Source organism: Diabrotica virgifera, chromosome 8, assembly GCF_917563875.1.
Source record: "Diabrotica virgifera virgifera chromosome 8, PGI_DIABVI_V3a".
NCBI lineage: Eukaryota > Metazoa > Arthropoda > Insecta > Coleoptera > Chrysomelidae > Diabrotica > Diabrotica virgifera.
The window spans coordinates 65,237,854-65,359,749 of NC_065450.1; the positions used below are offsets into that span (position 1 = coordinate 65,237,854).

The 121,896-nt window shown below is 33.0% G+C and overlaps 6 protein-coding genes across 8 annotated transcripts in view; 3 read left to right on the forward strand and 3 right to left on the reverse strand.

The window, feature by feature from the left end:
- LOC114331767 (probable G-protein coupled receptor CG31760) overlaps positions 1–23,549 on the forward strand; it is a 923,592-nt gene extending 900,043 nt beyond the window's left edge. For both annotated transcript variants that reach the window (XM_050659675.1, XM_050659676.1), the window contains one exon: positions 19,891–23,549. In XM_050659675.1, coding sequence (XP_050515632.1) covers positions 19,891–20,082 — 192 coding nt within the window. In that variant the 3' untranslated portion in view covers positions 20,083–23,549. The remainder of the gene's footprint in view (positions 1–19,890) is intronic.
- A 21,138-nt stretch (positions 23,550–44,687) lies between these two features.
- LOC114331765 (ribosome-releasing factor 2, mitochondrial) lies at positions 44,688–47,179 on the reverse strand. Its single transcript, XM_028281403.2, has one exon. It carries the CDS (start codon positions 47,030–47,032, stop codon positions 44,780–44,782), a length of 2,253 nt encoding a protein of 750 aa, XP_028137204.1. The 5' UTR covers positions 47,033–47,179; the 3' UTR covers positions 44,688–44,779.
- A 100-nt stretch (positions 47,180–47,279) lies between these two features.
- LOC114331766 (28S ribosomal protein S33, mitochondrial) lies at positions 47,280–47,889 on the forward strand. The gene has a single exon (XM_028281406.2). It carries the CDS (start codon positions 47,453–47,455, stop codon positions 47,816–47,818), a length of 366 nt encoding a protein of 121 aa, XP_028137207.1. The 5' UTR covers positions 47,280–47,452; the 3' UTR covers positions 47,819–47,889.
- Positions 47,890–53,610: 5,721 nt separating this feature from the next.
- LOC114331764 (protein canopy 4) lies at positions 53,611–82,806 on the reverse strand. Its single transcript, XM_028281402.2, has 3 exons — positions 82,464–82,806; positions 67,772–68,118; positions 53,611–53,924 (listed from the first exon to the last, which is right to left on the reverse strand). Exons 1-3 carry the CDS (start codon positions 82,585–82,587, stop codon positions 53,733–53,735), a joined length of 663 nt encoding a protein of 220 aa, XP_028137203.1. The 5' UTR covers positions 82,588–82,806; the 3' UTR covers positions 53,611–53,732.
- Positions 82,807–83,409: 603 nt separating this feature from the next.
- On the forward strand, positions 83,410–101,133 carry LOC114331763 (nudC domain-containing protein 3). Of its 2 annotated transcripts, none has more exons than XM_028281401.2 (2): positions 83,410–83,618; positions 100,347–101,133. In XM_028281401.2, the coding sequence occupies exons 1-2, from the start codon at positions 83,518–83,520 to the stop codon at positions 101,113–101,115; spliced, it is 870 nt and encodes a 289-aa protein (XP_028137202.1). In that variant the 5' UTR covers positions 83,410–83,517; the 3' UTR covers positions 101,116–101,133. The 2 variants fall into 2 exon arrangements, with proteins under 2 accessions (XP_028137202.1, XP_050515658.1); XM_050659701.1 differs by lacking the exon at positions 83,410–83,618 and adding an exon at positions 83,764–83,837.
- A 4,344-nt stretch (positions 101,134–105,477) lies between these two features.
- Positions 105,478–120,696, reverse strand: LOC114331762 (uncharacterized). Its single transcript, XM_028281400.2, has 4 exons — positions 120,594–120,696; positions 114,889–115,131; positions 107,594–107,911; positions 105,478–105,815 (listed from the first exon to the last, which is right to left on the reverse strand). The coding sequence occupies exons 2-4, from the start codon at positions 114,947–114,949 to the stop codon at positions 105,478–105,480; spliced, it is 717 nt and encodes a 238-aa protein (XP_028137201.2). The 5' UTR covers positions 114,950–115,131; positions 120,594–120,696.
- Between the last annotated feature and the right edge of the window lie 1,200 nt (positions 120,697–121,896).

A 121,896-nucleotide genomic window follows, 5' to 3' on the forward strand; every position in this document is an offset into this window, starting at 1 on the left:
ATACAAACGTGTTAAAAGAAATACATGATAATTTTTTTGATGGTAGTAAAAATAAAAGATAAATTGCATTATCCAATTTATTTTTAAGTAAAATATTTATGTTTGTACTTTTATTAAAAATTGTGTTTTTTATTTATATTGTAATTGATGTTCTTTCGATAGTACTAATTTTGATCATATTGATATCGAGTATCGAGTCGAGTGGAGTATCGCAAACTAAAGTGCATTGTAAATGTAACATTGTAACCTATTGGATTAAAAAAACCAAAAACCTGTTTTTGGAAAAACCGATTTTTTTTTTGGCCGGTTATAACCGTCAGGTTAAAGCGTAAGCAAAAAAACCGGTATATCCGAAAACCGGTGTTTTGTCAAAAACCACCATCCCTAATTTTTATTATTCTCGGCGCATATGCACACCGACAGTATGGTGTTAATCGCTAAATCTTTTAAGTTATGTAGCGCAAATAAGGTGTGCGTGAAAAGAATATATTAGTGTTTTTAGTAAATATCTTTATTATAATTTTTGTGTCTTTGGATTTGTCTTCCTCGGGAGTAAAATAATAAGTATTATTGAAAATGTTTATTCGATTGATCTATTTGGTACGGTGATTGTAATTATGTCCGAGAAATGATCGTACGTAAAGAGAACCGTGGTAGATCATCGGTAGAGCATTCGCGTACAGATCGAGAGGTCCCGCGTTCAAATCCGGACAATTCATATTCTTTTTTTTTAATGTTTGGTATTCTTCTAGTTCTTTCTAAAATTAGTTTAATATTTAAATACAATACAAAAAACTGTTTAAAGTAGATATATTGATTTTGTTGAAATCATATAACAGAAGTATAACTTCTTACGTGCGTACAAAGTACACACATATTCTTTTTTTTTTTAAGATGTTCCTGCCATAACATTGTCACATGTCCAATTTTCAATAAAAATCTCTAATAGTTTTCGATATATTGGAGATAAATGGGTATTCATTTTGTAACTTCAAAGGGCTGAAACTTTTTTATGTGGATATTTGTACTAAAGTAAGTTAGGTTCAATCGAACTATTTTTGGTCCTAGAATATGTGATTTAATTTATTACTTGCATATTTGTAACACTCTGTATAATGTGAGTTAAGTAATGTATTTCCTATTACAAATATTTTTTGTGTCATATATATCAAGGCTACTTTTACCCCGGCAAATTTACTTACAGTCTGGTGGTAAAAATGTGCCTCAAGTTACTCATACCCCATACCAGTGGGGTAAGTGTAACCCATGGACAGCAAACATAAAAAGTAACAATAAAATTGCAAGGTGTGATTGCTTATATGTTTTTGTAGCAGTTAGTTAATATCTCTTCAGTAATCTTGTCAAAAATAAGTCAGAAGAGACATATTTTTTAGTCAATGCACTTCAAACTGAAATTCAAGGTTCCACTTACCCCGTTGTACTTTAAGGGTAAAATAATATTGTGACAACTGATTTGAAAAATTCAAGCATTGTTGCTGTTGTAGGGAGAAAAATGTACTATATAAATAATATACCTACTCTGATAATGGTAAACGAAAGATGTCATAATATAATAACACTTACCAGTTTCACATTAATCAAGATCATATCTGATTTCTAAGAAAAATATCTTTATGCACAAAGTAATAATTTAAAAATTGTGAATTGTTTATATACAGTATATCTAATTGTATATAATTTATTGTCATGGATGGAAAAATCTACATTATGATTATGATTATCTCATTATCTTAAAATTAAAACAAGGCGCGTACTACATTTTCATTTCCGTCTCAGGAGATGCTTGGGGAATTACTTATTTTTGCTCTCAAAGTAATTGCCGTTAGATTGATTCTCATAAATTCTTGTTAAGAGGCTACATCAGCGCGTCATCATTTTTTTTTTCGAAAGTTCTGCAAACTTTCAACAGTGCGGCAACAGTGCGGCAACAGTGCGTCGGCAGTACGACAGTGACAAGGACACTATACTATCAAAAATGAAGGCACAATATTGTGACAATAATTATTATACTCATAGGCGCGCTAAATGTTGCCAAGTCAGTCAAGTTCGATTTCTTGTTATAGATAATCGATTTTTAGTAATTCCAATGTGACACAAAATCTAGGCATGGGATAAAAAAGTTTATTTTAAGAAAGTGTTTTTTTTTTGTTTTTTTTTTTTAATGAGGGTACAGACTCGTTTTTTTAATATATAATTTAATTATAGAGTAATCTCCATATACTAACACATTTCTAAACCGCCATTCTTTACTATATTACGAATATGTGTGCCAAATATTTCGATAAAATATTCCAAATTAAAACTGCAATCTTGGAACGCGTTTTCTGATGTTGGCTCTTAACTGTGCAAACTGGCGTATTTAAAAACGTTTATTTGTCATTAAAAAATAGTTATTAATTATACAGGGTGTCCAGAAACTCTACCGACAAATGAAGACAGGAGATTCCTCAGATCATTTTAAGACAATTTAACCAAATTCACCTAGTCCGAAAATGCTTCCTAAAGCCAAGCGTTCACAGACCCGCATCGTACGCATCGTACGCAACGGATTTTAGTTTGCCTTACAATGATTGCCGATAATGCGATCCGTACGATGCGGATCAATGGACGCGGTTACATAAGTTTCTGTACAAGGCAAACTAAAATCCGTTGCATACGATGCGTTCGATGCCTACGATGCGGGTCTGTGGACGCTTGCCTTAAGGGAGCTAGAGCCCTTTTAAGATGGCGTCTTTTAACTAGGTTTTCTTAAATACCTCCAGAACGCTTCTAGTTAGAAAAACAAAAATTGGTACACTTGGTATCTATTAGAGATAAATCGATTCCATCTATTGTGAATTTCTAGTACCAGTGATAGGCGTTTGTTTTGGGTGGGGCAACGGGTATTTTATCGCATAACTTTTTTGTCTGTAACTTTTGAGCATCTTTGATACCGGATTATTAAATCGGGAGGTATTCTAGAACTAAAAGGTACTCTTGCTTTACGTCGTTAGGGCACACCGTTTTCTAGAAAAATCGATTTGAAAATTTTTCGCTCCCTGAAATTGAAAAAAAATTGAAAAAAATTTTCAAAAAGAACTGTGTATTTTACCAACTTAAAGCAAGAGTAACTTTTAGCACTAGAATACCTCATAATTTAAAATCTAGTGTAAAAAATTCTTAAAAATTAAAGGCAAAAAAGTTATACGATTAAGTAACCGTTGACCTACCCAAAACGGACGCATATGACCGGTAGTAGAAATTCGCAATTAATGAAATAGTCTCTGAAATATAAATACGTACCAGTTTTCGTTTTTCTAAATAGTTTTTTTTTGAAAGTTTTTTTGATATTCAAAAAACGAAAAATTTTCAAATCGATTTATCTAGAAAATGGTGTATGTATCCTGTCGACTTAAAGTAAGAGTACCTTTTAGTACTATAATACCTTACGTTTCAAAAATCCAGGCTCAAAAATGCTTAAAAATTAAAAACAAAAAAGTTATGCGATAATATAACTGTTGCCTGTAATGAATCAGGGGTTAAACTTTCTTAAAATTATCTGAGGAATCTCCTGTCTTCGTTTGTCGGTAGAGTTTCTGGACACCCTGTATAAGGGGCAAAAAAGCAGATGTTAGCGCGATACTTTACAATTACGTCCCAACGCGTAGCTTGTTCTTCTTCTTAACTGGTTTTATAACTCGAAGTGAGTCTTCGCCTCAACCACCTCCATCTTCTACCATCTTGTGCTACCATTTCTCATTGTTGTACCCCAATCCTAGATAAATCGGCTTGTACCGGTAAAAAAAGACTGCATCTAACACTGTATCTTCCTCTGATCTTACCACATGATCTAGCCATCTTATCTGGTTAGCTTTTATATATCTGACGATGTTTTCACCACCCAACAGAATCACCAATTCAGCATTACGGTGCCTTTTCCACTCTCCTGTCAATTCATCTCTTTGAGGGTCAAATATCATTCTGAGAACCTTCCTTTCAAATACCAGTAATACCTTATTTATTTCCCACTGATGTAGAATCCCATTTTCCATTCCTTCGTTATTTTTCCATCAAATAAGCATCCGTTAAATATTTGTTTTAATTTATTCTTGTATTAAGACCGAAGGAGCTTGTGTTAGCGGTTCTGCAGCTATGTCTGTAGGGCCAATTGCTTTAGTATTTTTCATCCTTCTTTCGGACATATTACACGTGAAGAGAGATACAAATTGCTCCAGTTGATTATATAGGGAAATATTCAAGGAAAAAGAAGCATAGAAAGACATATAATATCGTGGATGCGCAACCTGAGAGAATGTACGGATGAACATCAAATGAATTTTCAGAGCAGCCGTCTCTAAATTCCGAATAGCTATGATGTTTGCCGACCTCCGTCTCGCAGATGGCACCTTAAAGAAGAGAAGAAAATTTCAGATGTGTATGCAACTTGTCTGTCTTTTATTTCGTAAGTTGGGGGAGTAGGTATATATAGAAATCTTTTATCTTGTAATAACTTATTTAATAGTAATATTTTATTCACCCTTTCATTTGTATTGGTTCTATTATTACTCTTTCATGGGTATTCTGTTAAAAGTTACTCAACTTTATCCACGCCTCCCTTGCTTTTATACTTCCCATTAAGCTAATTATCTGTATCTTTACATTTTTTGTTAAAATTGTTTTTTCTGCTCTTTATTTCCTTGTTTTTTTTTGTATCATAATTTTGCCTTGTGTAATATCTTCTGCATTCTTAATCTACTTTGGTCAGCCACTTCTGGTAAACTTTCTTCTTTTATTTTATTTGCTTTTCTATCTGTATTGTTCCCCAATAAGTTTTTTGTTTTTTACCTTCCAGTAGCTTCTTCCGCTCTTAGGTATATTTGAGTTTTCATACAATCTTCATTTGTTATTCTACTTAATTTGTTATATTTTTAACGCTAGTCTCGATTCATAAAGAAAATATATCGTCTCGTCGTTTAATTTATCTGTAGGGTATTTTTTTTATTTTATATTTTCACCCTCATTAGATTTTCTTTTTATTAGACTGATATAATATAAAGTACACCACTCCTAGCACATACGTTTTTTAAATGAAGTAAATGTAGACAAAAACAAATATTTATTGTTTCTAATTTTTAATAAACAATGAAGTTTACAGAAAAATATTTACTTTTTACCAGTGCCGTATCCTCCGCCTCCTCCCCAACCAAAACCACCTCCTCCTCCTCCACCACCACCACCACCCCCACCTCCTCCTCCACCTCCGCCAGTGTTATATCCTCCACAGCCGGTTTGGCACGGATTTGATGGAACATGTTGAACTGGTCTTGGTTGAACATAAACTGGACGTGGTTGTGGTTGAACATAAACCGGTTGGCAAACTGAGCAAGCTCCGCTACCTCCTCCTCCGCCCTTTCCAAATTTCTTCTTAAATGTGGGCGAACATAGACTTGTTGATAAAAGACTTAAAAGGCATAGAATGACTGCAATCTAAAACAAAATAAAAATGTTTAGTTGATTTGTTGATTATACTAGACAATTTTAATACACTGTCCAAGAAATTAATACATTAGTTATTATACATAGTCCGTTTTCTTGCTGTTTTTGTCATCTTTATATCAGTCCATTTCTGAGGCTGACTTGCATTTCTGTGAGCCGTGTTGGGATTTTACCCAGGTAGGGGGCTAACCTGGCCTGGGAATCCTCCTATTTTAGCCGGGCTTGGGACCGGCAATGGTACTGTGAGCTACTCAATCCACCCAGCAATACCATAGGCAGAGTTGCAATATTTGTTATCAGACAGATAGCGGGAAAATCCATGGAAATTTAATAAACCTGCATATATTTGTTTCGTGGACAAAATAATAAAAAAACCTTCCAAGGACAGCTGGATTTAAGATGGGTAACACATTATTTAGCGTCATTTGCTGCGCTGACGATGCTGTTCTTATCACCGAGTCTAAAGACAATCTCCAAAGGCTACTGCATTCATTTAATACTAAAGCTAAAGAACTAAATATGCTCATCAACACCGAGAAGACTAAGTGCCTAGTAATTTCCAAAGAAACGATAAGACGCAAATTGGAAATTGACTCCAAAACTGTGCAACAAGTGAATCACTTCAAATAAATTGGTGCGGAATTAGCAAGCTATTAAAATCTCTCAAAAGAGGTCAAAGAACAAACAATGAAAGCAGCCAGAATCTCGGGATGCCTAAAAGAAATCGTATGGAAGAACAAATATCTAAATACAGAAAACAAAGTCAAAATATACTTAAAATAACAATAAGACCTATTATAACATATGCGGCAGAAACAAGACCTGACCCAAATAGGACGTTCATCATAATCGTACATCTCCAAGTGGAGCAAAGGGCACCTTGCGGTGTTTCAAGTAGCATGAGGAATGATGGTGAGGTTGCTAGTCCCACGCATCATCTGTTGAATTCCGTCCAATTTTGTTTACTAGTTTTCTCCATTCTCTTCTGTTTTTGAAGTTATACTTCTTTACCGGCGATAGAGGGTGAATTTTTATATGTTAAAACCTATCAGCCCGGCGCATGCGCATTATAACTTTGTTCTGATTGGATGTTCAAATGACATGTCAAAAATTATCCGATATGGCAGCTGTAGGACAGCTGTGGTTTGGAGGTAAAGGTAAAGGTAAACAAATGTATAATATATTAGTTTTATTGTTGTGAGGACAGAAATAAAAAAGTTTATAATATTGTAGTGACTTTTAAATAGTTTTTAAAAGCAACAGGTACGTAATAATTGTTAATGTATCATGGGTATAAACCTACCTATTTGATCTGCCAAAATACATAGTATGTAATACTTTTATTTATATAATTTGATTACCATCAAAATTTCTATCAATATTCACCTAATATATTGTTTTCTTACTCTATGTTTTGTTGTATTTTTTCAATTCTAAATCATTTCAATTCAAAATTAAAATAATTTGATCAATTTTCAAAATATCAAAATATCACAAGTTTAATCCGTTTAGTTAGTCGATCTTCGTAAATAATGACACAGTGTCTGTGGCTAAGCGTTGAAGGCGAATGAATTCCAATACCAACCGCGCTTGTCAGCGCTGGTTCGAGTCCCAATAGAAACTTTCTTTTTTGTTTTTTTTAATACATTTTATGATTGTAAGTATATTTATTATATAATTGTATTTTCAGAAAATACGTATTTAGTTAAAAAAAATTTCGATAATTAATGTTCAGACATCATTTGTGGCTTGTTTAATGTGTTTGTGTGTGTTTTATTATTTTATTATTTTAATTTTTGGCACTGTTCTAATAAAAATGTTTGAGAAGTAGTAAGTATAAATTAGTTTAATATTTAAACAAAATATAAATAAAAAGTATATTAATTTCGTTTAAATCATATAATAGAAGTATAACTTCTTACGTGCGTACAAAGTACACACACATTCTTTTTTTGTTATCTTTTTGGCATCGTTCCATGTTAAATTATTTTCTTTGAGTTCTTTCTCTATTGTTCTTTTCCACGTATAAGATGATCTACCGTTTCTTCTTTTGCCTTGAGCATTGTAATGTAGAGCTTGTCTAGCAATATTTGTTACTGGTTTTCGTAAGGTGTGTCCTATCCACTTCCATTTCCGTTTTATTATTGTATGTTCCATCCTTTCTTCATTTGCTATTCTCCACAATTCGTCATTAGTAATTTTGTTTGGCCAAAATATTCTCAGTATAATACGTAGGCACCTGTTAATGAAGGATTGTATTTTCTGAAAGAATTGTTTATGGTATTTCCATGTTTCTGCTCCATATAACAGGACAGACTTTACATTAGTTTCAAATAATCGTAGCTTTGTTCTTCTGCTGATGTTTGTCGAGGCCCATATCTTGAGCAAAGATTTGAAAGCGTTTTGTGCGAAGCTTATTCTTTGTGTTATGTCCTTTCTTGTGACTCCTGTTGTGTTTAGCAGACTGCCCAAATAACAGAAATCTTTTACTTCTTCTATTTGTTTCCCTTCTAAACATATATTGTTTCCGTTCGTTTCTACATTTGATAGTATTTTCGTTTTTTTGGGATTTATTTTTAAGCCGGTTGTTTTTGCTATGTTGTTCAATCTGGTAATTTTGTTTTGCATGTGTTGTCTGTTTGATGTTATGAGGCATATGTCGTCAGCGAACTCTAGATCCTCTAGTTTTTTAAATGGTGACCATTGTAACAACGTCGGTGACAAGACACACCCCTGTCTTACTCCTTTTTTGATGCTTATTTGTTTGGATAGTTCCCCTTCATGTTCAACTCTGGCAAGACATTCGTTGTAGAAAAGCCTTATTACTCTTATATATTTGTCTGGTATTCCATAGAGTTTTAATATCCTCCACATCATATTACGCTTTATTAAATCAAACGCTTTTTCGAAGTCTACAAAGTTGATATAAACTTCCTGATTCATTTCCGCTGATTGTTCCAGGATGATTCTTAGGGTATTTATATGGTCAATACAGGAACTGTTCGGTCTGAAACCTATTTGGTTAATTCTTAATTTTTCATTTATGGGATCTTTAATTCTCTCCAATATTATCCTGACCATTATTTTGGTAGCTACAGTGAGAAGAGTGATTGGTCTCCAGTTTTCGCATAGTGTGAGATTTCCTTTCTTTGGTAGCTTTATTATAACTCCTTCACCCCAATCTTTTGGTATCTTTTCCTCGATCCAAATTTTTTTAAATAATAAGTAGTACATATCCACTGAGAAGTTTAAGTGTGATTTTATCAGTTCTGCGGGAATTCCATCAATACCAGCCGCTTTGTCGTTTTTTAAAAGGTTTATAGCATACCTTATTTCGTCCTCCGTAAATTTGTCGTTTCTTATGATTAATATTTCGTTTCTCTCTGTTTCTTCCATCTCTATTTGTGATTCAATTCGTTCTTCATAGAGTTCTGCGAAGAATTGTGTCCATCTTTGGGCAATTTCTTTTTGAGTTATGAGTGTTTCTCCTATTAGTTTCGTTCTTTGCTGACTCTTACCCCCTTTAATTTCTTTTGTTATTGAGTAAAGTGTCCTTGTGTCATGTATTCTCGCTGCTTCCTCTGCTTTTTCTGCCATTTGTTCCATATACAGCCTTTTATCTGTTCTGGCTTGTTTTTTAACTTCTTTATTTTTTTCTCTGTATTTTTCCTTCATTTCTTTTCGTTTTATTGGGTTTGTTGTTCTGATCAATTCGGTTTTAATTGCTCTTCTTTCCTTGATTTTTGTTTTAGTGTCCAGCGTTATCCATGGTTAGTCAGCTTTCCCCTTGTACCCTAATATCTGTTTCCCTGATTCCATGTAGGCGTTTTTATATATTTCCCATTATACTTTCAATGCTAGATTTTCCTACTTGTTCTAAGTTTCCCACATGCCTCTCCAACGTTTCTTGGTATTTGTTTGTTATGCTAGAGTCTCTTAATTTATTTGTATTGAATTTTCTATGTTTTTTGTTTGATTTAGAATTAGGCCTGAGGCTAATTTTTATTTTTGCTCTCACTAACTCGTGGTCTGATGCACAGTCGGCTCCTCTCATTGCTCTCACATCTTGTAAGGAATTTTTCCACTTCTTTTCAATGAGAATGTGGTCAATTTGGTTCTTAAATTTCCCTCCTGGTGACGTCCATGTTGTTTTATGGATATCTTTATGTTGTAATAATGTTCCCCCAATCATCAAATCATTTGTCGAGCAAAGTTCTATTAATCTCGTGCCATTGCCATTCCTTTGTCCCATGCTATGAATCCCCATTATGTATATGTTCCTTTCCATTATTATTAGATCCTACTTTGGCGTTCCAATCCCCCAAAACGATTTTTATATCCCGTTTGTATAAAAAAAATAAATAGGACGTTAAAAATGATAAAAACAGGTGAATTGAGAACACTAAAAAGTATACAAGGCAAAACTCTACGTGACAGAATAATAAGTAAAGATATCAGATAAAACTGTGGAATACAGGACATAGGAAGGTGGGTCAGACAGAGACGAAGATATTGGAACAAACATAAAAAGAGAATGGACGACAGCAGATTCGTTAAAAGCGCAAAACCGAATAACCCAGTAGGTATAAGACCACACGGTAGACCACCAAAACGATGGCGAGAATGTTGGACCTCATCATCCGGGGAAGACTTGATGGTAGAACAGGCAGTAGAAGAAGAAGAAGAATTAAACATACATATAATAGACCAATGAACCTCAAAACTATATGATTTCCAAAAAGGAAGCGAAAGTAGTGATGGTAAAAGCAGAAGCGTATACAAATCTATACGATCAACTAGATATCAGGGAACGAGAAACAAAGATATATAAAATAGCCAAACAGAGAGGAAAGAAAACCAAAAATTTTAATCATATTATATGTGTGATGTGTCCGAGATGAAAATAATAAAATACTAATTCACGAAAAGGATGTCAAAAGGAAGTGGAAAAGTACTTTGACGGTTGATTAAATGAAGAATCTGTCAGAAAACCGTAACAGCAATGGTAACCAAAATAATAAACGAGAAAGTGGTTCAAGCACTTCAAAAAATAAAGAAAGGAAAATCAGCTGGACCAGATGATATTCCTGAGGAAGAGTGGAAAGTGTTAGGAGAGACAGGAACAAGTCGGCTTACAGATTTATTTAATAGAATTATGTAAGATCTACAAATGCCAGATGAATGAAGAATCAGTATATTAGTACCTGTCTACAAAAACAAGGGAAACATACAACAATGCACAAACTACAGGGCTATAAAACTACTTAGCCACACCATGAAAATATGGGAGAGAGTAATTGATAGACGGATACGTGAAGAAACCGAAATATCCGATAATCAATTTGATGCAGGGCAGATCAACCAGATGCAATTTTCATTGTAAGGCAACTGATGGAAAAATACAGGAATAAAGAGACCAACGCTCATATGGTATTCATTGATCTTGAAAAAACATATGATAAAGTGCCTCGAGAGATTCTGCGGTGGGCACTCAATAAGAAACGAGCCCCGGTGAATATATATAAATATTTTGAGAGGTATGTATGAGGAAGCAACAACTAGTGTTAGGACAGGTGTGGGAGAGACTGATACATTTCATGTGAAAGTAGTAGGATTGCACCAAGGCTCAGTGCTTAGTACTTATTATTTATTCTCATTAGTTTTGAATCAGATAACAGCGAAGCAACAAGGTAACATTCTTAGGTGCTTAATATATATGCTGATGATGCAGTGTTAGCGGGAAATAGTGAAAGAAGAAAAACTGGAACAGTGGAGACAAGCTTTCGAGGAAAAAGGTTTAAAAATTAGTAGGACAAAAACAGAGTATTTGGAATGTTCATTTAAAGATGAACATATATTTGGTGGCATATATTAAACTACAGCAGATAAAAGATAGAAACAGCAATATAATAACTGAGGATGAGCCTATCATAGAAAGGTGGGGAGAATATTTCAAGGAACTTTTAAATAATGAAAATACAACAGCAGAGAATCGTACACAGATAGCAGATGAAACACCTGAAAGAGAACAAGAAGACGTTCATGAAACTAAAATAAAGATGGAAGAAGTTGAAGATGCACTAGAAAAACTAAAAGTTGTTAAAGCAGCAGGGATTGACGGAATAGATGCTGAATTATTGAAATATCTTGGACAACAGGGTAAACAAGAATTACATGACCTACTAAATTTAGCGTGGATAAACAAAAGAATCCCAGAGGATTGGAACATTTCTATAATACTACCTATACACAAAAAGGGAGACACTAAAGGGTGCAGTAATTATAGGGGTATATCACTTCTCTGCTCAGCGTTGAAAATCTACGAAATTATTCTAGAAAAGAAACTACGAGAAATAGTTGAGCCTCGACTGGCAGATATACAAAGTGGATTTAGACCATCACACAGCGTACAAGATCATATATTCACACTACCGCAAATTACTGAAAAAACATTGTTAAAAAGCTATATACTGTAACTGGCGTTTTTAGATATGAAAAGGGCGTTTGATATGGTCAATAGAAAAGGAATATGGCAAAGCCTGATAAACAAGGAAATAGATGAAGAACTTGTAAGTGTAATAAAGAATTTGTATGTCAACACAAAAAACCAGGTCAGGACAAGTAACTTAATCTCAGACGAATTTTCGAACAACGACGGGGTTAGACAAGGTGGAGTGCTGTTATTTATTTCTGTTATGGATGAAGTTATTAAAAAGTGTTGGAAAAGAACTAAAAAATGCGCTGTAGGGTATAGAAATTTGCAGCAAATAAAAATTGAAGCCTGTGCATTTGCTAATGACATTGTATTAGTTGCAAGAACTGAAAAAGCTCTCACAGATAACATAAGAATCTGGGCCGAAGAACTAAAAAACTACAACTTAATAATAAATATGGAGAAAACTAAAGTAATGACAATAGCCAACAAAGAAGCAACTGTAAATATTGAAATCGAAGGGCAAAAAATTGAGCAAGTAGACCTCTTTAAATATTTGAGAATAATGTTAAACAACAAAGGTACACAAGAAGATGAAATTGGAAACAGAATAAAATTGGCAACGAGAACTTATCATTCACTGTATAAAAATTTCCTAAACAAAAAAGAAATATAGAGAAAAACCAAAATGACAGTATATAAAACCGTATATATGTCAATTACAATATATGGGGCAGAAAACTGGGTACTCAATGACAGACAAAGAAAAAGATTACAAGCTACAGAAATGAGATACTTAAGAAAAGTGGTGGGAGCAAGAAACGAAGATATAAGACATGAATTACAGGTAAAATCGCTCAACGAAAGAGTTGAAGAAAAGAAGTTAAAATGGGCTGGACACATGATAAGAATGAGTGGCGACAGACAAGTGAAAATGACATGGGAGGCCAAAGCAGTGGGTAAAAGCACGAGGGGCAGACCAAGGAAAAGCTGGAACACTAGTGTAAACGAAATACTTAAGAAAAGAGGAACATCGTGGCAAGAAGCAAAAGTTTTAGCAGCAGATAGGAAGAAGTGGCGTAAATTTGCAGAGAGTATTATATAAAGAAGGAATCCTACCTAATGGTAAAAGAGGCAATCGATTATGTATATATGTATATATTTGGTGGTGGTGATTAACAAGATGGTGAAATAACAGGATCATGATACCATAATATATTACAACCGGTAACAATAGAGTTCTTAATGTATGCGGACGACAGTGGCATACTGAGCATGGTTCCCCAGGTTCCGTAGAACCAGGGCCCGGGCCCCGCAGGGGCCCGTACTAACGCACTTTTTGCTTCTTTTGTTTCTAATTTGATAGCGATATTTTGAACTCCACCAGTACACACTAGGAAATGTAACTGCTTAATAAATTTTAATTTTTGTGTAGTAAGTATGTACTTACTTACCCTAATACTAAAAACGAAGAATACCTATTCATCAAAAAACAAAATTTATTAAGGGACACAGGGATCTGAATAAGTCCGGAATTGGATGAACTAACTAATTCTAAGCAACTTTTTTCTATACTGTTTTTTCTCTAAGTCAATACTTTTCGAGTTATTTGCGAGTGAAAATATTTATTTTTCAACAAAAAAAAACACTTTTCAGGCGGTTTTCTGCAAATAACTCAAAAAGTAAGTATTTTAACAAAAAATATATTATCAGCAATAATATAACTTATAAAAAAGTGAAAAAAATGGTAGTCTGTAGACCCAGTAGAAGCAGAGTCGTAGCTAATGAAAAATGGGTTCTTACAATTCAAATTCCAAATTGAATATTTCAACATCAAAAGTGATTTTAACTCTTTTAAAGTATTTAAAAAAAAAAACCTTTATTATTGTTTTAATATCAAAAGTAAGTTACGACCAAAAGAATGTTGGCCCTTTTTTTGTTGGTAAAAAAATCGTGAAAATCACTTCTTAATAATTAGCATCCGAAATGAAATGAATCATTACCGCTTTACAAAAATTACTTTACTTATATATTGTTAATAAGATCTGTAAGATTCATTGGTTTAAAGTGCTTATTTTTGAAAAGGCTCTAATTAAATAGGCTTAAACGAGCCACCAATCACGAGTATATGCAAATTTTGAACAGCCATATCTTAACCAATTTTTGTCTTCAGGAAAACAAAATTCCAAAATACTCACAATAGCAAAACATATATTGTTTTACTGCTTGAGATTTTTGGTGTCACCAATAACTTAAACGGGACCAACTTTATTTTGAGCGTTTCATACTTAATTTTGAAGCTAGAAACTTTTTAAAAAAGCAAAAATTAAAGCTTTTAAACACTTTTAAAAAGTTATGATGAGTTTTAGCCGAAAAGTGCTTTATTTTTTGGTTATTTCACGTTGAAATATTCGGTTTGAAATTTGACGAAGGACCTACTTTTCATTAGTTACCTACAACTCTGCTCCTACTGAGTCTACAGACTTCGTACACCATTCGTACACCTTCGTACACCATTTTTTTTTTCACTTTTTTATAAGCTATATTTCTACAAGGAATATTTTTTTCGATAAAATACTTACTTTTTGGGTTATTTGAGGAAAAACCGTCTAAAAACGTGTTTTTTTTTGTTGAAAAATGAACATATTCACTCAAAATAACAACTCGAAAAGTATTGACTAGTGAAAAAACTCTATAGAACTAAAGTTGCTTAGAATTGGTCAGTTTACCGAATTCCGGACTTATCTTGAACGTATGTTTTTCTCCTCCGAGGGGGGTGGTAAACTCACCCCCAGGGAAAAGCACACTTCGGCAAAATATCACTTTTTTTCTTTGGCATGTTAGCTATGTGTATGCCAAATTTCATGACAATACAAGCGGTTGTTTAAAATATACAGCAAAACCGTCAGTAAATGGACTATAAATTAGCTTGAGTTTTTATAAAATGATAATAATTAATTTTTATGATATATGTTAATTTACAATGATGATTATGATATATGATGATTTGTATATTTAATGTTTATTAAAAACTCTTTATATACAATTTGTATTTTTATTGGGCGAGGGGGCCCGCGTCCCAACTGGAACCATGGCCCTCTGATCTATCAGTACGCCACTGGCGGACGATATAGTACTAATAGCAGATTCTGAGAATAAAATACAGAAACTAAATATATTACGAGTAGAACTAATAGAAGAACTAAAAATGGAGATCAACCAGGAAAAAGGTAAGATAATGATAATCAGTGGCAAAGAAGATAAGGAAGATAATGAATTAAAAATAAAATGTAAAACGTCAGAACTGGAAATAGTTACCTACAACTTACGAATACATGGTAAGTATAATTACTAACGGCAGAAAAATAGACTAGGAAATAACAAATAGAGCAAAGAAATAAAACAAGTTATACATACTATGAGTTAGCCCCAATATTGGAAAAAAAAATAATTTACACGAGAGACAAGGATAAAACACAATTGTGATACCGACTGTGCCCTAGGCAAGTAAAAACTGGCCAATTCTAGAAAAGCATAAAAGCAGGAGAAATGCAATGGAGATAAAACGCCTAAGAAGGCTAGTTGAAAAGACAAAATGGGATATATGAATCAGCGAGACTATTAGAAGAATGGCCAAACAAGAGCCAATAATGAATAATGTAGAAAAGACACAAATGAACTGATATGGATATTTGATGAGGATGCAGCCCAATAGAATTACAAGAAAAGTCCACGAAGCAAAGAGCACCATAAAAATAAAAAGAGACACACCAAGAAAAAAATTGAGACAGCAAGTAGTAGAGGCAGGAAAAGTTAAGCAAAAATCACTCAAATTAAAAATAATGGCAGGAAGGAGCCAAAAATCAGACACCTGGTAGGTAAAAGGAAGGGGATAAAGAAAGAAAGAAATAAGAAAATATGACTTACCAGCTGAACTTTAGATAAAGCCATTATGTGTCTCAACTGTTATTGTTTCTACCACTAATAAATAATATTCTCAGGGTATAAGTAGTTTTTATATATTTATATCATAACAATTTTCACAGTTTGTCATGGATGAAAAACTCCGATTTAACTTGTGATTGTGATTATACGTAGCCGCAATCAGATAAGTTTGTTTTTCTTTAACAGGAGATACTTAGGGAATTACTCGCATTTTATGAGAAAATTGATTATCTGCATAATTTGTAGGATTTTTACATTTATCATTGACGTCCATATGACTCATAATGTTCTATTTCAATTGTTTCTATAGAAATTAATTATTCCTTACAAAATAATGATAAATTATAAAAACTTAAATGGAAACATTTATACAAAAAAAAATATTTACGTACATTGCACAACAGGTCTTATAGGCCTGTTCTTCTGTTCTTCTGTTTGTCTCTGTTGTTTTAGTTTCCCACACTCTTTTCACTTGCCTATTACTGTCCATTCGTTGTATATGATCGAATCATGCTAATTTTTTCTCCTTTATTTTGTCAAGTTACAGTTTAATTGTAAGTATGTTTCTTATTTCTTCATTTTTGAGTCTGTCCAACCTTCTTGTCTCTATCGTTCTTCTAAGTATTTCACCTCTGATGCTTATATCCTACTCTAGTGTCTTCTGTTTAAGATCCGGTTTCCTGCTCCGTATGTCACCTTCAGCCTATACAGGGTGTCCAGAAACTCTACTGACAAACGAAGACAGGAGATTCCTCAGATAATTTTAAGACAATTTAACCCAATTCACCTAGTCCGAAAATGCTTCTTAAGGGAGCTAAAGCTCTTTGAAGATGGCGTCATGAAATTAGTTTTTCTTAAATACCTCCAAAACGCTTCTATTTAGAAAAACGAAAATTGGTATGCCTATTTACTTTTCAGAGATGAATCGATTGCATCCATTGCAAATTTCTAGTACCGGTCATAGGCGTCCGTTTTGGGTACAGCAACGGGTATTTTATCGCATAACTTTTTGTCCTTAACGTTTATGCATTTTTGACACCGGATTATTAAATTGTGAGGTATTCTAGTGCTAAAAGGTACTCTTGCTTTAAGTCGGTAGGACACACCGTTTTCTAGAAAAATCGATTTAAAAGTTTTTCGTTTTTGGAATTTGAAAAAAAATTGAAAGAACTTTTCAACAAAAAACGAAGTATTTTACCAACATAAAGTAAGAGTAACTTTTAGTACTCAAATACCTCATAATTTAATAATCTAGTGTCAAAAATGCTCGAAATTCAAGACAAAAAGTTATGCTATAAAATAACTGTTGACCTACCCAAAACGGACGCCTATGACCAGTACTAGAAATTCGCAATTAATGAAATCGATTTATCTCTGGAATATAAATAAATGTACCAGTTTTCGTCTTTCTAAACAGATTTTTTTTTGAAATTTTTTTTTAAATTCAGAAAGCGAAAAATTTTTAAATCGATTTTTCTAGAAAACGGTGTGTCCCACCGATTTAAAACAAGAGTACCTTTTAGTACTGTAATACTTCACAATTTAATAATCCAGTGTCAGAAATGCCTAAAAGTTAAAGATAAAAAAGTTATGTGATAAAATAACCGTTGCCCTACCCAAAACGGACGCCTGTGATCGGTACTAGAAATTTGCAATGGATGGATTAGATTTATATTTTGAAGATAAATACGCGTACCAAGTTTTGTTTTTCTGAATAGAAGCGTTCTGGAGGTATTTAAGAAAAACTAATTACAAGACGCCATTTTCAAAGAGCTCTAGCTCCCCTAGGAAGCATTTTCGGACTAAGTGAATTGGGTTAAATTATCTTAAAATTATCTGAAGAATCTCCTGTCTTCGTTTGTCGGTAGAGTTTCTGGACACCCTGTATATTGGTTAATATATTGTCATCTTCGTTTTCCATAAACAATTCGCCTGATGTTGGTTTGTACAACTTTTTGCCAGATGAAGCAAAAAGTCTTCACTTACAATCGTTTAAGCTGAAAATAAAATCACACTTTTTGAAACATTGTTTTCGCAGATACTTTTTCTACTTCGTTTCCTACTTTTTTTGTACTTTCTTTTCTACTTTTTCTACTTCGCAGATACTTTTTCTACTTTTTCTACTTCGCAGATACTTTTTCTACTTTTTCTACTGCATACGCAGAGTACTTAAGTACCGCTTTTATACATATATATGTAATAGTGCTAGTGTGGTCAGGGTTTTTGCCGATTATAATGATATTCTTCTTCTTCTTGTGCTGTCTTCTAACGACGGTTGGCGATCACTTCTTTAAACGCTTCTCTATCTTTTGCAACGTGAAATATATGTTCAACACTGAGGTTAGTCCAATCTCTGATATTCCTCAGCCAAGATTTCTTCTTTCTTCCCAAGCCTTTCTTCCCCTCTACTCTTCCTTGCATGAAGACGTGTAGCAGAGAGTATTTATCGTTACGGAGTATGTGGCCCAAATACGATGTTTTTCTTATTTTCTTATTTTAATTGTGTGTTCATAATCTTTCTGCCATGTCCAATTCGATTTCTTCCAGAAGAAGTGTCCAACTCTTCTTCGTCTGAGACTTTTGCAGTCCAAGGCAGTGGCGGCTGGTCCGAGTCGGCAGGGTCGGCAGTGCCGACCCACACATTTATGGACACATTATAGATTTTTTTAAATATTTAAGTTATCAGAGTTGATGATATTCGTTTCTGTGAAATAAAAAAAATATCTGTGAGATAATACAGACTAAATTTTATTCATTGTTTTTAAAAGAATTCGATCGATACGATAAGGTAAGTGATCACTGTGCGCTGTGCGTAAGAGACTTTTCAAATTAATGATCCTAGCCATGCACCCGATTGCGATTGTGTGAATTCTTATAAGGCCTGCTTCGGCAAGCCGTCCCCAGATTGACCATTTGCTTGTAATAAGAAACTATGGAATATTAGCCGATAGGCAACCAACTATACATTCCCCGTATTTATTTTAATGGCAAGTACGGCAGATAAACAATCTGCCGAGCGGTGATCTGCAAACGGCAACAAGACACGTACCTATTATAGACCAGGGCGCATCTGTAAAAATATTAGTACCTACATTAATTTGGACGTTGAGAGGTGACTCATATTTGTTTGCAGAAAGTGCTTGAAAATAACTCATATAATAATATTTGAGTTATCCTCCCACTCAAAAAGGTCCGGAACATTGTTTAAATAATCAAAATGTCAAAAAATTAAGGAAAAATTCGATTTTTTTCTTCATTTTTTGATTATAACTTAAAAAGTATTCTTTTTCGAGAAAAGTTGCGTAATTAAATTTCCTACAATATAGGATTGTTGCAAGAACTGGAAATAATTGCCTAAAAATCATAAAAAAACAAGTATTCGCATTTTTCGTTTTTCCACCATTTATGGTACACTTAGGACCTTCATAATTTTACTCAGAAAAACTATATCATATAATAAAACAATACTGTGAATTTCATTAAAATCGGTTCAATAGATTTTGCAAAATAAATTTTTATTTTTACTTGTCGACCCTCTCTAGCGGTTTACCCTCCAATATCAGATGTATGTTGTCAACAGGGTTTTTTGAGATCACCATGTATTTGGTTTTATCTATATTCATTGTTAGTCCCATCTTTTTACTTTCTCTGTTAATGATTTCTAGGAGAATTTGTAAATCGTCTATAACCTCTGCCATGATTGCGGTATCGTCTGCAAATTTTATGTTATTAATGATGCTCCCTCCAATCTTTACGCCGTCAGTTCTTTCCCATAGTGCCTCCTGAAATATTAGTTGGAAGTACACATTAAATAATTGTGGCGGCAGCACATATACTTGTCTGACTCCTCTTTGAATTTCCACTTAGTTTGCTTCACTATCTTCCACCCGTACAACCGCTGTTTGATTGTGGTATAGATTTTTGATTAAATTATTATCCTTGGGATCTAGGTATATGTGTTTCCCAGTTTTTAAGTTACTATTAAAGAACAAATTCTCACGTATATTTTGTTTCAGGAGGAAATTCAAAAATTGGCTGCTCAAATCGAATTTATGAAGATCGTTCACATGGAAAGCAATAACCGCCACGTGAAACCAAAAACTGGAGGTTACTTTTCAGCACAAAACATTTCCAACATCGTACACAGTCCTCTTACAAAACAAGGATACACTCTCAGTCAGCCTACGAAGCCTCCCGAAGAGCTGTGACGAAACCTTAAGTCTCCCAGTAACCTTAAGGATCCATCACACAATACATCGGAGACTGCGCACTATCCTAAGGAGCTCTTGGGTCTAATGGGCGGTATCGATTGGTTCAAGATGAGTTTCAAAGCGAAGGGGAAAAGTTTGGAAGAAGGGGAAATTGTCCCTTTGTAACTGTTTATTCAATTTTTAGTAGATTTATAAAACCCAAATTCAGTTAAATCTTATTTTATATGGAATTAAACTACAGTTGATTGAAATAAGAATTACATTTTCCATTTCTTTTGAGGCTTCGAATTCCAAACAGGAAATCTCACTTTACTGTACCCGCCAGAGGCTTGCGTAGCTAATTGTTCTCTGCATTTCATGATCAGGAAGACCATCAGTAAACGTTTGAACAGCCAACTTCTCCATCTTTTCTCTGTCTTCGGGAGTTGTTGGATAAGCATATCATACTAACCTGGCAATATCTAGCTCATATTCTTGAAGAGCTTCATCTTTCTTCTGTCTTTGATTTTTAAACTGCCACTTATAGACATGCTCCAAGTGTTAGTGACCACAAAGCATGTGAGGCCCCTAGAGGTCAAGAGGTCTGAGTAGCAAAATCAACATTTTGAGAAAAGTCAAGTCAAAGTTGGAAGATTATTGTAAGAGGGAAAATTAAAATTGAATCATTTTGACTGAAATAGCAGAAAATATTACAACATTCGGTTATTGTTTTATGTATAAAAAAAATTTATGGTGCGCACATAGATCCCTTTACCTCTCATTAATATTGTAAGAATGAAAATGCTCAATGTGCACAAAAATACATAAGTGGTTTTATTTTTATTTTTGTAAGTTCTTTTTATACAACAGTATTAAAACAGAAAATATTACAATATGTTGGCACTGTAAAACTATTTAATTGCTATTGCTATCATCTGTGTCATAAACGTTGTTACCAAAGTGATTATCATTTTCGTTGCCTACAACAGTACCTGTAGCTAAAGGCTTTCCAGTCTTTGCTTCGTGAGAGGCTTAGGTAAAACTCATGGTATATCGGTGGGACGAATTGCAAGAGTTCCATCAGATCTTCATACTTTTTGTATTTAAGCTTGGACTTTTCAATTACCGGATGAAACATGGGAAACTGATTAGGAATTCTACCTGCTCATTGTTTCTTCATTGGAAATTTTTCGTAAGGCATAATACCTTCAGCTGATGTTGTCTTATAAAACGGAGAGACTGGGTTTTGCCTTTTCATAATCAAACCATTATTTATTAAATATAAAATAATATCCTTGCCAACACTATGGCTATACAATGTCCTCGTGGAAACACACAAAACTGCAGATATTTTAGTTAAACAGTCTGGCTTGCATAATTACAGCACAAGAGGTGCCAATAATATCAAAACAGTCAAATATCGTTTGAGTAAATCACAAAAAAACTCTATTGGCTTTAACATATATAATGTCCTACCTAAGGATTTTAAAAACCTTAAGTCTTCTGGTACATTAATATCACGTTGGTTCTTCTTCTTTTTAAGTTCTATGATTCCAAAATCTTGATCACATTCATTGTAAGAATGTGATCATCATCCTCAGGATTATAATATCTGTCTAATTCGGAATCATGGCCTTCTCCAAATAATGGTCCTTCACTGCTACCACTTAGAAAACTGATATTGTCATCATTTGCATCTTCATAATTCTGCTCATTATCTACTTTCCTCGTAAACAGAATCTATAAAACTAATCATTTTGTAAAAAAATGTACAGTTGTCATGTTTATTATTACTGCTATATTAATTCTTGCATATTAATAAAATACTAACTATATCTAAATAGAACAGTAAGTAGGAATATCTAGTAATTACACCCTACATATTGTAGGCTAGATTGAACGTCTTCCTCACTTTTTTCCATTCAGTAAGAGTTTCAGAAATTGTTTTATTATTGTAACACTCTTATATACTTAATATAATATATACTTTGAAAAACACCAGCAGTAAAATAACTTGCATTATAACCATTTACAAAGAAAATATAATCAAAATCGTTCTTAATAGCACTTATGTAAACTACAACTAAACTGTGATGATTCGTGGTATAGGGATCTAAGTGCCTTTGGACCCCTAGCGTTCCAACTTTAAACTTATCACTACTCAGTGGTTAAGGGGCACCACGCTAGATGGCAGCATCTATCAAAACAATCACTTGGATCTCTTCACCACCAAATAGATTAATATTTTCACAACTCATTCATGCACGCCTAACTCATTTTTTTTTTCAAAAATGTTACTTAGGCCCCTTGTGCTCCAAGGTCCTCATGTTTAGTCTCTTCTTAAACTGTTCGAAATCATCTATCCTCTCTACGGCTATGGTCTGAAGCACATCCAAAGTGTCTCCACGACGACGCTACGTCGAGCTATGCTAGGAGTTTCTCTGAGAAACATACTTTACGAAATGAGGACTTGCGAAGCAGGACGAAGGTGGAAGATGTAATATGAAGAATTGCGCAAATGAAATGGAATTGGGTAGGACACGTGGCACGACAAATCATTGAAAGATGGACGAGAAACATTATACATTGGAGACCACGCAAACACAGTCGTACTAGTATAGAGGAAGACCACAAAAGCGATGGTTAGCCGACATGAAAGCAAAGGTGGAAAGAAACTAACACCAAATAGCACAAAATAGAGAAGAATGGAGAACTCGTGTCCAGGAATGGATGCAGGATACAAACAGGCTGAAGAAGAAGAAACGGATGTTTATACCGATATTTTTTTCTATTTTTTTAATGTTTAGTTAACAAATGTTACGAATTTTTAATGTAATAATTAGTCTTATTGCTATTATCCATGTTTATTGAAAATTTTCTTTTACTAAATGTTCGATGAAATTATAAATCTACTAAAATTGATTCATTATTAACTACCTAAATATTTCTCTAAATATTTTATATCAATCAATAATAGGCCTGGATCCCACGTACCAAAAAAAGTTTATTAATAGCAAGCTGAAAATTTGTTAATGGCTTAACGGTGTCTAGTCGGACAAACTTTGATGTATGGGAACATTGGAACAGGGGAAGTTTTAATTGTGGAACGTGATTTTAATTGTGGAACATGTCATCCTGACAAGTTTATGATTGTGAAAACTAGCAGGTTGTTTTTAAGTTTATTCAATAGCAAACTATATAGTACATGAAAAAATGTTTGTCCGACAAATATGTTGGGCATTTTAATAAGTCCGACACGTAGAACATATCAAATGACAGGAATTTTGCTGGTGGTAAATAGCAGTCTGATTTTGGCATCAGAGTTTAATGAAAGGATAACAAATCAATTGGAAGTTCTGTCTGACAAAATACACACACCGGCAAAGTTAGCCGAACACCTTAAAAATGGGTCATTTTTGATGTCTCGAATTTCCTAAACCTGTTGTCCGATTTGAGTGATTCTTTTAGTATGTTATAGCCTTATTATTTAAGAATATCGGTGTAATAATATTGTTGCTAGATAGGTAAATATCATTTTATACCGGGTGTAACAATCTTACTGAGTTTTTTTCTTAAAGTTCGGAACACCCTGTGGAATATTCTAGCATATATAAAATATTGAAATTAAAACTCAATTATAGCCTTAGGTTTTCTTAATATTTTCTTCTTTGATTCATTTGCTTATGTTGGAAAATAAAAAAGTTATGTGATTTAGCAACTAGCCATGTTTTTCATCAATAAATCCTCATAGTAGAGGAGGAAAGTATGCTTGCAGTTACTCGAGCGTTATGGGGATTAGATTGTGAAGAGTGGGTGCTAAAACCGAAAAAAGTTAAGTTAGGTTTTCCATAAAGTGTGGGAATCTCCAATTTTTAATTTAATTTTTCATTTCTCCCAATTGTTTTTTCCGATTATAGCGCCATCTATCCAAAATTGGAAAAAATGTTGCGAATAAAAGTTGCTTATTTTTACGTCAAGAATACAAATCTGCAATAAAAATTGGAAGCTCCCATTTAAGATTTTAAAGTAACCCCCACTCCACCTCCGTGGGGGTCGTGTTTGATGCCATTCGATAGATTTTTGAAAAATATTGAATACGTGTATTTTGCAGTTTTACGATCTGATGTTCAGTTCGCGAAATATCGCAGGGTTCGTATTTAAAATTTTTAATTTACCCCCCACCCCTCTCCGTGGGCTGTCGTGTTTAGTATTATTCGATAGATTTTTGAAAAATATTGAACACGTGTTTTTTAGTTTTTCGATATGACGTTTATTTCGCGAAATATTACATTTTTTTTCTAAAAATAATTTCGAAAAAAAATCTATCCTCAGAAAAATTCGAAATCGTCAGATTAAGATAAGGTAAGTGAAGTACATGAAAAATAGTGTATACTTAAAAAATCTGAGGATTTGAGCGGGGCCTAAGAAAATAGACGAGTCACAAAGTTTCACAAAAAAGCGAATATTTCGCGAACTGAACGTCAGATCGAAAAACTAAAAAATACGTGTTCAATATTTTTCAAAAGTCTATCGAATGATACCAGAAACGAACACCATGGAAAGAGGACAGGGGTAAATTAAAAATTTTAAATAAACCCTGCGATATTTCGCGAAATGAACATCAGATCGAAAAACTGCAAAATACAAGTATTCAATATTTTTGAAAAATCTATCGAATGGCACCAAACACGAGCCCCCACGGAGGTGGGGTGGGGAATTTAATTTAAAATCTTAAATAGGAGCCCCCAATTTTTATTGCAGATTTGGATTATTTACGTAACAATAAACAACTTTTATTCGACACATTTTTTCGAATTCTGGATAGATACCGCTATAATTGGAAAAATACGATTATTTCAAATGGAAAATTAAATTAAAAAATGAAAAGTCCCCCACTTTATGGAAAACTTAACTTTTTTCTGGTTTTAGAACATACTCTTCACAATCCAATAACTCGCCATAACGCTCGAGAAACTGCAAATTTAGCATATTTTCCTCCCCTACTATGAGGATTTATTGATGAAAAACATGGGTAGTTGTTAATGCACATAACTTTTTTAATATCCCACATAAGTAAATGAATCAAAAAGGAAAATGTTAAGAAAGCCTAAGTATACAATCGAGTTTTAATTTTAATATTTTGCATATGCTAGAATATTCCACAGGGTGTTCCAAACTTTAAGAAAAAAACACAGTATGATTAGTACATCCGGTATAAAATGATATTTACCTGTCTAGCAACAATATTATTACAACGATATTCTTAAATAATAAGGTTATAACATACTAAAATAATCACTCAAATCGGACCACTGGTTTAGGAAATTCGAGATATCAAACATGTCCCATTTTTAAGGTGTTCGGCTAATTTTGCCGGTGTGTACATATACCCCATTCCATAAATATACGACCCTCTTGGATTATTGCGACAACGAATATTTTACTGTGCAAAATATGAAGAACGAAAGTAAATTGCAAATTATTTTGTTGTTTATTGGAGCAATTAATTATTATAGGAAAATACTTTCGTACTTCTTATGTTGCTCACTAAAATATTCGTTATGGCGATAATCCAAAACAGTCGTATATTCGTGGAATACACCATATGACGTTTTCGTAGTCTGACGTTCGAACCCTGTAACCCGTTCCACAATTAAAACTTCCCCTGTTCCAGTGTTCCCTTTCATCAAAGTTTGTCCGGCTAGACACCGTTAAGTTATTAAATTTTCAGCTTGTTTTTAATAAACTTTTTTTTGGTACGCGGGATCCAGGCCTATAACAATATGCAGTTTTCACTGCTCAAACGCATACAGTTAGGATGGACCTTAAATTCCTTTGTGTGTTGTTATTAATTCTTTAATTCATTCGAATTGTTTAACAAACGTTAAATTACTAGCTAAAAACAAAGTTTACAACTTATACCCGAACTTTTGTTGTATTCCATGTGTTTCTATTATAGTAGTACCAGCTATATAAGAGACTCATTAATATTCAGCTCAGCGGGGTGCTATTGTTCGAGGTGTGGAATTACATAAACAAGGGATCATTTCATAAGACAGGGAGGTTCCTTGTTTATGTAATTCCACACCTCCAACTAGAGATTGCAATTGCTGGATCCAGCGCTTTGTTTACATGCTGGATCCAGCAACGCGGATCCGCAAACGTGTCAAATTCGAAATAAGTTACTTAATGTCTTCTTTAGCCTCTTTATTCAAAGCCGTGAGTCGGCAACTTGCCATTCTATCGCGCTGGCAGTAGCTCAGTATGCTGGAAAGTTTCTAGAGCCTAAAAGTCTGCACCGATATAGCGTTGATAGACATTGATTCTGCGATAATATTCTCTGCTGGAGAGTGGCCAATAATCAATGAATTGGTCGCCACTCTTTAACCGATGAAATTGGTTGTAAAAGCTCTTTGCAGAAGAGAGTCCACTTAGATAACGGCCGACACAACAATGAAAATTGTCAAACTAAAGGTTGTAGACAAACTAAATAGCCAGGACTCTAGCCTTGCCGATCCATCGAAAGCATTACACAACAGAATCGCAGAACGGTGCCTCTCTGAAATTACAGGTACGTTAGTTTACTTACAAAATCGAAACAAGTATGACGAAGGACTAAACAATCCTGGTTATTTCAAAATGCCGAAAAAGAATGCAATACGACAAGAGATGAAAAATTTGAGTCATATAAATAAACAAGTGATTGTGGAACCAGTGCAAGAGGACATAATGGAAGAAGATAGGCCAACTAATTCGGAGTCCGTGACTTTTAAGTTGGAACAAGATCTTGAGATTGAATTGAAACGAGAAATAGAAATCTTTTATAATAAAAAAAACTCGTCCTCTAAAAAATGTCAGTTTATGAGACAGAAGGAGTGAAAGGCGATCATTTGTCCATGGTCTATGACTATTTTATGACCTTAAAACCGACCAGCATAGAGGCCGAAAGGGCTTTCTCCGCAACAGGCTATATGTGTGGGGTATTCCCATCTCGGCTCACTATAACCCTTTAGACCTTTATGATACCACAGGTACATTTTAAAAACCCCCAGATCGGCTCGAAGATTAACAGGTAGGTATTAGTACCCCATTAGTAGGTGTAATAATAATTTTATCTTGGAATTATAGATTAGAGAAAATTGTTTATTAACATAGAAAACATCCCATTATTTGCGAATTTAAGAAACAGTTTCTCTTGGTTGGAAATGTTGGCCGTGGAATCGGTTTCGCTACTGATACATAGGATTAAGCTTGGTTAGATGTTTGAGACGTATTGACTGTTTGGGTATCTGCTAGGCCACTGCTCATGTAGTCAAAAGCAATTACGTTTTTATTTTGAAATTATACCTAATTTAGCTTGTATGTATTATGGTAAATATTTAGCTTTTTCTCCATTTTAAAATCAAAATTTATTGCCGATTGTAAGGCAATCTATTACTCCGTTCTTTAACGGTAAAATATTGCAAATCCTCTAAATTTTAAAGAACCGTTTGGATTGACATGAAATTTGGCATACACATAGCTAACAAGTCAAAGAAAAAAAGTGATATTGTGCCGATATGTGCTTATGCCCTGGGGGTGGTTTTCACCCCCTCTTGGGGGTGAAAAAATATTCGTCCAAAGAAAGTCAGGAAATGGATAAACTGGCTAATTTTAAGTAACTTTTGTTCTATAGAGTTTTTTCACTAAGTCAATACTTTTCGAGTTATTTGGCAGTGAATATGTTCATTTTTTCAACAAAATAACCACGCTTTTAGACGGTTTTTCGCAAATAACTCAAATAGTAAGTATTTTGTCGGAAAAATATTCTTAGCAAAAATATAGCCTGTAAAAAATTTTTTCGGGGAAAACTCATTACAACTTATTTAAAGTGTTGAAAAAGCTTCATTTTTGTTTTATAAAAAAAATTCTAGCATCAAAATTATACAAGTTACGCTCAAAATAAAGTTAGTCCCTTTTGGTTTTGGTAAAAAAATCGTGAAAATCACCCCCTAATTAGTATCTTAAATGAACTTAATCGTTATGATTTCACAAATTTCTTAACTCGTGTATATATTGTTTATATTATCAGTAAGTTTTATCAGTTCAAACTCCTTATTATTGAAAGGGCTGTAGTTAAAAGGGGTTGAACGAGTCACTGATCACGAATGTATGCAAATTTAGAAACATCAAATCTCAATCAATTTTTGTCTAACAGAAAAACAAAAAAATACATGATATTCAGAAAAGCAAATCTGACTTTTTTTGTTTTTCGAGATTTTTGGTATCTCTAACAATTTTTAAGTTATTTTGAAAAAAACATATTTTTCAAAATTTAAATTTTTAAAAATTTTATTTTGAAACCAAATTTTTTCATAAATAAGCACTTTAAATCGATGAAACTTACAGATCATATAAACACAACATAAGTAAAATAATTTGTGGAGCGGTAACGATTAATTTCATTTAAGTTGCTAATTAGGGGGTGGTCTTCCCGTTTTTTTTTTTTGCAAAAACAAAAGGGACCAACTTTATTTTGAGCGTAACTTGCTTAAATTTAATGATAGAAACTTTTTGCAAAAATAGAAATACAGCTTTTTTTAAACACTTTAAAAAAGTTATAATGGATTTTTCCCAAAAAGTGCTTAATTTTTTGGATATTTCACGTCGAAATATTCTATTTGAAATTTGGTGAATATAAATCTATTTTTCATTGGCTATAACTCTGGTTCTACGAAATCCAGAGACCTAACACGTACACCATTTTTTTTACTTTTTTATATGCTATATTTTTGCTAAGAACGTTTTTTTCGACAAAATACTTACTTTTTGAGTTATTTGCGAAAAACCGTCTAAAAATGTGGTTATTTTGTTGAAAAATGAACATATTCACTCGCAAATAACTCGAAAAGTATTAACTTGGCGAAAAAGCCCTATAGAACAAAAGTTACTTAAAATTAGTCAGTTTACCCATTTCCGGACTTATTTTGTACATATATTTTTTCACCCACAAGAGGGGGTGAGAGTCACCCCCAGGGCAAAAGCACACATCGACACGATATCACTTTTTTTCTTTGACATGTAAGCTATACGTATGCCAAATTTCATGTCAATCCAAGCGGTTCTTTAAAATTTAGAGCAAAAACCGTGAAAGAATGGACTATATTTAAATATTTCTTCTGTGAAATATTTCGAGCTGGTATATTTTATATCGGGCAGTTTTAATCTTTGCGCCGACTTGGGACATTTTTAAAAGACCTACCTGTTTCTTTTGCCGAGATAGGCACTGCCCATGTAGTAGTTCTGTGCGAAGTAGGTTAGACGATAGATAAAATATGTTTCTTAAGTCTCACTTTTTAATATGTCTCATTTCCAAAAAACTAAATAATTCTTGTTTCTGTTGTTGAGAAATTTGGAATACAGACAAAAAAACATTAAAATCATGTTTTTATTTTGATTCCACATTTTGCTGGATCCGCGCTGGATCCAGCTGGATTTAGGCCAATCTTTCAAAAATCCAGCTGGATTGAAAATGCTGCTGGATTACAATCCCTACATCCAACAATAGCACCCCTTTGAGCTGAATATTAATATCTTAGCTCTCAGATATCTGGTACTATTGTACTCAATGTTTTGTGTATATTTATGTATATAACTGTTTTCGGGTAAAAAGTACTTGTCAATTAATGTTTCTCAATTATCAAAACGATTGGCACAAGGGTACTGACAATTCAATGGGTAAGCCTCATTTGTAAATAAAAGTGAAGATATTATTGTTCGTTAATATTTTAAGAGCTCCTAGTTACCTAGAATGTATAAATAAGGATTTAAAAATGACTTAAACACTGATGATGATCATCGTAAAACAACTTCTTTAAACTAGTCGGAATATACAAGTAAGCCAAGCCTTTTGCCCAGTAAAACACTTTTCATCATCATCATTAGAGTCCGGATTTCTAAGCATAATGCTTATGGTAAATAATACAAGCAGAACGATTTTATTTTTAAATATGAACGAAATATGCAAAAATAAGACATGCCCTTTTTTATGCTTTTTTGCTTTTTTTAAATTATTATCCCTTTTTTGAATTTTTGTGCTTATTTGGTGCTTTTTATAATTGTACTATTATAATTTTTTACATTTGCGAACAGCAGATATTTAATTTTGATCTATGTAGTGCATTTGTGGACTCTGATCTCCCATTAAATAAATTACAAAATGAAAGTTTTAAATCATTTTTGGAAAAGTACCTACTATCGAAGACATAATCTGCCGGATGAAAGTACTCTGCGAAACAATATGTTAATTGCATTTACGATAAAACCAGAAAAAAAGTAAAAATACTAGTGGGAAACAATTACAGCTTGTTTGCTGTGGACGAGACTACGTATATTTGTGGAAGATACGTCGCAACGTCGCTAATTTAATCATAGGCGTACTTCACGAAGAAATCTTGACGAAGGGTTATTTAGTGTGCTCAAAAGAACTAGAAGCAACAAATAACAATACAGTTCCAAAATTCGTAAATGACGCTTTAACAAATTTTTATCTTCCTGAGACTATGCCCACCAACAAAATAGTATTAATACTTTTCGACGCTACACCAGATATGATCAAAACAGCATCAAATCTTAAAGTGTTTTATCCAAATCTAATTCACTGTACGTGTCTAGCACACGGCCTGAATCGCGTTGCTGAGACTATACGCCTGCAATTTCCACTCGTTAATGAGTTGATAAAAAATGGAAAAAAATTCCATTAAAGCTCCTTTAAGGGTGCAACTTTTTGGAGACAGATTCCCTAACACTCAATTACCACCGGAACCAGTGTTAACTCGGTGGGGTAGATGGTTAGATGCAGCTTTATACTACGCCGAATATTTCGAAAATTTTAAAAGCTTCGTATTGGAACTTAAAGAGACTTCTAGCTAATCGATAAAATATTGTCAGGATGTTTTAGGTGAAACAGAATTACAAAACAATCTTGCTTTTATCAAAAGCAAGAAGCAACTTTTGTTCTGTGAGTGAAACAATAAAATATTTGGAGAAACAGCAAATGTCATTGAGTCGATCCAAAAAATATACAGTTTTGAAAACAAGGTGGAAGATATCCCTGGAAAAATTGGTCAGATAGTAGGTACTAACAAAATTCAAAGATGTATGAACAAAAAACGAAGTATTTCAAAAGACAAAGAAAATATTTTCAGTTTTAAATTGAGAACACGTTGAAGATATAAATATGGATCCGGCAGTAGTGGCAAAGTATAAGTATGCACCGATAACCAGTGTGGACCTTGAAAGAAGCTTTTAGATATACAAAAATATTTTGAGTGATAGGTGCCGAAACTTTACGATGAAACATTTAAATGAGTAATTAGTTATTTCATGCTTTAAACAAAAATGATATATTTTCCTTCATCTAAAGCATGTCGATAAAAATTAGGTTAAAGCATTTTTGTTTCAGTTATCTATTTTTTTTTGTTTGTTCTATTTTATTATTAAATTTATAATAGGTCTTTCCTAGTTCTTATATGGATAAGCCTAGAGATAATTATATATATATTTTCTTAAAAAAATGGTTTGTCAAAATTTATATGCTTATTTTCATGCTTTTTTTGTATAATAAAATGTTTTTTTTTTCGTAAAACTGTTATGCTTTTTAAGCGCTTTTTTGCGTTTCTTTCTGCTTTTAAATCCGAACTCTATCATTATCCAGCCTTCTGCATCCAAAGTTGAACATAGGCGCCCCATAATTTCTTCCAGTTCTGTCAGTCTCGGGCTTCCTGCAACCAATTCCCAGCAACCTATTTGATGGCGTCTGTCTATCGTGTAGATGGTCTACTTCTACCTCTTCTGTCTGCTCATGGTCTTCTTCTTCTTCAGTGCCTTATCCGGTCCGGATGTTGGCGATCATCAAGGCTATCATTGTTTTGTTGACTGTTCTGCGAAACAGCTCCGCGGAGGTTATCCCAAACCATTGTCGGAGGATTTTCAACCACGAGATACGACGGCGTCCCGGTCCTCTCCTGCCAAATACTTTGCCCTGCATGACGAGTTGAAGAACTCGATATTTTTCTTCGTTCGGCATCACGTGGCCAAGGTACTCAAGCTTACGTTGTTTTACTAAATTAAGCACTTCTTTTTCTTTTGTCATGCGCTGTAGGACCTCAATGTTGGTGACATGGTCCACATAAGATATTTTTAGTATCCTCCTGTAGATCCACATCTCGAAGGCTTCAATCCGCTTTTCAGTGGCTTGCGTCAGTTTCCAGGCTTCAACTCCATACAGTAGCACCGGAAGAAGGTAGCACCTCACTATCCGCATCTTTGTTCCCAAACTGAGATCACTGCAGCACAGCAAGGATCTCAGCTTGGTAAATGTAGACCGTGCCATTTCAATTCTGGATCTAATCTCTTGAGCGTGGTCCCATTGTGAGTTGAGGGTAGTTCCGAGGTAAGTGAATCTGTCGACTCTCTGGATCTCTTCGCTATCTGCCATTAGTGCCCCGGGATCTAAATTTACACGGCTGACAACCATGAATTTAGTTTTTTTAATATTAAGGTTCAGTCCGTATGTTACGCTCACAGTTCTCACACGGTCTAGTAAGGCCTGTAGATCATTTAGGCTGGTTGCTAGTAATACAGTGTCATCGGCGTAGCGGATATTATTGATGTATTCACCGTTCACTCGGATTCCCATCTCTAGGTTTGTGAGGGCTTCGGTAAAAATTTCCTCAGAGTATATATTGAAAAGAGTCGTCGAGAGCACACAGCCCTGCCTTACTCCTCGCATGATCTTCACTTGGTCGGTCAACTGGTCTTCGACCTTGACTTGAGCACGCTGGTACCAGTATAAATTCATGATGATCCGAATGTCCTTCTCATCTAATCCTACTCTTTGTAGGGCGGTGACCATCTGCTGGTGCTGGCAACGGTCAAATGCCTTGGCGTAGTCAATAAAACAAGCATAGACATCACAACTAACATCGCGGCATCTCTGAAGCAGAACTTCTAAGGTGAAAAGTGCCTCACGTGTACCCATGGAATCACGGAATCCAAATTGCATTTCACCGACATTTTCGTCGCATTTCTTGTAAATTCTGGCATGTATGATTTTAAGAAAAATCTTAAGTGCATGACTCATAAGGCTGATAGTCCGGAAATCTTCGCACGTTTTCGCATATCGTTATTTTGGTATTGTTACAAACGTTGACAATAGCCATTTCTCTGGGATATTACCTGAATCGTATATGGCGTTGAACAGTTCAGTTAACTCCTTCGTGCTTACTTCACTCATCACCTTAATAAGTTCGACGGGTATTTCGTCCGGACCTGTGGCTTTACCATTCTTAGACTGTTTTAAAGCCGCTTTCACCTCGCTTTCTAGTATTGACGGCCCTGTCATGCAATTTATTTCTGGAAGGTTGCCTCGGTAGTCCCAGAAGAGTTCTTCGATGTACATTTTCCATGTCACCAGCTTCTCCTTAACTGTCGTCGCCAGGTTTCCGTCTTTGTTTATGAGGAGGTGTGTGTTTCTCCTCTTGTATTGACCAGTGGCTTCTCGAATCTTTCGGTGAATATTTATATGATCGTGTTTCACTTGGAGCTCCTCGATTAATTTACATTTTTCTTACATCCATGTCTCCTTGGCTCTTCGTACTTCTTTTTTAATTGTTTGGTTGATTTCTTCGTATTTCTTCGCGTCCCTACTTTTCATGAATCTCCTTTGATCCATCATCTGCAAAATGTTATCAGTCATCCATTCTTTATTTTTTACTCTTGTTTTCTTTCCCAGATGTTCTTTTCCCGCATTCAGCACGACGTCTTTGATATAACTCCATTTTTGTTCTACACTCTGTTCTTGTTGTTTAGCGGTTTCTAGTTTTTCTCTCATTACATCTCTTACGTTCTGACGAACTATGGGGTCTTTTAGAGTGTCATAATCCAGGTTCTGTTTAGGTTTACTTTTGATGAGTTTCTTTAGTTTGAGTTCTACCTGGCCCACTAATGGGTTGTGGTCCGATGAGACGTCTGCTCCTGGGTAGGTCTTCACCGAAGTGAAGCTGTTCTTGAACCTTTTGTTAATGAGAATAAAGTCTATCTGGTTTCTGATGATATTGTTGGCTGTATCTGCAGGTGATTTCCATGTGTAAAGTCGTATCGGGGGAAGTCTAAACTACGTGTTAGCAATAGTAAAATCTTCTTCCCGGCAAAATTGGATAAGTCGGTCTCCCCTTTCGTTTTTCTCGCCTAAGTCGTGTTGTCCGACAATGTCTTCTATTCTGTTTTTACCGACTTTGGCATTGAAATCACCCATGATGATGGTAAGCTCGTTCTTCTTGGTATATTTTAGTGCTTTTTGTACAAGTGCGTAGAACTCCTCGATGTCTTCCTCTGGCTTTTCTGATCTTGGAGCGTAAATTTGAATGATGGTATTAACTGGCCTACTTTGCAGCTTCATGAGAATGACTCTGTCAGAGAGAGGTAGCACGCTGATCACAGCCCCAGCAACCTTTTTGCTCAATATTACGCCTACGCCATTCCAGTAATGTGGTTCATCGTTTCCCGCATAATATACTATATGCTCATCTACACAGCACTGTCCCGAGCCTGGCCATCTCATCTCGCTGATTCTCATCACGTCGATATCTAGTCTTTTCATTTCTTGAATGGTGTTGTGTATCTTTCCCCCTTCAAACATACTTCGAACATTCCAAGTACAGATTTTTTGAACGTTCCACGTGCACATTTTTTCTCTATTAGTGTTTAAATATTGGTAAGGATTTCGTGGGTTGACGACCTGGGAAGCCTTACATATTCGTGTTCTTCTTCCCCTGCCGGATCTTGGTATCCGAAGTCCATGATCAGTATCTTCTCCAAATTGGTTTACATTAACCATGATGAATGAACTAGGGATTATTTATGGGGTGGTTTCCCGTTGCCTTCCCCATTGCAGTGTCACAGCCGCTTAACTCATAATGCGAGTGGCGCCTGTGAGTATCTAGAATTAAGCCTACAGGATTTTTTTTACTTTCCCACAGCCTTAATCCAGTAATGACATTACTGCTGCCTAATGTCATATCCTCAGTTGATCCGCGGGTACTTATTTGGCAATGCCTTATTCGTGCCTGTCCTCCATATCTGCAGGAACTTTCCCTATCAGCCATTGGGTCGCGCCGTGTCGAGGTTGAGGACTTCCCCGCCCAGTCTCTCTTACGCAAAGTACTGAAGGGCCCCTACTCAATTCAAAGCCCCTTCTCTACGCAAGTTGAGACCGGTCACGGTCTACACACTGTAATTTTTTGGGTACAACTCCCGTCCTTCATTCTTGCTACATGGCCCGCCCAATTCCGCTTCAGCCATGCTATATAACAGCTGTGAAGCCTATCCTTATAATTTTCTTGTTTCTAACCCTGTCTCTGAGAGTCAGTCCAAGTAGTGACCGTTCCGTTCTTCTTTGGCCACTCTAAGTTTCGTTGCTGTGGCCTGGATTAACGATAATGTTTCGGCGCCGTAAGTCATACATGACTGGAAGCACACATTGGTCGAACATCTTCTTTTTCAGATAATTTGGCATGTTGCTCTTGAAGTTGTCTGATTGAGCTCCATATGCGTCCCATGCTAAAGTGATTCTTCTTTATAGTTCGGCAGTTTGATTGTTCCTGGCAATTTGGATTTCATGCCCTATTGCTAATGCTATTTCGTTCAAGTTGTTTTTTTTTTGGCACAGGCTTTTGCCATTCAGCCAGTCACAACTTTTTAAGTTCTTGCGAAAGCAAAGAAAAGAAAGTAATTATCACAATACCTATTTGATTATCAGTAAGGAATAAACATGGTTACTCGCTTCTCGTCTAGGGACCCATCAAGACATTAAATTAATACACAAACTAGACTGGGTCACGGAAAGAAGGTTTTAAACAGATGGGCTAAAATAAAGGTAATAACTGTGCTTATAAGTTAAGGTTACTTTTTGAAATAAATTGTGTTAAATAGTCATATACGGTTTTATTATTTAATGACAAAAGGTAGCAAATGTTATAGGGAGGAAGGATTTTATGTTTGATTAAATTTTTTATTAAGTCATCAGTTTCTTGTATATATTGTGTACATTCAAAGAAAATATGGTTTAAATCTGCTTCTTTTTGACAATCTTCACATACATTGGAACTTAAAATTCTAAGTTTTGCCAGATGGGCCGGATAACACGCGTGTCCAGATCTCATTCTGATAGTAGATGTAATGTATCTACGTAGGACAGAGTATTTTTTAAACCAAAATTCACTCGGGATTCGTTCAGGTTGACTTTTGGATTTTCGCTTGGTACCAGATTTGTCATGTATTCTGTCTTTTCAAAATTTATGTTTAAACCAACATTCTTACAGGCGGCATCTAACTCAGTAAGCATAGTTCTAATTTCTTTTAAGTCGTCTGTTATAAGAACTATGTCTTCTGCGAATCGTAGGTGGGAGAGCCTTTCGCCTTCGACATTTATTACTTTGGCGACCCATTACAATTATTTGAAAGCTTGTACAAGTACTGCCGTAAAGAGTTTGGGAGCTAAAGTGTCTCCCTGTCTAATTTCTCTTTTGATTTGATCCTCTTGAGAAGTTGCTGTCGTCATCCGCACACGATCTTTCATTACAAAAATCTTATTGTTCTTTTATCAAACTTCTTCTTTTTTTTCCTACGCTTTTCTCTTTTCAGAGGTGGATGTTCCTGACTCTATCTACATAATTACATACTGAGACTCGTAGCCTCATCACACTTCAATCCACTGTGATTACAATCAAGCATCGACACACCGCCCAGCTCCGGGTTGGAGATGGCAGCTACCACTCACTGCGGTTAGAGTTCCAGTTCCAGTTTCTGCCGTTTGAGTTCTTCCCGGTTCAGTACACCGAGAGAAACTGATTTCATGATTCTCCTTTCTCGTCTTAAATACACTCTCGGTAGCCATCACTCCTTGGTTTCACCGGAGAGGTGGTCAGTACTTCGTTACACAGTTGGCAAGTATATTCCGACAAAAATATGGGACAAGTGTAAATAACTATATTTAACCAAAATATAAACAGTTTCAAGTTAACCGATTCTTTACGTATACCTCAATCCAAAATGAAATATTACATACTTTGTAAAGAAAAATATCTGACTGATTTTTATATAGTAAATACTAGACAAATATGTGCTTCAAGGTGTGTGATACAACATAGACATGATGTTAGAAAAATACTTTATTATAAAGCAAGATATTTATATCAATGTTAAGTTACTTCAAGTTTTTGTAAAGGTTTCAAATTTAAAAATTGGTTTTTCTAATAATCAAATTTTTACGCTATGGGCAAAGCAAGAACCTCGCTTTCCTCGATTGGAAAAATTATTTTTATTAGGTTTTTTGTACAGTCGAATTCGTGATAAGCCCCAGAATCACGATCAAGATCCACGACCACACAAAAAAGTGGTAAAAATTTCACAATCCTTGCATTATCATTCCAGATTTTACATGTTATGGGTTTTGATGCCAAAAAGAAGAAGACTTAAGTACTTTTATGGCGCTGTTGTTTGTGCATTTTTGTATATCTTCCTTGTTTTTATAAATAGCTACTAATATCCTGCTTCTTCATCTGTCTGGCATGTGTTTAACTTCTATAATTCTCCTAAATTAGTGTTAGCTAACTTGTTACTGTCTCTCCCAATGCTCTCCACAATTCCCCCCAAATATCATCTGGTCCAACTGCTTTTGCGTTCTTTATTTTTTGAAGTGCTTGAACTACTTCCTTGTTTGTTATTTTGATGTCCATTGCTATTACTCTCTTCTGTATCTGAACTGATTTTCTGTTAAATTCTTCATTTAAATAAACTGTCTAAAGTACTTTTTCCATCTTCTTCTTCTTATTTAGTTTATTGGCCTCCACCTACATGGATATTTGGCCAGCTCATCGTCGAGGAATAACGGAAAAATCGCTTATTCACTCAACAATTTGGAGTTAATACATTATACAATCTACTTCTTCTTCTTCGTCTTCTTCTTCTTTAGTTAACTGGCAATTTTGGTTGGTATCATAGGCGCCCATACCCATGGGCAGGGGGGCCGTAGCCCCCTAGTTTTTCGGTTCTTTAAACTATATTTATATTGTCATCCAAAGTAATGAGTTAATGAGCAACATCTTCACGTCTGGCCCCCTAAAATTTTTTATATGGGCGCCCATGGTTGATATAACAAGGTAAAAACTTTTCACGGTAGGGGCAACTGCCTATCAATATACAATCTTCTTTTTCTTCTTTGGTTTAGTAGAAATTTTGAATTGGCATGTGACAAATACAACAAAGACAAAAACTTTTTCCTCTAAGGGGCAACTGCCGACCATTAAACAATCTTATTCTTCTGCTTATTTTTTAGTTTACTGGCTTTTTGACATCCGTTTCTTGAATAAATATGTTTTTTATTTTCATCTCATTTAAAAAGAATTTGTAGTTGATAAATCTGAAAAAAACTTGAAGTAATAATAATTATTATACCGCTCGATGTCAATGCGTGTTAAATATAAACAATTATATCATAGATTAATGTGTTATTTTGATCTTTTTAAGTTTAAACTTCAAAACAATACGTATTCACTGCAAACTAATGAATGCCTGACTTTACAAAATATTCTTACCTTTTTATACTCCCTTCATAACGATGAGCACATTCATTGATAAGTTTTTTTATAGTTCGCGTAGTTCTTTTGAATCATTTTCTCGTGATCTCCATTAGAATAGTTTCTTAACTCCCACTACAACATTCATTAAATATTCATCGAAATATCGAATTCAACAGAAATAAATGTAGTTTCATTCAAATCCACAGACCGCAATCTCATTATTTCAATACTATTCCATAGTGTTATCTAATTTATACTGGGTAGTGAATCATAAAACGGGCCATAGGAAACTCAATGGAGAATTCTAAACCGTTTAAAGTGAGCTTACATCAATCGTCTGGCTATTTTCTTATGTTCCAGATTTCATTTTATAGTTTGAACATTATTAAATTCCTATGTCTCCCATTTTTTAAGTGCTTCCGCCCGATTACGTCGTTTATTGCGGTATCTGTTTCGGATTTTAAAATACATATGTGGTTCTTTTTCGTCATTCATTTCTCCTAGATTTACGTCTTCATGGTCAGTATGGAACAGCATTTCATATTGACAATATTGTTTCCATGTTGCTGTTATGCCCTCTGGTCTGGATTGGTGATGATATCAAAGTTAAGTCACCTTAAATGGTTCCTTCATATCGATTTGTTAAGTACGAAACTATTCTCAGCTTGCTATGCAGTAAGACCTGTTTCGAAGGAAAACAATTCAGCATCTTCCAAAATAACATATTTCTATTTGTTCGAGTTGCATCTTCGATATGGTCTTTCCCCTATGGTCTACCTTTTTTCAGTTTCTGTTGGATTTTAAGTATTGCTTCAAGTTTTCTCCATTCTTCTCTAGGGTCGGTGTCTCATCAGTCATCCAACGTTTTCCCTTCCTTTCTTGTATTATCACATATCTTAGTGTTACTTTGTATTTTTCAGGCTCATTATACATGAGAAAGAATTATTATTTATTTCCAACTTGCTGAAGCCAGTTATATGAGTATTTATTATAAATAATTTTGAGCTACACTGCTGTGTCAATTAAATTGTATTGCAAGTACACTCACCGGCAAAATTAGCCGCCCACCTTAAAAATGGATCATTTTTGATGTCTCGAATTTCCTAAACCTGTTGTCCGATTTAAGTGATTGTTTTAATATGTTATAGCCTTATTCTTTAACAATATCTCTGTGATAATATTGTTGCTTAACAGGTAAATTTTCATTGTATACCGGGTATACCAATCAAACTGTGTTTTTTTTTCTCAAAGTTCGCATCACCATCGTGGAATAGGTATTCTAGCATTTATAAAATACTGAAAGTAAAACCCAACTATAGCCTCATGGTTTCTCAACATTCTATTTTTTTTATTCATTCGCGTATGGTGGACCATAAAAAAGTTAGGTACTTTAACAACTAGCCATGTTTTTCTTCAACACAGGATGTTTTAAATAAGTATAGCAAACTTTAAGGGGTAATATAATTATTACTGCGAAATTGTTCAAGAATAAGGCTATAACATATTAAAAAAATCACTTAAATCGGACAACAGGTTAAGGAAATTCGAGACATAAAAAATTACCCATTTTTAAGGTGGGCGGTTAATTTTGCCGGTGAGTGTATAACAGAATACAAATATGTTTTGAAGTTTAAAAACAGTTGTGTACCTACCTATCTTGACATGTAGGCAAAAATATTTGTGATAGATTATAATTAGGTACAAAACTAGTCGGTGAATACGACAATACCATTAAATATATCCTTTAAATGTCTATTTATTTTTAAAGTTGATATTTTACTGTTAGACCTGCCGTTGTTATCATTTGAGAGAAAATGCAATATATTGAGAAAGGAAAATATTTAAAAATAAACACATAGATCTACTGAGAATAGATCGTTGTAAGCCAGACTATGATGATTCCTCTCTTCGTGTTCTCAGAGAAGTCACAAATCTCTATTTAGTCTTTTTGAGTTTTGTGAGTTAATTTTCACAATGCAATATAATTTATATTTTTTAAAATTCTAAAATAACACTATAGATTTTGGCGCCCAACGTGGTGCCCTTGTAAAAATTAATTTAGTTACAGTTAAAAATTAAAAAAAAAATACAACGCTAGATTTATTATAAGCAATGGAAAGGAATCTTAAATAATTCCCAGGCAACCAAACGACGTTTTTATAACGTAGATAACACGTCATAAAAATGACCAATTAACGTGTTTCTATGACGTAGTACTGACGTTGATAATCACGTGTATTTGTCTCATCGATTTGACGTCATAATTGTGACGATTTTAAAACGTAATTGTATCTACGTTTTTTCACGTCGGTAAAATCACGTCTTTAATACTTTCAAAAAGTGACCTCTTTCAGATGTTTCAAAATAGTATAAAAAATAGGTACATAACATGAAACCTATAGGCCTACGTCCCATGTGTCGAAGATATAAGTACTACCACTTGTTTAAGATCGCTTGTGCGCTAGGCTAGAAGCATCGTTGATTCTGCATGATTGTACCAGCCCTCACATTTTAGAATTTTCACTAGTTATATATACCTACTTACCGTGTCAAAACTGAAACAACATATATATGAAACTAATAAATAATTTATTAACAAGTTATCCAGCATACTAATATCTTAATTTAACGCTGTCTTAATATCTTCATTTAACGCTTAACTAAAAACAAATAAACATAACCTCAAATAGTTGTCAAGAAGAATTACTGCATTAAACTAACTCACTGAGCAAAAGACATAAAAATCGCTTAATTTACACGTTTCTTCAACTAAATATCTAAATGAAAAGTCTTATTTTATCACACAAGGCACAAACCACGTAAACAATAAATGAGAAATTTATCATGAACATTTAGCGTTATCTATACCTAAACGAAATTGTTTGGAGTCAATACAAACAAGCAAGCTCCTCCCAATTTTGTGACGTCAGACTTAGGCTGTCTGAAATTAAAACGTTTTTTAAACGTAATTTTAACGTCATTAATCTTACGTATTTAAAATTACCTACAAAAGACGTCTATATGACGTAATGTTCAAACACGTGTTATATTCAACCAAAAACTGACGTTTCCTCAACGTTATATGACGTCACTTGGTTGCCTGGGTTGTAGCACTGCTTCTTCCAATTTATTAAACATTTTGTTTAAATTCGGAAACTATTGATATAAAACCTAGATACTTGTTAATATAATATTTTCCTTAACAATCATCCTCAATATATTGCATTAAAATCAAATTTGTGACGATCTCTTCTATATACTTGTGTACTATTGTTGATACCTATAAATGTTTTATATTTGTATTTGTTTCAAATATATATTACATAAATGTACTATTCGGAAAAGATATATATTCATAAAAAATGTTAAATAAATGTATTTACAATAAAGTTCATGTGTTTTTATTTTGTGGAAATTGAAGCGCACTGAGTCAGTATGGTCATATTTGTTCCTAAATGTTGGAAGTTACCACGGGAGCTATACAGGGTGATTGGTAAAGAATGGGCCATAGCTTAACCTTAGATTCCTGAGGTTAAAATAGGTTGATTTAAGCTAACTTACCTTAGTACAAAAGTTGATAATAACCGAAATACAGGGTGTCAAAGTTAAACTTTTATTTTATTTATTCTTGAATATTTCCTGACAGGCATGGCACAACAACACGAAATTTGGTAAGTGGTTCACCCTACTAAATTATGTTAAGCAAACTTTTCTGGCTACTACCAGAGGCGTAAGACGGGGAACGTGAAAGGTTGACCCTTCCCAAATTCTACGCCACTGGCGGAATTGCTATTTTAGTGCAATTTTTTGATTCTACAATACTTTCTATGCAAATAACATACTCTTCATTCGTAACGATAAAGCCATTAGTTTTCGAGTTATTTGAAGCTAAAAACGAAGGAGCATAATACATTAATCAAAATAAGTGTGCCTTTTCATTTTTAACTTCAAATATCTCGAAAACTAATGACTTTATCGTTACGAATGAAGAGTATATTATTTGCATAGAAAGTATTGGAGAATCTAAAAATTATGCTAAAATAGCAGTTTCATCAGTGGCGTAGAATTTGGGAAGGGTCAACCATTCACTTTCCCCTGTCGTACGCCTCTGGTAGTAGCCAGAAACGATTATTTAATATAATTTAATCGGATGTACAGTACCTACACTTTCTGCCAAGTATCATAAGGATATGTCAAATATTTTTATAGTACCGGGCACACATAGTTCTTAGAGTTTTAAATAAAGAATAAATTATTTAAAAAAAAGAATACTTTAAAATAATTTGACATATCCATGCCATACTTGGCAGAAAGTGTAGGCACTGTACACCCTACTAAATTATGTTAAATAATCGTTTTTGGCTACTACCAGAGGCGTACGACAGGGGAAAGTGAATGGTTGACCCTTCCCAAATTCTACGCTACTGATGAAACTGCTATTTTAGCATAATTTTTAGATTCTCCAATACTTTCTATGCAAATAATATACTCTTCATTCGTAACGATAAAGTCATTAGTTTTCGAGATATTTTAAGTTAAAAATGAAAAGGCACACTTATTTTGATTAATGTATTATGCTCCTTCGTTTTTAGCTTCAAATAACTCGAAAACTAATGGCTTTATCGTTACGAATGAAGAGTATGTTATTTACATGTAAAGTATTGGAGAATCAAAAAATTGCACTAAAATAGCAATTATGCCAGTGGGGGAGCGTTTAAGTATTACGTAACGTGGTTTTTGAAGATTTTTGACCCCCCTCCCCCCTACGTAACGCACCTTAATGGGGCGTTCACGTGTTACGTAACGCAATTTTTGAAGATTTTTAACCCCCCCCCCCCCACCTGCGTTACGTAATACTTGAACGACCCCTGGCGTAGAATTCGGGAAGGGTCAACCATTCACGTTCCCCCGTCGTACGCCTCTGGTAGTAGACAGAAACGTTTGTTTAACCTAATTTAGTAGGGTGGACAGTACCAACACCACTTACCAGATTTCGTGTTGTTGTCCCATGCCTGTCAGGAAATATTCAAAAATAAATAAAATATAAGTTTCACTTTGACACCCTGTATTTCGGTTATTATCAACTTTTGTTCTAAGGTAAGTTAAGTTAAATCTACGTATTTTAACCACTAAAAGTGCTAACTGAGCACTTTTCTCATCTTGTTAAAATTCGCTCTAGCCTTTTCTATTCTGATTTTGATTTCCTGGAAGTAATCACCTGTGGAGTTAATCATTGTTCCAAGATAACCATATTGGTCTACTCGTTCGACATTGGTGCCCTTTTATGAAGAGATTCTCAATATTTCTTTGAGTTTTCGATATTCTCATAAATTTTGCCGTCTTGACGCTCATTGATAGACCGTATTCTTGTCCAAACCCCGCTATTCTGGTCACCAGCCTCTGAAGATCATTAATATTTTCGGCTAAGATGACAGTGTCATCCGCATATCTAATGTTGTTAATGGGAACTCCATTTACCTTTATTCCAGCTGTTTCGGGTAGGGTAATGGTTATTTTATCGCATAACTTTTTTATCTTCAACTTTTAAGCGTTTTTTACAATGGATTATTAAATGGTGAGATATTTTAGTACTAAAAGGTACCTACTCTTGTTTAAAGTCGGTAGGGCACACCGTTTTCTAGAAAAATCGATTTAAAAATGTTGTTTCTTAAATTTGAAAAGATTTTTTTTTTAAGTAATGGTGTATTTTACAGACGTAAAGCAAGAGTACTCTTTTATTCGATTTATCTAAGTATGGAAAATAAATAGGCGTACCAGTTTTCGTTTTTCTAAATAGACGCGTTCTGAATTTAAAAAAATTAATTACAAGATGCTATCTTCAGTGAGCTCTAGCTCCCTTAGGAAGCATTTTCCGACTAGGTGAATTAGGATAGAATAGGATATCTTAAAATTATCTGTGGCTTAACTTGATTAAAATGGATAACATGGGCAACAAAGATAGATAGAGGGAAGAGGCTAAACTATTAAAAATAAATAATACTGTTTTTAGTTAAAATACTTTGTATTTTAAGAATATCACAGATAATAATTTGTAGAAATATAAATACAGCACTTTGTACCAGTCTAATTAAATATTAAAATCCTCGAACACTTTGAATAGCTAACATTTCTAACTCTGGAGACATTTTTGAGCAATCCAAAAACTGCATCGTAAAAGTAGCTGTACCAGACGATATTGTCCTTAATATTGTAGAATACCCTAATAGTTCTGATAATGGAGTGTTAGCAAGAACTACTTTGGAGTTACCTCTCATTCCTATGTTGTTAATATTTGTCCTTCTTCTAGACAAATCAGCAACGATTACAGATAGATGTTCCTCTGGGGTTACAACTTCTAAACTCATTACAGGTTCTAAAATATAGGTATTCACTTGTTTTAAAATTTTTTGTATCAACTGGGTCACAGTTGCAGTTATCATTGTATCAGATGTTCCTCGGCCAACTTCTAAATAATGTAATATAACTTGCACATTAATTACAGGACAACTGATTTTAGGACCATGTGACAATCCAACTTCCACACCTTGTCTTACTGCTACCAAATGTTTAGGAAATATACTAGCGATATTACTAGCATACTCAGGACTTTTATCTAGTTTTAGTACTTCGTTTGAATGTGTCAAATCAACAACGGGTTGTAACGTTAATTTAACAGTTATAAATTGTTTGCTAGAACCAATTTTGGTCTCGACAGTTAATGTATCAGTTAGTTTTTCTATAGGTGTTTCTTTGTAAGCTATTTGTAAAGGCCCCAACTCTACTTCTAATTTATATTCTTTCATAATTCTGTCTTTTATTATATCCAAGTGTAATTCCCCCATTCCAGCTAGTATTGTTTGTCCAGTTTCTGAATTGTATGTAACTCTAAGACTAGGATCCTCTCTTTGTAGCTCAGATAACGCTAGGTCTAAATGAGTTTGACTACTAGCACTTGGTGGTTCAATTGATCTGAAAAATACAGGTTCCGGAACTGCAACACCAATGCCAAATATTTTGTTAATATCTTTTTCTTCCATAGTTCTATCTTTGGTTTTTTTAAGAATGCTGTTCTTTGCTTTTTGACTAGCATTATTTGACGTTGTTATTAGGTCACCAGACATTACTTTTTTAACTCCTGTTGCCACAGCTATATTACCATTAGCAATGGAATCAATCTCTTTAAAATCGTCTGCATATGCCACATATAATCTACCTATTTGCTCTGAACAGTCCTGTTTAATATTGTAAATTTTCTGCCCTCTTTTTATTTGCCCGTTGTATATCCTTAAAAACACTAGAGGCCCTTTTTGCTTATTATGGATAACCTTAAATGCTCTTGCACATAAGTTGTCTTCGAATGACAAGAAAAGCATGTTTTTTTCATTTGGTGCAGGTAGATACAAAATAACAGCATCCATTAAATTTTGCACTCCAACATTTTTGTACGAACTTCCTAACAACACAGGCACTGCAGTCTGACTTTTCGTTACTGTCCTCAAAGATTTTACGATATCAGTTGTTGGAATATTATCTAAAGATTCAGAAACCAAGACTTGATCTGCTAAATTATCATCATAATTACATAATTTATCTACTAATTTGGATCTAGCTAATTTGGCTTCTTCGAAGTGTTTTGGAAAGTTTTTTTCGGTTAACTGAACTTTTTCAAGTAACTTAATATCTTCTGTTCCATATGTAATTAACTCCATAGTTAATATATCGATTATACCAGTCAATTTGTTATTTTCAACTACAGGTAACTGTAACAACAAATATGGACTTTGTAGCTTCTTTTCAATAGTTTCACATGAAAGTGATATACTTGCATTACTTCGATCCATCTTATTAACATAAATAATCCTAGGAATCTTATTTTTTTCGGCTTGCCTCCACACTGTTAACGTTTGTGCTTCAACTCCAGCAGTACCATCAAGAACTACAATAGCCCCGTCTAACACATTAAGGGTCTGTTCTACCTCCATCGTGAAATCTATATGACCCGGAGTATCAATTAGATTAAACTGATTCTTTTTCCAGTAGAATGTTACAGCAGCTGAAGTTATAGTAATTCCCCTTTCGCGTTCTTGTTCCATATAATCAGTAACTGTATTTCCTCGATGAACTTCTCCCATATTTTGAATTAGTCCAGATATAAATAACATTCTTTCCGTGGTGGTGGTCTTGCCTGCATCAATATGAGCCAAAATTCCTATATTTCGTATTTTTTCAATGGGCACATTTTGAATTTCTTTGCCAGTATTATACTGGTTTATTTTTGTATATAGTTTATTAAATTTTCGTAAAGTTCTTTTAAAATTCAATCCAAAATTTCTTAAATTTGAATTCATTTTAAATTTGTGCCTAACCTAGAATAGCAATTGTCAATTTCATATTCTTTTAGATTTTAGATGTCAGTGTCAAACTTACAACCACAACCAAGTGGAGGAGAAGCATCTTAATTTTTATATTAAATTATGAAAAGATAGACCACAGAGAAACTTATTGTTTCTTTTAATATCATTATTGTTTTCTACCTTAGGAAATAAAAATAGTCTTATTAAAGTTTTGATGTAGAAAATATTAGTTTAGTTTTTGTTTTCTCGGTTTCGACCTGTCCTTTTTCTAATGTCTTAGTACCACTAGCAAACCAAAATTTTGTAAAATAAGAAGAAATTAACCTAACAAAAATTTTAAAATCTAAAAATTATAAAGATCTAAATATTGGAGGAATAAAGTGTAAATGTCTTGCTAGAGCGATATTCTAAAAGATGAGTAAATATGCAAAATATACAGATTTAATAAAACAAACTACGGAGTATGCTCGACGGATGAACAGGCTAAGTAATAGAATATTTGGAGAAGTTGTTCGCCCCACAAATCCCAAGTCTATGAAAGTCGTTAAGTTATTTGCTGCAGAGCCAGTTCATTTACAAAGAGAAGTATATGCTTACTACCCAAGACATATAGAAACCGGGAAGCTAATGATGAAGTTACGACATTATGGTTTATACAGAGACGAACATGCAGATTTTCAAGATGAAATGGATAGAATGAGGGCTCTAAGAGGTAAACCAAAACACATCAGGAAATCAAAGGCCGAAAGAGAAAAAGAGGCAGCAGACAAGAAAGAATGAAAGCTCTAATTTAGTTGTAAATGTATAGAGTGTAAATATAGTTTTTAATATAGAATAATTTGTTAAATTTACATCCTTCTATGACTTCCTGTCATAGTTTTTATTTACTAAAAATAGATCCCATTCAGTTTGAGATTAACTCTAGGTGTTATGAAATGAACATCAGGGCCTGTTAAGAGTTCGTCAAACGTAGGAACAAGCGCCACAGGTTATATTTCCTGTATGTGTGCTAATGGTGAATATTAAATTCTTAATTGTATGTCAAAAAATGTGCAATAATGCCAATTTGCATATCGACGGCAGAAAAGCAGGAACTTGTAAATGGCAAGATGATGATTTTACAGAAGACCAATAAAACTGAATCATTTTTCATTTTCCCAGCTTTAACCACTGGTTAATAGGTGCCACTACACTTATTCTAAAGCGAAAACCTAAATAACTCATTTTATGCAAATTGGTCAGTTACGAGCTCCTGCCTTTCTATCGTCGATATCTCAACCAGTTTTAAAGTAATAAATAAATCATCAGTTTGTAAGAAAAATTTCAACACCCCCTATCTCGGAAAGAAGCTTTTGCGGACATACTTTTATGAAGCAAATTGTCATTATTTTTTTCATGCAGCATTAACACCCTTTATTGAAAACATGGCTAGTTGTTAAAGTACTTAACTTTTTTATGGTCCAACATAAGCGAATAAATCAAAAACAAAATGTTGAGAAAACATGAGGCTATAGTTGGGTTTTACTTTCAGTATTTTATAAATGACAAAATATTTGAGAAAAAAACATAGTTTGATTGGTAGATGGTATACAATGAAAATTTACCTGTTTAGCAACAATATTATTATAGCAATATTGTTAAAGAATAAAGCTATAACGTATTAAAAAATAAAACAGGTTTAGGAAATTCTTCTTCTTTCTCGAAACTCCTTATCTCTTTTGTAACCGGCTGACACGATCGTGAGCTCATGTTTATGTGGGTATCAATATCAAAATAAACATATTTTTACTAGGAAAGATGAAACCAATATGTTGTGTCTATCGTGTATTATCAGAGTAACTGAAACTATTTAACGAATTCACGCTTAATTTGCAATAGAATACCCTAAAAGGGGGCTGTGTATTTTGACGAAAAAACCGGTAAAAGGTAAGTAAAAGATATTTTGTTTTTTATAAGTGTTTATGTTATTGTAACGGAATTGTGGTATAGATAAAGTTTGAGCTTCAAGATAATAACAAGATTTAAGAAATTATTGGTTTGTTTGTAGAGATCTTGTCCTTTAATATTTGAATATCAGGATAGTGAGTTGCCGTCACACATTCAATTTTCAATAGCAGGAAATTAAAAATACCAAATATTTATTGGTTTGACTTTTTATTAATTTTTCTCTATTTTAATGATAAAAGTATTTTTTCTAATTACAGGTGTGCCTCTCACCCACGATTTGGCTCTAGAGGTGTTAAATGATGGTAACTAGTCAGAAATAGAAGATTAAGATGGCGAAAATGATGTTGCTTTTGACGTTCAAATGCTTAAAAATAACACCGATGACAAGGATATTGAAGAAACTGTATTAGATAAAGAACCTGTTCCTTCAACGAGCTCTTCTTCAGCAAAGAGACAATGGAAAGACATAAAGATTCAAGATTCAAAGATTCAAAAATTTATTGACTACGTTTACAAAAAAAATTTTTGAATTGTAGCAAGTCAATTTGATATATATAAAATACATGAGATAATGTGTACATATATACAATATAACATATAGAAATATAATTACATTCACGCACATTTACAAAATATGACATCGGAAAACATAGTGAGTAATATTCATGTCCATGATACTGCTTTAAAATGATCGAAATATTCACTAACAGAGTAAAAAGCAAATCTCAGTAGATATTTTTTCAGAATGATTTTAAATTTATTGATTGTAAGGTTTTTAAAATCTATAGGTAGGACATTATATATGTTAAAATCAATTGAGTTTTTTTGTGATTTACTCAAACGATATTTGACTGTTCTGATATTATTTGCACCTCTTGTGCTGTAATTATGCAAGTCAGACTGTTTAACTAAAGTATCTGCAGTTTTGTGTGTTTCCACGAGAACATTGTATAGCCATAGTGTTGGCAAAGGCATTATTTTATATTTAATAAATAATGGTTTGCAAGATTCCAAGTAACCAACTTTTGCAATTATTCTAATTGCTTTTTTTTGCAATTTAAATATTGTTAGTGCATTGCAAGAGTTTCCCCACAAAATAACGCCATAGCTTAAAAACGAATGGAAGAGAGAAAAATAAATTGTTCTTAAGGTATCAACACTTGTAACAAGTTTTAGTTGTCTAAGTAAAAATAAAGTACTGGAAAGTTTGCCTTTGAGATGGTCAATATGGTTATACCAAGTCAGTGTGTTGTCAATTGTCATGCCCAGCAATTTTACAGTATTTTTTTCCACATGAGCATCGAATGAATTAGTTGAAATAAATAAATTTTGAGTTTTTGTGTCATTTAGTCTAAGTTTATTTGCTGCGAACCATGATTGAGCATTTGAATTTATGTTCCTAGAATTAGTTTCTAAAAGAGAACGATTTCTGTCAGAAAAAATAAAAGTAGTGTCATCTGCAAATAGTACTGTTTTACATGGAGCCATAAAATTGGGCAAGTCATTAACATATATAATAAATAATAGAGGGCCCAAAACAGAACCTTGTGGAACTCCATGCTTAACATGCTTAAATTCAGAGAGACAATTTCCGTATCTGACTGCTTGGTATCTATCACTTAGTTAAGATTTAATTAGTTCTAGAGGAGTACCTCTGGTGCCGTAAAAGTGCAGTTTTTTTAGTAAAATTTCATGAGAAACACAGTCGACATGACATTTTAAGCAACAAATTTTTGTTCTATTTTAGGTAGTATGTAATAGCATATTAAACAATTATAAAAATAATTTTTATTTCGCCCTAATGGTGTTTTACGTTTAATAAAAATTAATTTTTTCATATACTTACGATCCTGCATTCATAGAACATAAGCCGAGAGCGCACGAACGTGACATGTCATTTGTGACAGATTCAAACAATGAATTTTTTTCCTGCATTTTTTACACCTTTTTTAGATACCGTAAATCGTATTTATTCAAAGGGAAACTTGATTTTCACTCAAAAAAAATTCAGGCCTGAAAGAGTTATGCCCCTCAGGGGCGTCGGAGGTTTTATTCATCCTCTATCCATATCTTCCATTTCATGCAGTCCTTTGCGAACTCTTTCATTTGTTGAAGTGTTTTTCCTTTTTCCTGTCCAATTCTGATCGATCCATCTCTTCCTTGACCTCTATTTCCTTCTTTTACCATATCTTTTTGATTCTATCACCTGCTTTGGTAGTCTTTCTTGGTCCATTCTGTTAATGTGTCCATACCATTTTAATTTTCTTTTTTTGGATCTTTGTTATTATCGATTCCTGTTTCAGTCTTTGTCTAATATCTTCAGTTCTTATTCTGTCCAATTTCGTTTTTCCTGCTATTTTTCTCAACTGCTTCATCTCCGCTGCGTTTATTTCACTGTCTATTTTTGCATTGTTTACCCATGTCTCACTTGCATATACAGTCGGAAAAATGAAAGAATACCCATGAACGAACATATAAAACACGCTGTATTTTCCTGTCACTGTGTCACAAAGAAAATTGCCCAGTGCAAGTACATGTAATAATAATTATTACATGTACTGGCGCTTGCCAATTTTTTGTGTGACACGGTGACAGGAAAATTCAGCGTGTTTTATATGTTTAGTTCATGGGTATTCTTTCATTTTTCCGACTGTATTAAAGTTGGTACAGATATTGCATTGTATACCTTCAGTTTTATTTCTTTATCTATTTCTTCCTTTCCAAATATTGTTTTATTTAGTGCATAGTAGATCTTATTTGCTTTTTTCGCCCTGTATGAGATTTCTTGATCTAGCTTTCCATCCTCTGATATTATTACTCCCAGGTATTCAAACATCGAGGCTGTTTCTATTATTTCGTTTTGGCATCTAAATATCGTTTGGTTTATTTCTTCCCTTTTCTTTTGGGCTACTAGCATGGTCTTCGTTTTCTTTACATTTACCTCCATTTTCAAATTTGTCTATTTCTTCCACCCACTGGGTAAATTCAAGCCATCAAAAATGACCCATTTTTAAGGTGGGTGGTTAATTTTGCTGGTGAGTGTATAATATAAATTTGTTACAATCAAGTTTCAATAATTATTAAATATAACATAAATCATTCACAAATATGTGACAAATGGACTAGTTTCCATGTGAAACACACTATCATCATCATCGGCCATGTAAAGACCAAAAAATGTGAAACTCGACAGCGAGAAACCTGTCATCTACTTCACTCAACTATACAGGGTGTCCAGAAACTCTACCGACAAACGAAGACAGGAGATTCCTCAGATAATTTTGAGACAATTTAACCAAATTCACCTAGTCGAAAATGCTTCCTAAGGGCGCTAGAGCTCTTTGAAGATGGCGTCATTTAACTAGTTTTTCTTAAATACCTCCAGAACGCTTCTAGTTAGAAAAACGAAAATTGGTACACATATATTTATCTTCCAGAGTTAAATCCATTCCATCTATTGTGAATTTCTAGTACCAGTCATAAGCGTCCGTTTTGGGTGGGGCAACGGTTATTTTATCGCATAACTTTTTTGTCTTTAACTTTTAAGCATCTTTGATACTAGATTATTAAATTGTGAGGTATTTTAGTACTAAAAGGTACTCTTACTTTAAGTCGGTAGGACACACCGTTTTCTAGAAAAATCGATTTGAAAATTTTTCGTTTCCTGAACTTGATAAAAAAATTGAAAAATCTTTTCAAAAAATAACGATGTATTTTACCATCTTACAGCAAGGGTACCTTTTAGAGCTAGAATACCTCATAATTTAATAATTTAGTGCCGAAAATTCTTAAAAATTAAAGACAAAACAGTTATGCGATAAAATAACCGTTGACCTACCCAAAACGGACGCATATGACCGGTATTAGAAATTCGCAATTAATGAAATCGATTCATCTCTGGAATATAAATAAACGTACCAGTTTTCGTTTTTCTAAATAGTTTTTTTTTAATATTTTTTTGATATTCAAAAAACTAAAAATTTTCAAATCGATTTTTCTAGAAAACGGTGTGCTCTACCGACTTAAAGCAAGAGCACCTTTTAGTACTAGAATACCTTAAAATTTAATAATCCAGTATCAAAAATGCTTAAAACTTAAAGACAAAAAAGTTATGCGATAAAGTAACCGTTGCCCCACCCAAAACGGACGCCGATAACTGGTACTAGAAATTCACAATAGATGGAATCGATTTAACTCTGGAAGATAAATATGTGTACCAATTTTCGTTTTTCTAACTAGAAGCGTTCTGGAGGTATTTAAGAAAAACTAGTTAAATGACGCCATCTTCAAAGAGCTCTAGCGCCCTTAGGAAGCGTTTTCGGACTAGGTAAATTGGGTTAAATTGTCTCAAAATTATCTGAGGAATCTCCTGTCTTCATTTGTCGGTAGAGTTTCTGGACACCCTGCATAGCCACGGGTAGTATTTACACATAGTCATATAATATGAGCCGATTATACTACCCAAGTATACCAAAAGATATTTTATATTATAAAGTACACCTTTTTTCTGTTTCTTAGTACTTAACTTAAGTGTAGTTCCCACAAGCTTTTCTACAAGGTTTGTAGAAAAAATTGTTGGGAGAAATATTCAATGGTGGAAAACTTGGAAATAAGTACAACAATCGGACCTTTAGTAAAGTTTGTATTCGTTGATGAATTATTGCTGGTTTGTTATTTTAATGAAAAACATTTTAAAATGATCTCATAAAACTTTTGTACATATTTTTATTAAAAAACAATAGAAAAACTACAACTCTTGCTTCTTCTTTGGACTCTTTCTTGCTCCAGTTTCGCCCTTTAATTGTTCATATAAGCATTTGGCTTCCTGATTTTTCAGTGCCCTATCTTCACAAAGGTATTTTTTCAAGGTTAATTTTCCTTGATGATTGAAGTACCAGTCTTCTATAGCAGCTTCATTTTCTTCTAATAAAGTTTCACACTGAAAATTATGTATGAAAATGTTAATGTAAGGAAATAAACAGTGGAGGAACATTATTTAGGAGGTCGAAGAAAGAAAACCATTAACAGCTGAGTAGTGTTTAGCTCACAAAGTAAATAGGTGGGGCTGTACCGCCGTCGACCCCGTTAGCGAAATTATTCCGATTCGATATTTTTGCACAAACTTACTAAAAAAGAGGTTCTTATTCAGCGTACCAGGCGGTGCCGTGGTCAAAAAATTTATGCAATTTTTTTAAACAAATTCACAAAAATAAGTTTTTCATTTCGAACAAATTTATTAGATAACTTGGGTCATTCTGAGCAAAAAAGGTCTCTTTTCATTTTTCCCTAAAATTTATTGTTGTCGAGTTATATGCGATTTAAAATTTGAAAAATGCGAAAATGGCCATTTTCAAGGCTTAAAAACTCGATTAAAAATTATTATGAAAGTCAAAAAGTGACCAAATCAAAGATTAAAACCCCCTCCTTCAAGTAGTCCAGGGTAATAAGGATTTTTCCATGACACTCGAGCAGCCAGGGTACTGAAGCGTTTTTTCGACAGGTAATACCTATAAGAGCAAATTGTAACTATTTCCTAATAGGCATAATTTGTTAATGTGGTTTGAAAAAATTTAAAAAAAAACAAAATAAAATAATAAAAAAAATAATAAACAAAAAAAAAAGAAAAAAAAGGAACAAAAATAAAAAAGAAGTAAAAAAAGTGTTTCGCACAAATTAAAATATATATTAAAAAACACAGTAAAATAATTAAAAAAAAACAAAATAAAAAAAAAAGCTACACAATGTATCTATAAAAATATAATTGTAGAATGTACTTATGTTATAAGAAATTTATGACTATGAATCTGCAATCAATCAGAAAAAAGTCTGGCTAATTGGCTCTGCCAAAGCCACTTTTCAAAAAAAAACAAAAAACTATTTCCTGCGTAGGATCTGGCGGACATTTTTATTTATAAACAATTAAGTGTCAAAAAATGGCATTTTCCCTTTTTTTTCAAATCAATGGAAAACAGTGAAACTTATGGTTTTTTTAGTACAAATATCTTTGAGATTATGGAAAAAGCTTTAAAATGACGTATTACAAAGTTTGATATACTCATTTATTGTTTATATAATTGTGAAAAAAGGTCGGAATTGCAAAAAAAATTAATTTCGCAATATCTATTATAAAAATTAGTGTACAGTTTTGAAATTTTTGTCATAAGGGTTCTTTGGTGCTTAATATGTGATAAAAATTTCAAAACGATTCATTCAATTGTTTAAATTTTATTCAAATTGTTTATCCCAGAGAGCATTTTTTTGCAATAACGTAAGTCAGAAAAAATGACGTTAGAACCATTCCACAGGTGTCAAATGAAAGAGCATGAGCTATATTTTCAACTTGGTTTAAAAAAGCGAATAAGAAATGCATTTATTAGTAATACATAATTATGCAAAAGTATCGTAAATCTTTCCTTATAAACTTTTTATTTTGTTATATAAGAAATTATATATATTACAATTTTTTATCAATTATGATATAAATTACATTACTTGGTAGTTGTGCACTTAAAACAGGGTAAAAAAGTTAATTTTTTTGGAAAAAGTTATTCTAAAAGTTTATAAAGAAAGATTTACGATACTTTTGCATAATTATTTATTACTAATAAATGCATTTTTTATTCGCTTTCTTTAAACCAAGTTGAAAATATAGATCATGCTCTTCCATTTGACACCTGTAGAATGGTTCTAACGTCACTTTTTTCTGACTTATGTTATTGCAAAAAAAATGCTCTCTGATATAAACAATTCGAATAAAATTTAAACAATTGAATGAATCGCTTTGAAATTTTTATCACATATTAAACACCAAAGAACCCCCCTTTGACAAAAATTTCAAACCTTTACACTAATTTTTACAACAGTTATTGCGAAAATATTTTTTTTTGCAATTTCGAGCTTTTTTGCAATTATATTAACAATAAATGAGTATATCAAACTTTGTAATATGTCATTTTAAAGCTTTTTTCATAATCTCAAAGATATTTGTACTAAAAAAATCACTGTTTTCCATTGATTTGAAAAAAAAAGGGAAAAATGCCATTTTTTGACAGTTAATTGTTTATAAATAAAAATGGCCGCTAGATCCTACGCAGGAAATAGTTACAATTTGTTCCTACAGGTATTACTTGTCGAAAAAACGCTTCAGTACCCTGGCTGCTGAAGTGTCACGAACAGGGTATATTTTTGTCTTATTACCCTGGCCTGAAGATACTGAAGAAATTTTTGTCATTATTACGAAGCTGCTAATTTTTAATTAAAAGTAAAAAAGAGGTCCTTATAACAAATCCACAGGGTTACAGGCGGTACCTTGGTCGAAAAATTGTTTAAACAAATTCACAAAAATTATTTTTTCACTTCGAATAAGTTTTTTTAGATAATTTGGGTCATTCTGAGCAAAAAAGGGGTCTTGTGATTTTTCTCTAAAATTGATTGTTGATTTATACGCGATTTAAAATTTGAAAAATGCGAAAATGACCATTTTCAAGTCTTAGTAACTCGATTAAAAACTATTATATAGCTCTCATTATTAATAATTAAAAATAACAGCTTTGTAATAAAATAGATAATGTACAAAATTTTGTATAAAATATGTTTTTTGTAAATTTTATACAAAAATTTCTTCAGGATCTTGAAAGAGGGGTTTTAAACTTTGATTTGGTCACTTTCTGACTTTCATAATAATAATTTTTTTATTAAGCCTTGAAAATGGCAAGGTTCGCATTTTTCAAATTTTATTCGTTCGCATCACGTATAACTCGACAACAATCAATTTTAGAGAAAAATCACAAGAGACATTTTTTGGTCAGAAGGACCCATATAATCTAAAAAAATTTGTACGAAGTGAAAAAATAGATTTTTTGAATTTGTTTAAAAAAATTGTTTAAACAATTTTTCGACAGCGGCACCTTGAGGATTTGTTATAAGGACCTCCTTTTGAATAAATTTGTGCAAAAAAACGAATCGGAATCATTTACCTAACGGGGGCGACGATACAGCTTGGACTATAGCGCTAATTGTTTATAATTAAAAATAACAACTTTGTAATAAAATAATGACAAAAAGTTCTTCAGTATCTTGAAGGAGAGATTTTAAGCTTTGATTTGATAACTTTCTGATTTTCATAATATAATTTTTAATCGAGTTATTAAGGGGGGAAATAGGTTTAGAGGTGTCAAAATTTCGAATTTTTGGAACTAGCATGAATCGATAGTATTACTATTCAAGAATATGTTCTGAAAATTTCATAGCAAAATTCGAAGTCCTTCCCAAGTTATGAGAATTATACAGCGCGCGCTCGCGTAGAGCGCAATCTATGAAATTTTTTTCAAACGCGTTTTTCTCGAAACGACTTTTTTTCGGCTTGCGTGACGTCTAGCTCAAAAAATAATGAACCAATTTTAAAAAACCAAAGTGTTTATTGTTCGTTATTAAATTGTCTTCAATATGAACCTCCAATCGGAATAAAAAATGGGTTTTAAGTGCAGTTTTAAGGGCAAATAACTGAAAAAAAAAACGGTAAAAATGGATGTTTTTTTTTTTCAATCTTGCGTAACTTTTCAAATTTTTTATTTTTTTAGCCGATTTGAGGTTCATATCGAAGAGAAACTTGTAATAAACGTAAAAATTTTTGGATTTTTGATTTTAGGCGGAAATTACGACCTCTACATGTCACGCAAGCGACATGTTCGTGCGGCGAACGTCCACGGGTTGCGACCTACAACTGCTCTATTTTTAAAAATAATAACTTTAAACATTGTCAAAATAACTGTCAAAGTTGATGTTGATATTTTGATCTGCTCCTGTAAAAGATAAAAGTTTTGGTGTTTTTTGGAAGATAAAGTAGTGGTTAATAATTAATTTAGTGTTTATAAACAAAAACATTTCAGTATATAGTGGTTTAAAACTTATTTCCCCCTAAATGGGGGATAAAAGTGAGTCAGGGACGTCTCTTGTGACGCGAGTGACTGCGGATAATGGTGATATTATTAGTAAAATGGAATTGAATATGCAAGATGATGGGCAAAATGCGAGACCGAAGATTAAACAATTCAATTTGCTTTCAGATAAGTATAATCTTGATAATATTTGGGTTTACATTGAAAGGATTGGTGATGATCTTAATTTGGGAAAATTACATGCAATGACGATTGGGCACCTTATTTTTAAAAAATTAAAGTTAACGAATGTTCGAGAAATTAAAAGTATAGGTAGGAACCGTGTAAAAGTTTTGCTTACTTCTCGGTTAGAGGCAAATAACCTCGTCAATAACAGCTCACTTAAAGAACAAAATTTGAAAGCATATATTCCTAGTCATTTACTAGAAATAAAAGGTGTGGTGAAAGACGTTGACACTAGATATGATGTGAAATATCTCATGGATAACATCGAAACTCCTTCTAATGTTTTGAGTATATATAGGACTAAGCGTAGGGTACAAAAAGAAGATAAAATTGAATATGTGGACAAAAAAACTATAATTATAACTTTTGAAGGCAATATTTTACCGAATTATGTTGCCTTTAATAGAGTATATTTTTCTGTTGAACAGTTTTTTGGCCGAGTTGTTCAATGTTATAAGTGTTTAAAATTTGGGCATGTTTCAGGGCAATGCCGAAGTACACAGGAACTATGTATACAGTGCGGTGAAATTAAAAATAAAGATCATCATTGCGAAAAAAGTATGTTTTGTATACATTGCAAAAATAACGAACATATGACAATATCAAAAAAATGTCCATTTTATGAAAAACAAAAGAAAATTAAGAATATTATGATAGAACAAAAAACTACTTTTGTGGAAGCTAGATTAATATGTGAAAACTCCTTTTCGGCACTCATCAGTCCCAACTCTTTCTCTTGTTTAAATAATAATGAAAAAGAATTTCCATCCCTACCAATTAATAATAATGATAAAAATCTTGGTCCGACTCGGCCAACTGTAGAAATTAATAGATCTCAATTTTTGACTCAATCAAACTCTAATATAAATAATTCAAATGAACACTCAGGAAAGAAAAGAAAAGCAAATTCACCTATTTTAGAATCAACATCTCATAAACCGATGTTCCCCTTCACTTTTGGACCGTCTCAACCTTTGCCAACTAATTCTTATACACCGAATAATAATATCGAAAATAAAACTGAACTAGCTAAATCTGTAGCAACATTTATAATAAACTTTTTAAAAAATATTCATACAGTAGAAGACATAAAAACCTTAGACAACAAAATAATTATTAAAGAAGTAGAACAGTTCATAATTAATTCATAATGTCAATACAACATAATTTAAAAATAAGTCAGTGGAATTCCAGATCTGCTATATCAAACAAAGGTAGTTTAATGCATTATTTAAATAATAAAAGTATAGACATCCTCCTAATTAGTGAAACATGGTTCAAAAAAGATATTAGTTATCATTTTAAAAATTATAATTTGGTTAGAAAAGACAGAAATGATGGCTTCGGTGGTGTAGCTATTCTCATCCACAATTCAATTACTTTTAGTGAATTAAATTTAAACTCTAATTTTAACACGGAAATAGAAGTTTGTGGTGTAACAATTAAATATAAAACAAAGGATCTGAATATTTTATCTATATATAGACCACCTAAAAGTAAAACTTCAATAAATGATTGGACAAACATCTTCTCGCAAGTTAATAATTCAGCAATTATAGGAGGGGATTTTAATGCTCACCATACTATTTGGGGATCTAGTTACAATGACACAGTTGGAACACAGCTTATTAATACTGCAGATGATCTCAACCTTATCGTAATAAATAATGGCGAGCCTACTGTTCTTACTCGACCAGATCAAAATAGTTCAGCAATTGATGTAACTTTTGTTACTCCTGACATAGCTAATAAAATCCACTGGTACATACATTCTGACACACTAGGCTCTAATCATTTTATTATCAATATGGAAATATTAGATAGTACTACAACTGAAGAGTTTATACCCAGAAGTAAGTGGAACATTAGAAAAGCCAATTGGACTCTATACACAACCTCAGTTGAAAATTTTTTTAATAGTGTTTACGAAATGGACAGTACATCTGATAAATATTGCTTTCTAATAGATAGTATGAATCATGCTGCGCACATTTCAATCCCGCAATATAAAACTTTTAAAAATAAAATTCGTTGTTCCCCACCTTGGTGGAATACAGAATGTGATACAATTATTAAAGAAAGGCAAGAAGCACTGACAGAATATAAAAAAAATGCTAATTTTAATAATTATATAAAGTGTCAAGCTAGCATGGCTAAAACTAAGAAGAATCTAAAATTGATAGCTAAAAAGAGTTGGAAAGATTTTGTGTCTTCTCTAAACAAAAATACTACAACTACAACGTTGTGGAAGCAAGCCAGAAAACTAAATAGAAAATCAATTCCAAATGCATACAATTTGGATAACACCTTAGAGGATGAAATCTTTGATAAAATTGCTCCGCCATCTGTTAAACCACCTAATACTCATAATTATATTCCAGATAAGCAAAGCCATTTTTTACTAAAACCTTTTAATATTACAGAACTAGAATATGTTCTAAAAAATCGAAATAACACGAGTCCAGGATTTGATAATATTAAATATGCAATGATTCAACATCTCCCTAAAATTGCCAAACTTCTAATGTTAGATATTTTTAATTGTGTAATCAGCAATAAATCAGTTATTGATCAATTTCACGATGTAATTGTTTTACCAATATTAAAACCAGGTAAAAACCCAAATTTGGCTCAGTCATATAGACCGATTTCTCTTATGTCCTGTATGTTGAAAACTCTAGAACGAATGATAAAACACAGGTTGGAATGGTGGGTAGAAAAAAATAAACTTCTTCCAGATTTTCAGTTTGGTTATAAAAAAGGATATGGTACTTTAGACGCACTTTCTACACTAGTAACAGATATTCAAAACACGTTTTCCAACAACACCTATTTACCTACTATATGCTTAGACATTGAAAGTGCATATGACAATGTCAGTCTTGACATTTTAAGGGAAAAATTGATAAAACATTTTCATATACCGCCTCAGTTGGCTGAAGCTCTTTATAATTTTTATTCCTGCAGAAAGATATATCTAAGAACTAATTATAATAAACTAATAGGCCCTAGATATAATAATTTAGGACTACCACAGGGATCAGTATTGAGTCCCCTTTTGTTTAATATGTATACTGCGGATTTGCATAAAGTCCCTACTGACATTTTTAAATTTCAAATAATACAATATGCTGATGATTTTCTCCTGTATTCACAGGCCAAAACTTATGATAACTCGGTTCAAACCTTAGGACGAATTCAATGTTGTGTTAATTTATGGTTCAATCAAAACGGATTCGAAATAGCTCAAAATAAATCTACTGTCTGTATTTTCACTCGACATAATATCCCAAAAATAGAGAATTTAAAACTTAATGGCTACGACTATTCATTTGCTTCTTCCATTAAGTATTTGGGAATGATTTTGGATCGTAAATTGACTTGGAAATTACATATTGACTTTATGATAAATCGATGTAATAAGGGTCTAAATTTTCTTAAATCAGTTTCAAGGATCTGGTGGGGAGCTGATGTTGAAACTTCCTTGCTTTTCTATCGATCATATATTAGATCTATAATTGATTATGGTAGTATTCTATATGGCTCAGCTTCTAAACATATTTTAAACAAAGTAGACGTTGTACAAAACTTAGGACTCCGTATCTGTTTGGGAGCTATGAAATCAACCCCAAATAAAGCTTTACATGTAGAAGCTTTAGAAATTCCACTCAATTATAGAAGGAAATATCTCAGCCAGAAATTTTTAATGAAAATTCGTTACCTAAATATCGGTCTTTACCAAAATATTAACAAGCTGAATGTAGCGGATTTAACTAATAAATACTGGAAGCTAAAGAACTCTCCTCCCCTTTGCGAGGCTTTTCGAGATCTGTTAAATTTTGACTGTGATTATAACATGATTGATAATTTTGGACTCGAAGATTTTCATTCTTTTTTACATACAGTTAAATTAGTAAAACCAAGTTACCATGAAAACAGTAATATTAGCTCTAACATCTTAAGAACATTCTTAGATAATTGGCCAGATTCTATAAATATATATACAGATGCATCTAAGACGTTAGTTGGCACTGGATGTGCCTTTTTCATACCTGCTACTAAAACAGAAAAAATATTTAAGTTAGGCCATGATTTTTCTATCTTCAGTGCTGAAGCCATAGCAATTTATGAGGCCCTGCAATATTTTAAAGAATCAGAAGATATATCTGCAACAATTATTTCCGATTCACTCTCTGTTCTTCTTGCTATTCAAACTATAGATTTTCCCAATAACAATTCAAATATTTATATCCTACTAATTAAGAAAATCCTTTTTGAAATTCATAAAAATAAAAGAAGAGTGAACTTTTTATGGGTTAAGGCTCATATAGGACTAACGCATAATGAATATGTTGATAGGTTGGCTAAAAAGCCATTGAATATGGTACTTCACATAATCGTAAGTTTTGCATATCTGACTTAGTTAACACTATTAAGCATCGAGTTAAAAATCAGTGGAGTCAATCATGGCGAGATCTTTGTAAACAATCCAAATCTCAGTATTCACTGATTCAACCTTCTGTTCCAAATATATATTGGTTTAAAAATTACGTAGTACCTCGAAGATATATAACAACATTAATTAGAATGAAGTTTGGACATGCATGTTTCCCTCTACATCTAGCAAGAATTAAAGTTTTTGATTCAAATCTTTGTACAGAATGTCAGAAGGTTGGTGACTTAAATCATACTTTCTTTGAGTGCGCAAAATATATTCCATGCACATATAATTTAATCCAAGATTTAATAAAATGTAATGTTTTTCCACCTTTCAATGTATCCTATCTATTGTCTCTGAACAGCAAGAATATATATGATTGTTTAATGAAATTTATCTGTGAAACTAAAATTAATCTCTAAACTTGTTAATCCTGATAATTTGGTATATTATGTACATATGAAAAAAGAAGAAGAAGAAGAAAAAGAAGAAGATACATAATGGAAAATGTGGTGAGCAACTTGGACAGTCCATAGCGGCCAGCTTTTGAACTGAGTAGAGAGCTGTAGAAGAGTTTGCTATGGAACTCTAAGGACCTCATTGCCTTCCTTATGTATGAACAGAAAACAAAAAAAAAAGTTGTGACTGGCTAAATGACACCCAAGTCAATGCCATAAAAAAAAAAAAAAAAAAAAAATAACTTTAAAAAATTTAGACATATACTTTAGAATATGTATAAAATGATCCCAAAGTTGCAAAAAAAATTCTTTTTTTCCACCTAAAAAAAATTTCAAAAATACATAAAAAATCGGGCTCCTAAACCTATTTCCCCCCTTAAGCCTTGAAAATAGCCATTTTTGCATTTTTCAAATTTTAAATCGCGAACAACTCGACAACAATAAATTTTAGAGTAAAATAGCAAGAGACCTTTTTTGCTCAGAATGACCCAAATTATCTAAAAAAATTTGTTCGAAATAAAAAAAAGAATGTGTGTGTACTTTGTACGCACGTAAGAAGTTATTCTTCTATTATATAATTTCAACGAAGTAAATATACTTAACAGGTTATTTGTATTTTATTTAAATTTTAAACTAACTTTCTTATCTACCACTTTCAAAAAATTTTTATTAAAACAACCAAAAATTAAAAAAATATATGAATCGTCCAGGATTGGAACCCGCGACCTTCTGATCTCTGACCCAACGCTCTACCAACTACACCACGGAGCTACTTTTAACTGGCACGTAAGTTTCGGATATAATTACACAACGGTGACAAATAGGCATATAAAAATGTTATACCTAGGTACATAATATTTTATTATCTTACTACAGAGAAAGACAAATCCAAAAATTATAATAAATAATACATTTACTAAAAAGACTAATATATTCTTTTAATGACTTATTTGCGCTGATACAGATACATACATACCTACCTACCTTGAAAGATTAGCAAGGAACTACATATTGTCTGTGTGCGCATGCGCGCAGATTTATGAAATTTTACTCTCAATCGCGCCTAAAGAAGAATAACTTCAAAAAATTTTGTGAATTTGTTAAAAAAATTATTTTTAGACCACGGCACCGCCTGCACCGTGTGGATTTGTTATAAGAGCCTCTTTTCGAGTAAGTTTGTGAAAAAAAATCGCTCGGGCGACGCGCGACTGTACAGCCCAGTCTAAAAGAATTGTATATAATTTTGCTTAGAGTTCACGCAACATTAATAAAATTCTTTACGTTGTGATCTAAACACTACTCAAAATAAAAACAGCAAATAGCAAACTACTCGCTAATACACATAGTACATAACAGTATGCTTTTTGCTCTTTGTCAATGTTTAATGTGATTTTATTCTTATTTTAAAAATTACTCCAGGGCGGATCTGTTTTGAGATGGACGTTGAGAGGTGATTCAAATTTTTTTGCAGAAATTGCTTGAAAATAACTCAAATAATAATATTTGAGTTATCCTCTCACTCAAAATGGTCCGGAACATTGTTTAAATAATCAAATTGTCAAAATATGAAGGAAAATTTCGATTTTTTTATTGGTTTTTTGATTATAACTTTAAAACTATTCATTTCTGAGAAAAGTTGTACTGACATAAAAGTTGTGTAATTAAATTTCCTACAATACAGAATTGGTTAGAATTTTGGTCACCCTTGTGGAAAAATAGCAATAATTGCAAAAAAACCATATAAAAACAAGTATTCGCATTTTACGTTTTTCAACCATTTACGCTATACTTAGGACCTTCATATTTTACCCAGAAAAACTTTATGATATAGTAAATCAACACTGTAAATTTCATTAAGATCGGTTTAATAGATTTTGCAAAATAAATTTTGCAATCCAGCTTTCGCAAAAAAAAAATTCATTTTTTTTTAATGTTGCAGGACTGAAAATAAAGCAGATAGCAAGTTCAATTTTTTTTGCTTATAGAAGTGTATCGTACCTTACATTTGCAATTTTCAAAATTAAAATCGATTAATTACCACGGCGTCAAGAAATTTTTTAAATAAACATTAATTTTTGGTTCTACGCGCAGGACAGCGGTGTTCGATTCACACAAGTTGATTTCCACCAAAATTTCTTCTAATTTTCATCTAATATATTATTTTCTTACTCTATATTTTGTTGTATTTTAATATATTAATTCCACAAAAATCGAACTAATTTTATTATTGTTTGTGAAATATTGTTTAAACAATTGCATATGTTTAAAAATAATAAACTTATATTCTCTAAGTTAAAATATATGAACAAAGAAAGTTTTTGCTAAAAAAAGTGTTATTTCAAAAGACAGAGTATGTGTTTTTATTTTGCAATAAACAAATTTATTTATTTATATCGAAATTTAATAAAAATTAAAATGTGTCAATCATTATCAAAGGTCATTGGAATGCCCAATCAGAGCAAACTATCCGCTGTCCTGCGCGTAGCACCAATAATTAATGTTTATTTAAAAAAATTCCTGACGCCGTGGTAGTTAATCGATTTTAATTTTGCAAATTGCAAATGAAAGTTACAGTACACTTCTATACGTAAAAAAAATTTCAACTTGCTATCTGCTTTATTTTCAGTCCTGTAACATTTTGAAAAAAAGGATTTTTTTTTGCGAAAGCTGGATTATTATTATTATTATTATTATTATAAAACAAATAAGGGCAGAGGAGCGAGCTCCTATTATGCCCAAAAACAAAGAAAAATATCTTATACAACTAGTACAAATTAAGATTGAAGTTACAATTAAAAAACATCAAATAAAAAATACTGAAACAATAAACAATGCCTGCCTAAAACAATGCAGTCCTTTAAATCTCCTATAATGCTCAAAATAAAGAAAAATAGCGTTGTAAAACTAATAAAAATTATAAAGATTACAATTAAAAACATCAAATAAAATTCTGAAACAATAAATAATGCCGTCCTAAAATAACTTAGTCCTGCAAAGAAAATAAAGAGGAATCAAGTCGATTTTTAAAAATATTTACACTAGTTGCCGATATGGTGTCTTGATCTAAGTTATTCCAAATATTAAATATTCTGTTTGGTAAAAAGTTCATCCTGGATCTTGTTGTCGTTTGTTCCCTCTTTAATTTGTATCGATGGCCTCTTAATCGTTCGTCTTGATTTAGCGTAAATATCGTGTTAAGGTTTCCAAAATTATATTTTAAAATGCGGAAGGACATGATTAGGTCCCCTCGAAGACGTCGATGTTCAAATGTTGTTAGATGAGCCAATGAGAGTCTATCTTCATAATTGGGTCTTACGCGGCCAAATGCCAGTCTTGTGGCTTTACGTTGAACATTTTCCAGTAAGGCTTTATCGCGACTGAGATCTGGACTCCATACTGGTCCGGCAAACTCAAGAATTGGTCTGACGTATATAGAGTAAAGTTTACTCATCGAGGTTAAAGATATTCGTGTAAAACATTTATGGATTAAAAACAGTTTCGAGTTTGCGCGTTTACACACCGACACTATATGGTCAGACCAATTTAAGTTACTGTTAACTATTACTCCAAGATCTTTGTGGGAGGTTACTGACTCTATGGGATGTCCATTAATAAAGTACGGTAGTAATGGGTTATTATTGCCAATATGTAGTATGACGCATTTTTCAATGTTCAGTGGAAGTAACCACTCTGAGGACCATTTGAATATTGCGTCAAGGTCAGTTTGAAGAACATGTTGGTCAATAATTGGATTCACATATAATTTAGTATCATCCGCGTAAATGGAAACCTTACTGGATACAACGAGAGGAAGATCACTAGTGTAGATACAAAATAGTAGTGGTCCAAGTACTGATCCTTGTGGAACTCCACTCTTGACTGGTTTATCTACTGAATAAGCTTCCCCAACACGAACTCGGAAGTACCTGTTGGATAAAAAATTTTGAATCCAAATGTTTAATTTTCCGCGGATACCATAGTGATCCAATTTAGCTAGTAATCGTCGTTTGGGAACACGATCGAAAGCTTTGGAGAAGTCTAAATAGACTACATCAACAGGATGTCGATTGTTTAAAGATGATGACCAGTCATTTATACAATGAAGTAAGTTTGTAATCGTTGAACGACCCTTAATAAAACCATGCTGCTGGTGAGATATGACATTTTCTTGAAGGAGAAATTCAGACATAGCTTCAGAAATAATGGATTCCATGACCTTTCCGACAATAGGAAATTTTTGCAAAATTTATTTTGCAAAATCCATTGAACCGATCTTAATGAAATTTACAGTATTGTTTTACTGTATCATAGAGTTTTTCTGGGCAAAATATGAAGGTCCTAAGTGTAGCGTAAATGGTTGAAAAACGTAACATGCGAATACTTGCTTATGTATGGTTTTTTCGCAATTATTGCTATTTTGCAACAAGGGTGACTAGTTTTTAAATTTTTAACCAATTCTATATTGTAGGAACTTTAATTACGCAACTTTTATGTCAGTTCAACTTTTCTCGGAAATGAATACTTTTAAAGTTATAATCAAAAAACGAAGACAAAAATCGAATTTTTCCTTCATTTTTTGACATTTTAATTATTTAAACAATGTTCCGGACCTCTTTGAGAGGGAGGATAACTCAAATATTATTATTATTTGAGTTATTTTCAAACAATTTCTGCAAAAAAATTTGAGTCACCTCTCAACGTCCAAATGTACTAATATTTTTACAGATGCGCCCTGGTCTAAGTACTAATTGATTAAAAAACACTATACCTGAGTCTTAAGTTTTGTAATTTCCGCACTGGGCTTATCCCACAGCTCATACGGTATACCAAGCTCAACTTTCACACCTTTATCCACCAATCCATGTAACGTTTGGAAAGTTTGGCTCTGACCTTTTGCAAATCTCGTACTGTCTTCCCTTTCTTTATGAATGTTATACTCTAAAATTCTATCACAAACACCTTCCAATGATTCTACAAGCCTGAGCTCTGACTTTTTATATGCTTTTTTCTTCTTGGGTTTCACATCATCTACGGAATATCCTGTTTCGAGAACCTCGCTCGTTTTACCTGTTTCTTCCAGTCTTGATTCCAATTCGATAGCCAGTATTTTGCACACTAAAAATACATTCTCTATAATTTATAATCCTAAAGTAGAAGCCACAGTTAGAATGCAGTGCAGGTAGCATAGGGCAATGTACAATCCGACAAACGAGACCTGGCGGGTGACCTTCTCGTATTGTGTATTTTCGCACAAGGTCACCCGCCAGGTCTCGCTTGTCGGATTGTACAAGGTGATTCAGTGTAACGGTACGATTTGGCAACGCTGCTGACGATAAAATAGAGGTACCGCGTGGGAAGTTTAGTTATCATGAAGACATGGTCCCATGAACAACAAGCGTTTCGTTTACACTACCATTTGCCGTCCCGCGCTGCAGTTTCGTCTAACATGGCTATTAAGACTTGGGTTAGGAACTTTGAAAGTAGTGGTTTAACATCACAGAAAAGAGGTGGCAGTATCAGAACTGCTCGCACACCACAGAATATTGAAGCGGTGCATAATTCATTACAAGCAAGTCCTCGAAGATCGCTGCGACGCCTCGCGTGTACAATGAATTTCGCACCGCTTCAATATTCTGTGGTGTGTGGGCAGTTCTGACACTGCCACGATGTGTGTAAACGAAATCGTACCGTTTCACTGACTCACCTCGTATTTCTTACCGGAGAACGGCCGATTTGCCCCGAGCGGTAGTGATGTTGATTATAGTTACTTTCGAGTATTCGTTACAAATCGTTACTTTTGTATAAAGTAATCATTTAAAGTATTCGTTACTTTGATTACTTTTGTATTTGAGTACCGGTAATCGCATTTCTCAGTACATATTTTGTACTTATTAGTATTAGTAGGATACTTTGATTACTATGATTACTCTTGTATTTGAGTACCGGTAATCATATCGAGAATGGCATTTCTCAGTATTTCGTATAAGTATAAGATCCGATAAAACGGATATAACGACCTTCGCCGATCTATTTAATGGATAGAAATTAAATGATAATAATATGTAATTGTTATGTCATTGCTGCTCCACAATATCAGTAATCTCGAGTAATCTGTTTGAATCAATTAAGTGCCAAAAACAAACTCTCGAAACTCTATATGACGTACCTTAGCAGTAACCCTGGCCATCCAGGTGCTTCGGAGGTCGGTTCTGATTGCAAATTCGTGTTCGGTGACCCCAAATACCCCGAAATAAGAAAATCTGGCCCTTAATATACTGATTTTAACATGTTTATGCATTTTTCGATGCGTTTTATACACTTTAAAATGTAATAATGCATTTCCACCTTTTTTTTTGTTGTAGACTTTTTTCCAGATGTCATCCTAATCCTAAATACAATGCAAAAAGTTGCAAGTCTCTATGTACCTACTATATTTAAAAATAGATTTATTCCTGTGTTTTTAGTGTTACATGCCCTGGTCTAAAGGCGCATTTAAATCAAAGCGAACACGAACGAAGGAACGAATTCGTAGGTGTTCGCTTGGTCATTCGTTCGCTACAAAGTAGGGCCATTTACATTGAAGCGAACGTTCGCATTCGTTGATGATCGGGAGTGCATTATGCCCGCAGATGTTTTTAAGATGGGCCAGTGCCAGTCACACATTGTGTTTAAGTTTATTTTCGTGTTTCTTGCTGGGTAAATTTTAATACAATAATAGCTTACAAAAATAGCAGGTATTATACGCTGTTTGAGGGAGCTTAGAAAATAACATAATAAAGAACCAGCTTTCTTAAAATGCTTACTCGAAAAAGTTACTTGCTCTTGATATTATGACTATATTTTGTAAAATTGGTGTATCAAAATAAATTTGCTTTTAATTAATTTTAGCAATTAATTTGATTTGGTTACCTCATTAGTGTTTCTGGGTTGAAATTTATCCAATAAAAACATTAAGCTTTTAAAAGCAAACCACTTCGAACCCTCTTTTTGTCTTTCTCGTTTAAATGATGCCAGAAGCTAATTTATTTTTTTAGTTCAGAGACATCACAACCCATTCCTATAGAAGTGTTAAAACAAGCATCAGTTTTTCTGTTTATTATTTTATATAGCTTCGATTTTGGGTTTTATGGGCATATTCCATATTGCAAAATTATGTTTTCACAACTACACAATAAACAACCCTCTCAAACTAATGTTCGTAAATAAATTAAATCAGTACTTCTAAACGAATTCGTTCGCTACCGTCTATCCACTGTCCACATTGAACAACGATTTCCTTTGATGATTCGCTCACTTACCGACATCGGTTGGAACATGTGCGAATGCGAACGACTTCGTTCGGTCGTACTCGATTCGCTGTACAAATACAATAAAGTTAACGAACGAATTCGTTCGTTCGTTCGTGTTCACTTTGATTTAAATGCGCCTTAATAAAAACAATGCCATACCTATGTACATGTAAAATTAAAGTTGATGATCATAGTCTAGAAATATTATCATTTCTACATATTTTCCGGTCAATATAAGCTATTTTTTTCTAGGCCTGATAAGAATAGTGTATATTTATTATTAAAATCTAATGTGTTGGATTTTTATTTTCAAAAGAACTAACATCTGTGAAATTCTGTGAATTATCTACCTCGACAAATCGTATTGACATCTATTTCTGGGTGCATGCTTTGTTAAATGATATACCTCTCTCTGATTCAGCTACTTCTCAGCGCCCTGTAATCCTGTAAAACTCTTCATAGCCTTCGCCCTTCATAGATAAAATTTTAGTTAACTGTACTTGATACTGAACACTCGTGGAATACCGGTCCGACTCCGATATCAACCGAGTAGATACAATACTCAAAATCACGAACAATTGGTACGAAGTAACGAAGTAATCAGAGTAATCAAAGTAATCAAAGTAACGATAGCTACTCTCTGTATAGTAATCGTTACTTTCGGTATTCGTAAGTAACGAGTACTTTGTAACGAATAGTTACTTTTTCAAGGAGTTAAGAATCATAGCACTGGAATACAAGTGCACACAACAATAATTACCTACGGTGTTACGGTTGTATACAAGTATACAAGCACTTATGTACCGCTATGCCGACATGAGCGGCATCCATACGCACCATAAGACTAACACTGCATTCTAACTCTGGCTTTTACGATAGAAATAATAAATTACATTTACATAAAACAGATCAAATTTGATACTAATTTCGAAAAAATTATTATGTATTCAAAAAATTATTCTATATCCATTTGCAGCTGAGTGATTATTTATATAAAAACAAATATAAGTAGAAGAAAACGGTAAAGAAAATGTAAAATTCTTTCTCTAGAACAATGAAAAACCTACGAAGCAAGGAGAGCAAGGATAATGAAAAGAACGCAATTGATGGATCAGAGGAAACAGAAGCTATACATGAAGAAAAACTAGAGGAATCAATGTGAAAGATAAAGAAAAGAAGGCAAAGAAAAGAAAAGATTATTATACATCCTAAATCTAATATTGGAGAAAAAAATATTGCCTAGAGAAGGTCAAATGCAATAATTGTACCAGTGCACAAGAAGGGAAATACAGGAGACTGTCACAACTATAGAGGCACATCTCTATTATGTGTAGTATCAAAACTATACAAAATAATAATAGAAAGAAAAATCAGTATTCTACAGTATAAAGAGTAGGTACAGTCGGAAAAATAAAAGATTACCCATGAATGATCATTTCAAGCACATATTTTGTAGTTCTCCAATATTCATATATGGTGTCAAAAACTTTAAAGAAATGCTCGATAACTTTGCACAAATTATACAGAAAGAAACCTACTATACCAGAACCCTGCCAAACGACACTGTCAAAGTTATAACACATACAACAGATACCTATCGTCAACTGGTAAGACATTTACGAGAAGAAAAAATCGTTCACCACACTTACCAAATAAAGGAAAAACGTGCCTACAGAGTGGTATTCTTTTTCTCATGATCATCTTTCAGTGCGTCACAGTTTTTCGATTTCTCTCTAACGCATTAAATTGTATGTGACAGAAAAAAAAGGCACGTCTGTGAATACTTTGGTAATTATTCTAGTTCGGTGATTATTCTAGTTGTCGATAGATGGCGCCATAATCAAAAAAGAATTATTTATTAGATAAAATAATAATATTATCAATATAATTTGTACAATTTATAAGACTATACAAATGAAAGAAAATACCATTTTATAAATGCATTAGACACAATTGATTTGGTTTTATTCCAAATTGAAAATAAAATTTGACAACTGTCAGATTTAACTAAAATGTCACGTTAGAATAAATGTCATAAATGTGTATTATCACGGACTTACCTTTTTTTCTATAATTTGTGACGCACTGAAAAATGTTCATGAAAAGGAGAATAATAAGACATATCCATCACTTTGTACCCACAACAGATATAACAAAGGAGTTAGAAAATGCCGGCCATAAAGTTCGCAATATAACCAACGTCCGACACAAACAAACAAAGGAACCCTTATCCTTATTTTTCATAGACCTTGAACCCAAGAGTAACAACAAAGACATATTTAATCTAGAATTCTTATGTCACACCAAAATAGCAGTGGAAGCACCAAAGAAGAGAAACTCAATCATCCAATGCATGCAATGTCAAGCTTACGGTCATAGTAAAACATATTGCACTAAGCCACACTACTGCGTCAAATGTGGAGAACAACATGATACAAAATCTTGTAAAAAACCTAGAAACACTCCAGCCAAGTGTGCACTATGCAAACAAGATCACCCTGCTAACTATAATTAGTGTTGTCTACATGGAACTAGTAGAAAACAGAAATATACCAAAAAGAGGAAACCAACAGCCCCAAAGAACAACATTTAACAACCCACATGTAAGTAATGAAACAAATCAACTAAACACCACTCTACAAAATCATCATAGAACATATGCAAATGTGACAGCACATCAAATCAACCACGACCAAGAACCTAAAACTAACATAGAACTACAACTAATAACATTCCTTAACGAGTTCGAAAACATGTTCTCACAACTCATGAATCAAAATAGTATGATATTAAACTTACTCACACAAGTCATTAACCAAAGGAATTGTTAATGTTAAACATACTTAGAATTGCCACATGGAACGCTAATGGCCTGCTAAACCATAAGCAGGAAGTAATCACTTTATTAAACCAGAATAAAATCGATGTACTGCTTGTTTCAGAAACCCACTTTACTGATCTAACTACGTTCAATATTCCGCTTTATACTACATACAGTACATCTCACCCCGATGGTACAGCTCATGGTGGCTCGGCCATAATCATACGAAGCTGTATATCACATCATGAATTGCCAAAATATGTAACAGAAAAAATTCAAGCAGCAATTGTTCAAGTGAATGCAACGCCATGGCACTTTAACATATCTGCAATCTACAGCCCACCTCATCATGCAATCTCCACAGATGAATACAAAGCCTTATTTCAATTACTTGGCAGTAAATTTGTAGCCGGGGGAGATTGGAATGCGAAACACACAAATTGGGGCTCAAGACTCATAACAACAAAAGGTTGTAACCTTTTAAAAGCAATGACCGACAACAACTATGATTGCCACACCAACGGAATCCCTACTTACTGGCCAAGTGACCCCAGAAAACTTCCAGATGTGCTAGACTTTTACATAAGCAAAGGAGAATCCAGAAACAACTGTCTAATAGAATCCAGCTATGACCTCTCATCTGATCATACACCAGTTATCATGAACAACAGTACCACAGTAGATCGAACCTGGCCTCAGGACCTATTTTAAAAACTTAAACATAAATAGAATAAGATGAGACATCATTGGAAGTCTCTTCTTCATGCCCAAAAACATGAAACAAATTTACTTAATATTCTTTTATTGATGTAGATTGTAAATAAACATAATTACATAAAAAAAATATTTTGTAGTTGCTGTCTTTTTCTGTAGGACTCTTTTTCTCTATCACGAGAGAAATAGATTATTAATAATCTATCTCTCTCGTTTGTTATTTATAGAAAAAACAGCAAATACAAAATAGGGCCTTGATATGGTAGTTCATTGGTCATCTTTCATTTTTCCGACTGTACAATAGTCCTAATAAAAAAAATCTACAGTATATTATATTACCTACTAAAATTGAAATATGTTTATTCATTCATTCATTAAACATTACAATTAGCTAACACCATGGCGTTCAAAATCCTATTCTTGGGTAAGGTGGATTATAGGGTCGATTCCCACTATACCTCCCGTTTACTTTCCATAACCATTCCATACACCTCCCATTAAAATTCTATTCTCACTATACGTTCCGTTTACTTCCCATACACGTTCCATACACCTTCCATTAATTTAACCACCATTCTCACTAGACGTCGCGTGTACTTTCCCCATTTAATATTCCACACATTTTGTACCGGTTTGGTAACATTTTACCCTAAATTTTTGATTCGAATACACGTGTTTTTTCCAGCTTGATGAAATATGTGGTCTGAAGAAAATTTAATACTAGAAATGTAAAATATACATGCGGACCAATGTAAAAAAAGGTTATTTCACATTTGTTTTCTTACCGGCGCGCCGCGGCGTGAGAAATACAAAATAAGATTTACTATTTTATTTGGGCATAAGCCACAATTCGAGTTTGAAATCAAGTTTACTTGACGTTTCGACTTTCACTTCGGAAATCGTTATCAATATAAAAAACATTCATAAATTAAAAATTTAAAATCAATGGGAAAATCCCAATAGTTGGCTGTATACCATAGTTTAAAAAACCAATACAGAAGTAAAAACTTCGAGATGTATTCTGGTATAAAATCGTTTATTTAAAAACTATAAAATGTCATCGATTGCAGAACGTTTTCGTTCTAAACAGAACATCTTCAGTGCCTAGAATGAAGTATTTCCACGTTAGATTAAAGCAAAAGGTTAAAAATGTGACTGTTAAAATGAAAAAAGTGTGGGAATACTTACATCCTGCCGAGTATTTTGAAACTAGCACACCGTAAATAGTGTTAACATCATCATATATGGTTTACATAATGTAATATGTTAAAATGTTATGACTACAAGTCGATGTTAATGGATAAAGTGGAACACATGCTAAAAGGGTGCCATGGTTCCCTGCTCGAAGATACTAGGTACTTGCCAATTCAATGGGCACAGACCAACTGAGAAATTATGAAGTGGATATACAATTTGACAAGGGTGACATGACATGACAAGATAAAGCCAATTTTTGGTTAAAGTTTCATTTGATTTTGGATTTTTTAATAAAATGCGAAGGTTTGTCTGCAAAAATAATTTAAATTATTTGAATAATAAAATCTACTGTAAAGTTTAAATTAGCAACTCTCTATTCCAGAATAACTTATAGATTCATTAAATTTAATGCAGATATATTACGTGGTTTAAGTTGTGACGTCATCGGATGTGAAATGACGAGATGAAAGTTAAGTTTGTTGAAACAAGGAAATACACTACATAATAAGATAATTAGACTTGCGTGGAAAAACAAAGCTAAACAAGCCGAGAAAACCAGAATTTAAGAGTGTTTTTATGTGATGAAATGTTGGTTGCCTAACAAGGCAAGCAGACAACAGGTTGAAGGTAAACGGTAGAATATTGCGAGAAAACAGTATATATACAAAAGGTGGCTATTTATTGTGTTAAATTTATTATTATACTATTGTAATGAATAATTATGTCTGTTAAAAGTTGGAAAATAGTTGTTAACAAAATTAAATAACTAAAGATTACTGTTAGTGAGGTAGATATATGTGTGAAGGATATGATTGTATATAGTATTGTGAAATGAATGAGAGTATGTATTAATATAATACAATTAAACTATGTGACATAAAGTCTAATTCATCTTTATGTAGTTTTGAAAGGACTGTATGAATTTGAAGTAATGTATCTTGATAGTCTACCAACGTGGAATAGTGAATAAAATAATTAGAATGAGAGCTACCAATATAGGTCAAATTGTGGGTTGGTGTCAGTATGTAAAGAAGAATCTAAATTGAATGAGTATATGAAATAGAAAAGTATGAGATTGATTTCTATTGGTGATAGTGGAGTGAACAGACTGAACTGAATGAAATATATTTAAGTGCACAAACTTTATGAACGTATGTGATTGTAACTGAAATCAAACAAATGAAAAATGTGAAAAAAAAATTTTTATTTTAAATTGGGATTAATGGATATTGGAAGTTGCCTGATATGAATGGAAATGAAAAGATAGATGAAAAAAGAAGAATAGTGAATGCAATAAAACTTAAATGTTTAACTTTCAGTAACTTTCAATAAAAACTTTCAGATTATAACATTTAAGTTTTATTGCATTCACTATTCTTCTTTTTTCATCTATCTTTTCATTTCCATTCATATCAGGCAACTTCCAATATCCATTTATCCCAATTTAAAATAAAAATTTTTTTTTCACATTTTTCATTTGTTTGATTTCAGTTACAATCACATACGTTCATAAAGTTTGTGCACTTAAATATATTTCATTCAGTTCAGTCTGTTCACTCCACTATCACCAATAGAAATCAATCTCATACTTTTCTATTTCATATACTCATTCAATTTAGATTCTTCTTTACATACTGACACCAACCCACAATTTGACCTATATTGGTAGCTCTCATTCTAATTATTTTATTCACTATTCCACGTTGGTAGACTATCAAGATACATTACTTCAAATTCATACAGTCCTTTCAAAACTACATAAAGATGAATTAGGCTTTATGTCACATAGTTTAATTGTATTATATTAATACATACTCTCATTCATTTCACAATACTATATACAATCATATCCTTCACACATATATCTACCTCACTAACAGTAATCTTTAGTTATTTAATTTTGTTAACAACTATTTTCCAACTTTTAACAGACATAATTATTCATTACAATAGTATAATAATAAATTTAACACAATAAATAGCCATCTTTTGTATATATACTGTTTTCTCGCAATATTCTACCGTTTACCTTCAACCTGTTGTCTGCTTGCCTTGTTAGGCAACCAACATTTCATCACATAAAAACACTCTTAAATTCTGGTTTTCTCGGCTTGTTTAGCTTTGTTTTTCCACGCAAGTCTAATTATCTTATTATGTAGTGTATTTCCTTGTTTCAACAAACTTAACTTTCATCTCGTCATTTCACATCCGATGACGTCACAACTTAAACCACGTAATATATCTGCATTAAATTTAATGAATCTATAAGTTATTCTGGAATAGAGAGTTGCTAATTTAAACTTTACAGTAGATTTTATTATTCAAATAATTTAAATTATTTTTGCAGACAAACCTTCGCATTTTATTAAAAAATCCAAAATCAAATGAAACTTTAACCAAAAATTGGCTTTATCTTGTCATGTCATGTCACCCTTGTCAAATTGTATATCCACTTCATAATTTCTCAGTTGGTCTGTGCCCATTGAATTGGCAAGTACCTAGTATCTTCGAGCAGGGAACCATGGCACCCTTTTAGCATGTGTTCCACTTTATCCATTAACATCGACTTGTAGTCATAACATTTTAACATATTACATTATGTAAACCATATATGATGATGTTAACACTATTTACGGTGTGCTAGTTTCAAAATACTCGGCAGGATGTAAGTATTCCCACACTTTTTTCATTTTAACAGTCACATTTTTAACCTTTTGCTTTAATCTAACGTGGAAATACTTCATTCTAGGCACTGAAGATGTTCTGTTTAGAACGAAAACGTTCTGCAATCGATGACATTTTATAGTTTTTAAATAAACGATTTTATACCGGAATACATCTCGAAGTTTTTACTTCTGTATTGGTTTTTTAAAAATTTAACTTTGTTTCTGGTGAAGCAACGCAGTTGGAACGAGCAGATAATATATTATAATTGTGTCACCGGAAAGCGAAAAAACTTGGAAGAACCTATAGATTTCTATCTTCGTTTCTGGTGAAGCAACGCAGTTGTAACAAGCAGATATATTATAATTGGGTCACCAGAAAGCGAAAAAGGTAACGCACAACTTAGAGGAGCCTATTGTTTTCTAACTTCGCTTGTGGTGAAGCAACGGAGTTGGAACAAGCAGATATATTATAATTGGGTCACCAGACAGCGAAAAAGGTAACGCACAACTTGGAGGAGCCTATAGTTTTCTAACTTCGCTTGTGGTGAAGCAACGGTGTTGGAACAAGCAGATATATTATAATTGGGTCACCAGAAAGTGAAAAAGGTAACGCATAACTTGGAGGAGCCTATAGTTTTCTAACTTCGCTTGTGGTGAAGCAACGGAGTTGGAACAAGCAGATATATTATAATTGGGTCACCAGAAAGCGAAAAAGGTAACGCACAACTTGGAGGAGCCTATAGTTTTCTAACTTCGCTTGTGGTGAAGCAACGGAGTTTGAACAAGCAGATATATTATAATTGTGTCATCGGAAAGAGAAAAAGGTAACGCACAATTTGGAAGAGCCTATAGTTTTCTAACTTCGCTTGTGGTGAAGCAACGGAGTTTGAACAAGCAGATATATTATAATTGTGTCACCGGAAAGAGAAAAAGGTAACGCACAACTTGGAAGAGCCTATAGTTTTCTAACTTCACTTGTGGTGAAGCAACGGAGTTGGAACAAGCAAGTATATTATAATTGGGTCACCGGAAAGCGAAAAAGGTAACGCACAACTTGGAAAAAGCTATAGTTTTTTTAACTTCGTCTCTGGTGAAGCAACGCAGTTTAAACAAGCAGATATATTGTAATTGTGTCAGCGGAAAGCAAGAAAGGTAACGCACAACTTGGAAGAGCCTATAGTTTTCTAACTTCGCTTCTGGTGAAGCAACGGAGTTGCAACAAGCAGATATATTATAATTGTGTCACCGGGAAGCAAAAAAGGTAACGCACAACTTGGAAGAACCTACAGTTCTCTAACTTTGTTTCTAGTGAAGCGACGCAGTTGGAACAAGCAGACATATTATATTTGTGTCACCGGAAAGCGAAGAAGGTAGTCCCTGAAATGTTCAGGACTATATATCCCAGGATGTATAAACGAATGGACACTAAATAGAAGAAAAAAGAATGGAACAACCACATAGCAGAATAGAGAGACACGTGTGGTCAAAATGGCAAGAAATAAATCACCAATCGATAGAAGTATCGGTCGAACAAGCAAAAAATGGAGTGACAATATTCCGTAGAGGTTATCAATCCTCCGATGAACCAGCGGAATTGCTTAAGAAGATATTGGATAAAGAAAATATTTTAATTCCTTGGCAACAGCCGCCCAAAATATTGCCGTCTTTAAATGTATTATCACTGTATTTTTAATTTTCCAAATTAAAAATTCATGTCAGACAAGTTCTATAAATTTTTTATTGTCCAAATTTTTCTCACCATGTATTCCCCCTATCCATAACCGCTATGTATTCCTCCAATTCATACTCTACCCGACAAGTCACACCTTGTCGTAGAAAAAAATACGTGACTGAACCGCGAGGTAATAGCAATATTCACATTATCCATAGGGTATCCGAGACGTCGCCGAAAAATATGTGGCCGATATTGAACGCAAAGATTCGGGAATGGTAGGTAAACGTAACGGAAAGTGGGCATATACTATATTATTTGTATTTAATAATATTTTATGGAAACGGAATGCCATGCGTATTGAAAGTAAACGGGAGGTATAGTGAGAATCGACCCTTACTCCTCTGTCATTTATACTTTTTTCTCTATCTTTTCCATTTCTTCCTGTCCTTGCACTGGACTTTCCAGTATTTTACATTCTTGTCTTCTTCTACATCATCCAGTTATCTTCTAGGTCTTCCTCTACACCTGAGCCACCTACCATCAATTCTAAGCGATGAGATTTTTATGTATCTGACTACAGTCGGAAAAATAAAAGAATACCCATAAACGATCACATCAATCACATATTTTGTATTTGCTGGTTTTTTTCCGTAAATAACAAACGAGAGAGACAGATTATTAATAATATGAATAATATGTGATTGATGTGATCGTTCATGGGTATTCTTTCATTTTTCCGACTGTATATTTTCTCTCTTTAATTCTTCTTCAATTTAGACATTTGTTTTCATTTTTATTTCTTTCTCTCTTATTACATTGTGGCCCACCAGTATTGTTCTTATTACTTTTCTTTCAAATTTCAGAAGGCTATCTTCCTCTTTTGTGTTAACACGTTGATGGATAGAACGTCTACAGACGTCTAATTTCCATTTGATGTAATGTGACACAACGTCTACAGACGTTGCATTTTTCCCTTTTGCAAAATACATATAGTGTCACAACACTTGCTTATACATTTGACGTACTGTCCATCAACGTGTTAATTGTTGTTTCTATCCCATATGTAACAACAGGTCTTATATAGGTTCATTTTTGTTCTTGTACTTATGAGTCTTGCTTCCCAGCAGATTTCTAGTCATTCCGTGTTTTTTGTCTTTCAGAATTCTTTCCTCTGTTTTTCTGTTCCAGTTTTTCCTATTGTTACTTCCAAGTGTAGGTGGATACAGCTTCAAATTTATGATTCTGTGTTATTAAATATTTCTGAATTGTTCTGCTGTCCTTCCCTATCGTCATGTATTTTGTTTTGTGCTGGTTTATCTCTAGCCCTATTCTCTTCACTTCCTTACCTAATTTTTCAACTGCTTTTATAATAGTATGGTATAACTAGACCCAAACCCAGACATCCAAAGTGAAAGTTATCCTCCAACACAAAATTGTTCTATATGGTCCACATAATGTTCAGAAAAAAGTCACACCATTTTGAGCGTCGGGTTTGGGGGGAGAAATCGGTAAATTCGTAGTTTTTTACGTTTTTCGTCAATATTTCTAAAACTATGCGGTTTATCATGAACAACCTTCCATACAAAAATGTTCTACATTAAATTTATAATAAAAAAGGTTCTATGCATAATCCTTCTAAAATGAACGGTTCCAAAGTTACGGAAGTAGTATACATAGTATAATTGGTCCAAAAAAAGACCTAACCCACACATCCAAAGTAAAAGTTTTCGTCCAACACCAAATTGTTCTATATGGTCCACATATTGTTCAGTAAAAATTTACACCATTTTGAGCGTCCGGTTTGGGGGGGATATGGGGGAGAAGTTGGTAAATTAGTAGTTTTTTTACATTTTTCGTCAATATTATTAAAACTATACTTGAGCGTAAATAATGTTATATAGAAAAATGTTCTACATAGTATTTAAAACAAAAAAGGTCCGATACATAATTGTTATAAAATCAACGGTTCCAGAGTTACGGAGGGTGAAAAGTGGAAGTTTTCGATACTTTTTATATTTTCTGGCCAATTTATAATATTATTACTGATAAAAGAAATTTTCTTTAACAGGATTGTGTTTTGTAAATAAAATTTAATATTTTGAGTGGCCGATGGTATGTTAGTGATAAGCCCTTGAAGAAATAAGAAAAGTCAACCTCACCACCCAAAATCATTATCAATTGCCCAATAAATATAAAAAGTATAGAAAAACTCCACTTTTCACCCTCCGTAACTCTGGAACCGTTGGTTTTATAACAATTATGTATCAGACCTTTTTTGTTTTAAATTTTATGTAGAACATTTCTGCATAGAACATTGTTTACGCTAAAGCATAATTTTAGAAATATTGACGAAAAACATAAAAAAACTACTAATTTACCAAGTTTTCCCCCATCTCCCCCCCCCCCCCCCCCCCAAACCGGACGCTCAAAATGGTGTATCTTTTTACTGAGCAATGTGGACCATATAGAATAATTTGGTTTTGGAGGAAAACTTTTAATTTGGATGTCTCTACCTCTGTAACTGTGGAACCTTTCATTTTAGAAGGATTTTGCATAGGGCCTTTTTCATTTCAAATTTAATGTAGAACGTTTTTGTATAGGTAATAAGTAGAAGGTTGTTCATGCTAAACCGCATAGTTTTAGAAATAATGGATGTCTGGGTTATGCCATCTTTTGGATCAACTGTATCATACTATAAGTGTCATCTTCGTCTTCTCTATGATGACTAGACTAGATCATCTGCAGATGCTACTAGTTGAAGTTGATATGTATTAATGTTTTTGTTTGCAAAGTTTGTTCTGTTTATTATTACTTCCAATATCAGGTCAAGTCAAATAATGTCGGGGAGATAGAGTCGACTTGTTTCACGCCTTTGTTTACATTGATCTCCTTAGAAGTTGTTCTGTTGAAACTGATCTTTGCTGTAGGGTTCTTTAGTTTTAGGCTCACTGTTAGCATGTCTAAATTTTTCTGGGATTCCAAGATTAAAATACATATTAAACAGAATATTCCAGACTTCCATCACAGAAATTTTTATTTACATTTTCTTTTCCTGCAAATTTATACATAACCTTAAAATATATCTGATATTTTCTTACCTTCGCATTTATTTGCGTATTTTACACCCTGCTCTTCCTCTGGACTTTCTGAATACACTAAGGCTAAGGTACAAAATAAGATTATAAAATATCCATTAAACACTACCATTTTTAAATTATTCATTTACTTCTCGCTTAGCATTTAGCCACTTTAGCGCACTTGATATAAATATGCTTGATATTATACACTGGACAATGATAGATAATAAATATATATTAGTTATCTTATGCATTTAACCTTTTGAACTTTTTATCAAATTTGTTAATCAAATTTGATGTAAGATTATAATTGGTTATGGCTAAATTTAATTTAATAAAAGGATACGTGTAATAATTTTACTGGAAATCTATTCCTATTCTCTATTCAATAAGTAATAGTCGTGGAATTGAATAATAGGCAGGGTAGGTGGTAGATTTCAAAATAATAAAAAATTTACGATATTATTGTAATAATCTGAGATTAGAATTTTATTATTGTATTTATTAATAAGTAAATAATCTAACATAAGACTAAAAAATATATTTCAATTTCCATATATTATACGTACAGAAAATTATCAGCTTAAGAATACAGGATTAATTATTGGAAAATAATAAGTATTTTAATTAACAAATTTAATAAATATATACCTAAATTGTTGACTTTTAAATTTACCGCACCCTAATGACCCTAATGTCAAATGAAACTGGCAAGTTTTGTTAATTAGACGAGGCCACTAACCCTCATCAGCCTTTGGAAATAAAATTTTTATTTTAATTGAACACTGTTTTCTTTCAACTTCTTGATTGTTCAATAAATTTATATACGAGATTGAAATTATTTGCTTTTGCTGTTACGAGCAAGAACAAAAAAAAATGTGGAAAATTAAGCTGTCCATCCACTGCATACAGCTATTCCAATGAATAAAAGAAGAAGAATTTTCCAGCAAAACCACGCAAAACTAGAAGATTTGTTTTCCTTCACACTTCACGTCATGCTTTCACTTCATCTTTGTAAATAAATCAATAAATTTCATAGTACAAAACAAAATATTTTTTAAAGGTACATTAAACAATGTCTGAAAATAATCATGATGATATGTTATTTGAAATGCTCAAAGACTGCAGAACTCTGCCGAAATTCCTAGATGACATATTTGGCTTTTTGGCAAGAAGGTAAGAATAGGTTCTCCTAAATAAACTTCAAAATCATTAACTCAAAACTTCAAAATTTACTTTTGAAATAAAAACTGTCTATTAAACAGTAATTTACATGAATAATGCTTACATCTTACATCTCACTATCATTAGGTGATTGTGTGCTCTCTACTCTAGAATACTAAACTTGTTAAGTACAGGATATATGAAAAAATAATTTGATTGTTTTTAAAGCAGGTAGGCTACCCTTGTTGCCGGTTACGTTCATTTTCAAGATATCAATTAACTTGGATATCACTTAACCACACAACTGTGGAGTGCTCGACTCTGTACACCCTGTGCCGACCACCGGACCACCCCATAGTGGCGTGGTGTAAAAGTTTGTGGACAACGATGTTTTTAAGTAGTCCACACCTGAGGTTTGATTCAAATTTTACACCAGTAGTGAACGGGTTAATATATGAATTATGAATAAGCCTGTATTCTGCCCCTGTCACATCTCACATCCCGAATTTTGATCACCACTTTTTACTCAGCTCATTTATTGCTTTTATCTCTCATTATACCTTCTATTCCATGGAACATAGTTTAAGCCTTGCATTGATCGTCCTTCATCTTTCATTCGCATTACATGCCTGTACCATAAAAGTTGTTTGGATTATAATTGAGGGGGTTAGAAGTAAAAGGGTTTAAGTGCACTTTTTTAAAATTCTACATTAAGTACAGATTCGCATACTTAAATGGTATTAGAACTTGGTGGTGAAACGATTTAAGCATATTTCGTCCTACAGTCGCCATCTATCGCCATTATATTTAGTTCACTGAAAACAATTTCAGTTTGCTTTGGTAGTAAATAGGTTTAACCATGCTCTTGAACCGTTTTACCACAAAACTATTTTTAGTATTCTGTAAAAACAAATAGTAATTAACGGGTTCAAGTGCGCTTGAACCATTTTATCACAAAACTATTTTTTTTTAGTTTTCTGTAATGTGTAAACACATGTTAATACAGGATTAATTTCAAGTAAATAAATATTAGATTTGTGACCAATTTTGAAGACTAATTAAGTATTATGCAATGTGCCAGTTGTAGTTACACTGTGGATAACAGCGGGGACAAAAATGATTAGTCATATGTAGTTAACATCTGCACTTGAACCGTTTTACCAGTAACATTTATCAACACTACGTAAAGAGTCAAGTACATTTTTTTAATAATTGAAAAAAAGAAAGGATATACACTCTGGTCCAAAATTAACCGGCCACCTTAAAAATGGGTCATTTTTGATGTCTTATATCTCCTAAACCTGTGTCCGATTTAAGTGATTTTTTTAATATCTTAATATATTATTTTAATACTATAGCCTTATTCCTTCACAATATCGCTATAATAATATTGTTGCTAAACAGGTAAACTTGCATTGTATACCAGGTGTACGAATCTAACTGTGTTTTTTTCTTAAAGTTTTCATCACCCTGTGGAATATTCTAGCATTTGTAGAATACTGAAATTAAAACCTAACTATAGCCTCATGTTTTCTCAACATCTTGTTTTATTTTATTTATCAACGGGCAATCACCCAATTAAAATACAGTATAAACATTAATCACAGGAGATTTATAACCTAACCTAAAGTATATTTAAAAATTTTAATCATACAAACTAGGAACATTAAATAAATAACAAACATTAACAAAAAATGTACAAAACACAAGGATATCAAGTTATCACGCACAGTTTGTAAGCTGAGCTTTAAATTTATTTGGAAAACTGTAACAATCTAAACCTTCCGAATATTGGTTAGCAAATCTAGGTGTTCTGGACATGGAAGGAGTTGTGTCCGTAGTTAGTGCGATGCGGTCTAATGTAAAAAGGTTGATTTAGCCTCGTTTGTCTACTGGGAACATGGAGGCTAATTTTCTCCAATAGTTGAGGACTAAAATTATTGGAGTGTAGTATATTATAAAACATTGTGAGATCCTTATGCATGCGTCGGATTTGGAGAGAGGTTATGTTGAGTGACTTTTCTATATTAGAATAGTTAATTTCATCAACCCTCTGATTTTGTTTAAATGCAACAAATCTTAAGAACTTGTGCTGAACTCTATCAATAGCTAGAATATGGGTGTTATAGTGTGGAGACCAAACACATGAACAGTAATCTAGGTGAGGTCTCACAAGTGAACAATACAATATTTTTATGGATGGGATATTTAGAAAGTCTTTTGCACAACGTTTGATAAACCCTAAAAGTTGAAGTGATTTTGAGACAATAGATGAGACATGGGGGATGTAGGCTAAGCTGGAATCGAGCACAACACCTAGGTCTTTTATCTGAGATACAGAGTCTAAAGGACAATCCTTAATAGTATAGATATGATTTGCAGGAGTTCTATTTCGACCAAAAACCATTAAGTGACACTTTTTAACATTAAGTTCCATTCCGTTGTTATCACACCAATAGCTCAACCGATCCAAGTCAGATTGTAATTTTTGACAGTCACCATCATTCTCGATTTTCAAATATAATTTTAAATCGTCAGCAAACATTAGGAGAAAAGCAAAGTGGAAACAGGAGGCAATATCATTGACATAGATATTGAATAGAAGGGGTCCAAGGTGTGACCCTTGTGGCACTCCTGAAGGTACCTTAATTTCAAAAGATTGAAAACCCTGAACACGCACTATTTGTATTCTTTCAGATAGGTAGGATAACAACCATTCTAAAAGTTCACCTTGGATAACCAGACCTCTCAACTTATTGCTTAAAATCTTGTGATTTACCTGGTCAAACGCCTTTGTAAAGTCTGTATATACAGCATGAACCCGGAAGCCACCTTCGAGAGATTCCACAAGGAAGTCAGTAAATGACAATAAATTAAGTTCAGTGGAGCGGCTAGAGAGAAATCCAAATTGCTGGTCGATAAAACAGCATTTTAAACTTGCTGACAAATAGTCACAAACAAGACTCTCAAAAACTTTGGGAATACAACTCAGAATGCAAATCAGACGATAATTGTTCACTTGAGACTTATCTCCAGATTTTAGTATTGGGGTAATAATGCTAGTTTTCCAGTAGTCTGGGAACATCCCGGTCTTTAATGACAGGTTAAAAATGTGAAAAAGAGGTCTCGAAAGTAAAAAGCTTAAGTGTTTAAGAAAAGAAGGTGGAAGACCATCTGGACCTGGCCCCTTGTTGCTATCCAAAATGGAAAGTTTTTCATATATAGACGAAATAGAAATGACAAATTGAGATATAGTAAATTGTGATAAGTTGATGTCACCAGAATCTAAAATATTATCCTGTAAATCACAATCTCTATCACTATAAGTTTTTGAAAAGTATTCAGCAAACAAATTAACAATTTCTGTACCACTAGAACCAGTGATATTATTATAGTGTACAACTGATGGTATATTAGGTTTGCTATTTTTATTACTAACAAATTTCCAAAAATTTCTAGTATTATCCCTGAGAGATGATTCAGTTAATGCAATGTAATCACGATAACATTGTTGTTTTAAGCCTTTACATTGAGCCCTTAATTCAGAAAACTCATTAAAGAGAGTGGGGGATTTAGTTCTTAGATATTCTTTGTGAACTTTCTTTTTCTGAATAATTGTAACTTTGAGATCAGGAGAAAACCACACCGGAAATTTCTTTGCTGAATACTTTTTAACAGGAACATAAAGATCAATTGTTAAGTATATAATATCGTAAAAAATACTGATCATGTCATCAAGAGACTTATTTTTAAACAAATTATCCCAATTAAATTGAGAAAGAAAACTTGTAACATCTAGGACGTTCATCACATGGAAATCTCTATAAAAAGCATCACCAGTCAGTCCAGGGTTGTTAACACATGATTCACACTTAAATTCAAAAGATATAGGTGGATGATGAATATCCAAAGGAAGTAGGACTATCTCTGCTGTTGATATCTTAGCTTCGCCATCGTCCATGAAAATCAGATCCAGCAAATTGTGTGCATTTTTAATGGAGTTGACTTGATAAAGGTTATGGTATGAACATGAAGCTGAGAGAATCTGTATGGATTCAACTTCACGAGGTGAAGCTTCTATCAAAGGGGTACCCACTGAAGACATTCCATCCTTGGACCAGTTACAGTAAGGAAGGTTAAAATCCCCATGGATACAAAGCTTGTGATCCAGATTTTCATCCGATAGTTTCTCCACATTCTCCGTAAACTCCCAATATTTCTCTGGTTCACTTTGTGGTGGGAAATGAGCAGTAGCAATGATGATCTTATTGCTTCCAACTTCAATTTTAACAAACAAATGTTCAACACTGTTACTTGCTAACAAAACTGTGCTAGATATTGTTTTACGGACAGCTATAAGCACCCCACCTCCACAAGAAAAAATGCTTGTTGATAAAGATCTATCCTTTCGGTGGACGTTATAGTCGAACATTTGTAGTTCAGAATTGTTAATGTCACTAATCAACCATAGAGTAGATTAAGTTTTGTTCGCAGACCTCTGACGTTCTGAAAATAAACAGGTATTGACGAAGTGGCTTGAACTTTTAATTCTGTTGATTTTCTGTGTTTTTGTGAGCAATTTTGGTATACCGTTTACATATTTTAGAATGAGATGGATTCACCATTACGCTGCCTTTCTTTAAGTTCTGTTTTCAGAGAATTAACCTCTGCACGTTGTTCGTTAGTTAAGTCAGCCTCAATAAACACTTTTAAGCTTCTATCGAGTCTTCTTTTGTTCCTCAAGATTGAACGAACAATCTCAGGAGACTCAAGGGTTAGGCGTAATGATTGATGTCCATTTTTATTGCGTTTCCCAATTCTGGCTGAGCTCAGTATGTTGACTGGGGAGTCTGACAGACCCAAGAGGATGTCGTTGGCTCTAGATAAGTCGTCTTCCTCATTGTTTTGGATTAAATTAAACATCATTAAGTTACATGCTCTCTTTTGCCTCTCAGACACTTCAAACATCACATTATTATGTACCACTGGTGCAGTATTCCCGGAGCCACCCTGTGTAGACGATGAGGTGGTGGAACTTTTAATAATGGAAAGATCCCTTTTAATAACATCAAGACATGATGAAAAATTAGTTCTCATACTCTTAACTTCGTCTGCTATCACACCAACTTGTTTCTCGAGCTCCTCGATTTTCTGGCTGTTGTCAATTTTGACCTCACTTAAGGCATCCTCCAGGGCTCTGACTCTGTTATCAAGACTTACTGCTGACTTTATTACTGACACACAATCTCCACAAAGGTAAGGAAAAATGCGTGATGATGATGGTAACACGAGGCAATGAATCTCTGTAGCACTGACACCTGAGCAACTTTTACATAATACTTTTTTACAAAAATCACATGGATAACCAAAAACCTCCCGATTATTCTTAGGTTCTTTAAAAATACATTTGGTAGAACAATTGCAACATTTACCAGACATCTTTAAAAACTAGAAGAAAAGATTATTGGACGCCACTGGATTTCATTTGCTTAAAACATTACTATTTTTTCTTATAATAATCAAGTTTTGGTTTTATGATGTTCCTTTCACTGATTAAAACAACTGGTATACTCTTATCTACACTAATGAGGTGTTTTTGTTCCCTTTGAATAAAAGCACTGAGGAATTTTGTTAAAGAATTGAAATAAACTGCACTTTTTCAACTATAAACAACAGCAAATGGTCAAAACACTTTATCGATGTTGTAGATTTTGTTTGTTAATTTCCCCTTTGTACTCATCTAAATTTAAAACACTGTTTTACTAGATAAATTTTCAAGATTTTGTAAGGTGATTTTATTGACTACCGAACTCATCAAATGCTCATTACTTTATACATGTAATATGTACTCCTTCACTCCTTGTATGTACTTACATATTTCAAAAGCTAGGTACACACTTTCCAAAAAGATCAAGATCCAATTCACTGTTGATTCGATATTGTTGTTTGATTGATTCGCTTATCTTGGATAATAAAAAAGTTAGGTGCTTTAACAACTAGACATCTTTTTTATCAATACAGGGTGTTTTTAAAAAATTTTGGCAAAGTTTGCAGTTGACAGTTTGCTTTATAAACTTATGTCCGCAAATGCTTCGTTTCCGAGATAGGGGGTGTTGAAAGTTTTCTGACAAACTGACGATTTATTTATTACTTTAAAACCGGTTGAGACATGAACATGAAATTTGGTGGGTTTTAATATGTAGTTATTGCACATTTTTTATCATACAATTAAGCATTTAATATTCACCATTGGCGCGCATACGGGTAATATGATGGCTCATATTACCCGTATGCGCGCCAATGGTGAATATTAAATTCTTAATTGTATGTCAAAACATATGCAATAACTACGTCATAACCCACCAAATTGCATTTGCATATCTCAACCGGTTTTAAAGCAATAAATAAATCGTCAGTTTGACAGAAAAATTTCAACACCCCCTATCTCGGAACCAAAGCATTTGCGGACATAAGTTTATAAAGCAAACTGTCATTATTTTTTCATGCCGAATTACCCCTTAAATTTTGCCAAAATTTTTTAAAAACACCCTGTATTGATAAAAAACATGTCTAGTTGTTAAAGCACCTAACTTTTTTATTATCCAACATAAGCGAATCAATCAAACAACAAAATGTTGAGAAAGCAGGAGGCTATAGTTAGGTTTTAATTTCAGTATTCTACAAATGCTAGAATATTCCACAGGGTGATGCAAACTTTAGGAAAAAACACAGTTTGATTCGTACACCCGGTATACAATGAAAATTTACCTGTTTAGCAACAATATTATTATAGCGATATTGTGAAGGAATAAGGCTATAACATATTAAAAAAATCACTTAAATCGGACAACAGGTTTAGGAGATATAAGACATCAAAAATGACCTATTTTTAAGGTGGCCGGTTAATTTTGGACCAGAGTGTAGTAAGAGTAATAATATACCCTTATATTTTTATAATTTTATAGTACATTGTACACTAGACCTATTTTAGTTTAATGACTCCTAGAATTTATAAAACTCAAACAACTTTGAAGCTGATTATCTCAGAACCATCAAAACTGCACTTCAACCCTTTTACGTCTGGCCCCCTCAATTGTATCTACTCGATTGTAAATCCTTACTGTCTACTGTTATTCTTCTTATTTCTTCATTTGGGATGTGATCAAGTTTGGATATCTGACATGCTCTTCTTAACTTCGACCACTTAGCTTCTTCTATTTAGACCACTTCGAACTTTTTCTTCTATCATCTTCATTTGCCAGTTTTCAGATCCATACATCAAAATTGGTTGTACAACTGACTTGCAAGTTGTCATTTTTGTTTGTAAACTAATTTTAGGAGTAACGTTTGTACTACATATGCTGAATGTCCTGTTTTGATGTTCCTTCCTTCACTAACACTGTCCCTAAATATTTAAATTCTTCGTATTTTTTTATATCTCTAATTGAAAGTTCTGGGTCTCTTTCTTCATCCTTTATTCTAAGATTTTCCGTTTTGTTATGTTGTTATGATGGTGAGTCCACAATTTTCGTATTGTTTAGTTAACTTTTGAATCATACTCCACTTCTTCATTATTGTTTGCCACAATTACTTGATCATCTATGAAGAAAAGATTTGTTATGTACTTGTTTACAAGTTCTATTCCCATCCCCTACAGTTATTTAATGCTTCATAAATCTGTACCTCAGAGGTAAACTACACTATGTCCACATGTTGTTATTTTGAACAAGTTCCTTTAATCCCCTTATTTTATTAGTTGGATTATACAAATTGGTTATATATTAACATTAAAATATGGTAATATTGTCATTTTTTTTAGTAAATTTTTTTTTAGTAAAATTGTGGCTTATTTCCCATCAAAACTAGTTAATTATAAAAATGCCACAAGAAAATAGCTTCAGAACAACATCAATAATAATTAAGGTACATACTCTTTAGGAGGCTAAAAATAACCATTTTTTCAAGAATTTTTCTCTCGGGCCCTTTATTAAATATGACATAAAACTTCTTACATATTATTATTTAGACCTTAAACAGTATAATTTTTTTTAATTTTTACATTTACTCATATGTACTGTAGAGGGCGCCAAAATTGATGCTTCGAAAAAAGTTGTTCTAATGCGGACAGTTAATCTCAGGTTTGGGATCTTTGAAACAAAAAAGTCGTAGGGCATTTGAAAAAGGAAGGTGTCTCACGTGACAATTTACCACTGTTAGTGAAAAATTCCTCAAAAGGAAAAAATGGCGGTTAATTTGAAATAAATTGTGAAAATAACACATTTTTTCTTCTGTTTTTCATGGTTAAAAATTTTTATGTTTTATTTGTTGGTCAAATTGTCACACAGAATATAATGACAAATAAAACGCACCAAGATTTATTTAAATTGGTCCAGCCAATCTGGAGATTAACTGTCCGCTAGTTGGAAAAATGACATTTCAAGAGAAACGCGTTTTAAGTTTTATTAGTTAGAAATTTGGTGAAAAATTCAATTCTGGCTCTTACCATCAATTAATCAGCAATGTCTGGGCCAAATAAAAGTACAAACTGTCAAATAATTCATCTTCTTAGACTTATTTCTGTTTTTTTTTATCCAAACGGTCTTCTCTCCTTGCTACTTTACTTGTTTTATTGGCCATGGAAATTCTCTCTTTGTCAAAACCCCGCACTTAATTATAAGCAGAGAAGCCAGTCGTATAACCCATAACTTCCATAATTACGACCTTCATTAAAGATATCCAATGATATTTGGACAGCCAATTCAGCAATATTTTTACCAAAGAAATTATGTTTGGGAACGATGGCTCAAAGAATTTTATTATCACATTCTTATTATTTTGTGTATAATATTGTTCCCCAAATATTGTGATAGTAAATCTTTATTGGTTAACTTATCGAAGACAGGTTTTACAAGCTCTTGTACTTCAGAACTTAATGATGTGTAAAAAAATATATACAACGGGTACTAAATAAATAAATAAATTACGGTTTAATGTCTTATGTTTTTCCAAATGGTATCCTGTGTATTAGTATGAAACAATTGATCCAAAAGATGGCATAACCCAGACATCCAAAGTGAAAGTTATCCTCCAACACCAAATTGTTGAAAAAAGTCACACCATTTTGAGCCTCTAGTTTGGTGGCAAGGGGGGAGAAAGCGGTAAATTCGTAGTTTTTTTTACGTTTTTCGTCAATATTTCTAAAACTATGCGGTTTAGCATGAACACGAACAGCCTTCTATACAAAAATGTTCTACATTAAATTTGAAATAAAAAAGGCCCTATGCATAATCCTTCTAAAATGAACGATTTCAAAATTACGAAGGTACCTAGTATAGTATAATATTGGTCCAAAAAAGGCCTAACCCAGACATCCAAAGTAAAAGTTTTCCTCCAACACCAAGTTGTTCTATATGGTCCACATATTGTTCAGTAAAAAGTTACACCATTTTGAGCGTCCGGTTTGGGGGAGAGAAGTCGGTAAATTAGTAGTTTTTTTACGTTTTTCGCCAATATTTTTAAAACTATGCTTTAGCGTAAACAATGTTCTATACAAAAATGTTCTACATAATATTTAAAACAAAAAAGTCCTATACATAATTGTTATAAAATAACGGTTCCAGAATTACCGAGGGTGAAAAGTGGAGATTTTACCAAAATATTTTAGGAACTTATTTTTGAACCTATAATGGCGTGGTAAATTTTTCACGAAGCGTTAATAACCGCTATGAATTCCAAGATTTTATTGGTTAGAACTACCCACGTGATATCTGTGTTCGTATTGGTCAAATGATTAAGAATGACAGAGCGGGATATTTAAATACCAATATTGTATGCAAAGTGTAGTTTCAAGAAAACAAGTCTGCTGACCGAGGATAACGGATAAATATTTCTTGTTTATCTTATAATTGACAATTTTTGTGATAGAAATAAAAGTGTGGTAGAAAATCAATATTGAAAAACAGTATTGATTAAAAAAACACTATTTATTCGTTTCTACTAGTCTGCTTTCTAGACTGTACCTAGTCTCATAAAATATTTCTTTTATCTCATAAAAAATATAAACAATTATTGTATAGTAATAATATTATTTTAATTTATTTCAGTTGTTCAATACAAACACAGCAGCACTAGAATAGATCTTATAAATTAAATTATAAATGCATGAAAATTAAAAACAGATAATTTACATAAAAGTAAATATACTGGATATGGGGAAAAGTAATTTAGGGGAAATTATATGTTATATTATATAATTATGATTTTCTTCGGCATTTTGTGAAATATAGGGCATTTTGTGTCTTGTGTCCTTTGAAAATGTCTGAAATTTCATATTTCATTTACATTTGGATTTTTAAACGTATGTATCACTTATTAATATGTTGCTACGATTTTTGTTTCTTTGTGGAGAAAAACCGTTTCTGTGGTTCAATGTTTTTACATATTGAAACTTTTAAAACACTTCAATTTTTTTTATGCAAATTTTGTTTAAATTTTTTGTTGCATGTAGGTATATTTGACAAGACAATCTAAACATTTCTGTCACTTAGCGCCGGTTGTTCGATCAAATATTTAATTACTGTCACCAAAACTGTCAATGTCAACTTTTATTGGGTTGCTGAAAACATAATTGATTAAAATTATGAGATTAGTTAATCAATTAACATAACAATTATTAACATAATTGATTAAGTAATTTCATATTATGTTTTCAGCAACCCAAACAAAGTTGACGTTGACAGTTGGTGACAGTAATTAAATATTTGATAATTATCATTGTTGATTAGCTTTCGAACAACCGGCCCTTAAATTATCTAAATCGGGTGTATGAATTTACAAGCATCGTCAAATCTTCATGATCTTTTTTATTGCAAATTAAATTGATGTTACTTAAATCCTTAAAGTCGTAGTTTCACTATCAAATAATTTGATCAAACAGTTTGAGCAAACTCAGGAAGTGACGCCACAACTGCAGTTTGTTCAAATTATAAAAATCTAGTGGTCACACTATCAGTTTAGTTTGATCAAATTTTGTATTGAGAGTTGTGGTAGTATGTACATATATCAAAACCCACAAGCATTCCAACACTTTAACGAATAATAAGCCCCAAACTCTCTCTCTATTGTAGAAGGGAGACAGTAACTAACCAAAAAGAAATCAAGTCCTGATTAGGAAAAATCTATTAAACAAACAAGAGTAACTATTGGCTACAAAAGCTGCTGTACAAAAATCACTGTGCACGCTGAAGAAAGCAAAGCAGGGAATGATCAACGAAACAATTTTAATGTGTAGCTAGGCCACGATTGATAAACTTATACAGGGGCTCACAGCTTAAATGATGCAGTCGCTACTCAATAAAGCTAGCCTGTGTCAGTGGCTCAATATTTATTAGAAAAAACTTACATATTGAAAGTAGGTAAGTTAGTATGAGTCTTCTAAAATAGCATAAGCTATGTTTTGGGTTTCAAATATGCAATAATTAGCACTCCCAGTGCCAGTGTATTCTTTTAGATACACACTGTCCTCAACACTGTGTACCGAAAAAGATACACATGGCTTGTTGTGTTCGATCTGTTGTGTCACCTAAAAGGACACACTTTCTTAAGTTTTTATATGTAGAGAATAATGCTATGGCCTGAGACAATTTCCTGGTATAACTGGGTTTGGCCTTACGACATGAAAAGATTGTAACTAGAAATTCGTATGAAAAATGTTGCCATGTATGGGCCAAAACAATTTGCTCCAACTCATTATGCAGGGAAAGATTCAAGGAAAATGAAGCATAGGGAGATGCTATACGCTGTACGGATGTACATCAAACGAACTTTTCAGAGCAGCCGTCTCCAAAGTCCTAATAGCTATAGTTCGTCCGCTACAACTTTTCCCATGTGTCAAGATTCATTTTCAAACAAATTAAGTCAAAACATAAAGTGAAATGTACGCCGATGTGTGTAGTATATAGTATACAGTATACAAAATGTATATACACATCGACATTCGTTTCACTTAATGTTTTGACTTAATTTGCTTGAAAATGAATCGCGACGCATGGGAAAAGTTATAGCGGACGAACAATAAGATGTATTGTCAGAGAAATAACAAATAATACTAAAAAAGTGCACCAAAATTGAGAGATGAGGTGGAAAGACAGTTTGGAAAAAGATGTAATCCTGAAACAATTAGACAGATATTACAAAATAATAATCGACATAGCTGAACTGCAAGAAATAAATCTATCAGGCAAAGAAATAAGCAACAAGGAGTTTTGTTTTCTTTATTAATTTTAGCTGATATCAAAATCATACACAAAATAATTAAAGGCTTATTGTTATTTAAGTATGGTATATCTGAAACCCAAAACATAGCTTATGCTATTTTAGAGAACTTATAGTTAGTAACTTACTTTCAGTATGTAATTTTTTTCTAATATTGAGTCACTGACACAAGCTACAGTTTTATTGAGTAGCGACTGTATCATTTCAGAATTGAGGCTCTGAGTCACTGTAGGTGCAGTGCAGTACAATAATTTTGCTTATACAAATTATCAGTAATAAATATTTATTTACATCAAAATAAAAATTCCATCACATAATAATAATGATGTCTAACAGCTGATTATCACTCTGACCAATACGAACACAGATATCACGTGGGTAGTTCTAACCAATAAAATCGTGGAATTCATAGCGGTATTTAACGGCTCGTAATTTTTCGTGTGTATTCGCGATTGAAAACAGTATGTGACCTCTGGTGGAATAAATTTAAACTACTATAGGTTTGTTCCAACTCGATACAAAACCGTTCTTGAACGGTTACGAGTATGCGCAGTAACGAAAAATGTGTTACTGCGCATAATAATTCGTTATTGCGCATGCGCATTCGAGAACGGTTTTGTATCGAGTTTTTGCGTTGCAAGAATTTGCGTTGCAAATTTTTACCAGTGAGGACGCGGTGCTCAAATCATTTGATCTTCGCTCGAAAACGATAACCGATGGAGCGTGTGCGTCGAAAATTCTTGCGTCCGATTTATGCGACGAACACGTCCACACTAGCACAATAGGGAACTTGCATACAATTTTAAATTCGAAAAAAATGTTATAAATCACAACAGATCATAATTTAAAACATGTAAAAAAGTTTTGTTTGTCTTTCGTTTGGCCCTTAAAGACGAGTAAAAATTCAAATTATACCAGCCAGCCCAAAACGCGTCGTGACGTCATCCGGTTATTTGTTTACATTGTGTACCAACAAAGTAAACAAAATTGTATATAATTTTAAATTAGACATTATAAACGTCAGTAGAAAATGCAGTTATGTGACGTTACAAGTGTTTTTGATCGTTTGAACTATTCATAGAAAACTTGTACTTTTACAAAATGGTATTATTTTCCATAGTAAACCTTCTTTCCTTTCCTTCAATAACTATATCAAATTCCAATTTCAGGAAACTGGTATATATTATTACAATGACATACGATAAATGCCATTAGAATATAAATATTTTTCCTTTATTCCGCGCCGACGAGCTGGCCAAATACCCAAGTAGGTGGAGGCCAATAAACTAAAGAAGAAGAAGAATATACGTAAATATAACCATAAACGGAACCATACAGTTAAACTATGTGACGTCACGGGTCGTTTGAACTATTTTAAAATACAGAAGACTTTAAATTTGTACTTCTAATAGGGCAGTCAATGAGGGTATTTGGCTCCGAATTCCATCCTACTACATCGATTTACTTGATATTTTCACAGTAAGTAGTAAATATCTCAAGAAACAAAGTCTACCCTATACCGATGTGCGCTTTTATCTTGAGGGTGGTTCCTACCCCTTCTCGGGGGTGAAAAATGTTTTGGTTAAAATAGCCACGGAAAAGGCTAGAGAACCTAATTTGAAGCAAAAACTGTTTTATAATTATTTTTTGAAAACTCAATACTTTTTGAGTTATTCGTGGTTGAAAATTGGCCATTTTCATTGAAAAATGACACCTTTTCGGACGGATTTTTGCGAATACCTTAACAACTATGCATCTAACAAAAAAACTATATAAAATATTTCTGTAGGTTATAAAAAAAAAAGAATGTGTGTGTACTTTGTACGCACGTAAGAAGTTATACTTCTATTATATGATTTAAACGAAATTAATATACTTTTTATTTATATTTTGTTTAAATATTAAACTAATTTATACTTACTACTTCTCAAACATTTTTATTAGAACAGTGCCAAAAATTAAAATAATAAAAGAATAAAACACACACAAACACATTAAACAAGCCACAAATGATGTCTGAACATTAATTGTCGAAAATTTTTTTAACTAAATACGTATTTTCTGAAAATACAATTATATAATAAATATACTTACAATCGTAAAATGTATTAAAAAAAACAAAAAAGAAAGTTTCTATTGGGACTCGAACCAGCGCTGATAAGCGCGGTTGGTATTGCAATTAATTCGCCTTCAACGCTTAGCCACGGACACTATGTGTCATTATTTACGAAGATCGACTAACTAAACGGATTAAACTTGTGATATTTTGATATTTTGAAAATTGATCAAATTATTTTAATTTTGAATTTAAATGATTTAGAATTGAAAAAATACAACAAAACATAGAGTAAGAAAACAATATATTAGGTGAATATTGATAGAAATTTTGATGGTAATCAAATTATATAAATAAAAGTATTACATACTATGTATTTTGGCAGATCAAATAGGTAGGTTTATACCCATGATACATTAACAATTATTACGTACCTGTTGCTTTTAAAAACTATTTAAAAGTCACTACAATATTATAAACTTTTTTGTTTCTGTCCTCACAACAATAAAACTAATATATTATACATTTGTTTACCTTTACCTTTACCTCCAAACCACAGCTGTCCTACAGCTGCCATATCGGATAATTTTTGACATGTCATTTGAACATCCAATCAGAACAAAGTTATAATGCGCATGCGCCGGGCTGATAGGTTTTAACATATAAAAATTCACCCTCTATCGCCGGTAAAGAAGTATAACTTCAAAAACAAAGAGATTCGTTCCTTCATAAATCTTCTAGTTAAAATACAAAGAGAGATATGGTAGGTAAGAAGAGTTTTTTGTGCTGCATGCTCAAATCGATGTATTCAACTTGAAATAACAGAGAAACTGTCGAATTTAGGTGTATAATGATACTAATAACTTTTATAGTGCTTGAAAAGATCTTTAAAATGAGCAATACTAAATGTCGATTACATTCAAACTAATCGAGATATTCTGCAAAAAATTTATGACTAATGTATTTTAAGAAGAAATGAGAAGTACATATTATGTTACCCCTCATCCATCAGAATTTAAATATATCGTTTTCCTTCTACAATACTTTTTTATAGTGTTATTTCTATGTTCAAAAAATTGGACTAAATGAAAATGACTTTTTGAAAAAAATAAGATCAAATTATATAGCGCATTTTTAAATTTTCCTAAAAATCTTCCTTTTCCTCCATGTAACTCGAAAAAGATAAGAGATACGAAAAAAAGATACCACACAAAAATGTAGGGCTTTTTCAGATACAAAATTCCATTTTATTTTTCATTACTGTATCTCTTATCATTTTCAAGTTACATGGAGAAAAAGAAGATTTTTAAAAAAATTTAAAAATGCTCTCCATAATTTGATCTTTTTTTCAAAAACCATTCATTTTAAATCCGTCCAACTTTTTGAACATAGAAATAACACTATAGTAAAAGGTATTGTGGAAGGAAAACGATGCATTTATATTTTGGTGGATGGGGGTTAAAATTACTTCTCATTTTTTCTTAAAATACATTAGTTATCAATTTTGTTTGCAGCATATCTCGTTTAGTTTTAATGTAATGGACCTTTAAGGCAGCTCATTTTAAAGGTCTTTTAAAGCACTACAAAAGGTATTAGTATCATTGTACATCTAAAATCGACCGGTTCTCTGTTATTTCAAGTTAAATACACCAATTTGAGAATGTACCAAGAAACACACTATTTTCACCTACCATATCTCTTTTTGTATTATAACTAGAAGATTTCTGAAGGCAAGTGTCTCTTTGTTTTTTTCATAACCTATAAAAATGTTTAATATAGCTTTTTTAGTTAGATGCATAGTTTTGAAGGTATTCGCAAAAAACCGTTCGAAAAGGTATTTGTTGCAATGAAACTGGCCAATTTTCAACCACGAATATCTCAAAAAGTATTGAGTTTTCAAAAAAAAAATTATAGAACAGTTTTTGCTTAGAATTAGGTTCTCTAGCGAATTCCGTAGTAATTTTAACCAAAAAATTTTCCACCCCTAAGAAGGGGTAGGAACCACCCCCAAGGTAAAAGCACACATCGGCATAGGGTAGACTTTGAATTAGGAGATAAGTAGAGGCTAGGCCCAAAATTTCATTAAAATCCATGCAGTAGGATAGAATTCGGAGGTAATATCCTATTCTTGCTTCCATTGACTGGCGTATAAGTTATTATGAGTTTTTGAAGCGTGAAATTTTGGAAATCTCATTTTTATACAAAACTGAACATTATTATGTAATAAAGAAAATGTGCAAGTTCCCTATTATTTACTTCGAGCACGCAAATATTTCCGACGAACAGCTTGTTCGACGAAAATTCTTACCAATGCGGACGCACCATAATATATTAAAAAATGCAAAAAGAAAAATTTTAATTTTTTGAAAATTCTAATGCGGACTAGTACCTTAATAGAATCTAATTTTTAGGACCGACTTTTATAATGTGTCCATGATGAATCCCGGTTTGGGTTTGCCAAAAGGTCTTTCTGAAAAGTTAGTCAGACATACATTTTTGAAATGGAAAGCTGTCCCACGAGATGTCATATACACCCCTAATGAAATACCTGTATCTACAGAAGAAGTAGTCGTGTCTTGTAGTGAAGAATCAGACCAGCAGGTGTCCTCTACGACAAAAGATGAACTACTTGAAGATGGGGTGGAAGAATTTAGTTTTTCAAAGTCTGAATATTATAACGGTGCTGTCTTCGAGCATTATTGCTGGTCGCAGTCTATAAACGAAATTGATGTCATTGTGAGAATCCCCAAAGATGTCAGTACAAAAGATTTAGAGGTAAAACTTCAGTCGAGCTCTATTTCAGTAAAGTTAAGAGATGGTGAGTATATACTGAGTGGAGATCTTTGTGAAAAATGTAAAGCGGCTGATACTGTATGGTCTCTGGATGGACGAAAGTTGCTGCTACATTTGGATAAATGCCAAGAAAAGTGGTGGAATTGTTTAATAAAAAGCGAACCAGAGCTAGACATATCAACAATTGATTGTACTAGACCATATGACGAACTACCGGAACATGCTCAGGTGAAAATAGAAGAGTTACAGTGGAATCATGAAAGAAAAAGGCTAGGTTTACCAACTACTGAAGAATTACAGGTTCATGAGACTTTAAAGAAAGCTTGGAATGCTGAAGGGTCACCATTTAGTGGTCCATTTGATCCGACGATTGTAAAATACAATTAATAAAATTTATTTTCAAGGCATGTGTTTTTGCTTTAACCTAAACTGTACGAACTTTCCTTCAAATATTAATACTAGTGTCTATAGAGCGTTGCACGTTAAGAATAGGACATTGCGGAGATAGTTCCATGTAATTCTTATGGACGATAGAAGCGTGCCGATTCCACGCCGTACTAATAATAATATCTATCGTACGGCATTTTTGCCGAGTGGATCTTTCGGATTGTTCCGGTGCCAATTACATCTTTAACCCTGTTTCAAGTAACTAGTGTCGATGTACAGCTCGTTCCAAAAAAAACTGATACGGCTCTTAAAGCGTATTTTATAGAAAATTGAGCAGTGTACTTTCTTCTTCTTCTTCTTTTTGTTTTTGGTGTCGCTGCAAGACAATTACCAGCACGATTTATAGACGATCTTGATGTAGTCTGGCTCTAAGCCATATCAAAATCGCTGACTATGTTCTTGTAAAAAGCTTTTGATGAGGTGTGATATAATGAATACGAGTTTAATTATATTTAATTTATTACATTTTGAAGGATAAATACTTATTATTTACATACTGTCACTGTCACTTCCAAATATTAAGTTTTGTCCAGATAACTTCAACCTCAAAAAATCGCTGTTTGTTTGTTTATTTTATTATTTGTCTGTCATAATAAATATAATATAATGTCAGACCAATCATACACTGCTCAAAATGATCAAATCTTACTAAGAGTCGTATCAGTTTTTTTAGGAACCAGCTGTACACTATCCCAGGGGGACTGACGGCTTAACGTGCTCTCCGAGGCACGGTGAAACGACTCATATCATTTTTAGAAATGAAAATGGATTGTCATTAGTGGGGCTCGAACCCGTGTACTCTGGCGTATGAGGCCAGTATCATGCCGCTGAGCTACGGCCGTTCACACGCCGTACTGATTAGAATGAATCGTATATCGAAAGTAGAGTAGCGACCCGTGCCCAAGAGGTTTGACAACATCTCCATAAACGTAACGTTCTATTCTTAACGTGAAACAAATTGTAGATGTTAATTAGACTTAGTTGGAAACTGATGGAAATACTTGAACATAGAATAAGCAATGAGGACTTAAGAATTATACAAAATCTCTACTATCAACAGATAGCAAATAACAGAATTGGCCTACATACTTCTGAATCGATTGAAATTCCCCGTAAGAATAGAAAGGGGTGTATCTTGTCACTCTTTCTCTCCTATGGCGCTACCGCACAAGTTGGGCCCTGGTCTCCCCCGGCATACATCTTCAAGCTGGCTGCTCTCCTCCACTCTCAATATCTCTTTAGCATCGTTTCTCACTTCGTATATCCACCTCTCCCTACGTCCCACCATAGTTTGTTCCGCTAAGCCTTCTACTAGGTGTTCTGTCGTTATCCATTCTTATACGGTGACCTGCCCAGCGCAATATTTATATTTTTGCATAATTTGCTATACATAAAGGGTTCTTTGTAAAATTAAAATACATATAACTCGTGGTTGAACCTTATTCTCCAAATACCTACCATTCTCACAAATGGGTCCCAATATCGTCCTTAATATCTTTCTTTCAAAAGTATTAATAAGTTTTATTGTCATTTCAGTCATGATAGTGTGACCAACTACTCCTAAAAATCCGGGACATGGCCTGAATTACGAAGTCATGTCCCGGACAAGTCTTCCGGGCCAACCGAATTTTCAATCTATTTTGATTTTTTGAATAAGTTATTCTTTTAAGAATTCACATCAAATAAGTGGTGGACGAAAAAAAATTATATTTTTGATGAAATTAGGCCACAATTGGTTGTAATGATAATTGCGATAATCTAAGGTTAGATTCACATGGAAATCTAGCATCAGTTGATTTTTTTTCTTTTTTGAGAACGATTTTTGGATTGAAAGTTGAAACGTCAAAAACTGACAAAAATGTAATTATCGTTACAACCAATTGTGACTTAATCCGATCAAAAATATCATTGTCAACTAAAAATGCTAAATAATCAATAGGGCTTTTCATCGATTGTCATTTGTTTCGAGCTTCTGTCATGTGTCGCATGATATTAATATATCTCAGTCATACGTCTTTGGTGTGTATCATTGGTATATACCAATAACGTATACCGAAAGTAAAATACCTTGTAATATGGAATTATAATATATTACAATACATGGAATAAACTAATATTTATATATTATTTACTAATTTATTTCAAATATATCTTATTGTGTTCATCTTTTAATGAAATTAGCGGGATAATTCGATGAAATAAAATTATTTTGACATAATATTTAAAAGTCAGATCAGTAGACAGTTACAATGGTTTTGAATTGTCGTCATGGAAACCAATATCGTCGTCGTGGTAACCCATTATATTGAAAGTTTGGTTTTGACAACCTTGTCAAAGAATTAATTTGTGTTTTTTCACTTCTAAATAAGAATTGATATACATAACTCTATTTTTTGTGCCTTTTCCAAACGGACGGCCCTAGAAAAATATTGTTCCTAACTCATGCGGAAAGTGTCTTCCCCGCACTCGACTACTTGGCCGAACTCCGCTATCGCGTCGTTAGGGTCAATGGCAGTCTCGTGCGTGAAAGTATCACTTTCCTTACTAGTTAGGAAAATAACTATTTTGAGTTATTTGCTAAAAACGTATTTTTTTAAGTTGTACTTAATTCTTTAGGCGCGTTGGGAGTAAATTTATATGTGCGCGAATTCATCAACGTCTTTGGTTCTGGACGCAGCTGAAACGTTATATTATGTGCTCTGATTGAGTAATTACAAGACCCGTCAACAATTGTTATGTCAGTTATTTTATTAATACGTCAATGTTATGGGTAAACAAATGTTATGTATATTAGTTTTTATTGTTGTGAGGACACAGACAAAAGCAAGTTTATAATTGTAGTGAATTTTTAAATAGTTTTTAAACGCAACAGGTACGTAATAATCGTAAATGTTTCAGTATTGTAATAAAAAATTACATAGGTACTTACCTACTTGGAAAATGGAAAATAGGTATTACCTACCTACCTATTATAAGTAGGTAATGCTTTGATTTACATAATTTGATTACCAACAAAATTTCTACCAATCTTCATCTAATATATTGTTTTCTTACTCTATGTTTTGTCGTATTTTAATATTTTAATTCCGCAAAAATCAAACCAATTTAATTAATTTCAGAACTGTCAAACAGTAAAACGTTCAGTTCGCCTATCTTCCCACTTGACAGATATATATAGATGGGTAAATGAGTAGAGGCTGCGATTACAAATCTAAGCACGCTAAAATGCGCGGGTTCGAATCCCAATGCGAGTTTTTATTTTTTTATACATTTTATGATTGTAAGTATATTTGTTATACCTATAATTTTTTTTTTTCAAAAAATGCGTATTTAGTTAAAATTTTTGCCAACAATTATTGTTCAGAAATCATTTCTTGTGGCATTTTTCAACGTGTTTGTGTGTGTTTTATTCTTTTATTTTTTTAATTTTTAGTACTGTTTTAATAACAATTTTTGGAAAGTAGTAAGTATTAAAATTAGTTTAATATTGAAATAAAATATAAATGAACTGTTTAAAGTAATATGTATATCAACAAATATTATATATCAATTTCGTTGAAATCACATAATAGAAGAATAACTTCTTACATGCGTACAAAGTACACACATGCTTTTTGTTGAAAAATGACCATGTTCACTCGGAAATAACTCGAAAAGTATTGACTTAGTAAAAAAAACTTTCTAGATCAAAAGTTTCTAAGGGTGAGTACACTACGGAGGATGGTATCCTAGCCTAAAGCATGGTATCGTAATCTTCATATTCGTGAAATCTCGCATTTAAAATAATATATTTATTTTACCTGGCGATCGAAACTATATTATCGATCGCTATGTAAAGTACATGCATTATTTTAAATACGAGAATTCACGAATATGAAGAGTACGATACCATGCTCTAGGCTAGGATACCATCCTTTGGTCTCCGTAGTGAACGCACCTTAAGAATTGGTCAGTTTATCCATTGCCAGACTTATTTTGAACGTATATTTTTTCACCCCCAGCACACACCGGCACAATATCACTTTTTTCTTTGACATGTTAGCTATGTGTCTGCTAAATTTCATATCAATAAGTTTCATGTGTTCTCTAAAATTCGGAGCAAAAACCGTGAGTAACTGGAATAGGTATATAATATACATTTGGATGAATTTCAAAGGTAGGCTCCTCCCGTCCTCTTCTTGAAAGTTATAAGTTATGTTTAAGTTGATTACTGGAATTTTGGTTAATATTCCCCACATTTGAGCAGGAGGTATTGCGTAGAATGAAAAACGACATGAATCTTAAATAATTTTTATTAAAATATCATAAATTTTTATTCACTAATTCGTTTTCGTCAAATAAACTGTGGTGAGAGAATGAGAATATGTTTAGCGACTGATCCAAGTTAAAAATTTCACCTTCTACTTGTAGCGTATCTTCTTTTAGTTTGTCGAAAATGATTTCCATTTCGTGGGTATCTAAGTTGAATTTTTCAAACGTGTACATATAATTGCCGTTTATAGTACGTTCTTTGTACAACGTATATACTGTATTGTCACAGACAGTCGTTTCTAATGTGTCGTATTTAACAGTGGAAATGCTTTTCAAGGAAATAACTTCTAATCGATCTCGAATCATCTTCATTTCTAATATTCCGTTACCTAAAACAAAAAAGTGAAGTGAAGATAAAATGTGAAGAAAAGAAAAAAAGCCTTTTTACAATACACAACAAAACAAATAGGAGAGATATGCCTGAGACGGCATACTTTTTTTAAATGTTTTGTAATCGATAGAGTTAAACATGTAATTAAAATCAAAGTCAGTGCTAGGACCATTTACATAAATATAACATTATTTTTTAACAATGTGCATATTATAGTTTTTTTCTGAAAAAATCAATTGTAAAGCATTACATGTGCCATCTCACCCACATACATGTGGGTAAGCTGGCATACCCTAGAAATAAAGGCACTAATCTCGACATAAGTCACAAATAAATTTTTTACAGTCTTGGGTACACCGACGCATTCGGAATATGACCACCGTTCACTTGCCACAAATTTGGCATCTTAGTCAAGTTTCTCGAGAACGAGATAATGAAAAGAGGCCATTACAAAAAATGGAAGCAGCATCTTTCTCGTCATTTGTCTCAACTTCGATGGAATCGATTTTGTCGGTTCGAATTCCTCTTAAAACTTACCCATAACTGTAACGATAAACTCCAATCATATATTAAAATTAATGCAGTGTAAAAACGCATAAGGGTGAGATGGCATACCTATGCCATCTAATCCACCTACTTACTATGCCATCTCAGGCAACATTGCAATCAGACCGTTTTTTTAACCTAATTTTTCTTAAGCACATTTTTAAGATATAAATCGATGCAGGCGTGATAGGCATAAGGTAAAAGAACATCACAAAATTTAAAAACTTAACTTAGGTGTAAAGACTGGCGAATTATAATGTGATGCAAAAAAGCCAATAAATATATTGTTCTACTTATTAAACATTTCAAAGGCTAGTAGCCTTAGGCCACTGCTGTCAAAATAAAACTAACATGCATAAGTTCAGCAATGTTGACAAATTCTAACTTGAGGAACTGAAAACTGTCACACTAGTAATTTTACTTTAAAACCAATTTTTTTTTAAATAAGCACTTTGAATCGATGAAACTTAGAGATCATATAAACACAACATAAGTAAAATAATTTGTGGAGCGGTAACGATTAATTTCATTTAAATTGCTAATTAGAGGGTGGCATCCCGATTTTTTTTTGCCAAACAAAAGGGACCAACTATATTTTTGAGCGTAACTTGTTTAAATTTAATGCTAGAAACTTTTTATAAAAACAGAAATAAAGCTTTTTTAAACACTTTAAGAAAGTTATAATGAGTTTTCTACAAAAAGTTCTTAATTTTTTGGATATTTCACGTCGAAATATTATATTTGAAATTTGGGGAATATGAATTTATTTTTCATTGGCTATATCTCTGGTTCTACAAGGTCCAGTGACTTAACGCGTACACCATTTTTTTTTACTTTTTTACAGGCTATATTTTTGTTAAGAACGTTTTTCGACAAAATAATTACTTTTTGAGTTATTTGCGAAAAACTGTCTAAAAATGTAGTTATTTTGTTGAAAAATGAACATATTCACTAGCAAATAACTGGAAAAGTGTTGACTTGGCCAAAAAGCTCTATAGATCAAAAGTTACTTAAAATTAGTCAGTTTACCCATTTCCAACAGGGGGTGAAAGTCACCCCAGGGCAAAAGCACACATCGGCACAATATTACTTTTTTTCTTTGACATGTAAGCTATGCGTATGCCAAATTTCATGTCAATCCAAGCGGTTGTTTAAAATTTAGAGCAAAAACCGTGAAAGAATGTACTATATAGCCAAAACATTATACTAAACTGCTTTATTATGCTTTACCTTTTAAATACAGTCGATCCTTATATGAAAAAAGCGACAACCTTCTGCACACAGTCAGCATATTTTTTATATCGTGATCAAGAGTGGGCGGGAATACCAAGGGCAACATCGTCCAGCCAATATTCTCTTCGAAAAAAAACGCACATTTCTTTCTTACACTAAAGATTAAAAATGTATCTAAATAATTGCAGCACCTATGCCATCTATCAAGATCAATAAATGGTATTGGAAAGCGGCATTTTTTGCTCCATTCGTTCGTTTTGTAGTCATACCAAAACATGGTCGGATCCCATACTGCACAAAATTCACTCATACCATCTACAAATTAAAAAATGTTGGCAAAATATACCCGGTCAATGAGAGCAAAAACAGGATATTATATATATTTTACCTCCGAATTCTATCCGACTCCATGGATTGTAATGCAATTTTGGGAATAGCCTCTACTTATCTCCTAATTCAAAGTCTACCCTATGCCGATGTGTGATTTTATCTAGGGGGTGGTTCCCACCCCTTCTCGGGGGTGAAAAATTGTTTGTCAAAATAACCACGGAAGTGGCTAGAAAACATAATTCTAAGCAAAAACTGTTGTATAATTTTTTCTGAAGACTATAAGGTATTCTGCGAATACTTTACAAATTATGCATCTAGCGAAAAAAACTACATATATAAAACAGTTTTGTAGTTTATGAAAAATTAAAGAGATTCGTTTCTTCATAAATCTTCCAGTTATAATACAAAAAGAGATATGGTAGGTGAAAAGAGATTTTTTAGTGCATGCTCAAATCGGTGTGTTCTACTTAAAATAACAGAGAAATGGTCGATTTTAAGGGTACAATGCTACAAATAACTTTTTTAGTGCTTGAAAAGAACTTTAAAACGAACACTGTTAAATGTCGATTACATTCAAACTAAGCGAGATATGGTGCAAAAAAATTGATGTTTAATTTATTTTAAGATATAATGCGAAGTATATCTAAACCCCTCATCCACCAGATTTATATACATCGTTTTACTTCTACAATACCTTTTATTATAGTGTTATTTCTATGTTCAATAAATTAGACGGGTCTAAAATGCATGATTTTTGAAAAAAATAATTTCAAATTATAGAGCGCATTTTTAAATTTTCTTTAAGATCTTCCTGCTTCTCCATGTAACTTGAATATGATAAAGAGATACAGTAATGGAGGACAAAACAAAAATTTTGTACTGTATCTTTTTTTCTTATCATTTTCTAGTGACATGAAGAAAAAGGCAGATTGGGTCTTATATTTTTTCCAAAAACCATTCATTTTGGACCCGTCTAACTTTTTGAACATAATAATAACACATAATAAAAGGTATTGTAGAAGGAAAACTATGCATTTAAATTCTAGTGAATGAAGGGTTAAATAAACTTCTCATTTTTCCTTTTTTTTTTATTATCTCCCTTTATTGACAATCAGATATAAAACAAACATCTATAACTCAATTTGTTGGTCTTACATTAAATTAAATTATTGTAAATGTGGTGACGTGGAGAGGTAAACATCCAGCGATGTTTCCTCAGTTACCTCTTAGGTCGGAGGGCCAGCTTCTTCTGAGTCTTCTATTGTGGACAGGTTGCAGTAGTGGATGAAGTAGTGGATTAGGATGGTCTTCTAGTTTGTTGTGGTGTTTTCTGTTGTTTTCTCGGATGACTTCGGTTACATATGGAATTTTTAGATCTGTGTGTAGAGTTTGGTTTGATACATACCATGGTGCATTAACTATTACTCGAAGTATCTTGGATTGCGCTCTCTGGATAATCACAGTATTGGATTTGCTAGCACAGCCCCACAGTTCAATGCCATAAGTCCAGATTGGCTTTATCACTGCTTTATATATTAGCAATTTGTTTTCTATTGAAAAGTGGGATTTTCTTCCAATGAGCCAGTAAAGTTCTTTGGTTTTTAGGTCAAGTTGCATTCTTTTCTTTGTTTTATGGTGTTTCCAGTTGAGTTTATTGTCAAAGTGTAGCCCTAGATATTTGACTTGATTACTTTGTGGTATTTTTATTTGATTGATGGTTACTGGTGGGCAGGTTCCAGTCCGGAGAGTGAATGTTATATGGGATGATTTTGTTTCGTTTACCTTAAACTTCCACTTCTTCAGCCATATTTCAAGTGAGTTTAGATGCTCTTAGAGATTTTGTGTTGCTGCAATAGGATCGTCATGCTTGGCAAAAATAGCAGTGTCGTCTGCAAATGTCCCGATGGTTGTTTTATCATTTGTAGGCAAGTCATATGTATATAGTATGTACAATAATGGCCCTAGTATGCTCCCTTGTGGTACGCCAGAGTGAATAGGCTTGTATTCCGAGACTTCTTCATTAACTTTTACTTTAAACTGCCGTTCGTGTAGGTAGGCTTTCAGTAGGTTGTAGTAACTTGCTGGGAGAATTCTTTTTATTTTGCATAACAAGCCTGGATGCCAGACTTTGTCAAAAGCCTGACTGATGTCTATAAAGGCTGCTGTGCAGTACTGCTGATTTTCAAGTGACTGGTTGATGGCGTTGACTATGCGATGGCATTGTTGTATCGTTGAATGGCTTTGTCGAAATCCGAACTGATGATCTGGGATCCAATTTTGTGGATTAATTTCTGTATTTATTTGGTTTAGGATAAGTCTTTCAAGCAACTTGGAGATTGTTGGTAATAAGCTGATAGGCCTATATGATGAGACATCTAGAGGGTTTTTGCCAGGCTTTGGTATCATAATTATTTGTCCAATTTTGAGTGCTTTGGGCCAGTAGTCACATCTAAGTATTGCATTGAATATGTGCAGTAGTTTAACTATGCCCTTTTTGGGTATTTCTTTTAACATTTTTGCGGTTATCAGATCTTCGCCTGGTGCCTTCTTTGGGTTTAGGGTGGCAATTACGTCTCTAATTTCTTTTGGAGTAAATAGTTTTATTCGGTCCTGTATCTGTAGTGGTTCTTCTAATATTTGGTTCGCTTCTGGTACTTGGTCGTCATTTAGTGGAGTAAAAACTTCTGCTAAATACTTGGCAAATAGGTCAGCCTTTTCTTTATCACATTTGCCCATGGTCCTGGTGGTGTTGAATTTTTACGTATTGGAGGTAATGCTGTTATTGGCTTTCTCTTACTTTTTATGGGCTTCCATATAGAGTTGTCTTGTCTTGATAGATTGGTGATGTAATTCGTAAATGACTCATTTTTGACTTCTTGTAGCTTTGATTTTAATTTGTTGCTGATGCTATTGTATCTTGTCCTGCTGTCTGGAGTGTGTGTTCGTTGCCATGCAGATCTGGCCTTTCTTTTTTCAGCTACCAGTTTTTTTATTTCTAAAGGTATATTACTTATGTTTCTTTTGGGACTACTTTGTGGGGTAGCTGATTTAGCTGCATACTGTAGTATGTTTATAAATTTGTTATAGTCCTCTTCTATTTCTTCCGGTTTTTTCAGCCTCGTTGTTATTTCGATAGTATCGTGAATTATTTGTCGGTAAGTGTCCCAGTTTGTTTTATTGTTGTGCAGGTGGAGTTTTGGTTTTTTTAGTGATAACTGTTGTACTTACCGTTGCTATTATTGGGCTATGGTCAGTAGTTAGGTCATAGCTTGGTGTTATATCTGTATAAGTTATACCAATACCGTTTGTTATGAAGAAGTCTAATAAATCTGGTTTTTTGTTGGGATCGGTCGGCCAGTATGTTGGTGTTCCCGTTGAGATAAATGAGTAATTCTTATTTTGTATAACATGTGCCAGTTCTCTGCCTTTTGTTGTTATAAGTCGTGACCCCCACAAGGTATGCTTGCTGTTGTAATCTCCCCCAGCAATGAATTTTGGTCCTAGGGTTTGGAAAAATTCTTCATAGTGTTCTCGTTTTAGATTATGGCGAGGAGGGCAGTATACAGCTGTTACGTTGACATTATATGGAAGTGCTTCAACGCTTACTGTCGTTGCTTGGATGTGTTCTTCTTTGTACTTCAGTAGTTCATGATGTTTAATATTTTCTTTGATGAGTATTGCTGTACCTCCGTGGGCTGTGCCGTCAGGATGCTCAGTATGTTATAGTTTATATTTAGGTATGTTAAAATAAGTTCTGTTCGTAAAGTGCGTTTCACTAATTAAAAATATGTCAATTTTATTTATGTCTAGAAATATTTTCACTTCTTCTGTATGGCTTGAAAGGTCGTTGGCATTCCATTGGGCTATTCGAAGAAACTTAGCCATTTATTTCATTTTGTTCATAAACATGGTAAGCATGTTGAGGACCATGCTATTTTGTTGGATTAGTTGGTTGAATAGATTCTTGAATTCTTCCAAAAACTTGTTTAACACAGTGGTTGTGTCTTCTGTTTGGTTGTGTTTAGTTACTTCAGCGTAGCTCAAGCCCTGGGGCAGTGGATTGGATAGTTCTTGTGTGTTTCTTGTGTATATATCATTTGTGTAGATTGCTGATGGCTCTCCATTGTTTTTGTTGCTTCCTTTGGTAAGTTTCTTATTGTGATCACATCCCTTATAATTGGCTGGGTGGCCTCCATTGCATAACGCACATATGGCTGGCGTCTCCTTTTACTTTTTGCACGTGGTGGTATTGTGTGAGCCTCCACATTTTACACAGACGAATGGTTTATTACAATATGATTTGGAATGTCCATATTGTTGGCATCTCATGCACTGTATTATACTGTTTTTTTTTTGAGTTCGTGGAGGTTCTATGAGTACTACTCTGTTCTGTAGGCCTGTTATATTATAGACATCTTTATTGTTTTGCGCGGGTTCTAAATCTACAAAGAAGAGATTAAGTGGTTCTTTGGTTTTTTGTTGTTTTACATTAACTATGTTTCTCACTTTGTGCCTTAACTGAGATAGCTCACTTTTTATGTCATCAGTATTGGTTGAGTGATGTAAGTATCTGATCACGATTCTGTAGGCTCGTTCTTCTTTTAGTTGGTACGTGTGATGGTATATATTTTTTCCTTGAACTCCTTAACCAATTTTCGGTATATTTCTGGTGTTTCACAATTTATTTTGACAACGTTGTTTATTAAACTTTTTGTCTGGTATTCTTCTTTTTTCGCTATTTCCTCTAATTGCTTTGTCATCTCGTTGAAATCCTGTACCCCGTGTACAAATATTGGTGGAGGTTTTGGTATTTTGTTGGTTTCTGCGTTTCCAGTATTTTCTTCTGTTTCTTTCGACAGCGGTTGGAATCGGTTACCTGTTTCAATTTCGCTTGGATTTGGTTTGTTGTTATGTATTTTCTTCCTTTTATTGCTTCCCATGACTTGCCAAGCGTTTTTACTGTTTGTCTGATTTTCTTCTTCATCTTCGATGGTTGATGTCATATAGTGAGTTTCTCTGCACTCTATTTGCAACTATTTGCACTATTTTTACTTACTATTCGGCATTTGCTGCTGAACTGGTTGAGAGTAATAGTTTGTATTTGCTGTCTGTATAGGAGTTGTATGATACTGTTGTTGCATAGTTGTCATATTCATGTTCATTGCATTTTCTGGTTGGTTCATCATTGTTGGCTGCCACTGTAGTTGGTTATTGGTTGCTTGTGTTATTTGTAGATTTATTGGATCGCTCTGTATGTTTTGTTGTTGATAAACTTATGTCCAAACTCTGTTGTCCATTTCTGAACCCAATAAGATTCCCCGAAGGGAACATATTGTTTTGTTTTTCTCACTTATTGCTAATGGGTTTTTTATTGTTGTTGATAAGATAATTAGAATTCTTAATCACCGGTTTTTCGGAGCGCTTTAACGATGTTTACACCTCGATGGCCCAGCGACGACTACTTCATTTTTCCTTAAAATTTTTATTTTTCTAGAAAGCGAGAAATCATAAGAACAGATTATTTTATTAACGAAGTAAAACTTGAAAGGTTAACAAAAATCAGAGATCTAGGGGTGTTATTCACTAGCAACTTCTCCTTTAATGAGCACATTCTCAAACTAACTAATGATTGTTATATAGACAGTTAGGCTTTATCCTAAGATCCAGTAAAGAATTTTATTGTGACACTACAATTAAGCTTTTTAATGCATATGTGAGGTCAAAACTCAAATATTGTTGTACCATATGGAGTCCCTCCTCCATATCACATGGTGAAATGATAGGGAGGATTCAGAAGAAATTTTTAGGGTCTTTATATCTGAGGAAATTTGGGATTTATCCTTTTAAGGTTTCCTATAACTTGCAGAGAATGCTTTTTGACACTGTGTTATTGAGCGAAAGACGTAGAAATGCCCAAATCATTTTCATAGTTAATATAGTTTATCAAATCATAGATTCTCCTACGATTCTTTCATTTATAAATTTTAATGTACCAGACCAAAGACTTAGATGTAGACACACTTTATTTAAAATAACTCCAGAATATGCAAACTCCCCCATGGCAAACTGCTTAATGGCAATGAACGATTTTATCGTGAGTGAAGACCTTGACCTATGTATATATGAAACAGAGTACTATGCTACATAAACTGTGATACCCTTATTTATTGTTTTAAAGTGTATTTATTTTATTGTATTGTATAAATTACTGTATGTTCTTACTTCCTTGTATTGACCAACTGTGCATTTATAATTGGCATCATTGCTGTAAATGTGCAGTATAAATAAATAAAATACATTAGTCATTATTTTTTTTACTATCTCGCTTAGTTTTGAATGTAATCGACATCTAACAGTGCTCGTGTTAAAGGTCTTTTCAAGCACTACAAAAGGTATTCGTAGCATTATAGGTACCCCTAAAATCGACCATTTCTGTAATTTTATGCACAAAAAAAATATTTTTTCACCTACCATATCTCTTTTTTGTATTATAACTAGAAGATTTATGAAGAAATGAATCTCTTTGATTTTTCATAAGCTACAAAAATGTTTTATAGTTTTTTTCGTTAGGTGCACAATTTTTAAGGTATTCGCAAAAAACCCGTCCGAAAAAGTGTAATTTTTCAATGAAAATGGCAAATTTTCAACCACGAATATCTCAAAAAGTATTGAGTTTTCAAAAAAGAATTATAGAACAGTTTTTGCTTAGAATTAGGTCCTCTAGCCACTTCCGTGGTTATTTTGACCAAAAAATTTTCCACCCTCGAAAAGGGTGGGTACCACCCCCAAGATAAAAGCGCCATAGGATATAGGATAGACTTTGTTTCTTGAGCTGTTTCCTACTTACAGTGAAAATATCAAGTAAATTGATGCAGTAGGATGGAATTCGGAGCCAAGTACCCTCACTGACTGCACTAATAGTAGCTTTGGGTCTTCCATGTTTCATTACACTAGTCACTAACCTGAAATAAATACCTTAGATCCCACTATACATGTTTGAAAATGTTTTCTGGGAGGTATCATCGATTTCGTTGTCCATGTCTCTTTGATCGAATCGTATACCCAGAAACGATGATTCCATTCTCTTTCACCAAGCACATATTCTCCACCAAACAAAAATAAATACTCTTTATATCCTTTTAGTCTAAAACCATCTAATTGTTCTAAAATATTTACAAATTTTCGAAATATGCCAAGTTTTCGATCTAAAATGATAAAATCTTCAACTGATTAGGTCTATAGTACACTAAGCAGCAAAATTAACGCACCACCTTAAAAATGGGACATTTTTGATGTCTCGAATTTCCTAAACCTCTTGTCCGATTCGAGTGATTTTTTAATACAGGTTATAGCCTTTAACAATATGGACGGGGTCGAGTTCGCTCCCAATGGTAAGAATTTTACCTGGACTAAAAAAGGTATAGTCCGAATTGGCTCCCATAGACAAAATTTATTTTACCTAAACATGTCGAAAATATCACCCAGCGTTGTCACTTCTTTCAAATTTTCTCTTTTTGTTAGAAACAGGTACCTTCCTAGAAATATCTATGGGAAAGGAGGAAGACCTAACCCTTCGGTCCTAACTTAACTTTCGGGTATTAGAGTGTAGAGCGCAAACCGGCCGATTTCAGGTAAGAGCGCAAAACGGTCGAGCGCATACCGGCCGACACCGATAATTTGTGTTAAAATTGCCACATATGCCAATGTTGAACTAAAACAAACTCTAAAAGTATTTGTCTAAAAGTATAATTTTCCTATAAAAAGTCTATATCACTATGTAAATTTCCTAAGCAGTATAAATATTACACGATTTGGCAACAATGTCTAATGTTTCCGCGATTATATGAGAGCCTACCCGCATTCATGCGGGAGCCAATTCGTACCCTTCTAAAATATACCTGAACGAAGCGGAGCGAACTCGACTTCACCCAACAATATCACTGTAATAATATTATTGCTAGACAGGTAAGTTGTCATTGTATGCCAGGTATACCAATCATACTGTGTTTTTTAAGTTCGGAACATCTTGTGGAATATTCTAGGATCTATAAAATGTTGAAAATAAAAACTTAATAGTAGCCTTAGGCTTTCTTTACATTTTGTTTTTTGATTCATTCACTTACGTTCTATTTAATGTATTAATATTAGCAAAATCAAAGAAAGAATTGAAAAGAATTGTAAAAAAATAGGAAAAAAAAGCAAATAGATTTGGCCTGAAGATAAATAAAAGGAAAACGAAATACATGATAATGGGGGATACACAGCAAGACAATGAAGAGTTTATATAAATACAAGGGGAGAAATATTACATATACAGTTTTGACAGAGTGGAAGAGTTTACCTACCTTGGTGTGAAAGTAAAGGAAAATGGACATGAAGATAAAGAAATAGAATCCAGAATTACAAAAGGCAATCAGAAATACGGAATGCTGAGATCCCTAATGAAGTCTAATTCTGTTTCAAGAAAAACAAAAGAAAGAATTTACAAGACAGCGATTAGAGCTACGGTTGTATATGGAGCTGAGTTATATTGGTTTTGAGAAAGGCAGATAAAGAAAGATGGGAGAGGAAAATTCTCCGATCAATTTACGGAGGCATAAAAACACAAACGGGATGGAGAAGAAGGACAAACAAAGAGTTGGAAGAGCTGTAGGTATACGGAACCAAAAATCACCGCTATAATAAAAGCGCATAGAATAAGATGGCCGGGACATGTGCAAAGATTGGAAAATCATAGAATGACCAGGATGATTTTGAACAGGAAACCAGTCGGGGAAAAAAAGGAACGGAAGACCTCGTGAAAGATGGTTTGACAGCGTCCAAGAGAAAAAAACAGTCTGATTAGTACACCCAGTATACAATGACAATATACCTGTTTAGCAACAATATTATTACAGCGATATTCTTAAAGAAAAGGTTGTAACATATTAAAAAAATCACTTAAATCGGACAACAGGTTTAAAAAATTCGAGACATCAAAAATGTCCCATTTTTAAGGCGGTGCGTTAATTTTGCTGCTTAGTGTATATGCATGTTGTTATGTTCAACATTGTAAGTAGAAGTTCTCAGAAATTATGGTGACATATAAATGTTATTTGCAGTTGCAGTCTTCCAGAAACACTTCAGACCTTTTAACAAATCTGGCATTATATTATTGAAACTACCCCAGGCTGTGGGTGAAAAATAGGTCGATTTCAGGATATAATTCAGGAATTTTTGAAACCTATCAGGTGTTGTAAAGGACGATGCCAGGAATAGCTTCTACTAAAATGTAACCAAAAATATTGTGCGCTTTTTTTTTATTGCATTGCAAATTTGTTAAATTTGCAATTTTTAATGATTTTTAATTTTGCAGCTTAGGATATTGATTTTAGAGAAAAACTTTTTAATAGAAAGTTGTAGTAAATTAAAAAACCTACAATTTGAGCTATGGTAAGTTAAATTTCGTTAATTGGTTATTGCAAAACAGCCTGCGAAAGGTCCAAAATGGCCGTTTTTTACAATTGCATTATTTATTGTACAAATAATTTTTTTATTTTTTAAAGCTTTAAAATGAAGAACTTTCAATTCCAAACATAAAAAGATTGTAAAGCCAGATTAACGAATTTGTTGCTTAGATATTATAAATTGTTTATCCCAAGAGGTCAAATGTCGAAGGCTATAACTTGTTGAAAAAAAAATCGTAGAGAGTTGCTGAAACATCCAATCTCCTTCTAAAGAGTTATATTTTCATATTCTGATGTAAATAAATGCGTAAAACATTTTTAAACCTCTAATTTTTGGGTTTGAAAATAAGGGGGCCAATTTCGTTATAAACATTTAGAGCTGAAGCGGCCCTGTACATCCTATGAGTTTTTAACTTACAGATTATTGTTGCTGAAGATGAAACGAAGATTTATAAAAAAATAAAAAATTTCTACAACCAACTGAAGCCGAGATAATTGTTTTTTTTTTCTTAAGTCGTAGTGCCTTTATTTATAACAATTAAGAAATTATTTTACAGTCATTGACTAAAGAAAGACTTATATTATCTTAAAATAAAAATTATTATAAAACATAATTACATTTAATTATTAAAAATTATTTTTAAAATCGGTGCTTTTGCGAGCGGCCAAATTTTGCAAATCGCCCGGCTCGCTTCAAATCCGCGCCGTTGGAAAATTTTTACGTAACTTGTATTAAATTTTGACAGAAAACAATTTAATAATATTACCATTATAATATACAATCTATTTACCACTGTATTTGTTTTTCTTGATAAACTTTTATATGTGAAATTTCATTTCTGAAGAAATAATATTACAAAAATGATACATATATGAAATATATAACAATATAACTATATTTTTAATTTTTTCATTGTTATATAAATATAATAATAATAATGTTACTTCTTACTATAATATACAATATAAAACTTTTTCTTCTTGTAGTGACTATTCTTTTTGGATTTCACATATAAAAGTTTATCAAGAAAAACAAACAGTGGTAGATAGACTGTATATTATAATGGGAATATTATTAAATTGTTTTCTGTCAAAATTTAATACAAGTTACGTAAAAATTTTTCGAGCGCGCGGATTTGAAGCGAGCCGGGCGATTTGCAAAATTCGGCCACTCGCAAAAGCACCGATTTTAAAAATAATTTTTAATAATTAAATGTAATTATATTTTATAATAATTTTTATTTTAAGATAATATAAGTCTTTCTTTAGTCAATGACTGTAAAATAATTTCTTAATTGTTATAAATAAAGGCACTACGATTTAAGAAAAAAAAACAATTATCTCGGCTTCAGTTGGTTGTAGAAAATTTTAATTTTTTTATAAATCTTCGTTTCATCTTCAGCAACAATAATCTGTAAGTTAGAAACTCATAGGATATACAGGGTCGCTTCAGCTCTAAATGTTTATAACGAAATTTGCCCCCTTATTTTCAAACCCAAAAATTATCTCAGCTTCAGTTGGTCGTAGAATTTTTTTATTTCTTTATAAATCTTCGTTTCATCTTCAGCAAGAATAATCTGTAAGTTAAAAACTCATAGGATGTACAGGGCCGCTTCAGCTCTAAATGTTTATAACGAAATTTGCCCCCTTATTTTCAAACCCAAAAATGAGAGGTTTAAAAATGTTTTACGCATTTATTTACATCAGAATATGAAAATATAACTCTTTAGAAGGAGATTGGATGTTTCACCAACTCTCTACGATTTCTTTTTTTTCAAAAAGTTATAGCCTTCGACATTTGACCTCTTGGGATAAACAATTTATAATATCTAAGCAACAAATTCGTTAATCTGGCTTTACATTTTTTTTATGTTTGGAATTGAAAGATCTTCATTTTAAAGCTTTAAAAATTAAAAAAAAAATTATTTGTACAATAAATAATGCAATTGTAAAAAACGGCCATTTTGGACATTTCGCAGGCTGTTTTGCAATAACCAATTAACGAAATTTAACTTACCATAGCTCAAATTGTAGGTTTTTTAATTTACTACAACTTTCTATTAAAAAGTTTTTCTCTATAATCAATATCCTAAGCTACAAAATTAAAAGTCATTAAAAATTGCAAATTTAACAAATGAAAATCGCAATAAAAAAAAGCGCACAATATTTTTGGTTACATTTTAGTAGAAGTTATTCCTGGCATCGTCCTTTACAACACTTGATAGATTTCAAAAATTCCTGAATTAAATCACGTTTTTTTCACCCACAGCCTGGGGTGAACCAGGAATTACCGACACATAATTGCACGAATATAAATTACTACCGATTTATAAATTTTCATGCAAAAATTTGATAAAAAAACCAAGAATCATAATTCCTAAACATACAGAATGAAATCAATTAAATAACATTTTAGTAAAATCTATATTGAGCGACTTTGTGGATTACACAGTAATTTCCACAGATGGTTCTAAAAATTAAACAGGAGTAGAGTGTGCTATGTATGTGCAAAATATCCACCAAAATAAATATTACAAATTATCTAGACTTAGTGGCATCTGTTCGAAATATGTAACAGTTTACTAGTTACTTAATTGCGCAGATTTACCCACTGCGCGGAATTACCTTGTTCTCCCCTAATCTATCTTTTGTATAAAAGAGAAGTTCAATTGAATATCATAAAAATTATTTAAAAAATCTACCATACCAAGATTTAAATTAGAACTGATGGACAACTTACGGAGCCTACAGGGACTTTAAATTTTATACAAGAATAGGTACTATAGGATAAGCCGTGAAGGTCTACGATGATTGAGAGCGATGGATGCAAAACCGCTCATATTTATACATTAAGTATCAGACCTGAAAACACCTTCACATAATTCACCTTCGTCACAATTCTGAGAACTTAGTGTCTAAAATTTTTAAATTATAGCACAGTATAAAGAGGGACAGTAGAACCATTCTCCGGAAAATTGGAAGTAAATAATTGGATGGCGACCTCGCAATGTTCTTAGTCGCTTTTGCCCCACTCTCGCAATGCTAGTCTCATAGAAACGTACGGATTTTAACAGGGAAAACCCTCATCTACCACTGGTGAATTGCCAATTGCGTACTGCCGGTATTACTTCTTGAGATCAAAGCGCTGATAGTGGAGTGGTTTTACTGTGGAACCTCTATATACTATGATTATAGTATAATCTATAGAACTATTAACTTACCATAGTAAACCACGTGAAGGCTGCTCTTATCTGCAACAAATTTTTTATATACTATTTTTCGTTTATATCTATATAAAACATAATGTACCTAATGTTCAGCAGTATATCCACATATAGTACCTATTTCATTTATCACATTTCAAAATGTAATAGGCAATTTAGAACAAAGAATTTCTCAAAACCTATCATTGAAGGATTCACGAACTTCATCAACTGTGAAGAGAGTAATTGAAAAATTTAGAGAGACTGGATCAATTGATGATGTCATTTGTCACTGCGCCTAGAGCGCAGTTGAGCCAAATTACATGTAATAAGTATGTCCTTACGGCTTAAGTACTCAAAAAAAATTATTATCTAAAAAAGAAGACCACTGATGAAAATCAACTGAGAATATTTGAGCGTAAAATACTAAGGAAGATATTTTTTTTTTAATAATAATAATATAGAGTTTATTTATAGCAAAAAAAAATTGTACAATACAAAAGATATATAACAATATATAAATAAACCCAGTTTCTCACAGAAGTTGTGAGCCACATGGACTACAACTTGTACGTGAGGTTTGAGTTTTTTAACACTGTTCTAAGTACAAATTCTAATATTTTTACCACAATTTTACAATTTTAAAAAAGAAATATGGAAACTTTTGATAAATTAAAATTAAAATTAGTAGAAAAAAAGAGTTACTTATCTAACATTTCAGTTCCTTACTTTTTACTTTTTACAACATACAACAATTAAATTTCAACAATTTTACAACATTAAAATATAAATATGGAATCTATTGACAGATTAAAGCTAATAAAACACAAAATTATTTATCTAATTTCAGCTCATTACTACCTATTCACTAATTCACGTAATTTATGTCTGTTACCATGGATCCACTTTTTTAACTCATTTTTAAATTTTTTATAATTTTATATTACTTTAATGGTAGACGGTAGGTTATTGAAAATTTTTGGTCCCAAAAAATCAATGCAACGTTGGCCGATTGTTTTTTCTTTTTTTGGTACTAATGTTGTTAAATTTCTATTTCTGGTTTGGTATGTATAGTGGGTACAATCCAGAAATGATTTCTCGTTGTGTAAATACAATAAAGATTTGTAAGAGTACAACTGGTTTAGATCCATGAAATGACTGTCAGTAAATAACTGCTCCACTGAAGACCTTATACCCCTTCTATATATTACTCTAATAATCCAATTTTGTATAATGTTTAGATTTTTAAGGTGAGCATTGTAGGCTCCACCCCAACCAATAATCCCATAGGCCAATTGTGATTGTACTAGAGAAAAGTATA

Coding starts and splice junctions, on each gene's coding strand:
- LOC114331764 (XM_028281402.2), bottom strand. CDS start 82,587: ATGAATAATTTAAAAATGGTAGTGTTTAATGGATATTTTATAATCTTA. Junction 68,119..82,463: donor ATACGCAAATAAATGCGAAG/GTAAGAAAATAT, acceptor ATGTATTTTTAG/TGTGCAAAATACTGGCTATC. Junction 53,925..67,771: donor TTACAAAACTTAAGACTCAG/GTATAGTGTTTT, acceptor CATAATTTTCAG/TGTGAAACTTTATTAGAAGA.
- LOC114331766 (XM_028281406.2), top strand. CDS start 47,453: ATGAGTAAATATGCAAAATATACAGATTTAATAAAACAAACTACGGAG.
- LOC114331765 (XM_028281403.2), bottom strand. CDS start 47,032: ATGAATTCAAATTTAAGAAATTTTGGATTGAATTTTAAAAGAACTTTA.
- LOC114331763 (XM_028281401.2), top strand. CDS start 83,518: ATGTCTGAAAATAATCATGATGATATGTTATTTGAAATGCTCAAAGAC. Junction 83,619..100,346: donor TTTGGCTTTTTGGCAAGAAG/GTAAGAATAGGT, acceptor TCTAATTTTTAG/GACCGACTTTTATAATGTGT.
- LOC114331762 (XM_028281400.2), bottom strand. CDS start 114,949: ATGATACCTCCCAGAAAACATTTTCAAACATGTATAGTGGGATCTAAG. Junction 107,912..114,888: donor ATCTAAGGTATTTATTTCAG/GTTAGTGACTAG, acceptor TTTAATTTGTAG/ATGGTATGAGTGAATTTTGT. Junction 105,816..107,593: donor GGATCGACTGTATTTAAAAG/GTAAAGCATAAT, acceptor TTTTTGTTTTAG/GTAACGGAATATTAGAAATG.